The following is a 144,179-nucleotide window of genomic DNA, read 5'->3' as shown; positions in this document are numbered from 1 at the left end:
AGGAACAGAGCCCTGGTCTGGCCAATGTGAGTGCACCTGCTCCCTAATAAGATGGTGGGAGGAGGGGGAGCCTGGGTGGATGCCTGGCTTCGTCAGAAAGCTGGACTGCCACTGACCTCTGCCACACTGCTCCTGCCTGGGCCTCGTTTGCTTCATGCATAAAGGGACAAGGCTTGGAGTCTAACTCTAAGGCTCACGACTTAGGGTTCTCATAAATGCTTTGTATGTGTCTCATCATAAAATCTTTTCTAATGTTGGCATTAGTCTGGCTAATTGTGATAAAGCCTGAAAAATATCTTAATAATTTCTTCCCAACTTGACGGACAGGAGCTTGAAATATGCTGACAGTACAGCTTAGTAACTAAAAGATGAGCGTCAGAATCACAACTGGTTTAAGCCGTGGCTCCATCAATAAGCAGCCATGTTAGGCAAGTGTCTTCATCTTTCCGAGCTCAGTTCCATTCTGCTTAAGCGGGAGTGTTCGTGGTACCAGCTTCCGCCGTGGAACAAGCCAGCGGTCCACATAAAGCCCTGAGCACAGGGCCTGGTGGCTGCTAAACTAAGCGCTTTAGAGGACAGACTCAGGACTTAGAGGCCTGGGTCCAAACCCTGGCTCGCTTATGAGCTGTATCATCACAGGCAGATGACTCAGAATCTCCGTCTCCACGTTTGTAAAATGAAGATACTAGTCCCTACCGCATAGATGGGGTAATTGTGGGGATGGAATGTCATAGCACATGCAGAATACTTAGCAAGGCACCTGGCACATAGCAAGTGCTCAGTGAACATCAGCTGCTGAGATGATGGTGATTCCAACAAACTCAGTACATGAATTAGCACCCAGTAACTTTGAACCAAAACAAAGAACCCACTCTTCTTCCCCCTCTCTAGACTGTTTCTCCCTCACACAAAAAACTAAATCTCTAAAGTGGTTAAAAAATAAAAAAAATAAAAAGAATTGCTTATTTAATGTTGATTCTTAAAACATAAAGTTTCTTCAGGGGTGTTCTTCCTGGGGATGCTTTTCCTGGTATGTCTCCTAGAAATAAAAATAAAAGACTGCTCAAAAAGAAACCAGGTCCAGAAAGGGGGGCAAAAGTACAGACTGTATGATTCCATTTATGTAGCTTTCAAAAATACACAAAAATAATCTGTGTGGAAGTAATGGTGGTGGTTATCCTGGGAGCTCAGACTGGAGGGGCTTCTGGGACACTGATAAAGTTCTGTGCCTTATCTGGGTGTTGATTACATGAGTCTGTAGACTTTGTGGAAAAGTCAAGCATACATACGCTTATGATTTATGTACTTTCCATTGGTATATTTTCAGTGAAAAGTTTACTAAAATAAGGATGCTACTCAGACATCCAGTTTGCATGTGCCTGAATGCAGTGCCTTCCCCGTAACAAAGGGTCTGTTTTCTCTGAGTGGGTGTAGTTTTAAGAAGCTCAATAAATAGCCAGAGTGCAGCCAAGATAAAGGTCCAGGAGAGAAGGCACGCGTTTTCCCAGGTGAGCGTAATCAGCAAGTCCACTGATCCCCAAGGTGAAAAGGCAGTGCAAACTTGGTTTGTGCGCTTCTTCCCCCTAATTTTTTCTCAAGGCAAAAAGCCAAACTTTAATTCATCAGATTCCAACCTGTATATTTACTTAAAGGAAAAGGCCCAGGGGCCCTGGCAGGGTATCTCAGTTGGTTATAGCGTTGTCCTGATACACCAAGGTTGCGGGTTCAATCCCCAGTCAGGGCACATACAAGAATCAACCAATTAATGCATAAATAAGTGGAACAACAAATCTATGTTTCTCTCTGTTTCTTTCTTTCAAAATTTAAAAAAACATAAAGGAAAAGGTCCAGAAAAGGATCCGTGAGAAGAGAGGAGCTTGGGTTTGAATCCCAGCATTACTCCTTACCTGCAGTGTCACCTTGGACAAGTCCCTCCCCTGGTTAGTCTTAGTTCTTGTCATTTAAGAAAGGTGAATTACATTTACCTTTCAAGATTGTATGAAAGTGGCCCATAGAAGCTATATTCTCAATGGTAGCTTATCTTAGTGTTATTATTGTCAGTAACATTTATTTTGCTTATTACTTTCTCTCCTAGTCCACCATCTTGAAAACACGTAACCAGATCACTCAGATTAGGTAGTGGCTCTATTGTAGCCACAGCGGAGACGTCTCAGGTAGAAATGGATGACAATGATACAAGCATCTCTCCCTGGAGCAGAGGTTCTCAGAAAAGAAGTGACTAGAGGCCAGGTCCCAGCCGCTCTGGATGCTTCCAGTGGTGCACATGGCTCCCTCTGGTGGAACATCGCGGCTCTGAGATGCTTCTAAAACGTCAGAATGTTTCTATTATGCATTAAGTTCAATCTTTAGCATAAGTAGAAACTGCATTAATTAGTCCTAAGAATTTTTTTGACAGCTAAACTGTGCCCTGAGTCCTGTACCATGAAGTGAATAAATACACTCAATTCCTATTCCCATGTACCAGTGCAGATATGTAACTTAAGACCCTGTCTCCCTCCTTGCAAAGCACATGGTAACACCCTTTCATTCTGACAACAACAAAAACCTGCACACAGAAATCCTTCCTTCCTGAAACAGAATCCACCACAAAGTGCATGGCAGCAAACAGCACACCCTTTATGAGCATTCAAGTGAGCAGCTGGACCCTGAGATCAGTAAATAATTTATTTTATTTCAACTGACTAGCTAGGTGCGTCAGATCTTTGCTGACAGTGATGGATGGCCGCCTCCGCTCGCCTGTCCTGTCAGTCAGAGCAGAGGTTCCCTTGCCCCCTGTGGCAGGTTCCTCTAAGTGGTAAGTGTCTGTGTGCGCATTCACCCAGCTGTGCTGCTGAGTCCACGGGAAACGACCGGCCACTAGGCCTCAGTGGTCCTCACCCAGCAGGGGACCGATTCCCAGCCCCGGTGCCAGCTCAGCTGCTTGTCTTCTGAGGGCAGTGGTGGCCGCTGCTCCACTTTTACCACCTGCCGCTTACTTCCGCTGTCGGGATGAGAGAGGCAAACTTGGATCTGCAGGACCCAAACTTAAACCAGTTTTCCACCAGACTTTTCTAATAATTGGGGTCTATTAATGAAATCTGTGGCAAAGACCTAATCTTTTTAAAGAACATTAACAAGAATTATAATTTGTAAAAGCAGTTACGGTTTATCAAGTGCTTACTATGTGCCGAGCACTTTGCTGACACTCTCTTACATGCTTTGTCTCCTGTAATTATAGCACTCTTACTAGCTAGTGCTGACATTATCTCCATATTTCGTATGAGGAAACTGGGGTGCAGGGGAAAATCCAGTAAGTAATGAAGCCAGAATCAGAACCCAAGTCTGCCTGAGGCCCAGTGTTATGGCTAACTTCTATCGTATGCCTTGAATGCGAATCGTCATTGCACTAATACTCTATAACAGTTTCCAGTGTACAGTGAACTTTCACCCCTGTTACCTTATTTAATCCACATAGCACACTGATGATGTTATTTCCATTTCATACCTGAGAAAACAGGCTTGGAGGAGTTAATGAAATAAAGCACTTAGCATTTACTGGCACAGAGCTATTACTTAATAGGTACTAACTCCATTGCCCTCACCCTTAGCCACCAGATATACTAGTACAGTGGGATATCCAGTCCCAGTCGGAGAACTGGGACTGAACCCCAATCCATATGCTAAACCCAGTCCCTCATGCCACAGATGCCTCAGTCTAATAACTTGCCTGCACAAAGGAAGTGATTACTTCCCTTTGACCAGTTTTACATTTTCTGCACATCCCTCGCTCTTCCCCTATCCCGGCATGCGGAGCGTGTCAGTGTGGCTTGGGTGCCACTATTTCACCCCCCATTCACATCGTTAGTCAGTTGCTGCACTTCCCTCTGAGCCTGGACCTGACCTCAGAATCCTTCCCAGCACAGCCCTCTGAGCGGCCCCTGCCAATCACTAGAGCTGGTTCTGAAGTTGAAATTGATTTGCCATCCCTGCTCTGGAAAGCTCACCAAACAAAGCCGCTGTGCCTAACCATTCCTGTATTTCCTGAAAACATTCTTGGAATATTTTGTCTTGTCTGCTTCCCCTGTGTTGGGCCTATAAGTACAGATGCCCGTAAGTGTAGACTTTGCTTGAGCTTGTACCAAGTCGGGGTTTCTTTCATTTCTTGATCTTCCATTTGCCTGAACCTATGGGGCTGACCATGGGATCAGGTGCTAAGACATGGGTGATACCCAAACATGCCGAGACTGGCAGGGTGAAGTAGGTTTGGGGAAAACTGAAACTAAAAGGGTCAGATGGTGAATTCCAGCCACGATCTAGAAAGCCCGCAGTATTCTATCAGTGAGAATTTGTTGGGCTGGCTGGCAGAAGCTGGATTATGATGCACCTGCCAAGGAGCCACTCGGAAATCCATATGAAAAACCAGGCAGAGAGGACTAGGACATGCCGTGTTTACTTCTCACTCACACAGTACCTCTGAGCAGTGCTTCCTGTCCTGACCCTGCATCAGAACCACCAAGTCCCTGACCCATCCCAGACCCCCGGCCCAGAATCTCCCCTTAATTGTGGGGTTCGGAAACGCAGCCTCAGAGCATTCAAAGGACTTTCTTGCCTCTCATCTCTTTGTCCAAGGCTTGTTTTTTCTGACTGGGCAGGCAGCCTGCTTTTCCTGACAGCCTCAGGCTGGGAAATGCTTCGATAATTGTGCCACTTATGCTAACTTGATTCCTTCACCATATCATTTGTCAATAGAGACCATCCCCAAGTCCCCAAAAGGAAACATAATATACCTTGAATTCAGACCATGATACGAATACATAATATATCATCTGTGTCATACTGCATATATAGCCTAACAATTCTGTTTAGGTTATACAAATTCTGTATTGGATTTCCAGATAAAGACTACATTATGCCCAGTCAATGTGGCTCAATGGTTGAGCATCAACCCATGAACCAGAAGGTCATAGTTCGATTCCGGGCAGGGCACATGCCCAGGTTGCGGGCTTGATCCCCAGTAGGGGGCATGCAGGAGGCAGCCGATCAATGGTTCTCTGTCATCATTGATGCTTCTATCTCTCTCTCCCTCTCCCTTCCTCTCTGGAATCAATAAAAATATTTTTAAACAAAGACTATATTATAAAATAACCTCTACCAAAAGGTTACCTCCATTATCTCTTCATAAAACAATCCACATGTATAATCACAATACTTGTGATCACAGTAGTTATTTATCAAAATTATCAAGTCCAGTAGCACATATCGTAGAGAAGGCAGTGAGCTTTCCTCTCATAAACCCACTCCAGTCAGGTTTGTAAGGGTTGCCCAGAGCATTATGCTGAAGCAGCATCTTGAACCGCGTCCCCAGGCAGCATAAAGAAACTCTGTGATTGATTAAAAATGTCTGCCCTGGGCCTGAGCATGATGGGAGGCAGCATATTTGCCATCTATTGTCTTGCCTGGTTTATCTGTCGGATCTCCGTTATTATTTAACTCCCTAGTTAATATCTGTAAGTCAGCATTCAAGGAAGACCTTATTACAGAGTTATTTTTTCATATACCATATGCAGACTTGAACACATTAGCAACACAAGACTGTGTGCATGAAGCAAACAGCTGTGCCTGGGCTTGATTACTCCTCGGGCTCCCGCGGATGCTAAAAGTAGATCTCTGTGGCTGTGTGGGCAAAACGTTCCCCCTGTTATTTCCTGATGGGATACCTATGGTGTATAGCTGAAGTAATTACATAATCTGGAAATGCTTGTTCTTAAGAAGTGGATTGCTCCTTCTCCCACATTTCTGTTTCATTTTCTTTTGGAATACTAAGGAGATAACCCTTCTCCATTCAAAGACACTAAAATGATCAGGAGACGTGCATCCTGCTTAGCTCCAAAATCCCTGGGTCCATTGAGTAATTTGAGGATGACAATTCTAGTATTAAATGATTGTTCTGTCCCTGCTGTGGCAACATTTTCTGAACCAAAATGTAGAATAGAACAGAAAAAAACACTAATGAACTTAAGAGAGCAAGACACACACACACACACAGAGAGAGAGAGAGAGAGAGAGAGAGCAAGACAGATACTATCCAGTTCCTTTACCCCATCAGTGCTTAATGCAGTGATGGGGCTGAGGGGACATCTGACTGGGAATGTCGGGAAATCGAGGGGCTTTTTCTAACTGTCTATTTCCTCTACTTGCCTGCTCCCAGATCTGCTTTTTTGAGAATTCCTGCTGAGTAATCCAGATTGCTGATGACAATGTGTCAGGTCCCTCAGGTGGCTGAGAAAGAATTAAGAATTGGAAAAAGGTGCAAACCACTGGCATAATAGAATTAATGGGATAGGATATCTGAGAGGCCATCAAGATTCTTTATTCTTTTGACCACTTCCTCTCCTTGGCACTTGAGCTCTGGCCAGGTACCTGGGCCTGAACGTGGGAAGACCTGATGTTCCCACACTGTGAGTGATACTATAAATTATCTTAGGAAACAGCATTACTGTTTCCACTCACATCATAAGCTCACCCGAGGTATCTTTTACCAGGAGAATATTTAGTTTGGGACTCTTAACTGGCCCAGTACAAAATCTTTGTAACTGCTTTCTCCACAGAGAGAATGTAGCCCTCATTTGAGAACGGGCACTGCTAGAATTAAACAGTCCCTGGTCTCGTTCTGTAAGTTCTGCCCTTATGCCGAGGGCTGTGTCGAGTGTTGCTGTACATTCACGGTCTCATTCATGTGTAGGCCGCCCCTTAGTTTGCATCAAGGCTCATGGTCTAGTCATGTACACTTAGATTTGTCACTGACCACACGTTGGAATTGGCAGCTGTTAGCTAGGTCCCCGCATGGTTTCAGATGGTTACCCCCTTGAGTGAAACCAGTGATCCTGGGCCCCAGTACCCGACTTGATCTCAGGAACATCGGGCTCTCCTGGCTCTCGTTTCGGTTGTGACCCACAACATGACTTTGTCACCTATTCTGGGTTCCTAGCATGTTGCCGCGGCTGTGCTTTTTATATTGTAATGCATTTGGTCACTGTGAGTATACCCACTGTGTAAGCGCTGCACAGTGAGACAGGAGTGTGGTCTGTGTAAGCCCTGGCCAGATGGTATAGGGATTGAATTATGGTCACAGATCTGTCATCAATGGATGACATTAGACAAGTCATGTCCCTGCCCTGAGCCTCCATTTCTTCTATGGAGAATGAAAGCCCCATTCTAGGTGATCTCTGAGGTCTCATTAAGCCCAAACAGCCTGCGTGTCTGATCCTGTGTGTAAATTCAGACAAGTTGCAAAGACTTCCCTGACTGCTCGGTGGACGCTATCGATTGGCCGTGTAGATTCAGTGAAATCCACTCTGGCAAAGAGTTGTTCAGTGGCACTCCCGGGAGGCTTTCCCAGGCTTCCGCAGGCTCTAGGCAACTCGAAGACAAGAGGATTGTGGACTTGTACAAAAGCTACTCCAGGATTTAACAACAGTGGGGATTTTGTCGTCTTAGGCTGAGAGTTGTAGGAAATTGATGAATGAACCACAGCTCATGATGTCTGAGCAAATAAACAATAACTCAGGAAGTACACTGAGGCATGGAAAGTAAAATGCTCTAATTTTTGCCACACTGGTGTTTGAGCTTCCCAGAGGGGCGTTTTAAGTGTCTCTCACGGGATGTGTGCCCCTCCGGGACACTAGGAAATAGCTGATGGTCAGAACACACTAGACTTAATCTGATGGGCTGGGGGTCAGCCCAGCTTTGCCATTTGCTAACTTGATTCACTCGGGGCAAATGCATCATTTCACCTTTCTGAGGTTCCTCTTCAGTACTAATTTTAGGGATAACTGATGGAGCCCTTTTTCATGTGCCAGGCACTCTCCTTAAGTTTTTTATGTGCTTATGCCATTTCATTTTCATGACACCCCCAGGAACTGGTACTGTTGGTACCCCATTTTACAAAGGAGGAAGGTCAGGCTCGCTGAGGGAGAACAGGATAACATCAGTGGAAATGTGCTGGCAAAATCAAGATCTCCAAGTTAATAACCTAGAGGCCTTAGATCAGTGGTTCTCAACCTTCCTAATGCCGCGACCCTTTAATACAGTTCCTCATGTTGTGGTGACCCCCAACCATAAAATTATTTTCGTTGCTACTTCATAACTGTAATTTTGCTACTGTTATGAATCGTAATGTTAATATCTGTGTTTTCCGATGATCTTAGGTGACCCTGCTAGCGGTTCTCAACCTGTGGGTCGCGACAGGTTGAGAACCGCTGCTGTAGAGCCTAAGACCATCAGAAAACACAGATATTAACATTACGATTCATAACAGTAGCAAAATTACAGTTATGAAGTAGCAACGAAAATAATTTTATGGTTGGGGGTCACCACAACATGAGGAACTGTATTAAAGGGTCGCGGCATTAGAAAGGTTGAGAACCACTGCCTGAGAGGATGGGGTTCCCCAGCATAAACGTTTCCACAGCTCCAGGTGTGAGAACATTCCTCCTGCTGTTGAGTTGAACTCTTGGAGGTCGCAAGAAAAGGTATTCCCAGTGATACCTGGTGACAGGAGGTTATTGTAGGGATTCATGGGTATGAGGGCAGTGGTGTCCCCAGCTAGACAGTCGTGGATCCTGGTACTTCCAAACCTGTGGTGTAGAGCAGGTCCCAGAGAGAATTCCCCTCGCCCCCAGATTGTGGCCAGCAGTCCCTTGTTCACATCCCTCTGTGCTCCCTCAGCTCCATTGTTCTGACCCTTGTCACTCGATCTGTGTCACAGCCCAGTGCCAAACCCCTGATAATAATAGTCATGAGAAGTAGTAGTATGGGTCACTAGCTATGAATTAATCACTATGCCAAGCACTCTACAAGTCTTATTTCACTTAATCCTACAAGTCCATGAGGCCATATGTCACTATTCTGTAGCAACTTGGCCAAAGTCACACGGTTAGCAAATAGGCAAGCTGATACCTGATCTCAGAACTCTGGGACTCTGAAGTCCCTGCCCCTCACCTCTCTGTACTACTGCCGTTAAATCTCAAACAGGCTACCACCGCCTTCCTGACAGTGTGGTCTACACCAAGGACCCAGCGCTGAGGCTGCTCACAGGAGGTTCCGTCTGTGTTAGCAGAGGAGGCTGTGCAATGCTCGTTTCCTTGCATGGAAATCTCTGGTTAGTTAGAACAGGCAAGGGTCTCCTTGCAGCGCTAAAGCCTTGGACAAATCATTTCCCCAGAGAGTTGTGTTTATGGCAGAGTTGCATTTTTGTTTATTCTGAGCTGTCTTGTTAAGGAAGGATTGATATGCCGGCATTGATGTGGGACAGCCATCAGGCGGTGTTTTCTGCGTCTGACGGCAGTGTGATAGTTTGCTTCCAGTGAAGTTGGACTCCCCGTATCTGGAAGCTGTCAGAAGTGGGAGCATGAAAAGGTCATGGCAGATGGCTGCGGATCGGTGAGTAGGGGGAAGCCTGGTAAAGGAGGCAAATGGCCTCGCTTGCTTCCGAGGGCAGGGCTGACCCTGGCCACTTGGGCCAGGCCCGGGCTCTGTTCCTTACCTGCCGTGGCTGGTAGGGCAGAGCCTCCGGGCACCGCTGTGAGGGAGGCACAGATTGGGCGTAACGGAGCTCTTCCCAGCAGCTCAGTCTTGGGTCCTGAGACCTGCCAGATGGAATAACCTTCAGTTGCCATCACTTGTCATGATTATCCGTGACAGAATTCAACCATGCTGAATTCTGAACTGGAACCCCAAAAAGCCAACTTTTAAAAAGGTTTGGATTTATTTGGGTGAGATTTTATTTTGGAAAAATACAGAAAAGGAGAGGCTGGAGCCAGAGTTGACCACCGTCGCCAATCTGCAGCATATCCTTCTCATCTCTTGTCTCCAAATGTTTTTCTGTACTTTCCACATGACGTAAGAATTCCTCCAAGCCAGGCTTTCCTCACACAGCATTTTTCTGGGTTATGTCCTATTGCGTCATGGTTGGATTAACTAATCCTCTGTTGTTGGCCTTTTAAGTCGGAGAAATACAGACTTAACAAAAGCCAGCGTCCCTTGTTTTCTTGGACGTATGCTTGTGATTTGAATTACTTAAAACTAGTGCATAGCAGCACTGTGAGGAGTGCCCCTGCCGTTCTTTCAGGGGCTTTACTACAACTTCCGTCAGGAAAATCCAAACCAAGTTCAGCGGTCCGAAAAAACCGGAGTACTGCTAGGGCTTCAGGCTCCCATTCCCATGTATGAGCAGAAATAGGTGTGCACTTACTGTCACATTTGAATATTTATTCGTTCCTTGGTGAAAATGGAGAGAGAAGACTAAAACTGGGTGGGCAGAGTTTCTCATTATGTCCTCTTGACTCAACTGAATGAGTCTGTGCAGAGCAATGCAAAGAACCATATTTAGGAACCAAAAACCTGTGGGCGTGAAAATGGTTTTTCCACTTAGAAGCTCTCCAGCCTTAGACAAGCACCTTCCCCTCCCCTGGGGCGTGCTGTGCGGACATCCAGCACCGTTCTTGTAGAATGGTGTAGTGGCTGAGAGAACACCCTCTGGAACGATTGCCTGGCTTTCTCGCTTTTCAGCTGTGTAATCTTGGACAAGTTACTTAACCTCCCTGTTTCAGTTTCCTCCTCCATACAATAGGGACAAGTGTAGTAACCAACTTTATAAGGTTGTGAGACTTGAATCAAGGTACACAAAGGGTTTCTAGCCATGCTGGCACATGGTTGGTGCCACTTAATGTTCACCCCGCTTTGCCCCTGGCCTGGACTGGCACCAGCCTCCTAACTGGTCTCCTCTCCACCAGGCTGCCTCCTCCGTCCAACCAAAAAGTAGACAGCCATCAGACTCCCAGGTCAGGGACAGAAGAGGTCTCTGCTGCCAGGCTGGATTCTACAGGCTCCCTCTTCAGCAGTGGGGGCTGGGTGTGCTCAGGAGCCTGGGCTCCTGCCGGGGACTGCCTCGGGCCCCCCTGGGCCAGAATTAGAGAGCTGCCACTCCTCCAGCCAGAGCAAGCAGGGTCCCGTGGGGCCGCGTGCCCTGGCCAAAGACGCTGAGACTCACACATACCTCAAGGAGCAGGAGATTATTTAATTGTACAAAAGGATTTTCCCATCAGGAAAGATTCCCCTACAGGTTCCTTTAAATAGTGACTCCTCTAGGCAGGTGAGGGTTTTACAGATCATTAACTACTTGACTGAGAGTCTGCAGGGCAGAGAAACTTAAAACTCAAGTGTTGGGGGCCCCTGCCAATTACAGATCAATCCAAAATGAAGATAAAGTATCTCTGGAACTGGAAGTCAGTGGGAAATGTGATTTGATTCAGAAAAAAATCTGATTTACGCGCACCTTTTTTGGAACACGCCAATTGTTTTAAGTGGTGTTCCATCTGCCTGCCCATCTTGAACCTAATGCATTCATCTCCCACGTCTTCATCCTCAAACCCCAGACTTGGGGTTCTCCTCTCTGAACAGTGACTGCACAATAACCCCAGGAAAGGGCGTCATTGGGAAAGTGTTCTTGTGGCTGCACAGAGCTTAGGCAATTGATGTAGAGAGATAGCCAGTAATGGATGAACTATACTGTAACAATTTACAGATAAAAATAATAGAAGTTAAAGTGTACTTTACATGATAAAAGAAAGATGAAAGAGGACTAGAGTCTGTTACATCTGAGATGGTTACAAAAGTCCTGCTTTGTGAAGTAGGCTCTGTTGAAAAGATTGATGCAATGGGGAGTGACCTTGGCTTGGAGCAGGAGCTGGTGATGTATGTATGAGCATCCCTCTGCTAAATGGACCCAGATTTGTAGCACTAATATACATGGGAGCCCAGAACCAAACTCAGTACGGCAATAAATCAACAGCCACTTTGGGTGTCATTTCTGGTTTATATTCCACTGTTGTTCTATCACTTTAATTCATGTCACTATCATCTTTTCATCTGGAACAGTTTTATATAATTTTCCAGTGGAGTTACCTGACAAATCCTATCAAATTAACAAGGTACATTAACAATATTGACTGACTACGACTTCAGGAGTTGCAGGGCCGTAGAACAAAATTTTAAAACCCTGTCTCTCTGGTGATAATTTTTTTTTTTTTCCGTTCTCTCTCTGAGAAAGAAATGTGGGCAGGGTGTGTTCCACAGAAGAGAGATGCACATTTATTTTGCTCTGCTCATTTTGACTTTTATAAATGTCAGAATAAGCAGAAGAAGGAGAGGGGACCAAAAGAAAAAAAGAGAGAGAGAGAGAGAGAGAGAAACACTTGCTACCAACAACCAGGGCTCAAGTACTTTTCTTCTTTCAGGGAACTATAGAAATGTCCAGACCTTTAACAATTAATGACCGAATTGGAGGGAGGAGTGTAGCTGGGTGGTTGTCATCTATTTTAAGTGAAATGTAATAAAATAGGTCTCCTGATACATTCTTGCCCTCCTGAAATCATCTAGACCCGAGCATCCAGAGTCCATTGGACTTACGACATTATGCCTAATTGAAATATGGTGTCCCTGAAATATGTCTAATGACAAATTCCAGCATTCGATTAATAAAAAAAAATACCAATTGTTTGTCTTTTCCAAAGACCACAGGATAATGGCCAGGGACAAGCAAGCGTATTGCATTGTCTCCGAAGACAGCTGACGAGACTCCCTGTAGTCTCCTGCCTTTGTCTGACTGTACGTGGGATTTCTTTATTCATAAGATAAAATAGAACCGAATGGAGTCTGTGGCAGACCTAATCATTAGGATTTTGTTTGTATATGTTTTCTTTCTTTTTTCTTTTTTAATTTGCTTTGAGACTGTGGTCATTGTGGGGGTTTGTGGGGGTTTTTGTTGTTGTTATTGTTTTAATTGAACTGTTTTTTATCTGCTTTTTCTTTTGGCTAGCTAAGTTTTTTCACATTATATTGAAACATTTCTAAGGGTGATCCAGAGAATGAAATATATTAACTCTGGTTGTCTTTTCTATTACAGTATGCACATTTGATTGTTTTATTCCTAATATCTTTACTTCATTTTGCTCTTTTCACTTTAACCCTGACCTTTAAACTGTGGCCTGAAAATTAATTACTTTCAAGACTCCATCTGGGGCCCACTCTGGCAGGCATGTTGAAGGTTTTTGTCCCACTTCATGAACAGAAATCCTCAGTTTTCAGCGGAAGAGGAAAGAGAGAGCATCTGGCCTCGGCTGTGTGTATCAGGCTGAACCTCTACGGCTGGTGACCAGGGGACAGAGCCGTGCACTTCCATGGGCACCCAGGACACCCTCCGTCCTGGGCGCCACCTGTGTCCTCCTGACACCTTGGCTCCCCGGCCCTGTGCAGTGTGGCCCGTCTGTGTCAATTCTGAGGGGAAACCTGAAGTGCCAGGATGTAACATTCTGGATGCCTGTCATAAAGTCTTTGTGGCATAAAGCCCACACCCTGCTGACTCCCCCTCAGTGGAGCGGTGACCCCCACAGCCTGAAGCCAGGCTCCAGCACTTACACTTGGACGGCTTTATGTGAAGAACCTTTGATCCTCCTGCGACTTCCTTTACGTCTAGCGTGGATAATGTCAGAGAAGGGAAGAGAGAGATTTTCCCCCTTTTTAGTTTGTGAGATTTTTCCAGATTAGAAACTCTTCATATTGGTAGCTTGGCTATTTAGGCTAATATTACATATAGGTGATAGTACAGATTTTCTCCAACCCAGATATTATTCTAAAATAACAACAAAAAGACCACGGCGGGGGGGCGGGGGAGACCACAGATGCCCCGTTGGGTGGCTCATTTGGTTGGCGGGTGTGATCCCACATACAGGAGGCAACCAGTTGATGTAGCTCGCACATAGGAAACATCCATGTTCTCTCTCTCTCTCTCTCAAATCAAATATATATACATATATATTTCTTTATATCCTCGGGTGAAGATTACAAAAAAAAAAAAACAACACAGACCACTGATCATAATTGGTTTTTAAATGAGCCTTATAGTTTATGTAATTGTAATATATAGATGATGTAGGGTTAACACAATGTAAGTAATTATATGTGTTATAGCTACGAAGGCATATTTCTTAATACTTCTTTATATAATTTTTGGTTGTCCACCCCCTCACCTCACCCACTCAAGAAACCAAACTGTGCAGCTTCTGTGTGCCATTTGGAGTCTCCTTAGGTCTGTCTCCAGCCCATGGCCTTCCCCAGAGCTCTGAGAAAGAGCTTGTGTACCTCCAATGTGTGATTTACAAAGCAGGTCAAATGATTAAACTGAAATCACTTACACCTTCCACTTCTTGTGGCTTCTTTTTTTGTCCTCCCCTCGGCCTTACAGGTATCTCTGGAGACAAAGTAGAGATAGACCCTGTTACGAATCAGAAAGCCAGCACTAAGTTTTGGATTAAGCAGAAACCCATCTCAATCGATTCTGACCTGCTCTGTGCCTGTGACCTTGCTGAAGAAAAAAGCCCCAGTGAGTAGTCCCTTTTATTTATGTCTCCTTTCTCTCTCCCCCTCTTCCCTGTGTGCTGGGTGCCAGGAGAATATATTACCACCATGTCCTTTTTTCCTTGGGTCTGTTTAATTCATTACCAGAAATTTCTTTTAATCAAATGGGATTGTATTATGGTGCCCAGAGCCTGACATGGTCCCCCTCCTGCTCCGTCTTGATGGCAGCAGAGAACCTCACAGCTCCTGACCCCGGTAGCCTCGCCTGGGCGCCGTGGGAGGAGGGGCCCTTCCTGCTGAAAATGTGCAGTCACCAGAGCCCTCATTTCACTTGGTGCTTTCTGCCTCTTCCCGTTCGGGGGACTTGGCCAGTTAGTCCTGGACCTGCCTTCCTTCCTTGCCAGATGGAGGGAAGCTGGGGATTTCCTCTGTCAGCTGAAGACTAGATTTAGATATCCATCATGCTGAAGTGTCAACACCCTCCAGATTATTGGCAGTTGTACGACCTACCAGCTCGTAATTAAACTCCTGCCTGGTCCTGCAGAAGAGATCGCTGCGGGTTGGCCATCCTCTGCTTAAACTATGAAAGTAGATACAGTCTGGTTGTATATTTTGGCATATTATATTTTTGCAGTTAAGTGATTGAGTGCAGCAGTTAGATTAATCATTTTTAGGACTTCGGTGGCATCGAGGGGCAGAAAGGACACAGATCACACTGAAATTCCTCCGTGGAAGAAAAAATTTTAAAATATAGCAGGATTTGTTAGTTGCCTGGAGAAGGCTGTGAGACAGTGGTTCTCAAAGTCTGGTCCATATCAGCATTGCCTATGGAATTTACAAAATGCAATTACTGGCCTAGCTGGTTTTTCTCAGTGGTTAGAGCAGTGGTTCTCAACCTTTCTAATGCCACGACCCTTTAATACAGTTCCTCATGTTGTGGTGACCCCCAACCATAAAATTATTTTCGTTGCTACTTCATAACTGTAATTTTGCTACTGTTATGAATCGTCATGTAAATATATGTGTTTTCTGATGGTCTTAGGCCCCACAGCAGCGGCTCTCAAAAAACACAGATATTTACATTACCGCTGCTGTAGAGCCTAAGACCATCGGAAAACACAGATATTTACATATTTGTGGTCGGCAAACCGCGGCTCGCGAGCCACATGCGGCTCTTTGGCTTGGCGTTAGAACCACTTCTTCAAAATAGACTCGCCCAGGCCGAAAACCGACTTCTGCGCATGGGCCACGAAGTTTCAATCGCACTGTACGTGCGCGCCCGCACGTGGTATTTTGTGGAAGAGCCACTCTCAAGGGGCCCAAGAGCCGCATGTGGCTCGCGACCCACGGTTTGCCGACCACCGGTATAGGGGGAAAGGAGGAAGGCCAAGCCCACCCCACCCTCCTTCCCACCACTCCTGTCCGCCCAGTGAGGCCTTGACTGCGATGGCTGCCAGAGGGGCTGGTGAGAATATCGCCTGCTGCTCTGGGGCCCTTGCCCCAGGCTGCCCGGTTCCCTCTGCTTTAAATAAACATCTTCCTAATCCCTCTCACTCCAGCTTGTCGGCCAATAAATAGGTCATTGTTCTAGCATCTTTTCTGGTCTGGGAAGCTCTTTATATGTCCTTCGATTCTAAATGATAGCTTTGCTGGGTAGAGTAATCTTGGTTGTAGGTCCTTGCTTTTCATCGCTTTGAATATTTCTTGCCCAGTCCCTTCTGGACTGCAAAGTTTCTATTGAGAAAACAGCTGATAGTCTTAATGGGAGCTCTCTTGTAGATAACTAAGTGCTTTTCTTTAAAAAAATAAATAAATTTTTCTTCTTAATCCTCACCTGAGGACATGTTGAGAGAGAGGGAGAGAGAAACATCATTGAGAGAGAGAAATGTTAATCAGTTGCCTTCTGTTCAAACCTGCAACCCAGGTATGTGCCCTGACGGGGAATCGAACCAGCAAGCTTTCGGTACATGGAGAATGCTTGACCAACTGAGTCACTCTGTCCAGGCCCAACTGCTTTTCTTGCTGCTTTTTAGATTCTCTCTTTCGCCCTAGCTAGTTTGGCCAGTGGATAGAGTGTCGGCTTGTGGACTGAAAGGTCCCGGGTTTGATTCTGGTCAAGGGCACATGCCCTGGTTGCAGGCTCTATCCCCAGTAGGGGGTGTGCAGGTGGCAGCCAATCAATGATTCTCCCTCATCATTGATGTTTCTAGCTCTCTCTTCTTCTCCTTTCCTCTCTGAAATCAATAAAAAATATATAGATTTTAAAAAAAGATTCTCTCTTTGTCTTTAGTGTTTTGCATTTTAATTATGTGTCTTGGTGTGGGCTTCTTTGGGTTCATACTATTTGGGACTCTGCATTTCCTGGACTTGTATGTCATCTTCCTTTATGGTTAGGGAAATTTTCTGTCATTTTTTCAAATGGGTTTTCAATTTCTTGCTCTCTTTTTTCTTTCTGGCACTCCCATGATGCAGATGTCGGTATGCTTGAAGTTGTCCCAGAGGCTCCTTACATTATCTTCATTTTGGGGATTTTTTTTTTTTCTTTTTGCTCTTCCGATTGGTTCTTTATAGTTCAGATCACTGAAAAAAAAATTCTTGAAAGTTACAGGCTTATAGAATAAATTTCAGACTCCTGAGCATAGCTTTTACAGACGTTGACACTCCAGGCTCATAGCCCATAACTTCCCATCCTGAAATATTTTGCTTTTGCGGTTCCACACTGCCTGGAATATACCTCCAACCTGGCCCTCTAACTCACGGACACTTCCATTGCCCGTGCCCAGCCCACTCAATTCTTCAAGATCCAGCTCAAATGCCAGGCTCTCCCTCTGCCAGGAGTTGTGCGCACTGCTGGTAAAGCACCTCCCGCACTGTGCTGTTCTTATTTGGGGTCTGCCCCTCTCTCCCACCCCTCTCTCCCACCCCTCCCCACCACCCCTCTCCATGCTGAACTGATTGGCCCAGGACCTGGTTTCTGTATCCTCAAGCCCTAGCACAGGGCCTGCAGAGGTGTCCTCAGGGAATGTTTGCTGTCTTGAAATGGGACTGAATGAGGCCAGAATTTAGAAACCCCAAGTTATTCAACATAATTTATGTTTAAAGTGCCCAAACAAAGATGTATTAAGTGAATCGGCTTGATGCTGTTTTTTTTTATGATTTCCAGTATCTTCATCAAATTAATTCAGTGAGTTAATCTATAAAAAGTTCATCTTCAAGACCATCATCAGACCACAGAATTAATCTAGTGACTGCTGCTGCTTTTTTTAAAGGATTAATGGTAACCCTTTTTATCTTTTGTGTCTGTTGAACCTTAGAAAAAAGTTATTTTAACAGCACTAAAGAAATGAAAGTCACTATATTTCATAAGTTTAGCCTGTGATTTTTATCAGCATAGTGATGTATGTTTGTAGCTGAGTTTACATCAAAAATTATTCTTAGGGCCTTCTTGAATGAATTATGGCAAAGAGAGAGAGTCTAGAAGTAGATAAGGTTTTTGATTTCTGCAATATATTTCCTTTTTCATGTTTTTATCTCCTGTAACACAAGTGTCTTGCTGAAGACCAGAACGTGTGACCAACTAAAATAATTTCGTTGTGAACACAGAGCGAACGTGTTATTAAACAGCCTTCTTCACAAAAAGGGAGGATAATGAAGTTGTTCCTGGTCTTACTTGAGACATGTTTGTCAGGATTTTGAACAAAAAAAAAGAAATGATTTTTAAAAACCTTCGAATATGGCCAGTTTGCAGTGTTTATTGAGAAAGCTGCTGTCAAGCCATTAATTTGGTCGTCATGAACACAACTCAAGTTTAATGGATGCCATATCCAAAAAGTATGTGAACAGCTGACTTGGCAGAGGGACTGAGCATTAGCGCGCCTGCAGTGAAACGCGTAATTACATCCATTGTGGGCCAGAGGGACCAGGCTCCATAAAGAGCAGCTCTGTGGCTGTTTCCCCACCTGACTTGTCCCTCTCGGGCCATGCTCTCGGAGGGAAGGGTTGGTGCTCTGTCCCTGGAACTGAATGACTAAATAGAGACACGCCTTTTTTAAAAATTGGACATTGTAAATAAGGACTCTTAAAAGACTTAGTTGAGAAAATCTGGGTCTCAAAAGTGCAGAAATGAAGAATAATTTCTGCCTTCCCAGATTTTTTTTAAAAAAAAATAGCATATGCTGCCATTATTATTTAAATCGGTGATTTCTCAGTCTGGGTTTGCCACTCCTAAGGATATCCTTTGCTGTTTTGAAGGCTGTCACAAACCTCTAAGAGATGGATTAATTTTAACTGAACAGAGATGTGTATGGGAGATAGGAAAGGAGAATGTTTCCATATCAGAAGCTGCCATGGTTAAAGATCTTAGAGAAATAATTCTCCATCGTCACACAGGCCTCGCCTAGGCTTTGAATACAGCAGGCTCTCTCTTTAAGTGCTCGCCTCGAATTCCAACACTGAAACAAAAGCAAGGAACCTCCCTTCCTGTGAACTAGCACCCATCTGAAACTCTCCGCTGTGTTCACATTAACTGCCAGGCTCAGCCAGGCCAGGTCTGCTTTTCTCATAAGAAGGTTGTGCAGGTTCAGAGTCTTTAAAGGAAGCAGCCTGTCATTAAGAAATCGGATTTACTAGTAAACCTTAATAAAGTAGCTGTCGTCTTTATAGCTGAAAAAGAGCTCTGTATCTCAATTAAATATAGATAATATAAAATCTTAAGGAAGCAGCATAATAGAGGTAACCTGATTACATTCTCTTGCAATAGTATAATTTAAAGGAAATCTGATTCTCTTGATGCTGGTTATGTTGGTGGGGGATTATTGGTTCGGGGTTTGTTTGTTTATTGGTTTGTTTTTGTCCAAAATACTGTTTGGCTACAGGGTAGGAACTCTGGGATTGAGTTAACACAGCTGTGGGAGACTGGTAAGCCCCCCTCGTGAATAGAATCTGCGGAATATTTGCAATGAGATTCAGTTAAGGTTGTGAGTTAAATTAGCTGGGCTTATTGGTGACCTCCTGCTTAAATGAATCTTTCTTTTCATAAGTACTTGACAAGATCTGTAAAGTAGTGTATTTAATTTACTAATTAAATTAAAGCTCCTGAATAATGATTTGTCCACATTGATTTAGCTTAAATAGAAAAGATCACCATTGTTGTGATCTTCAGGAACCTTAATAGCCAAACCAGTTCGACACAAAGGCCTCTTGTGTGTTATAGGTCAGAATTACATAGGTAAGCCGGGCTGTAATTGAATTGCCTGCACTGCACCCTGCAGTTGCAGATTTCCTGTGCCTTCCTGTCCCATTGTTGCACTGGGGCTTAAGAGAATGTTAACGCGGTAATAGGCACAGGGCCTTCCCCATTATACGTCTCGCTATCGAGCGGTTCTGCATGACTAGTTAAAGAAGATGGCAAGAAGATTAATGAAAGCAAGGCTAATACAGAAGGGGGTACTTTCGCAAGACTTCTATCGAGGAGATATTAGAGCTGAACCAGAGCTTGGCTTTTTCTTTATCCTGTGACCTTTGAACCTGCCTTACTGTTGAGAGCTGCCAGGGAAGTCGACATTTTGATTGATGTTGGTACACGAGTCAGTCTTTCCCATTGAATTCCACATCTGCACGAAAATAGCTTTTCCAGCAGAATTCATACTGGCTAGAAGTGATAGCCAAATTGATGGCTGAAAAGCTTTTATGTAGTTTTCATTTAAGCCTAAAGATATTTGATCTTTTAATTTGGTATCCAGTTTTCATAGACTATATGCATTCACTTACATATCCTTAAAGGGTTCATCAACTCATAGTGGAAAAAAAAACAGTATTAAGAGTGTTCAAAGGTTTGCAGAGTTCCAAGGAGGCTTTATGGGGAGTAAAAGCAGTCATCAAACAAACCTTTCACCGCCGTCCTTAAAAAAAACAAAAATCAGTCTGAGGGGCCAGGCAAACTGACTTGAAGGTTTTTGTAAATTAAGCTAAGTGTCTGTTTTTAGAAAACTATACATGGGGAAGTCTGAAATCTTGCCTATGTACCCCACCTGAGCCCCAGCTCAGAGGTTCCCTTGATCTACCCAGATGCTGGGTCCCCTAACCTTGACCTTGGGACACTAGCATTCCATTTGAAAGGGATTGTCATGTTCTGCTTATAAGACAGCCCTGTGTTCTTACTAATTCTGTGACCTTGCTTGTGGAGCTGCAGGCCACTAGTGTGTATGTGTGTGTGTGTGTGTGTGTGTGTATGTGTGTATGTGTGTGTATGCGGGCGCGCATCCCCCACCCCCTCTCCCAACAAAGAGTTGGCAGAAGGACTCGGGTTTTGTTACTGAAATTGACTTGGGTACACCCAAGCCCATGCACTTAATTTTCTGACCACCTAATTCATTTTCTCCCTATTTGACAAGGGTAGTTCGAGCAGAGAAAATACATGCACACACACACCGATGTGACAGGTATTCCTGTTCCTAAAGGAGGAGGTACCCAGGAATTTTGTCATATTTAAATTCTCAGGAGAATACATAAAGGGGAATTGAGGGTGATGTTGGCCACCGCCGAATATTAGAGCTACCCCTGAGGTAGGTGGGTGGCTGGCCATGGCCGTGCACGTGCACGTGGTGGCAAACTGTAGGCCCCAGTACGTAGGGCACTTGCATTTATACTCACACGGACCTGTAGCCCAGAGAAGCTGCGGCCCAGCCTCAGGCTCTGTCGGTTCCCAGACACTTCTAACATGAGGTGGGCGAGCTATGTTGTGTTGTTATTCTCTGACAAGGGCTTCTTAAGTTCCAGATCAAATACGCTAAGTACTGCTCGATTGCAGAGCACAATGGACACCAACATATTAAGTGCCCCAGTTATTGAATTGCCTTTTCATAAAAGTACTCTGGAGCACCATCAGGAGCAGGCAGTGCCTCGTCCTCCTAACAGATATGTTTCCTAGCCCTATTAAAAGGGGTCTTCATCTATCCTGTCAAAGGGAGTCTGCCGGGGTTTTTCAGTTTAATTACACTACCCAATTAAAACTCCTTGCTGCATGTGGATGCGCCTCTCCTTGGGCCTGAGTGGATATGACATTTACAAGGCTCGCCTTTCAAGCAGACAATAGTGTGATTGATGAGGTGCACGTTCAGTGAAGGAGGCGAGTGCCTGTGGAAGTGCTGCTTAGTGCATTTTGATTTATTTATCATCTTCTTCCAAAACAAGGGAGCTGCTGGGAGATGGGTTTAGGCAACCAGGGAGACCACCTCAATTTTTCCAAGTGTATGGAAGGAAAAGACCTGGAGTTTGCCACAGGATGAAGGTGGAGAAAATCTATAAGCTTGGGGCCAACTTGCATCATCTAACGCCAGGCTGCATTCTGCAGTTTTTTTTTACTCAGTTTGGTTTCCAGTCACCTCAAGCTGCGATCTGTGCTCCAGGGGACGTTTCTCTGGGGCTAGATAACGTTGGCCAGGCCCCGTAAACGTAGCTCGAGGGAGCCGACCCGGCATGTGTCCCGCTGACTGACCTGTTCGTTAACTGACACCTGACGTTTGCACTAGGCATGCCTGTGTGTACTCCCAGCTGCTTCCTCCAGAACTTCAGCACCTTCTGTCCAGGGGCTACGCCAGTGCTCAGTGACTCCTAACTCAGCCTGGACATTGTGAGCATTTAAAAGTTGCTTCTGGAATGTGGGATTGTGCAAAAGCAAGGGAGGCTCTTCAACAAAGAAACATGGGGGCACAATGGAGTACGTCTCAAGGTTACAGTGAAAAGGCAAACCCAGCCTCTTCTCTCTTTTTTTTTTTTTTTTTAATGTATTTTATTGATTTTTTACAGAGAGGAAGGGAGAGGGACAGAGAGCTAGAAACATCGATGAGGGAGAAACATTGATCAGCTGCCTCTTGCATACCCCCCACTGGGGGTGTGCCCGCAACCAAGGTACATGCCCTTGACCGGAATCGAACCTGGGACCCTTCAGTCCATAGGCCGACGCTCTATCCACTGAGCCAAACCGGTCAGGGCCCAGCCTCTTGTTCTTAACCAGCTCCTGCTATTCACCCTCAGCATGTGATAGATGGGACCGGTGTGCTTGTCTCTGTAGTTTCTGGAAAAGAGTGTTTTGGTACAGTGTGTAATCTCTGGAAGGTCAGCACTCTGAATTTAGGAGGTGGGAGATTCTTCTCTGAGCCCCATACAGATTATAAGAACATCTCCCAGCCCTAGCTGGGGATAGAGCGTTGGCCGGCAGACTGAAGGGTCCAAGGTTCAGTTCAGTCAAGGGCACATGCCTGGGTTGCGGGCCTGATCCCCAGGAGGCAGCTGATTAATGGTTCTTTCTCATCACTGATCTCTCTCTCTCTCTCTCTCTCTCTCTCTCTCTCTCTCTCTCTCTCTTCCTCTCTGAAATCAATAAAACTATATATTTTTTAAAATAAAACAAAATTGTTTAAAAAAATAAAAGAATACCCCCCCCCCCCATATTCATTATCAGGTGCTACAGTTGCTCCATAGAGGCTGTTGGGGACATGTTTGCTAACTGTGTAACATGTAGAATGTCTGTGTTTGTGATCAAGATTGGCTAGTGGGTTTTCTTACATTTCCTATAAACTTTCCTCATTTTTCCATAGGACTTATTAATAAACAAGAAAGAATTTACTTGCCTTGAACAGAATATTGATATTTGTTAGAATAGAAAACATTTTTGAGGTATCAACTTTTTTCCCTCCTTGGGAGAAGCATTCTTTTTCCTTATTAAGTTTTCCCTTAATTGTTGACCTGGGCCTATGGACCCATAATAACGAAACTGTTATCTGGGTATAATGGAGAATTTGCATATTTACACATTTTTCTAGATTTGTATTACCATTTCCTCAAATTCTTTTTTTCTTCATTTTAACTTCAGAAGAGATCCTAATTAGAAGAGGGTAAAGGCAGGGACTGTTTTCTGCTGAAAAACTCTGTGTGAAAGATTTCTCAGCTGGATAAATGATGGGGGAAATCTGTTTCCCTTGCCTCCTGCCAAGCTCCAAATTGTGTTTTCATAATAAATAAATGGAGTGCTTAGATTTTAAGTTATTCTTATAGGCATGGAAAAAGTAAGCCATTCTTTCATTAAAATTAAAATGTGTATTGCTTATAAGACTCCCATAGGCTACTTCCAGGACAGGGTAACTGCTAACAGATTAGCCCTTCTGTCATAAACGACGGGAAAACTGCACAAAGTAAGAGGAACTGTTTTCAGGCGCTTGGAAAGCAGGCAGCACAAGCCTATGGGCCCTGAGAGAAGGGAAGCAAATGAGGTGAGACCTACTGTCACTTCACTTTGTCCCAGGGTTTCCCAAGAAGAGTGCGGCAGGCTCGGTGAGGTGGGAGGAAGGGATCAGAGTTGGAGGAGGCTGAAGCAACTGAAATTTGCAAAATAAAGTATGGAGGAGGGAGCTACACTGAAAGCTATAGAAAAGGCCCTTAAATCTTTGTCTGTGTACTCAGCTGTGCCTCCTGGAGTGCGACCTCACAAGGCTGGTCAGAGAACAACTACTGGGGCGCTATAAAATTGAGTTCCGGCCAACCAGAGCGGAGCATCCTGGGTATTTGGTAGTGACTCCAGAAAGGCCACATCTTAGGAGTATGACTGAACTAGCCCTGTATTAAAGATTGCTTCCATCTTTGCCTAATAAAGTTTTAAATGGAGTCTTGAAAGGAGCAAACTGATCCAGAAGTAAATTAACTGTCTTCCAGAACTAAGCCCAATACTCTTTAAAGGTTGAAAACAAAATGCAGACACCCCACAATGTAATGTGTATAGTGTCCAGCATTCACTCAAAAATTACTAAACAAAGAAGCAGGAAAATGTGTCCTATAACCAGGAGAAAAATCTATCAGTATGAACAGAGCCAGAAATGGCAAAGATGATAGAATTAGCAGATAATTACAGTAAGTCTTCAATTAATGTTGTCAGTAGGTTCTTGGAAACTGGAACTTTAAGCAAAATGATGCACAATGAAACCAATTCTACCATAGACTAGTTGATATAAACAAACGTTAAGTTCCTAAAGCATATTTCTGGTCAAAAAAACATCACCAAACTTCTAAAGACCCAAAATACTTCTAGTGTTAAACACTGAAGTAAACGTGAACTGTATATACATTTAAGAAAGATTAATAGAAACAAGGTAATTATTTCCCAATCTGTTTATTCCAGTTCAGGCTTCCAGGTGGCCAGATCCTGTCCCAGCAGCTCAGCTCAAGGCAGAAACCAGTGCTGGACAGGATGCCCTCCCATTGCAGGGCACACTCACACCCCCCATACTCAGACAACCAGTGAACCTAATGTGCACATCTTTCAGATGTACCTGGAGAAAACCCATGCAGACATGGGAGAACATGCAGACTCCACACAGACAGTGGCCCCAAGCCAGGAGTCAATTTTTTTTTTCCTCATCAACATTAATGAAACAGTGTTGAACAAAATGATGTTAATTCGATGACCTGATGTACTTTAAAATAGCTAATATAAATGTGTTCAAATATTTAAAGGAAAACAAGAACTCAAAAAAAAAGAAAAATGGAAACTATTAAAAAAGAACCACATGAAAATTCTAGAGTTGAGAATACAATACTTCAATCAAAAAATTCACTGATGGGAGCAGATTAGGAATATTAATTTAAAAGGTCAGTGTATTATCTGTTGTGGCATCATAAATTGCTCCAACACTTGGTGGCTTAAAACAACGTTTATCATCTCACAGTTTTGTGGTCAGGAATCCAGCACAGCTCAGCTGGGTCTTCAGGCTCAGGGTCTCTCACACGACGGCAGTCAAGGTGTCATTCAGGGACACAGTCCTCTCAGGGTTCAATCAGGCAGGATCTGCTTCCCAGCTCACTGAGCGGTTGCTGGCAGAGTTTATTTCCTGGTGAGCACCCTTAGTTCTTTGTCACTTGGGCCTTTCTGTGGGGAAGCTCATGAGGTGGCCCACAGCTGGCTTCACCAACGAAGCCAAGAGCAGGAGAGTACTAGCAAGAAAGAAGTCACAGTTGTTTGTAACCTAGTCTCAGCAGTAACATCCCAACACTTTTGCTGTATTTATTCATCAGAACTAAGTCTCTAACCCTCCTACAAAGGTGTGTCTGTGGTTCCCTGCCTTTGGACATGTAAAAATTGGAGACAAAGAAATGTGGACTTGGAGAAGTCTGGGGACAGCTTGCTCCCTGGAGGCTCAAGATCAACCATCCACATAGAAAAAAAAGGCAAGTCTCTAGGTCTAGCCCACAAACGAGGAGATTACAGAAGGGTGTGACAAGCAGGAGGCAGGATCATTGGGAGCCATTTCAGAATCTGCCTAAAAAATCGGTGAACTTTAAGACAGGACAGCAGCAACTATTCTAACCGAAGCACACAGAAAAAGTGGGTGAAAAGAACAGAGACTGTGGAATGATACCAACTGTTCTAACATAGTATATGTAATTGGAGTCTCAGGGATGGGGGAGAAAACTTTACCAGATTTGATTTAAAAATATCAATTTGTTAATCTTGGAAGCCTAGTGAAGGCTAAACAGGATAAATACATAGAAAACCACATCAAGGCACATTGTAATCAAATGGCTGAAAACCAGCGATAAAGAGAAAAATCTGAAAACTGGCCAGAGAAACCAAGATAAGAGTGATTGCTGACTTCTCATCAGAAATAATGCAATCCACAATACAATGGAGTGACATTATGTGTGCTGCTTAATTCCTGCAACAACTCTGTGGGGTATTATATACATCTATCTATATAAAACCCTAATATGCACATCGACCGAACAGCAGAATGACCAGTTGGCAGGGGGCGGGGCCAGTGAACGGGTGGCGCCAGGCCACCAGCCAATGTGGGTGCCAGCAGGGGCCCCCCAATCACCCTGCTAGTCTCCCCACAGATCGGCCCTGATCGCTGGCCAGGCCTAGGGACCCTACCCTATATGTTGGAAACAGTCTCTTAGATTTAAAAATTAAAACCTGGCAAGGCTACTCTAACACTGAAAAAAACAGGATGATGCAGTGATGACATGCATGGACTCTGGCTTGCACATTTTGTGGTCAGCCCTGATTCTGACACTTATAACTGTGTGACAAAACCAATTACTTAACTTCTCTCTGCTTCAGTTTTTCCACCCATAAGATGGGGAAAATGATACTACTGCCCCAGAAGGATCATGTTATGTACTACTTTTTATAATCGGGGCAAAAAAATGTAGCTGCCCATACAACAGCAAGATGCCTTTCACCTGTATGAAAAGTATAGTCACTGGTGCATGCATCGTCCCAGATTGTGAGAGGGATGTCCCCCAAGGGGTCCCAGTTTGCGAGCGAGTTTGGGCTGAGGGACCCCTCCCGCCCATGCACAAATTTCATGCACCGGGCCTCTAGTTTATTATAAAATTCTGGGATTGTTGATTTTATTCTAGCAACAACTCCATAAGGCAGATATTATTCCCATTTTATAAATGAGGAATCAGAGCTCAAAGAAGTTACATACTTACCCAAAGTTACATATAAATGATAGAGCTTTACATTCTTCCTCCCGCCACTGACATGAAGCCAAGGCACTTAAACTGCTTTCTTCTTTTGATGGAAGAGTATCCCTATCTCTGACTCAGAGTCTACAAGGGCTTTTAACAAATTCTCAGCCATGCTTGTTTATCTGGTCTTCTAAATGATATTAAATGCAGAAAATTAGAAGAAGAATGACATAACTTAATATAGACAATGGGAAGTGAAAACTGACTAGAGTTTATCAAAAATGAAACAAAAGAAAAAAGCAGTTCAGGAACTCAGCACGGTAGTATGGCAGCATGCAGCCATTTTGTGGCAACACAGAGTGTTTTGCAACCCTGAGGAAATCATGATATACCATAAGCACTTTTGTTGCAAATGGGAGTAGAAAACTTACCCATGGAAAAGCACTTGTGTAATTGTCGGAGTTACAAGGCGAACTAGCCATTTATTTCATGGAACACCATTTCTATTGAAAGAACAACTGGCAAGTTGTGGTTATTCAAATTTTAGTATTTAGCGGACATTTTTTTGAAAATGAAGGAAGTGATGCCAGTGATGAAACTCAAGCTTTCAGGTGACAATTAGAAGTTTGGGAAACTTGTATACAGCACCGTGAGGCTGGCTTCTCGTTGCTCACTTTTCCGATGAGGTCAGTGGTGATATTAATGAGTGTGATTTTCTCATGTTGTATAGTGAAATGTGCCAACATTTGGACACCTGCATAACTCAGTGGACTAGTATTTCCCAGGCTGCTGCCTGATGTTGCAAAATGATGCAAGCGTAAAAATGCATTCGAAATGCAAGAAAGACCGATGGATTTTAATGCAATACAAGTTTATTAACGTGGTTTTTAGATTTCATATTATAAATAATCTTTAAGAAACTAACATTTATCAAGTTTGGTGTGGCATCAAAGGAATATTTGGAAAGAGGAGTTTAAAATATACCTCCCTTTTCCAAACTTCTCTCTGAGGCTGGCATTTCTTTATATGCTTCAGCCAAAACAGTATATCACAATGCTCAAATGCAGAAGCAGGTAGGATAATCCAGATGTTTTCTGTTAAACCAAATATTAAAGAGATTTCAAAAATCCTATATAATAAAAGGCTAATATGCAAATTGACTGAACGGCGGAATGACTGGTCGCTATGATGCGCACTGATCACCAGGGGGCAGATGCTCAACGCAGGAGCTGTCCCCTGGTGGTCAGTGCACTCCCACAGGGGAAGCACCGCACAGCTAGAAGCTGAGCTCACAGCTGGCGAGCGCAGCGGCGGTCGTGGGAGTCTTTCCCACCTCCGCGGCAGCGCCAAGGATGTCCAACTGACAGCTTAGGCCCCAAGGGCTCCTGGACTGCAAGAGGGTACAAGCTGGGCTGAGGGACCCCACCCCAAGTGCACGAATGTTGTGCACCGGGCCTCTAGTATAAAATAATGTCCCCAGCTGGTTTAGCACAGTGGATAGAGCATCAGCCTGAGGATTGAAGCGTTCTGGGTTCAATTCCGGTCAAGTGTATGTACCTCAGTTGCAGGTTTGATCCTGGTCTTGGTTGGGTGCATGCAGGAGGCAATCAGTCGATGTCTCTCTCTCACATGATGTTTCTCTCAGTCTCTCCCCCTCCCTTCCACTCTCTCTAGAAATCAATGGAAAAAATTACCCTCTGGTAAAGATTAACAAAACAAACCAAAATATATATAATAATGCCACATTCTCATTAAACTTTGGAGAAATATAAGGGTTTTCCCATTAAAAATACATTTTCATGTGAACTTATAATGGTTTATTATCTTTAATTAATAAATATTTTTAAAACTTCTCAGTTTTGGGGAGAGGACAATGGGGGAAAAGGTGGACATATATAATACTTTCAACAATAAAGAATTTTTAAAAAGAGGAATAAAAACTTCTCAGTTTTAAATCATAGGGCTTTAGGCAAAGGTGGGCTGCAGGTTCCGCTGGGAAGGCCCGGTAGGTGAGTGCTGACAGGTTGTGTTCGAAGGAGCCTCCTCTCAAACAGTCATCCCTGCCCCATTTGCAGTGCTCACCTGGGGGCATTTCCCTTAGCAGGAGTGTATAAGCTGCCGTCCCTCGTTGCTTAGCCGTCCCGTTGTGTGATAATAGCCCCTGTAGAATAGCCGTCCCTGAATTGACCAGAGAGCCGTTTTTCCTGCAGACCCTCTTGTTTAAGAAGATAAATTACAGCACAAAAGCTCAGCCGTCTCCCCTTCTGACATTTGTGCAACTAATTAGTTTCTGCTGTTACATTCCATCTTCTGTTTCTCTTTGGAAAAAAACATAAACATAAATACGTTTTTACACACCCAGACTCCCATTCAGTTTTCAGAAGCAGATGCGGGTCCAGCGTCTGCCCTGAGCGTGTGACCAGGGCCCCGGCCCCGCATTTGGAACCCCATTGTGTTGCACTCACTCCTGTGGCACCACGTGTCTGCTCAGAGAAGGCCCAATTAAAACAGAATCTCTAAAATTATGATTTTATCTTCAAATGTCAGTTTCTTCCCAGTTGTAAGAATGATCGCCACCACGCACTGAGTCCCTGCTGTGTCCAAGCGCTGTGTGCGATGCCTGACCATGCTGCCGCCGCCTCTGCCACCAGCCTGGCTCCTGGGGACCAGCGCCCAGGGGACCCGCCAAGCGGGGGTTTCATCCTGACTGACTCCAGGGCTCACGCTTCCCCTCAGCAGCTGCCCCCTGGTGGTCAGTGCGCTTCCACAGGAGGAGCACCTCTCAGCCAGAAGCTGGGCTGATGGCTAGCGGGCGATGTGGCGGTGGTGGGAGCCACTCCCACCTCCGTGGCAGCGCTAAGGACCCCTCAGGGGACGTCTGCCTGCCAGCTTAGGCCCACTCCCCACAGGGAGCAGACTTCAGGCATCCCCCGAGGGGTCCCAGACTGCAAAAGGGCACAGGCCAGGCTGAGGGGACCCCCCCCCCCCCCAGTGTACGAATGTTGTGCACCAGGCCTCTAGTTCTATTATAAAAGTCTCCCCAAGTCCTGCCAATGTTCCCTTCTCATAGCTCTCAAGTCAGTTCCTTTCTCAGCATCCTTTCTGACCCTGTTCAGCTCAAAACCGAATCCACACCTACCTGGTGGCCGTGGCACTGTCCCCCCTGTCTCCGGGTCCTGGGGAGCGAGGGTGAACATCCAGAAGCACAATCTGACCATTTACTTCATTGCCCAGCTTACAACCAACCTCCTAGTGGCTTCCTCGGCTGGTGAATCTGGCACCCCAGCCCTTTGTAGCTGCCCTGAGTCACCTGGCTGTCCGCTATACACGATCCTGTCTGCCGCCTCCTGCCCCCGTACATTCGTCCACACTCCTCCCTTACCCTTTTCCACCCCCACCTTTACCCAGCTGACCCCCACCGGGCCAGCTGCCTCCACCCAGTGTCTCCACAGCAGACCCTTGCACTAGTGCCAGCCGTGGGCAAACTACGGCCCGCGGGCCGGATCCGGCCTGTTCGGCTGTTCTATCCGGCCCGCGGAGCCGAAAGAGCGGAGGGTTCTCTTGCTCTCCCCTCCGCTCCTTTACTTTGAATTTATATTAGTTCACACAAACACTCCATCCATGCTTTTGTTCCGGCCCTCCGGTCCAGTTTAAGAACCCATTGTGGCCCTCGAGTCAAAAAGTTTGCCCACCCCTGAACTAGCCCATGTCCCTGGCAGGGCCTGAAACCCAGTCAAACTGCCCTTCTGGCCCCAAGCAAAACCGGGATCCCCGGAGCGAGTCGACCGTGTGTGACAAAACATGGCTGTGATGTTAACCTGAGCCTATGCACAGAGCTGTCCCTCGAAATGCCCCCCATGGAGCAAGGGGCAGCTCTCTGCTCGGCTGTCCCACCACACCTTCACCCAGTCGCTAACCCAGTGGCCTGTGATGGTCACAGTGGGGCTGCTTTGTTGAAATTCAAACACAGGCACTGCAGGTGACTTCTCCGTTCTCACAGGGACATGAATGCTTTCACTGGGAAGGCAGATGCTAGTAAGTCAGAGGCTTCGGAGAGCTGGGCGGGGGGGGGACTCATCGTTCCTGTCCACCTCACTTTCCCTAGGGGCTCCGGAGTGAGCCCTGGGCACGGGCAAGGGCACACACAAGAACAGAAGATGGTATGTTGGTGCTCACGGGGCAGGCTTTCAGGAGGCCTGATTTAGGATGATTTCTTTTTGCTTTTTCATGGGACTGTCAGGCAGGCGAACCTCGGGCCTCCCCTCTGAGCTCACATGGAGACAGCGTCGGGGCTCCCTTCCATCCAGAGGCTCCCAGGCCCGTGCAGACTGCTCACCACATGTGCCGTGTGTAGATTTAGCTCTGACCAGAGCCGCGGTGGGTTTGTAGCGGTGTCTCAGTCATTCAGGTGAAACCTGCTCTGGCAGCTTGAGGTTTGGCTTTGTCAGTGACGAGTGGGAGCAGGTGGTGTAGACAGCCCGTGAGATCGCTTATCAGAGTGGTCAGTGAACCCCGAAGCTTCGGGTCTGCCGGCCTCCCTGAGACCTGCTGGTCCTTTGTAGCCCCAGGCCCTGGAGTCTGTGTCTGCCATGGCCAGGTGTCAGCAGCAAGGCCTCCTAGAGGGGTGTCTGTTTGTCCTTCACAGCCTGTGACCTTCATAGACGGTTCTGCTTGCTCACAGCATGGCCAGCAGAGGCGGCCGCGTTCTGCCTCGGCGATATCACCAAGACCCTTGTCCAAGGTGGGCCTGTGACGATCCAGGAGCACCCATGCACGCGTGCAGCTACATCCACATGAGGTTCACTTTCTTACCAGAAACAGGAACTTCGTGTTAACAGAATGATTAGCTTCCGGCTAAGAATTCTGACAATTTAGTGCCACCATTTAGAATCAGGCTAAATTTGTCAAATGACTGAAAGTGAGGTTTTTCAGAAATTATTAGCTGATTTTTTCCATATAGAATTTATAGTCGCAATTAGTATATCATGATGTTTCCAGGATAAAATACCAGCAGCTCAACTTTTCTGGCCACATATGTACAACATATATCAGTTTATTTTTGGAGATCTGAAGAATTACCTACTGTAAATAAAGTCCTCAAGAAAATTTCTCCGGGAAAGAGGTGAACTTACGGTAATATGGGTGATATATTATTAATTAATAACTATGACCAGCGCTGTTTCAATTAAAAGGACAACGGATGAGAAGGCCTAATAGAAGGATATGCTGAATTCGAGTTCTATCAGCACGGAGTCTGCAGCAGACTGGGCAAGGCTGCTTCTGAGGCCTCTATGTCAGATGTTTCAAACTAGCCTAAGGGGAAACGGGACTTTCTCCTTAAGAAAGAGGGGCCACAGGGGGTTCCCAGAACCCAAGGACTGCGTGTGCTGATGGAGCAGGGGCAGCTTCCCATTGGACTGAGACAGGCTGGCATCTATGTCTCAGTTTAGAGGAGGTCATTTGATTGGCACGTGTGCCCCAGGTACAGGCACGGGGAGGGCAGGCAGGGCTGCAGGTGACAGTATGTACGGTGTGGGAGTCACTGGGAAGTGTGCCTGGAAGTGTAGCTATGGAACCTTGCTCACGGAGGTACCAGCTGAACCAAGTCCCCCGGGATGGCAGGCTTTCCCCAGATGGGTCACTGAGAGATCCCAGGCCTGGGCAGGTGGGGTGTGCAGTGGGCTGGCCTGTGGCATGTGCGGGCAGTGGCGTGAGAGGAGGCTAAAGCAGGAGGCAGTCTCAGAAATGGCATGGTTATTCTGAAGGTGATGGGGAAGGGGTGTGAGAACTTGGATCTGGGGCAGTTGAGAGGTTCGGACCCCTGAGGTCGGTCTGCTGTGGGAAGTGCTAGCTGTCCTTGGCCGTGTCTAGAGCAACCCTCCCCCTGCCCACTGCCCACCCCCGCACCCCCAGGCCACCCATCCTTCCAGGGAGAAATGGCTGAGGCCGTGGGAGCAGCCTCCTTGCAGGGTCACAAGCCCGCGGCTCCCCTCACAGCAGGAGCCAGGGCCATGGAGAAGGCTCATAATGCCATTACTGTCGGGCTTGCTCCTTCCTGTTGCTCATTCATTTTACTTCAAGCACAGTTATTTTTAGAGCAATAATTGGGAGGTAATTGGCCTTCTACCTCAAAAATACCACCTTTTCCATGAAATTATTGTGTGGAAGAGGTTCTTAACGCCTTCCTAATGTGATGTTGCCCTGAACACACTCCAGAGTAAGAAGGGGCCTCACTAGCCATTTGACCTGATAGTTTTATTTTTTTTACTGTCCATTTCTCCCCGGCCTGTAATGAGAAAAATGAATTACTGTGAAGACCAGTTGCCACACAGCCTCCACTTGCTCTCACTTGATCTGGAATGACGGGAGAATCAGGGGGGTCTGCCCTGTAGGTAACCCCTCAGCACTGTTTTTTCTCTCTCCAGGTCACGCAATATTTAAACTCACGTATCTAAGCAATCATGACTATAAACACCTCTACTTCGAATCTGACGCTGCTACCGTCAATGAAATCATGCTCAAGGTGAGTGTCCTCGGCCCCGGCACTAGGTGTGCAGGGCTGGCTTCTGCTGGGTGGCTCTCAGGCCTGGCAGCATCTCCTTCACCCCCTCAGTCCACACACACACGCACACGTGCACACACACACGTGCGCACACACACGCACACACAGGACAAGGCTCTCAGGCCCAGTTTTACGGAGGAGGAACCCTGCCTGTGAGGACTGCACCCAGGGCCGCACCACAGTTCAGCTGCCCTCCGCCCACTTAGCCAAAGCAGGACGCCCATCGGCTTCCTCCTAGCCCCCAAGAAATCCTGATTCCTCGTGTACTTATTTATCCTCCTTAGGCACCATTTCTTTCCTTCCATCCACTGCCAGAAGCCCCTGGAGGCTCCTGGAGCAGACTCTGAGGAAACTGTCATTATTTGAAGACACCTTACTGTACCCACGGTAATCTTAGCAACCTGTTCAAAACACACCTAACTCGATGTAGAGTTGTATGTCACCGCCGCTCAACAATGCTCGCTGAGCACCTTCGCGAGCCGGGCCGGTGCTTGAGATGCTGCGGGGCCAACCCAGCCCCTGCCCTCAGAGCTCTTCCTCCATCAGAGGACACGGACATTACACATAAAACCTATCAGCAGCCTGTGAGGGGCAGAGGGGCGGGCCCCGCACAGCGTGGCTGGGAGGCTGCACCAGGCCTGTGCTGGAGCAGAGGAAGGTTGGAGGGGCAGGCCACACAGAACCTCCCAAAGCGGGCCGGACTCGGAAAGGCTGCCCCGGGTCTTACTGGCCCAGGAGCCGGGGGAGGGCCTGAGGTGAGCGTTTCTAAGATGCTCCCAGGTGCTGCAGGCCGCTGCCCTGGGCACCACTCCAGGAGCCCCGGACTGTGGTTCTCAGACTTCCAAACAGAATCCTTTCCTCCACCTGATTCAGGTGTAGTGGTCAGATAGAAGAAAAAGGGTTGCTTTGGCAGAGCAGGTCATAAAGCCAGAGCGGCTCTAAGTTGTGAGATGCATTGCCTCTGGGTTCCTCAGTTTCCCTGCCTGTTAAGTGGGGTCATGGCAGCTGCACTGACCCACACCACACAGGCCTGTGAGAACACAAATCCAATGAGATGCGATAAGCCCGCTTAGATGGTGACTCATTCTCTTCCTGAGAGTGGAATCATCAAGGAATAATAATCGAAAGCAGCAAAGATCCACCAGGGGCCTGCGCAGTGCGGGGCCGGGCTAAGCACTGACATACCGTCTCATTGATTCTTCACAACCCCGTGGGCAGCGATGTCTAAGGGTTCCCACTGCCTAGGTGAAACGAGGCTCAGGAGAAAGTCACCTTAGCCAGGGCCATGCTGGCAGAGCCAGAACTTGGCCCCAGGTTCCAGACCTTGTGCTCCTAAACCCCCAGAGTGTGCAGACTTAGGGAGCTGAATGGAATTGTTTTACAGAAAGATGCTGAGGCAAAGTCCTCATGGCTACAAGATTTCCACAAGTAGTAGATGAGGATTAAAAAGATGCTGGGGGGACAGTCAGGAGCGGAGACAGAGTCGCACTGTCAGTTGGCGGGGGGGCCAGCAGGTTCATGGACCACCTGGATCACAGCTCCCCCTCACCCCACCCCGGGCCCCGGCCACGGGGACAGCGCCTGCCAGATGCTTAAAACCAGCGAGCTAAGAGTTACTTCCGTATCGTCACCACGCAGCACAGGGAACTTGTGCGGAGTATTCAGGGCCTAGGTAAAGAAATATTCCATTACCCTGTCAGGGCTGGGCTTTTTTTATAGCCAGCATTAAAATATTCAAGACTTGAGAAGGATTCTAGTAAAATTATAATCCTGTGTTTGACATCAAATAATTTTCACAACAGCAGATTGATGACAGAAACACAGGTTTATGACTTCAGTATGAGACCGTGGAAGAGCAAGTGCAGAGAAATCATCTCGCAGGACCAAACGCTCCCCGAAGCAGATGCTTTCCTGCAGAATCCCCGAGGCCCATCGCCGCCCCTAAAATGTCTGCTTTCATATCAGTTGTTCGTAGAAATACTGCCTCCTGCACGAGACTCTGGGAGAATCACGTGTGCGCAGGCCTGGTTAGTTAGAGAGCTGAGGGCCACGGCCTGCCGGAAGATGACGTTTCACTCCTCCTGTCTCTGACTCCTAGAGCCATTTGAATACCTTGTGGCCGTTCCCACGGTGTCTGCGTGAGCTTCGCACCAGCACCCAGTGACTGCGGCCCCTGCCCTGTCCGGTTTTGGCAGAAATGTTTCCATCAGAGGCTCTTCAGGGCTCGGTCTTAGGCACGAGGAATCCTCGTGGTGGCTCTAGAATTCAAGTATTTTGCATAAAATGAGCACTTTCGACTGAAACTGAACGAGGAAACAAGGGCCAGAGGCTGATGTCAAAGAAACTATGACGAGCAGGCAACTCTCCATCGGTTATTTTTTTCTCATTGTGTTTTTCCCTGTGCAGAAACATTAATATCTCCCATTACTGAGCAGAACTGCATTATCTCATTCCGTCTTCACGACCGGCCTGCAGTGTGGACGCTCTTTACCCCCATTTTATAGATGAGGAGATAGAGGCCCAGGACCACCGAGCGCAGAGGGCGGGGCGTCAGCTGGACGCAGGCTGAGGCGCTCCTGAGCCACGCCTTCCCGGCCGGGACACAATTGAGCTAAGCCACGTGTGGTCCCTGGTTCTGCAGGCTTGCAGATGAATCTCGGAGGAATCATTGGTCTCTTCAAATCGGGTTCTTCTCATGATCGAGTGATGGAGGCTGTGGCTTTATTGGCCATGAAAACTCCCTATATTTTTATGCCTCGAGCTGTAAAATGCATTGAAAGTGAAGCACTCCATAGTGCATAAAATTGTGCAAGTTTTAAGCCACAGCATATTAACCAGCTAATGGCAGACCAAAGGGCGTTTTTATCTTTTGATTATTGCATTAATCTTCCATTAAAATTATCTATGTGATTATCACAAAGCACTGAAGATAACAAATTTAGGAAATAGTTGGCTACTTAAGGATCATCTTGAAATGCTTTTGTCAAGTTGTATGTGCCGAAAACACTGGCTTGGCTGAGTGTGCAAACGATATAATGCAAAGATTGCTCTCATTAAGAATGATAAAACCTTATTTCCACACGCTGTCTGGAGTGTCCCGATCGTCAGCCGGCCCTGCGGCCTCATGATTTATTGCTCTCAGCTGGTAACTTGGCGAGGCAGTGGGCCAAGCGTGTCAGGCCTTCTGTACGCACACACCAGCCTTTAATGCCTGCTGCTGGCGACTATCAGAGCAGAAAGTTTGGAGGGAACAGTGTCGGAGCCTCGGCCCCCTGTGAGGAGTGCCGTCCCTCGCTGCCTCCCCCGCTCTGGGAGGAGGGCACGTGGACCTCAGAGGAGAATCAATAGAGGTGGTGGCTGGCCTCTGTACCCCAAAGTATTCAGGTTTCTAGTCATAACTTACATATTTGAGAGTGAAGAGAAATGGTGTTTGCTCACAAAAAGCTCCAGCCAGAGGAGCTGGGGGCAGTGGGAGGAGTGGTGTCAGGGTGTGAGGGGGTGGGGGTGCCTCTGAAGAGGTGGGGCCTGGAGAACCGGAAGGTGTGTCAGTCAAGGGCCCGACACTCACCCCACCCGGATCCTGGCCCAGACGCTAGCTCTGTGACCTTGAGGAAGTGTCATTACTGTTTGTGCTCTGTGACCTTGAGGAAGTGTCATTACTGTTCGTGCTCTGTGACCTTGAGGAAGTGTCATTACTGTTCCGTGCCTCGGCTTTCTCATCTGCACGTTTTGGGGGTGATAATGGCGTCCCACTCATAAGGCTTTTTAATCCTTGGAAAGCACTCCAGCCCCGCTGCTGCCCGGTCAGGGGCTGGTCCTCGCCGCTGGGAACAGGTCTGCTCACGGCACCCCTGCCCTTCCAGGCTCCTCCCACCTCACCTTGACCGCCACTGAGCTTCTGCAGTTCCAGGGACACCCCTCACTGTGTGCCTCTGCTGTGCCTCATGCCCGTGGTTCTCCCCCGGCCCTTGTAAGCCCCACACTCCTAGTTCTCTCTCCAACCCTCGCTCCTCCATCCCCCCTGCAGGCCTTCCTGCCATCCTCCTCAGCAGCTACCCCTTCCCTTGTGCTCCGCTCTATCTGTTGTCACTCTGTCATGCTAGTGGACACTCTAGGCCAGGGGTCCTCAAACTTTTTAAACAGGGGCCCAGTTCACTGTCCCTCAGACGGTTGGAGGGCTGGACTGTAGTTTAAAAACTATGAACAAATTCCTATGCGCACTGCGGGCCCGGGACGAGTCGGCTGCTAAGCAGGACAGGCAGCGGCACCCGGCGGGCCGGATCAATGTCCTCGGCGGGCCGCATGTGGCCCCCGGGCCGTAGTTTGAGGACCCCTGCCTAGGCTGTGGGCTTCTCAGCATATAGACCTTGAACCAAGCATGGGGCCAGGCTCAGGCGTGGCAGATGCTGGCAACCGTCAGCCCCCCAGCATGTGGCGGGTCCGTGTGTGGGGATACAAAAGGACCCCGAGAGCAGCAGCGTGCGGAGGCCGAGCCCCTCGTCCGAGCCGTAACCGGGAAGGCGGCCGGCTGGGCACTGCACCATGGCGTCCTCGGCCCCTCTCCAGCTTTGCCCTGCCCTCTGCGTGGTCCTGGTCAGTGCCACGCTCTTCCCCGAGCCTCGCTTTCCTTTTCTCAGATGAGCCCTGGCTTCGGGGAGCTTGTGAGTGTGAAATGAAGCACCATCGTGGGGAGCTCTGCACCTGCCGGGGGGCGGGGGGGGGGTGGGCGCTGAATGGAGAGCCTTGATTTGGTTTGGTTTTCATTCCTACGACATTCTCGTCCTTCAGACGAGGCAAGTGGGGCTCAGGGAAGTTATGTGCTACCCCGGGGTGCACAGCCTTCTGGGAGGCAGCACGTGTGAGCACGCGGGCTCTGCCGTCGGAAAAGCACCCCCACTGCCTGGCGGGCAGGCCGGGCCAGCACTGTCCTCCAAGCCTCTGTCTCCCATCCTAATGCAGCCTCGGCCCAGCCTGCTGGGCTGCTGCGACCCTGGGCCCCAAGCCCAGGAGGCCCCTGAGGGTGCTCACACATTTCATAGTCCTATACGTGCCGTCTTTTGTCGCCCTGGGCGAGCGGGTGGCTGCTGGCGCGTGACCGCGTGTGTCCTCTTGCTTCCAGGTCAACTACATCCTGGAGTCACGAGCAAGCACCGCCCGGGCTGACTATTTTGCTCAAAAACAAAGAAAACTGAACCGACGCACCAGCTTCAGCTTCCAGAAGGAGAAGAAGTCAGGGCAGCAGTGACACTGGCCTCCAGCCTGTCTGCTCCGGAGCTCAGAGCCGCCTCTGGGGCCAGCTGGCCAGCGCCCACCCCGGCCTGCCGTCCTCAGGGCAGGGCTGCGGGCTCCGGGGAAGGGCGGCACCCTTAGGACGGGGCTGGGGACATTTCCACGGGCCGCAGCCCCCGCAGCAGCGGCTTTAAGTAGCAGTGCTCAGGCCGGCGACCGAGAGGAGCCCCCGCCCCGCCCCGCCCCGCCCCGCCCGCCGAGATGTACATAGCCACGCCCGCACAGTTCCTTACAACTTGATCAAATTTCTTGAAGAACAAAAATGTACATTTCTTTTTCCTTTTAATAAACAGGTGTCCTCTTTATCACGGTTGGCATGACGGACCATTCTTTGGGGCAGAGGATTGATTATGTTATTCGCTTTAAAATCTGTTCCCATATTGAACAGGCAGATTGGAAAAGCTGTGGCTCGATTTCTCAGAAGAAATGTTTAGGGCTCAGTCAATAGTTTTAACTCTGCCATTTGTTTAAATGAGTGCAGTGCTTTGAGGAGTCTTACTGAGGTGAGGAAGGGGACCTAGTGGTGTGTGTCCGAGGCGGTGCCATTTCCCCTCACAGCCTCTCCCAGCTCGTCCCAGCACCTCCGACCTCAGGGGGAGCTGCGGGGGGCGTGCTGGTCTTCAGGTTATGCTCGGCTCCCACCAGAAGTGGTCTCCATCCTTAAGTAGCAAGTGTCCATTGCAACGAGCGATTAGGCCCACGTGTGGGTTTTTCCTGGGCGCTGCTCCGCTCTGCCACCTGGGAGGCCTCGGTTCCCTTCCTCCCGTCCTCACAGAGCCACCCTGGGGGCCGCTGCTCTCACTACATTGGGGCGCAGTGAGCCTGCTCCGGGGCGGGAAGCACGGACGCCTGGCCACACAGCTGCCTCTGCGGTCTTCACAGCCTCCGGGCCCTCCCAGGCGACGTCCTCCCACACCGGCCCCGGCTCAGGGACCAGGAGTTGTATGGAGGACCTGCATTTCAAACTGTTTTCCGAATTGTCCGGGAAGAGATGTGACGAAGACAGCATTCAAAGTCGAGTGCGTTTCTTTGCACACGGGTCATTTTAATGAATTCCTCTTTCCTCCTGAGTTTTGTTCAGCCAACAGAAGCAGCCTTTTCTAACGTCTTCCACCCTCCCCCCCCGAAACAAAAGACATATTATTTGTAGCTTGCTATCTGTATTTGAATTTTCAGCAATTTTATATTTCGATATCTTTGAAAAACGTAAATGACTAATTTGGTCATTAAGCCCTGTGACATATTCAATATTAAAATAAAAGTCCTATACATGCCGTCTTTTGCGTATTGCTTTGAATCCTTGAAGTCCGAGTATGTCATCCTGAGACGGTGACCACGGTGATCACCTGGTGCCGGTGGATGTGGAACTGAGCGTCTGGGAAACGCACCGGGGCCTCCTTCACATTGATCGAGACAGGATGGCCCTCTGCACTCGGGGGACATTGAAATCATCGCCTCCTTCCGTTACAAAATCAACACCCTCGTAAGGTGCGTTACAGCACACACACAGTTCACATGAGACGTGTCCACGGAAGGGACCATTTAAGGGGAACACTGTAACCACCACCCAGGTCAGCCAGATATCAGGACTGTTTACACTCCGCTCCCTGTGGGCACCCAAGGGTGGGGAGGGGCCGTGTGTGCAGGCTCTGTGGCTGCACACAGTCCCAGCTCCTCTGCTCACCAGCCTCGTGACCTCTAGGTAATAGTTAACTTCTCTGCGCCTCAGTGTCCAGGTCTGTAAAATGGGATGAAAATGCCCACTTCTCCCAGCTGGAATCAAAACTGAATGAGACAGCACGTGCTCAGTGCCTGGGCAGCAGGACGTGACATCTGTCACCTCACTTAGTCCAGTTGCCTAACAGCATCTCCATGGTGCTCCCCAGTAGTACCCTCTCCCTAGGAGGCCCCGCTGTGCCAAGCTGACCCCTCGAATTTCAGAGCCGAAGAGGCTGCCCATGGCAGCTGCCAAGACCAGCTTCCTCAGTGCCCAGGAAGGAGGGCACAGGAGCCAGGCCATGGTCCTCTGCCTCAGGAGAGCTGGGCACCATCAGGCTACACCCAGTCCAGTCCCACCCTCGGGCACTCTGCCCCACCCTTTCTCACCAACTGATGTAAAACGGCTCATCCAGCACCCTCTTAAAAAGCAGGTCCTGGAGCCGGGCAGATGGTGCTCAAAGTCCAGCTCTGTCTCCTGGTTGGTGTGTCCTTGGATGAGCTACTTTACTTCTTTGAACCTCAGTTTCCTCTTCTGTAAAATGGGGACAATAATACTTCAAAGGGGCATTGTGAGGATTGTATGAGTTTGCTAGTCAGGATGGGCCAGGCTCTGCTGTGGCAACAAACAGCCCCAAGGCCTCAGTGGCTTAACATTTCTCTTCACAGTCAGCCATGGATCCAGCCATCCTCAGGTTTCCATAAAGGTTGGGGTGCAGACAGGGGGCAGGGGCCCCTGGAGAAAGAGCAGCAAAAATGACATACTGTGGTTCAAAAGTGACACCTGTCACTTCCCCTCATGTTTCATTGGCCAGAATTAGTCACATGGTGACACCTGCTTCAAGGGGACAGCAGGGTGTAACTCGCTAGTCCTGCATCAGTGCCTGCCCCTGCCTCTCAAGTCCTCAAGTAATGCTAGTTACTATTTTACTAACCATTTTCTCAGTCCATCCTCTTGTCCACCTAATCCCCATTTTACAGATGAGCAAACTGAGGCAAAGAGAAGCAAAGCCCCTCGGCTAAAGCCATGCAGTTGGGAAGTGGCGAAGTCAGCTCTCCCACCTCCCACACAAGCTGTCCCGGTGGCCCAAACACCCTAGATCCTGAAGGCCCCACCGAGGCACCGCTGGGAGGACCCTGTATTCGGGAAGCAGCCAAGGAGAGGGAAGGGTTAAGCCTGCCAAGTTGTATACCCACCGAACACCTCTGCTTAAGTGGAAGTCCCCGTAGGGTGGTGTTTGCTGCGAACGCCCTGAGAGTGATTTGTGAAGTCTCGAAGCCCCGTAATCTCGTCAGTGTAATGGGATTATATTTCAAATCACCGCGGCCTGTTCATTACCCATTTAAACTCCTGTGACAGAGGAAAACTTACATAAAACGCACGGCAGCCCTCACCGACTTCCCACTCGCCTCCCTGATTAGACAAACAGATGCTGAGGTCTGGAATGAAAAAATAATGTGCCCATTTATTCATTTTTCTGACAAGTCACAATAGATTTTTAACTGCCAATGAGTGACCTCCCAGAGGTGCCTGCCAGGCAGCAAACGGTCATTTCCGCCAGCTTGGCCCCCCTGCCCTGGCGGGGGTCCCTCCTGGGACCAGAGCTGCTGCATTCTGAGCCACTCCACGTCACCCCCGAGGCTGCCTGTGAGGCTCTTCGCTGTCGGCGTGCAGAGGGCTGGGGGCCTCCTCGTGGCCACGGGGACACAGCCATGGCCTGACGTCACCCAGCCCTGGGTAGGAGCCCCAGCCCTGCCCTCGTCTAGCCGGATGATTGAGGACACCTTTAATCTCTAAGAGCCTCGGTTTTCCCATCTGTAAAGTGGGGCTGGTAGGAGAGCTCATCTCCATGGTGTGGGTTCAGGGGCACAGCTGGGGCTGGCGCTGTGCTTAGCGCCCACCCCGGGTCCCCTGGACGTCTGGGACAGGAAAGAACAGGCCACCAAGTGCCAGGCCCATCCTCCACCCTGACCTCTGGCCATTGGGCTTTGGAGATGGGCTGGGTCACGGTCACAGAGCTGGCAGGTGGAGGAGGCGCTCTGGCTCCCTGCTCTGGTGCTGCCTGGAGCAGAGGTAAGCTGGAGGACGGGCAGCTGGCTTAGGGCCCCTGGGTTCTGGCCTGAGGGTCCCCCCTTCTAGTTCTTTTGCTCCTGAAGAGTCGGGACCCCTGAGCTGAGCCAGACAGCCCCCATCTAGAGGGTCCCTATGGCAGGAAGCGGAAAGGGCCAAGCCTCCCCCTCATCGGTCCCTCAGTCGCCACGATCCCCAAACCACCTCCTGTCGGGTCACATGTGCCCACTCCCCACCCTCCATCCTCCTGTAGCAGATCCCTGGCCCTGGAGACCGGGAGGGAGGGCACCAGGGTAAGGATAACGGGTCCCCTGAGGCCTGGGGTTCCGGCCCTGGAGCCAGCACACACCTCATGCTGTGGAAGTCACACCAGTCCCACCTCCAAGCACCCTCTTCACGCCCTCCCGTGCCCCTTCCAGGAAAGGACTCAGCCACAGACTTTTGAGAGGCAAACCCACCACTGGGGGCCGGGGGCCAGGTCTGTTATATTTGGGTGCCCAGCCCCCGGCCCAGGGCCTGGCATGGGGGTGGTGGCAGAGAGCGCTTGCTACCTAAACTCGGCCCTTCACCCCACAAGGGTCTGGCATACCCTCTGGGAGGGTCTGTTCTAGGTGCTCAGGCGGCCGTGAGCGGGAACCCAAGGAATGGTGTCCTGCAGGCCCCTCACCTGGCTGGGAAGGGGCTGGGACTGAGGGCCTGGGAGAGATGAGGGCCAGAGCTCCAGGGCAAGGGGGGCAGCCAGGGCTGGGACCCAGGATGCTGGGGGAACCAGGTCGGGGGGCAGCCAGGGCTGGGACCCAGGATGCTGGAGGAACCAGGTCGGGGGGCAGCCAGGTGGTGAAGGTTCAAAGAGTCTCAAGACTGAGCTGAGAATCTGCAGAAGGAATGAAAATCTGCCTCCCTGCTGTGTGACCTTGGACCCATGACTCAACCTCTCTGAGCCATTTTCTCATCTGTTCACTGGGACAAAAATCCCACCTTGTTCACGGAATCGCATGAGGAGTAAATCAGATGAAGTCATAGGCCGCGCACAGTAGGGGGTCAGTAACAGGTACCATGGAGACAAGGATGCCCGGTCACACCCTCCCTGGGAACACACAGGCCAAGGCCTCTCCCTGCTGGCAGGACCTCAGGGCTCCTGGGCTCTGGCCTGAGGATCAGAACTCTCAGGGGGCCGCCCTAGCACCCCCAGGGGAGCCCAGGATCCAGCTGGGGGCCTGCGCCCTCCCTCCGGGGCCCCACCATCAGCTTTGTCTCACAGGTGCACGCCTGCCTCAGCCCCGTAGCCCCAGGCAGGGTTCAGAACATCTTTATGCATTAACTCTGTGAATACATAAGAAATACTGTGAAGCTAATTCTTTCTAAAATGATAAAATTTGTCTATATTATAGCATTCCAGCCCCCAGCTTCCTGAAAGCTAAAAATATTTTAATGTCATATTTCCATGTAAATTTTACTTTAGAATTTAATACCCTTTTAACATACATTAAATTTCTAGCGTTCTTCAAGCCCTTGACTCTTTTAAGGGCTTAGCTGATAGGCGTTGGAGAAAAGCGCTGGAGGAGGCTGTAAATTAGTAGAGAAAGTTCTAGAATCAAGGTTACCCCCAAACCTTTGTGCCCACCTCATCTTGGGAGTTGCTCCTCTGAGCTGGGGAATGTCTGGGCCAAACCCTGGAATCGTGGGAGGTGTCAGAAGTCTCCGTTTCCTACAGGGAGGAGTCGCTGTGGTTGGTGGCTTTATTGGGGTACCAGGGGAATCAGCACAGCAGCGGCCCAGATTGGGGGGAGCCGGGGCGGCCTGGGGGCTCAGAGCCTGGGCACTGCGGCCAGGTCAGCGTTCATGAGCAGGTTATCGGCTCCACAGAGGAGGGGCGGTGACGAGTGGGTGCAGAGCGTATCGCTGCGGCTGATCTGCACGCAGCTCCAGTTCCCAGCGTGAGGCCTCAGTCACCCAGTGATGCAAGGACTTCGCAAAGCCCCACGACTGGCCCATGGGCTGCCGCCTCCCCTTAGTCCTCGCCCTGGGGCTCCGCCAAAGGCAGCCAGGGGAAGGCCCTGCACATGGCGAGGAGGGGGTTCACGGCAGCCTTTGGAGGGAGGTGGGGGGAGGTTCACAAGGCTGAGCTCTGGGGCCTGCAGGGCCACCAGCCTTGAACTCTGGGCTCTGGGCGGCACCGACCTGGGCCCACACACCTGCCATGAGTCACCATGCCAGGGTCCTTGAATGAACCCCCAATTTCTCTGAGGGCCCGTCTGTGAAATGGGGGCATAAATAAGCCTATCTTGTGGGGCTGCTGGGAGGACCGGCGAGGTAGTGCAGGGGAGGGACCCCGCGTAGGAGTTGTGAACGCGAGATATGTAGCAAAGAGCTCGCTCGCTCCACCGTCTGTCCAAGCAATCATTAACCAGGCAAGAAACTTACAATGTGGAGACGTGAAATTCAGTGAGATGGACAGCTCTGCCTTCTCATCACTTTGGGGGATGATATGATGGACAGAGAAGAGCCACAGTTCGGGCTCCGACCTGCGTCTGTGACCAAAGCGGCAGGTTTAACGTAGGTTTACAAAGCGCTTGTCTCCATCCTGGCGAGAGGAAGGCCTGGTGGGAGGGAGCTGCTGCCGGTGAGGGATGCTGAGGGAACCCAGGAACCAGGCAGGGCCCCCGCTCCAGCCTGCCCAGAAGAAGCCCCAGAAATCCCACCCAGATGGCCACCGAGAAGATGAGAAGAGTTTCCCGATGGGGAGTGCGTTCCCTGCCTCTGGAGGAATGTAAGCACTCAGCAGTCATTCAACAAGTGTCCGCTAATGCCAACCCTGTGCCGTGCCCGGCCGGGCCCTGACGGCGCAGAAATTACCCGACAAAGAGCCTCTTTTGGGAACTCGTGGTCCATGGGGCCGAGACCCATTCTCTGGGGCTCAGGTGACCAGATGTCTGAGACAGGAGCTGCTGTGCCTGGGGACCGTAAGCAGACACATCCTCCTCCCACAGGCCTGCGTGCAGCTGGGGGCGGAGAACTCTCCTGGGTAAAGGCCCGGCCTGGCTCCGATGGATCTTATTAGAGGATGACAAGCTGGTGGGTACCGGGGGAGCACAGATTCCGAGGCAAGGAACCCAAGAGGAATTCTCCAAGCGGGAGGAAGGAGGGTGCCAGCCAAGTGCAACCCCATCCATGGGAGATGTGTGAGCAGGAGAGGGCTCCTCAGCCTCCCTCTGGGCTCGGGAGCCTCGCTGCAGGGCCTGTGGCTATGGTTCCACAGGGGCTGAGAGCTCAGCTGCGCAAAGATCCTGCCGAACGGTTGTCTCCATCATTACCCAGCAATCCTCCCTGACTGGAAAGAGGCTCCTGGTGGCGACTCCCGGGTGGTTGGTTTTTCCTACCCGTGTTGGGAAAGGAGGGAGTTTGGGGGAGGGACTTACCTTGTCCCTCCTAGGATGCTGTGAGGGGCCCTCGGGGACGGACGCTCACGGAGCAGGTCCCACCACATGCCTCCCAACAACGAGACCAGCCTTGTCCCTGCAGTGTCACTGGAGGACAGGAGCTCAGCGGCCGCCCTGCAGCACCTTGGCCACCCGCAGCCCCCCTGTCCCATTTCGGGGCTCATCCTCTCCTCCTGAGAAGAGCATCCCCCCACGTAAGCAAGCGGGACATGGATAAGTCTTCAAGCCTCAGGAGGGACTTCTCCCCCAAACCATATACACATCCCAGGCCAGGTCTCTGATTGGCCTGGCAGGGGTCACATGTCCATCCCTGGGCCAATCCCTGTGGCCCGGGTTGGACTAGTGTGATTGGCAGCCCCGCCAGGGCCACAGGGGAAGGGGCAGGGGCCTTGGTTACCAGGGCAGAAAGGGGGCAGCGGACGGGTCAAGTCAGTGGACCTCCTCAGCAGTTATCCGGTGCCAACCACTGTGCCAAGTACCCTTTCTTCTTAAATCACCAAGAAGCAGGGCCGGTGGCCTCTTTCCACAATAACAAGGCTTAAGGTGAAGGAGCTTCGCCCAGTGAGGAAGGGGTATTTGTGGGACGCAGACCTGCTTCTGACTCCAGCCCCAAATGTCTGCGGCACCAAGGAGGGGAAAGCCTCGCCTCAACCTCAGCTCCCCCAGGAGTAGTGGTGTGAGTGTGTGTGCGTGTGTGTGAGCACTGTTCATGTGTGTGCATGCACGTGACTAAGTGTGTGTGTGAGTTTAATCCACGAGCGGCTGCCCGTGCCCCGTCCCTGGCAGGGGCGCCCGCCCTCACACACCCTGTGCTCCGGGCACAGCGAGGCTGACGCCGCCTGCTCTCTGCGGAGGCCGAGCTGTCCCTAAGCAGCCCCTTCCTCACGGCGGAGCAGCTGGCCACCATCTTGGCACACATTTCCCTGTCACATCTGATTTGCAGAGTCATGTCTGTAACAGACCCACACGAGCGTCCAGAGGGGCTTTTTCGGGTCAAAGAGAATGTTCCGAGCCTCCAGCTCTTGCGAGGAGAAAAAGAATGTGCGCGGTCCTCCTGCCGCCATGGGAGGCCGACACCCACCGGGGGTGCTTCCTCTGGGCCCCTGGGCTCAGGCCTGAAGGATGACGCTGCGGTGCTGTCATTGTCCCATGTTACAGATGAGAAATCAAGGCTCGGAGTCATGTCATTTTCCCAGGATCACACAGCAGAGTAGGCTTTGAATGGGGCCTCTCTGCCCCCCGCCCCGCCCCCCAAGCTCTTGTTCATCACCGTCACATCCACAGCCTCCCGGCAGCTGCCTGAGCTGGCTGTCCTGCCGGCCTGACTTCAGGACCCCCTCCAACGGGAAGCCTGCCGAGCTGGCACGGCCCACCGCAGCCCCTCTCTACAGAGCGTCCAGGAGGCAGAGCTGGTGGCTTAGCCCTGACGGCATCGTCTCAGCCGTGGCGCCTTGACGTAGGAGGGGAGGCCCAGGATGGACCGGGCAAAGGGGTTCCCAGAACAAGCCACCACCCTCAGCACAGCCAGGGGTCCTGGGACCGAGCCCGGCCCTCGAGGACCAAGCCACCTTCCCCTTCTCAGAGGGCTGGGGGGCAGTCACCTCTCCTCCATGGCCCCTTTTGGTCACCTGGGTAGTGAGGGCACATATGCCCTTGGGGTCCCCCCAACCACCATGACTGTCGCCGCTCCACCTTTGAGCACTAACTCATAGAGGGCTGGGGGGTCAGCAATGACAGCCCTGGGCCGCCAGGGAGGGGCTTCTGGCCGGAAGTGTCCCTCTGTCCACAGAAGTCAGGACGATGGAGGGTGGTGACCATGCAGTCGCCTACACCCTCCTGCCCAGACACGCTTTCTTGGGGTGACGCCCCAGGAAGTGGCCTGTGCCAACTGCAGCTCCCAGGGAGCAGGGACCACACCTGCTTTTCTCCGTCAGTGCCTGGCACATCGCACCTGCTCAACAAATATTCACGAATAAACACAATTAATGTTAAAACGTGTCCTGCTCCCCAAAAGGGTTCCGTGGACACAGAGGCTTGGGAAACGCTGTGTTGACCCGGCTAAGCCGGTTCCCCTCAGAGCCTTTAACAGGCCACCGTGCCCTCTGCTCCAGGAGGGGGGGACATATACAGGGTTTCACAAGCACCCCTTTTGCCAAGCGTGTCCTCATTTCTAGAACTGGGGTAGCTCCGAACGCAGGTTAGCATTGCTGTCTCAGGCAACCCCTCCGCAGGGAAGCCGTGTCAGGTCCTGGCCAGAGCACGCCTCTGGAGCCAAGCAACCCAGCTCTGCCACCTACGAGCTCGGCGACCTTGGGCAAGTCACTTTCCCTGTCTGAGCCTCGGTTACCCATCACTTCCCTGGGGATCGTCGGGGCCACACCATCTCCGTCCAGGCTGCCATCATTGCCGGCCTGGCACACACAGCAATGGCCTCCCCCGTGCCTTTTCGGCTCCCACCTGTCTCCCACCCCAGAATATGAGCTCTGGGTCCCAAGGACTCAAGTCTGTCTTGCTCCCCACTCCCTGTATCCCCAGCACCCAGAGCAGACATGGCACAAAATGACATTTGTTGAATGTTTGAATGAATGAGTATTTCTCTGTGAACACTGTGGCTTTAGTCCACAGGAGGCGTGACCTGGCCAAGCAGCCCACAACCACCACCACCCACCCCCTCCCAACCCCTCTCCTACAGATCAGTCTGGCTTGAATCTAAAGAAAGTCTAAGTCCCACCCAGCAAACATTTATTCAATTTGGTTAATTATATCTTACTAGAGGCCCGATGCACGAAATTCGTGCAAGGGGCTCTGCCCTCACAGCCCCAGCTTCATCCAGAAGGACATCCGGAATGTCGTTCGGCTGTCTGGTCTAATTAGCATTAGCATATTACACTTTTATTATTATAGATTGGAAGTTGGCAAACAGCGAGAGATGATTGGGAGACATTCTCAAATGCACACGTAAACAACAGTCTCCACCTCCAGAGGGCGCTAGAGGCTCCAGGCCTGGGCCCAGCACCTGATGCCTGAGCTTCTTGACTCTATACCACCCCCTGTGGCAGGACTAAGTACTGCGCCCATTACACAGATGAGGAGAGGGAGGCTCAGCGCACTCAGTGACTCACCCAAGGTCACACAGCCAGGGGGAAGCAGGGCAGAAATTTCAGCCCAGGTCCCACAGTCTTAACCCTTTGTTGTGGTTTTCTGAGAGGCACGGGACTTGGGGAAGAACACAGTTCTGGAGTCCCGGCTCTGCCTCACTCCCTATGCGTGACACTCGGCCACGTTTCACCTCTGCGAGCCTCTGTTTCCCCGTCTGTGAAATGGAGCTAGTAATCCCCTCCCTACAGGGTCATGAGAATTAAAGGAGCTAGTTATGGGAGAGAGATTTCTGAGGCAGAGCCAGTCTGGGGGCTACGTTCAGAGGGACAGAGAAACCTCGGAAACGGCTGCCTTAAAGACGAGCCCTTGGCTGAGCCTGAGGCCTCAGGGCCCCACACGATGGCTGGCATCTACAGCAGGTGCTCAATAAACTTTGTAAAAAATATATTCTTATTGTCCTAACCGGTTTGGCTCAGTGCATAGAGCATCGGTCTGTGGACTGAAAGGTCCCAAGTTCAATTCTGGTCAAGGGCATGTACCTTGGTTGCAGGCACATCCCCAGTAGGAGATGTGCAGGAGGCAGCTGATCAATGTTTCTCTCTCATCGATGTTTCTAACTCTCTATCCCTCTCCCTTCCTCTCTGTAAAAAATCAATAAAAATTATATTTATATTCTTATTGATTTTTAGGGGAGGAGAGATAGAAGAAACATCAATATGAGAGGGAAACATTGATCGACTGCCTCCTGCACACCCCCTACCCGGGATGGAGCCCGAAACCCGGGCCTGAGCCCTGACCAGGAATCAAACCTGGAACTTTTCGGTGCACAGGACGACACCCAACCAACCGAGTGACACCGCAGGGCCTCAGTGAGCTGCTGTGGACGGAACGACTGCCTCCTGCTGGTGCTGCCGCTGCCCTGCAACACAGACAGCGAGCTTGAAGCAGGGTCCCTCTGGGCACGCAGTGACGCCCGGGGGTTGCCATGGAGCGGTGATCTTGAGGCACAGCCTCCACGCATCCTCCAGCTTCAGGTCGCCGGGTGGGCACATGAGCCTTGGGACACGTCTCCCTAGAAAACTGCCACATTAGCCAAGGGGCCACCACACAGCTGCCTGGTCTGCCCCCAGAACCAGGGTCCTCTGGTGCCAAAGCCCCACTGTGACTGCTTTCAAAACACAACAAATGAATTGTTAAATAGTGAGGAGACTCCAATGGAGTGAGTCCAAGCCCAGGGCAGCCTCCATTCTCCAATTAGAAGAACACGGCGGCCCCTCCCCGTGCCCCTGAGAATGCTGGGTAATTACTCTCCCCCCCCCCCATCCCCCACCCCCCACCCCCGCCTTTGTCTTATGTTTTCTTGCAGCAGAACCAACAAGAGGCAGCCACAGGAATCAGTTAAAGCGTCCGAAGTGCTTCTTTCCGCCGAAATCTTTTATAAAAGGTGAAAGATTTACAAGACCTGAAGAGCAAACCAAGCAGGGTAATTGTTTTTGGAATGACCCCAATATTTTCACCCCGCCGACCCGGCTGGGCATCTTGCCCCATATTTATGATTCCTAGTCCTCTGCGCACCGCCGGGCGACCTTTCTGAGCCCCTCCGCGAGCCCCCCGCCCCTTATCGGGCCTGTAACTCACCCTGACGTTATCTCTCGGGAGGGTTTCATGCACTTTAATTTAACTCCCCTCATCATTATTTCCCGGACTTCAAGGTTTTCTCTTCCGAGCTGCCCTTCCTGGGACAAGCATAATCTGTTTGCCATCAAGCCCAATAAATATGTTTGTGCGGGAGAAGGCGCTGGGGAGAGGGGCCCAGGCCTGGGAGGCCGCCTCCGGCTCGCACCCCCTTCCAGGCAGCGAGGGCTGGTCTGTGTGTCCTTGAGCACCTGTCCTGGGGGGAGCCACTGCCTTCGTCCTCAGGCCCCAGCCCAGATCTAGCAAATGAAGATATAGGATGCCCAGTGACATTTGAATTTCAATAAACAATAAATTTTTTTAAATATATCTTATTATTGATTTCAGAGAGGAAGAGAAAGATAGAAATAGCAATGATAAGAAAGAATCATGGATTGGCTGCCTCCTGCACACCCCACACTGGGGATCCAGCCCACAACCAGGGCATGTGCCCTGCCTGACCGGGAATCAAACCGTGACCTCCTGGTTCCTAAGTCAACGTTCAACCACCGAGCCACTCCAGTGGGGCTACAGTAGCTATTTTTAGTAGAAGTGTGTCCCATTCAATGTGCGCTAAAAATTTTTATCTGAAATTCAAACTTAACTTGTGTCTTGTGTGTTATCTTTGCTCAGGAGGCCATAACAAAGTACCAGACACTGGGTGGCTTAAGCAAAACAAAAAAAAAAAATACGATTTTCTCACATTCCGGAGGCTAGAAGTGCAAGATGAAGGCGTCGGCAGGGTTGGTTTATTCCGAAGTCTCTCTCCTGGGCTGTAGATGTCCGTCTCCCCCCAGGGATCTGGCCAGTCTGCTGACGCTCTTTCCGCTGTGTGTCCTGTCCTTCTTACAAGGACACAGTCATATTGGATCAGGGCCCCAAATTTAATGCTATTACCTCTTTCAATACCCTGTCTCCAAATAGTCACGTTGTGAGGCACAGGGTTATGGCTTCAACATATGAACTTGGGGGGAGACACATTCCAGCCCCTAACAAGAAGTGTCCAGCCCTAGCCGGTTTGGCTCAGTGGTTGAGTGTCGACCCGTAAACCAGGAGGTCATGGTTTGTTTCAGGTCAGGACACATGCCTGGGTTGTGGGCTCGATCCCCCGTGGAGGGCATGCAGGAGGCAGCCGATCGATGATTCTCTCTCATCATTGATGTTTCTATCTCTCCCCCTCTCCCTTCTTCTCTGAAATCAATAAAAGTATACTTTAAAAAAGAAAAAAAGAAGTGTCTCACCATCTCCCACCAGAGAGCCCGAGTCTGGGGCTTACACGAGGGCAGCCTGTGAAGACAGGGATCTGGCCGGTCTGCTGACCACCGAAATTACTCAAACTCTCCAATCCTGAACTTGCCTACCAGGCCTTGCCCCTTCCTTCCCACGGTCAAGGTTCTTTGGGTTCCACCCAAAACAGGGCCCACAGATGTTTGTTGAATGAGTGGAACCCGCGCAGATTTCCTCACTCACCGTGGTTCCTGCCAGCCGTGAAATAACCACCTATTCGCAGCGTCTGGCACAGAGAAGGCGCACGATATATATTTGTTGAACGAGTGAGTGAAGGAATGAGTGATGCCTCGGTTGGACTGCTGCCCGTGGCCTCACTGGTTGGGTCCCATAAGCCTGGCACCTCCACATGGGCCCAGGCCTGTGCAGTGGAGCCAGGGAAAGCCACTGCCGGTCCCTTCCCAGTGCCCTGGCCCCCTGGCACCCACCCCTCTGGCACCTGGCACAGCAGGGCAGCCAGGAAGGGCACTGGGGAGGGAAGAGAGCGTGCGCTCCCCTTGGGCCTGGCCCGGCCCAGCTGTTCGGGGAGGCCTCCGGCCTGTAAGACAGTGCTCCCCCGAGGGTCCCCTGATACAGTGAAAGATGATCAGCTAAATAAAACAAGAAGTGACTGGGGCCACTATGCCCTGTTGGATTGAAATCGTGTGAGCAAAGTGGTTTCCTCCAAGAGATTTATTTCCTGTGCTGGCTGTAGGCAGCAGCCCAGCCGGAAAGAACAGGGCTGGTCTCCCTCCACGTGGGGGAGGGGCGCGGGGTTTTATTTAATCTTCCAATGAGCTGGAACTGGGAAGACGGCGTGAATGGACATTAATTCTGAAACAAATTATTAAAGCACGATCTGGGATTCCGGGAAAGCCATCTACCCCCTGCCTGTCTGCCACTTCCCCTCCCCGTGGCCGTAAAACCCTCCTCTCCACTCGAAACCCAATGCCAGGCCCATTCAGGCTGAGCAGAAAGGCCTGGAATGGACCTTCACGCAGGGCCCAGCAGGATTGCCCATACCCTCGGACTAGGCCATCTGCCTGCCTGGGCCTTGACCCCCTAAAAGGGCGCCCACCTTTCCTGTTCCCTCATTACCTATATCCGTGCCCAAGGATGCCCTATACTACCCTTTACCCCTTTGCACACAATATGCCACAATGGCCTAATCCTCACAGCTTCCAACTACACGGTAACATTTAGTCTAGCCCAGTGGTCGGCAAACTCATTAGTCAACAGAGCGGCAAACCGCGGCTCACAAGCCGCATGTGGCTCGCGAGCCGCTGTTTGCCGACCACTGCCCTAGGCAAAGATGGCCACCACCTCTCACATGGGCTTGGCCTCCATCTGCCTCCACCACAGGTACCTTAGCCACCTTGGTCCTCCAGGCCCCTTCCTCACTCCAAGCCCAGCCCAGGTCAGTGTGGATCGGGCTGCCCACTAAGCTGCCTGACCTGCCACCCCCCTTCCTGGCCCTCGTGTTGTTGAACCCAGCCTAGGGGAAAGAGATCTGGAATTCAAGTGGGGACCCAGAAAGCACGATGGGGAGGGGGGCGGTCCTAGGACCTCTGGCTGGGCCCTGGCAACATAGAGGAAGGTCAGATCCAGCTCCCCTGGTGGCCGGTCTGGGAGAGGGGAGACAGCCATTGGTAAAGAAGGTACACCAGGCATGGGGTGGCACACAATGGGATGAATCAAGTCAGCTGGGTGTTGGGGTGAGCTCAGAGGGGCTTCCAGGAAAGACCCTCTGCCCAGCTGGCATGGCTCAGTGGTTGAGCTTCGACCTATGAACCAGGAGGTCACAGTTCAATTCCCGGTCAGGGCACATGCCTAGGTTGTGGCTGGATCCCCAGTATAGGGGGCGTGCAGGAGGCAGCCGATCAATGATTCTCTCTCATCATTGATGTTTCTATCCCTCCCCCTCTCCCTTCCTCTCTGAAATGAATAAAAATATTTTTTAAAAGAAAAGACCCCTGACATAGGCATTGAAAGATGGGGCACATCAACTAGACAGGACATTCTGGGAGAAGGAAATAACGTTTGCAAAGGTCTGAAGTAGAACATTTACTGGTGCATCCAAGACCTATTATAATAATAACTAAAGGCCTGGTGCATGAAATTCATGCACTCGGGGCACAGGGGGTCCCTCAGCCTGACCTGCGCCCTTTCGCAGTTCAGGAGCCCTTGGGGGATGTCCAACTGCTGGTTTAGGCCCGCTCCCTGCGGGAACAGGCCTAAGCCAGCAGTCAGACATCCTTACCGCTGCCGCGGAGGGGGGAAAGGCTCCCGTCACCGCCGCTGTGCTCGCCAGCTGTGAGCCTGGCTCAGGGGTGGGCAAGCTTTTTGACTCGAGGGCCACAATGGGTTCTTAAACTGGACCAGGGGGCCAGAACAAAAGCAGGGATGGAGTGTTTGTGTGAACTAATATAAATTCAAAGTAAAGGAGCCGAGGGGAGAGCAAGAGAACCCTCCGCTCTTTCGGCTCCACGGGCCGTAGTTTGCCCACGGCTGGCCTGGCTTCTGGCTGAGCAGCGCTCCCCCTGTGGGAGCGCACTGACCACCAGGGGGCAGCTCCTGCGTTGAGCGTCTGGCCCCTGATGGTCAGTACGCATCATAGTGACGGGTAGTTCCGCCGTCCGGTCGATTTGCATATTAGCCTTTTATTATATAGGATAGTTCAAATGCATTGAGCACTTACTATATGCCATGCCACATCCTTCACAATGTCCTCTAATTTCAGTCTCTCCAACAACCCTACAAGGAGGTAGGACTTACCATTATTCCCACTTTATAGATGAGGACGCTGAGGCTCAGAGAGGCCCAGTTGCCCAACATAGAGCCGATATGTGGGAGAGTCAGAATTTGAGCCCCCAGGTCTCTCTGACACCAGACAATGCCCACCGCACTCTGCCTCCCCTGGACCGGATTCCAGCTCCCCGACCGGCGCATGCTGTGGAGACCAGCAGGCTTTGCGTTCAGGTTTGTTCTCCTGACCAAGACACCAGGGAGCCCGAGGCCTGGGAAAACCCACCGGCCTGGCCTGCTCTTCTTCCCTAGTCCCTTCCTGTCCCTCTGAGAACAAAGCCCAAATTCCTCCCTGTGGTCTGGGGTCCTGCAGGCTGCTTCTGCAGGCCTCACTGGCCTCAGCCCCCACCACTCACCCCCTCTGGCCATGGCTTGCCTTCCTGCTTCCGGACCTGCACCTGCCTGGCTGGCCCCGCTGTCTAACTGTCCCTTTGGACCCCTCATCCTCTCACCCTGAGGTCCCAGCTCCAGTGCCCCCAGTGGAGACCAGGCCCTGCTATGAGCTCTTGAAGTGAGGTAATGCATGTTCCTAGTGCAGCCTGTGGTAGCCTTGGGGCCCTGGAGGCAGGGCTCATGATGCTCCGCATGGACCCAGCAACCTGCAGCCCCTCAATAAATAACTGCCCTGGCTGGTTTGCTCAGAGCCTTGGCCTCTGGCCTGAAGGGTCCTGGGTTTGATTCCGGTCAAGGTCACATACCTCGGTTGCAGGCACGATCCCCAGCCCTGGTCCGGGTATGCACTGGAGGCAACTAACGGATGCGTCTCTCTCACATTGATGTTTCTCTCTCTGTGTCTCCCCCCCCCCTTCCACTCTCTCTAAAAATCAATGAAAAATATCCTCAGGTGAGGATTTTCAAAATATTAATAAAATAATAACTATTGTAGTGTAAAGGAAAGTGCCAGCCCCAGCCCTTCAGTGTCCCTCAAACCCTCCCCACGTCTGTCCTCTGTGCTCAGCCCTCCTGGAGGCCTGGGGCCAGGGGAGGAGCCAGACGGACCTGCCCCCACGGAGCATGGGTCTGAGGGAGGGCGGAGTGGGTCCGGCTCCACAGAAGGGGTGGGCTTGTGCCCCTCCCTCCAGCACCCCCAGGAGCAGCAACATCTGACAGCTGTCAGGAGGGGATCACAGACGGAGGGAACCAGGTTCATGGTGGACAGAGGTCGTCGTTCCCTTGTTCTCTGGAGATGGGAAGAAAGTACTTTTTTCTTCAACCTGGGCAACAAAAACAATGAGAAGAGCCTTAGAGGAAGAGTTTCGTTACCATGGCCCTTCACCCAGTCACCTCCGCCAGCTGGCCGTGTGCTCACCTCCCTGCCCACGCTAGCCTGCTCAGGCCACGTTTCACCTCACTCCGGACTCCAATGTCGTCCGCCCTGCCCCAGAATAGACAGTCTTTCCTGATCGCTGCACTTACCTGAAAATGGTGGATGAAAAGGGGACACACAAAAAAATAAAGAAAAAGGGGCCGCACGCTGAACCCGACAAGCTCGGGAGGCCAGCCTAGGACGGTCTGAACACACGCTTTCCTGACCTGATGTGGGCGACGGGGTAGTCCGTCCTACGTCCGTCTTCACCTGCAGTGAGCCTGTCTATTGTCTTTTTGCATCTGTGGTAACACCTTGGAAAGGTCAGTGACCCCCTTTCTCCAGACCCCTCAGGGCACGACCTCCCAGGAGAGACAGAGACCACAGAGCCCCTCATTGCTATCTTGTTGCCCCAATACCACCTCTGTGTGCTGCAGATGCTCATTACTAACGATGCCGTCCCCATGTAAAACCAGCATGCGCCCCTTCCTTTCATTTTGCATCCAGTCCCAGAGATCCCCTTGGTTTTCTCCCTCCCCCGGAATGTACCCCCCGCCCCGGGTTTCCTGTGCCCTCCTTAGGTCCCCTCCTTTGACTCCAATGTCTCACACTAGCCGCAAAACTGCTGTTCTCCCCAGCACCTTCTCCATCCGGGGTTTTGTTTGTGGCAATGGTCATCAGTTTGGCTCAGACTCTTGTAAGACTTTTTCTTAGACTGGAGTTCTCTCATCCACAACATGATGAGAAAACCCCTGTGTCCCTTCATTGTCCAGGTCCCCGTCAGGGATCTCCACCCCCATGGCCGGGCGTGCCCCCCTCCCTCCCCTTCCTGGGTCAGAGCGCCACAGGCAGCCCCAGCGGCTGGGAGATGCCGGCCCCACCCCAAAGACCTTGGTCCTTCCACACTGGTGGGAACAAAGCCCCCAGGGAAGAGAGGAGAGGGGTGTCAAGGGCTCCCTGCAGAGGGGGGGTTAAGAGGCTGGGTGGGACTTCCTGGAACAGGCACTGATGATAAAATCATGGCTCACCAGGATCTGGCCCTGTGGGTATCAGGCTGTGGGAGCCACAACCCCCTGGTGAGATGGGTACTTACCATCCAGTAGATTAGGAAGCCCGGACCAAAAAGAGGGTGGGGTTTGCCTGTGGGTACACAACTAGGAGAGCGGGGAGTCCTGATTCAAACCCCAAACCCCGGGCCCTGCATGGCTCCAGACCTGACGTTCAGGGTTCTGGGGCCCAGGAGAACCCAGTTCACCAGCACTTAAGGATGGGGGTGCAGCGAGAGGGAGGCTGAGGGTCAGGCAGGGCCCTGACGGTGGTGAGGGACTCAGGACTTGGTCCAGCAGAATAAGGAGTCGTGTGAGTTTTAAGCCAGGGAGGCTCAGTCATGTTTGGGTTTAAGAGCCGCCTGGCTGTCCCGTGGAGAGTGGACGAGAGAGAAGGAAACAAAAGGCCGTGAGTGCTGTGGACAGTCAGACAGACGTGCGCAGAGCAAGGACAACGGGCCAGGTACAGAGGTCACCAGGATGGGAAGCCCCAGGTGCCTAGCAACGGACAGTCAATTGTAGGGCATGACTTGGCCCCAGGGTCACTTTTCCTCCCCTAGCAAGTGGCTGGTCCTGCGTTTGACCCCCTGACCTTTCCTCCCTAGAGATAACATCTAGGCCTCCATTGTATTTCAGCTCCTGGACCAGAAAAGCAGCAGACCCAGCCAAGACAGACGGCGGGACCAGCTGCATTGGCTACTGCCCCCTGCCCTGGTGCCGGCCATCAACCCTGCAAGGACACACCTGGAAAGCTACGGAATGTTCTACTGGACCTTTCCCTGGGACCGCCCCTAAAACCCCGCCTGAAAACCCTGGGGATGGAGCAGCCTTTGCCCTGCCTTTTCCCTTCCCCCAACCCTCACGCCCCTTACCATTAGCTTCCTCGCTCCCAAACTCCGCGCGCCCTTCCTTTACCGCCACCACGCGTTTCCTAAGCCCATTTTTCCAGGAATTAATTCTTCTGCCTCTGTAATTTACCCAGTAAATTCTCTCACAGTTTGGGTTTGGACTTTGAATTCTTTCCTAGCCAGGACCCACGTGCCGAGGTTGCTGCACCCAGGTTTGGCCTGACCCCACCCATCAGACACCCGTGCCGTTCCCACCGCCTGCAGCACGAGGACCGGACAGGCAGTGGGTGGCCAGAGAGAAGGCGTGAGGAGGGAGGGTGGGCGGGAGACCTCGCGGATCTGAGGACAGTCACCGAGGGACTCGTGCGCACACCACGCCCCATTTCACACACAAGGAAAACAGGGCTCAGAGCCGGCCACTGACTTGTCCGGGGTCCCGCAGGGGGCGGCTGCAGATGGGGGGCCCGAGGTCTGTCTGACCCCCGACCTCAGCTCTTTGGGAATCACACACACACACACACACACACACACACACACACGCACACCAGCATTGACCCTGCCACGCCGGAAGCACTGTTATTATTCCTGAACTGCTCAGGACTTCCCCAGAGGCTGAACAGCAAAAATCCAGACCAGCTGAAGTCACGTGTGGCTCAAAGTCAAGGAAAGCATGTGAGTCTTCCCACTGCCCTTCCAGCAGCAAAGCCCTGACCAGGAAGGGGTCACATGCCCACCTCTGAACCAATCACAGCACCAGGATCAGGATGGGGACCTCTGATTGGCCAGGCCTGGATGGGCCCTCCTTCCCTGTACCTGGTGGTGGGGACTGAGTTTGCCACCAGGAGGAGGGAAGGAGGGAGCTAGGTGGGACCTCAAAATCAAATTACCACAGGCCTGTCTTACAAACAGCTCAGAGAGCAAGCAACACCCAGATCACACACAGCAGTTCTCCTCGGGTGTGTGTGTGTGTGTGTGTGTGTGTGTGTGTGTGCTGGGGTAGGGGCAGGACGCAGGGAAGTGGGGGAGGAGATTTTTCTGGTCCTTGTGGGAGAAAGTCCAAATTTTCTTTTTTCTGACCTTGAGGACCTCCAAGCTCTGGCTCCTGCAAGGCCGCCCCTCCCCACCTCCTCCTCTGATCCGGTCCCTCCCCAGGTGCAGTCACAAATTCCTGTCCTACCTGCCCCACTGGACGGAGCACACCTGACCCAGGTCACACTTCACTTCTCTCTCAAGCCCCCCTCCCCCCACCCCTCCCTGGGCAGAGCCAGCAAGGGCAGCTGCTGTGTAAGCTGCGGATTCTGGGAAGAACCTGAAAGTCCTCCCGCCAGAAAACCTCCAGATTCCACACGTCACCACCCCAAGGCCTCTCTTCCGCAGCTGGTTTGGGGCAAGTCAGTCCCACCCGCTACCCCTCAAACGGGAAATGGGCCCCAGCTCCCTGGGGCCTGGAGTCAGGAAAGCCCCGTGCAGATTCAAGAGGAGCTGGACAAAGACACACACACACACGCACACACACACATACACACACACCTCCATTCCACACACACGCACATGCACACACACACACACCTCCATTCCACGCACACGCACACACACACATACACACACACCTCCATTCCATGCACACGCACACACATACACACACACCTCCATTCCACACACACGCATACACACACACACCTCCATTCCACACACACACACACAAACACCTCCATTCCACGCACACACACGCCTCCATTACACACAAACACACACACGCCTCCATTCCACACACGCACACACACACATACACACACACCTCCACTCCAAGCACACGCACACACACACATACACACACACCTCCATTCCACACACACACACATACACACACACCTCCATTCCACACACACACGCACACACACACACACCTCCATTCCACACACACACACGCACGCACACACACCTCCATTCCACGCACACACACACACGCTTCCATTCCCCCCACACACACACGCCTCCATTCTCACACACACACACGCCTCCATTCCCCCCCACACACACACACAGACACACACACACGCCTCCATTCCCCACACACATACACACACGTTTCCATTCCCCCCCACCACACACACACCTCCATTCCCACTCCACCACACACACACACGCCTCCATTCCCCCCACACACACACACACCTCCATTCCCCCCACACACATACACACACGTTTCCATTCCCCCCGACACACACACACCTCCATTCCCACTCCACCACACACACACACGCGCCTCCATTCCCCCCGACACACACACACCTCCATTCCCCCCCCACACATGCACACACGCCTCCATTCCCCCCACCACACACACACACCTCCATTCTCCCACCACCACACACACACACGCTTCCATTCCTCCACACACACACATATACACACACGCCTCCATTCCCCCCACCACACACACACACCTCCATTCCCCCACCACCACACACACACACGCTTCCATTCCTCCACACACACACATACACACACGCCTCCATTCCCCCCACACACACACGCTTCCATTCCTCCACACACACACATACACGCTTCCATTCCTCCACACACACACATACACACACGCCTCCATTCCCCCCACACACACACGCTTCCATTCCTCCACACACACACATACACACACACCTCCATTCCCCCACCACACACACACACACACACACACACGCCTCCATCCCCCCACAGACACACATGCCTCCATTCCCACACACACACATACACACACACATGCACACGCCTCCATCCCCCCAACACACACACACACACACACATACCTCCATTTCACACACACACACGCCTCCATTCACACACATGCACATGCCTCCATCCCCCCAACACAGACACACACACACACACACACACACACACGCGCGCGCGCGCGCGCGCACACACCTCCATTTCCTTCAACTAGGGATTGTGGCCATCTCCCATTCGAGTCCCCTTTGGGGAAGGAGCCCGGAGGGGCCGAGGCGGGAGCTGATGGGGGAGGGAGAGACACCCAAGTATCTCTCTGCCCGCCCTGCCCACCGGGGCTGCAGCTCCTGCCTGGGCACTGGCCTGCAGGGGAGGAGGGGCGGGAACAAAGGAGGCGCCCCAGCCCCGCCGGCGCCGTGCCAGCACTGACCCCACCTCCCACACTCATGCACACCACCCACAGGTCTCCCCAAACACGTCCCTGTTCCCACCCGTGGCCACGCTCACGACGCAAGTGGATCTGCACTCGGAGACCCACAGCCACGGGGACTCCAGCGCACACCCGCTGCGACGCGCTCTGGGGCGCACGCGGGACCCTCCGCCCCGTGGGACCCGAAGGCCCGAGGGTGTAAGGCCCGCATTTCTGCCGCTTCATCGCCAAGGCCCTGCGGCGGCGGCTGCGGGGACGGGGTATTGAGAGGGAAAAGGAGGTGATCAGGGCGCTGGAGGGTCCCCCTGTCCGACTCCCACGTGTCTGTCTGGGCCGTGGCCTTGACCTCGGCCGGCCGGGGTGCAATCCCTGGGGCCCCAAACTGGTGGACCGACAGCGATGGTGATAGACACGTGGGACCGAAAACAGCCAAGACACCCGCAGCCGTGCCCGCGCCCCTTGAGTCCCAGCCCCGCGCCGCCCAAAGGCCGGGCCGCAGGAGCCGCTTGGGAGCTCCAACCGCAGCCTCGTGGCGCCACCTGCGGTCCGGATGGCGTAGGCTTCCCGGCCCAGCGGTTCCACGGTGGGTCCGCGGTCTCCTCTCCTGGATTGTCTGTCTCTCCCTCCCGCCCCTCCCCTCATCACGGCAGACCCAGCCGGTGGACCTGCCCATCGTGTCCAGGTGCAGAGGCCGAATGTCCGCCCTGCCCTCGCCTGCCCGCCCCTGGCACAGCCAGGGACTGTGTCCACATCCTACAGAGGAGGAAACGGAGGCTCGGCCCACAGTTAGGAAGGGACTTTGACTCTGGCACAGGTGGATTTGGGTCCGCTGGACCTGGGCTGCCCCCTCCTGGGCCACTGACCGTGGTCTCCTCGCCTGTACCACCTGCCGCATCCAGGAAGCTCTGCCCACCTCCTGCCTCCTCTGAGCACCACGCCACACACACACCTGCCCCTCTGTCCTCAGGAACTGCTCCCACCTGTGTCACACCAAGAGCACAGACCCTGGGAGACCTGGCCTCACTGCCCACCGTGGGCCGGGAGACCACGCAGGCCCCGTTGCTCTGGCCTGGTCTCTGCGAGTTAGCCTGCTGGTCTGTCTACACTGAGAGCCTGCAGCCCTCCCCCCCCCCCCCCCCCCGCAGGGACACAGCACACAACATCTTTTTTTTTTTTTTTTTTTTTTTTTACACAACATCTTTTGCACGTATGACAATGGGTGAACTTTGTAGCATATGCCAGGCCCTATGCACCTCACCTGTAATTCACAGCCAGTCAAACCTGGGGTTGGTATTATTGCTCCATTCTACAGATGAAGCTGAGGCTCATGGAGACCGGAGGCTGGCCCGAGGTCACACACAGCAGGCGAGTGGCAGAGCTGAGAGTCCAGCCCTGATCTGAGAGACTTCACAGCTCCGCCAGGACCTCCCCCGTGGAACGGCTGGGCCGGGCATCTGCGCTGGCCTTGTGATGTGACTCAACCAAAATCACCTGAGGCACCTGGGGTGGTTCCAGCACAAGCCTGGCCCTCCGAGTCCCCGAGGGTCTGATGTCCCAGGCTGACCCTCTTGTTTCACAGATGGGCAAACTGAGTTCACAGAGACACGGGTTCTGCTCAGGGTCACACAGGGCAGCTGAGGTCTGGGCTGCTCAATACCCCAGGCAAGACAAGTCCAGCCCCGGGCTCTTTGACCCCCTCAGCTTCCAGGGCTGCCACCCCCCACTCTGTAGGCTCCACAGTGTCACTGGAGCTCTCAATGGGGGTGGGGGGGGCAGGGAGTAGAATGAAGGAGACAGACACTGACACAGACAATGACAAACTCAGAGATCAGAACTGAGGTGATGTGGGCTTGGCTGGGGCTTGAGGAAGCCCAAAGGACAGACTAGCCATGGGAGGAGTCAGCCAGGGAAGTGACATCAGGTGGGTTTTAAGGATGAGTAGGAGTTTGTCAGTGGACAAATGCAGGCAGGGGCCTTTCAGCGGAAGATATGGGCCTTAGAGGCCTGATGGAGCTTGGCTAGTTCCAGCCGCCCCTTGGTAGTTAAGAGAATGCACTTGGCACTAGATAGAGTCCCAGCCCTGCTGTGTGACCTCTGGCAGGTGACTTAACATTTCTGAGCCCCCATTTCCTTGCCTGTAAAATGAGCGTAATGATGATGTCCTCAGACATTGGGCTCTTTCAGGGTTAGCGCAGGGTGGGACGCACAGGTGCCAGGAGGGAAGACTAGACTGTTGATACGGAGCAGCTGGGGATGGGGGCAAAGAATGGCATAGTTGGGGAGGTCATCAGAGGTCAGACAGACTAGTGAGGGACCTTGACTGTTAAGGGACTTTACTTCATTCTGAGGGCAGAGGGGAGACATGGAAGGGCTTTGAGCCAAGGAGTTACAAAGGCGATTTGTGTTTGAGAAGGTGCCCACCGGGCAGGGTCTAGGGTGCCCTTGAGGCAGGGTGGGGACCAGGCCCCCGATCTCTAACCCCAGCCACGTTCCTGTCCCTGGACCCCTCATTTCCAGCACCTGCTCTCACCCTCAGCTCTGTGAGGCTGAGAAGCTTCCCTGATTCTGAGGCTGATCTAGGGCTGGGGAGGGGCCTGACCTGTCGCCCCTTCTCCCGCTGCCCCAGACACCCCAGGCCCAAGCACCTGCATCCCTGTGACCAGGCCTCTGCTTTCCTCAAAGCCACCCTTCCCCCACCACACACACAGCCGCACTCAGCAGCCCCCATTACAGAGAAAGGATGGGTGGCACCGCCATAATTTCTATTTCCTTCTAAATAGATGCTCTCAGACCTGCTCCCACAAAACCAATTAAAGCACCTGCCGGGGACAGGGCTTTGTCAGCAAATTATTTCCAGGCTCCGAGGCCCAGGAATAAATCTCCAAAGGATGCAGAGGATCGGATGAGGAGGGGAGTGGAGACTCCCCACCAGCAGGTCGGGGGAGGGTCACTTTTGGGTCCAGACAGCTGCAGGCCGGGTCTTCATCTGGCCCCTGGACCCCTAGCTCAGACCCCGAGATCCGCCCCTGCAGATCTGCCAGAAAAGCTGTCTCCAAGGAGTTGCACATCCCGCTCCAAGTCAGGAATTCACCGGGAAGCTGCTTGAATTGACCTCCAGGGCCATGGGGGGGTGGGGGGGACGGTGGCCTGGGTACCTCCAAGTCCTTGTCTCTGTCACCAGCCTGTCCTGCGGTCCTTGCTGGCTTCCTCACCATGCGGGCCGCCTCAGTGGGGAGTCAGGACAAGGGCTCCTCACTCACTGTGGGACCTTGGGCAAGTCCCTCCCTGCTCTGAGCTTCAATGTTTCCATCTGTAAAATGGAGGTGGGTGGGGGTTTGGCCAGCCCTCCCGCTCCAAAGTTTTAGGTGCCTATGAAACTCCATAAGGCACCCGGTTCAGGTGTAGGCTGGCCTTCTAGGATGCCCATGGATGCTCTCCTTGGGCAGGCAAAGGCCAGGGGCTGGGTGAGGTCCCACCCAATGCAGCCATCGACCCCCCAAGAGCTCACAGAAGAGAGGATGGGGTTGAGGGAGCCCTGGGCAGGGAAGTAGGCAGAGGGTAGAGGCTTCCTGGGGAGGGATCTCTGGAGCTGGGCTTTGAAGTATGAATAGGAGTTCACTGGGTTGAGGTGCCATTCTCCCAAAGTAGAAATGAGTCTGGTTCATGTAGCATCTCTGTGAGAATTAGGAAAAGGCACTCTGACCTCCATTTTACTCCCATCCTTCAGAAAATTGTCCTAACTTTAGAAAATCTACCACATTTATAATGTGAACAGTGGGTGCCACCAGGACAGTGTGCACACACGGGCTTCTGGTTCTCCTGGAACCACCATCATGGCGTTGTGGTTCCAGGAGAATCGAGCCAAAGGGGCAAGGAGCTGCCGATCCCACCAGCCTTGAGGGACCGAGGCAGGACAGGGGGCCTCCTCCAGCAGAGGGGTGCCAGGGGACTGCCCCAGGGGTGCCATCAGATGTGCCACATCCCCAAACATTGTGGATTCAGAACTTTCAAAGGTACCAAGAGGGCTCCCCCACTTTGGACCACAACCCTCAAGGACTGACTGACACCATCGTAAGTCCCCACCCAACCCGGTAACAGAGTACAGCGGAAGAAACTGAGGCAGCTGGACAGTCACCGCGGGACTCTGTGCCTGGGTTCCCAGCCCTGCTTGTCCACTCAGGGTGTGAGCTTTGGCGTGGGACAGTCAGCCAATGTCCAGCACTTAGCACCACCCCTGCCCGTGCTGAGGGCCGGATAAATGTGGCCGTTCTCACTGTCATGATAGCAGCTCCCTCTCTAACCGCCAGCTCCTCAGCTCCCAGCCGCATCCCCATCGCCTCCCCGGACCCACGTGGGCCCAGGGGCTCGGCAAGGGCTTGCTGCGTGGCTGAGCCTGTGAGGTTAGGTTCACCATCATCGCCATCATATGCCTGAGGAGACTGGGGCGCAGAGAGGGTAAGCCACGGGCTCAGAGTCACACAGCTCCTGCACGTGGGACAGAATGCACACCCAGGTCCCTCTGGTGCCAAAACACAGGCCTCAAAGGGGGTCAGGCCTGGGCAGAGGTGCTGCCAGGCACCAGCGGCAGAAGCTGGGCGGGCTGGCGGGGCCTGGCGGCCAGGAATGTTTTGTTTTGTTTTGTGTTTTTAATAACTTTCCTAACTACGGAGGTGATTATAAAAAGCTGTGCGGCAAATATAATAAAAAGAGCTCAGACAGCCCAAATCGGTTTGGCTCAGTGGATAGAGCGTCAGCCTGCGGACTGAGGGGTCCCAGGTTCGATTCCGGTCAAGGGCATGTACCTTGGTTGTGGGCACATCCCCAGTGGGAGGTGTGCAGGAGGCAGCTGATTCATGTTTCTCTCCCATCGATGTTTCTAGCTTTCTATCCCTCTTCCTTCCTCTCTGTAAAAAAATCAATAAAATATATTAAAAAAAAAAAAAAAGAGCTCAAACAGCTCTGGGCTTTGTGACAACTTGTGTAACTGTGGGGCACATTAGCTTCTCTGAGCATCAGCTTCCTCACCTACAAGGTGGGGGGTCCCAATCCCTCCCTCAGAGGGGCGTTTGAAGGATAAAATGAGGTTGTAGATGTGCATCAATGGGCAGTCCACCGGGAAAAAGGTATTGAAAGTGGGAGAATCTGCTCCAGGAATAAACTGCTCAGCTGACAGAGAGCTGAGAAGCCAGGTGGGATGGGGCAGCCACCCGATCACTGTAGCAGGATGCCACTTCCCCCTGGGCCGGGGGCACAGAGGGAGGAGAGGGGGTTCCAGAGGCCACTTCCCCCTGGGCCGGGGGCACAAAGGGAGGAGAGGGGGTTCCAGAGGCCACTTCCCCCTGAGCCGGGGGCACAGAGGGAGGAGAGGGGGTTCCAGAGGCCACTTCCCCCTGAGCCGGGGGCACAGAGGGAGGAGAGGGGGTTCCAGAGGCCACTTCCCCCTGGGCCGGGGGCACAAAGGGAGGAGAAAGGGTTCCAGAGGCCACTTCCCCCTGGGCCGGGGCACAGAGGGAGGAGAGGGGGTTCCAGAATACACTTGGTGAAGCTGGAACCAGGGAGGGCCCAGCTGTGGGGGAGCTGGAGCTGCGGAGGGAATACAGCCACTGTGGGAAGCTGCCCGTGGGCCGGCCACAGGGGGAGAAATACCCTGGTCTCTCCCTTCTCCCGCCTTCCAGTGCCCACCAGTGCCTCCCATTGGCCAAGTGAGGCCTGGAAAGTCCTGCTGCAGGACGGGCCCACCACAGGGCAATTGTCTATCCTCATCCAATCAGCTATGGCCAAGGGGGCGGAGTCACATGGCTGCCCCTTCACCTCCATGGGTGGGGAGTTCAGCCCTAGGACCTCTGAGCTGGGCAGACCCTACAAATCCTGTGTAGAAATCCAGAAATCTTCCAATATTGTTTGAATTGTAAATAAATATTTGATACTTCTATGGTTGTGTCAATAGGTTGTCCCTACTGCTACTTGTAACATAAATGCGACAGGTGGCCCTCCCTGATGGGCCCCTTACTACCCAACGCCCCCCTAACGTACAGGGGTCAATATCAGGTGAGATTTTCTTAAGTGATTGTTCTTTACAAGGAAGACAGAATTGAGAGTTCCTGAACTGGGCCCACCGGGGCCATCCTTCTGTGCTATTTTGCTTTTTTTGCCTTTTAAATATTTATCTGATTATTATCCCAGACCCAGGAATTCGTAATGCAAAGCCATACAGACAAAGGCTGGGCTTCATTAAATAGACCTTTGACCTCCATTGGGAGGAAGGGGTCTATTTAACAAGAAAAGACGGTGACGCAGTTCGTGGCAGACAGTGGGAACCATGTCTTGTCTTCCCAGGTTTTATTATAAGATTTTTCAAAACAGGAAAGTTGAAAAATCGCTCAATGAACACTTGTATACCCTCCATCTAGATTCAACAGTGACTCGTACTTTGCCCATTTATCTCTTTGTTGCTGGCTCTGTATCCATATAATATAGATGATATAATATATTATATGTTATGTTATATTACATAGACATTTTTTTTCTGAGCCTTTTGGGAGTGGCAGACATCATAACCTTATCCCCAAACTTCTTTTCATCTCCTAAGAATAAGGACATTTTCTATATAACTACAACGCCATTATTATACCTAAGAAAATTAGCCATGATTCCGGAGGTCAAATTTTAGGGAGACTAATTGCTGTTAATAAGTCATTTCAAGGAATAAATAATGTACAAGTACCTTGCATGGTGCCTGGCACACAGTAGGAACTCAGTCAGTGTCAGCATCCCCCCACCAACTTCCATCGCCATCACTTTTGAAAACACCAAGTAGCCCTGGCCCGTGTGGCTCAGCTGGTTGAGCGTCCTCCCACATACCGAAAGGCCGCCGGTTCCACTGCAGGTCAGGGCACATGCCCGGGTGGTGGGTTCCATCCCCGGTAACGGGAGGACACATCAATGTTTCTTCTCCCTCTAAAATCAATAAAAACGTATTTTTTTTAAAAAAAAAATTAAAAACACTAAGTGATTCCAACGGGCCTGGCTTGGTGTGAGGCCACCTCAGAATGTGGTCATCCCCCACTCTCCCCGGAGCCGCAGCAGACACCGAAGGCAAGAGGAAAATTGCTGGAAACAGAAGACAGAGTCACAGGGCGCTGAACTTGGCCTCACATTCTCCCAGTCACAGCACCAGGGAGGGCACCGGTGCCAGCCAATGCCATTCCGCCAGGACGGGCAGACAGAACGGAGCTCCTGGCCAGGGTCCCTCCACTTACCAGGGCAAGAGCGGGCGTTCTTTTTTTTTTTTTTTTTTAATTGTTTTCAAAACAGATTTCATGTGGTCCCAAAATGAGACTATGATTGTAAATTAAAGTGTAATTAGCCTTTACGCTTTTATATTCATTAACTCTTCTCTGTTAATGATGCTGGGCTGGAGCAGAAACCCTGCATTATGAAGCCACATCCAGGAAATAAAATAGTGATTTAGATAATGGCCACAATGTATTGCTACTTACACATAATTAAACAAATGCTCCATTTAAACTTGGAAACATGACTGAATGTTGATTAACCCTCGCCCAGCAATTCTGCTCGGAACTGGGGAAGGGGAGGCACCGTGAGCTGGTCCGGAACAAAGTGTCTGCTGGGCAGCCACACCAGGCCAGCCACGTCCTCCAGCCGCGTCTGTGTGCCACGTCCAATAGCCGTGTCCACCGGCCACACCTGTGCAGAGCGGATGCAGGTCTCGGGCAAGGGAGCATGGCAGGGACCAGTAGGGGACCATCCCATTCAGTGAAATAAGCCAGAAACAGAAATGTAAATACTGCGATTCCCCTTCCGTTAGGCACTTAGAATGGCCACATTCACGGAGGCGGAAGGAGGGCTGTGGCCGACAGGGGCTGCGAGAGGGAATGGCGTCAGTGTTTACGGGGACAGAGGCTCAGCGTGGGAGGATGGAAAGGTTCTGGAGACGGAGGGGGTGATGGTTGTAGGACAATGGGAATGTACTTGATGCCACTCAACTGTATGCTTCAAAATAGTTAAGTGGTCGATTTTAGGTACAAAATTGTACAAAAAGTCCTAGGCTCACATTCTCAGAGATGAAGTCATTCGGCCCAGCCTTGGGCGTAATGAGACCAGACTCGGGTTTTATGGAAAATTTTTAGACTTTTAAAAATTATGATGAAGGATTGTTTAAGATGTAAATAATTCAGACATGGATCGAATAAAAAGGAAAGTTTCTGATTCTCAAACTCATTCCCCAGAAAAGCACTAAATGAATTTTCATTTGTCATTTTTCTATGTGTACCTTTTCCGGGTGATTGTTGCCTTGGGGGGTTCCCCCAGAAGCAGCCCCTGAGATAAGAACTGAAGTGCAGCCAGGATCTGGGGGTGAGTCCAGGAAAAAGGAGGAGTAGAAATAACATAAGCTGCGGTCGGCAAACTGCGGCTCGTGAGCCACATGCGGCTCTTTGGCCCCTTGAGTGTGGCTCTTCCACAAAATACCACGGCCTGGGTGAGTCTATTTTGAAGAAGTGGCGTTAGAAGAAGTTTAAGTTTAAAAAATTTGGCTCTCAAAAGAAATTTCAATCGTTGTACTGTTGATATTTGGCTCTGTTGACTAATGAGTTTGCCGACCACTGACATAAGGAAGGGAAGCGATGAATCAGGAGTGTGTGACTGTGTGGGTTACTTATTGCTAGGTCACACCCCATGAACATCCTTGTGCATTTGCCAAATTATTTCTAGGGGTAAATTTCTAGTTGTGGGATTGCTGGGTCAAAGGGCATGGTAATTTTTAAGGCCTTTGATGAACACTGCCCGCTGCCCTCTGGAAGGCCACATGCGCGGCTTCGGGCCCACCGGCAGGCTCTGGAAGGCAGGGCACGGTGACTTCTCTGCTCTCCCTTGTGATGGACACAAGATGGGAGGAGCCTGTGATGGCGACCATCCTCACCAGCCAGGTTCCAGACTGCATCGGTCACATGAGAACTATTCCCAAAATCGAGCAAAGGAGTGACCTGGAAGGAAGGCATGGCCCTGAGAGGCAGCCCCACCTGAGCCGTACACACGGCTCGGCTGAAGGTGCCCCTCCCCCACAGTGGAAGGCCCCCACAGGGAGTCCAGCCCACCTGCAGGGACTGCCCGGCAGGCCAGCCCAGGCTGCTGAGCAGGATTCAGCCGTGTACAGGGATAACTGGGGGTCTCTGGTCCAACAAGGCCTGGTGAGTGGGAAGTTGGGGGGATTAGGGGACCCCTGACCTAGGCCACAGGCAGGAGAGGTTGCTCTGAAGAGGCAGCATTTAAGGGGTGAAGAGTGTGTGCGCAGAGGGAGCACCTGTGGGAAGGCCCCGAGTTGAGAAAGAAGAGAGGAGCTTGCAGTCGTATTAAGGAGGCTGGATCACATCCCAAGGGCAATGGGGAGCCATGGAGGAATTTTTTGTTGTTGTTTTTTTAAAATATATTTGTATTGATTTCAGATTGGAAGGGAGAGGGATAGAGAGCTAGAAACATCCATGATGAGAGAGAAACATCGATCAGCTGCCTCCTGCACACCTCCTACTGGGGATGTGCCCACCACCAAGGTACATGCCCTTGACCGGAATCAAACCTGGGACCCTTCAGTCCGCAGGCCGATGCTTTATCCACTGAGCCAAACCGGTTAGGGCTAAAACTGATTTTTAGAGAGAGAGGAAGGGAGAGATAAAAACATCGATGTGGCCCTAACCGGTTTGGCTCAGTGGATAGAGTGTTGGCCTGCAGACTGAAAGGTCCCGGGTTCGATTCCGGTCAAGGGCATGTACCTTGGTGGTGGGCACATCCCCAGTAGGAGGTGTGCAGGAGGCAGCTGATTGATGTTTCTCTCTCATCATGGATGTTTCTAGCTCTCTATCCCTCTCCCTTCCTCTCTGTAAAAAATCAATAAAATATATTTTTTAAAAAATAAAAATCAATTTTAAAAAACCATACTTAAACCAACAACAACACAAAATGGCAGTTTAATCTTTTCTTATGGCTGAGTAGTATTCCATTGTGCATATGTACATCTTCTTTAATCATCTATCGAAGGACATTTCACTTCAATTGTTTTCAAGGCTAATTATCATTTCCTAACCTGAACAAGACCATCCTCCTTAATAGTAGGAATCATGCTAGAAATCAGAACCCGGGCAAGCCCACAGCCTACAGTGAGGGCAAAATAAAAACTCACCCTTTCAAAAGTGTGCCCAGGTCATTGTGTGCCCAAGCCATTCCCTCTGTTCAGAACGCACCTGCCCCGCCCGAACTCCACCTGTTCCAATCCTCCCGCCATGGAACCTCCTGCAGGAAGTCCTCCGTGAATCCCTGGCTGGCAGCGGCCTTACTTCCTCTGAGCTCCTAGCAACTTTCTTACTGGGCTCATCCGAGAGCCCTGAACACATTCACCACGCGTGTTACAGCCACTCATGGCGCAGCTCACCTCTGCCCACCTCCTCCAGGCCAGCCACAGCCAGGTCCTGCGGAGAATGACTGGGCAGCAGCTCACCTCTTCTGTCTGACTTCCTCGCTGGTTCCCCGCACCCAGCACTAGGTCTGGCACCAAGCAGGCATCATCCACGCTTCCATTCATCCATTTGCCGAACACATATTGGGCGCTGCTCTGTTCCAAGTTTGTGCCAGGTGCTGGTCACCCTGTGATGAATAGGGCAGACCCAGCCCAGCGTCTCAGAGCTCACGGTCTGCAGGGGGAGGCAGGCCTGGGGGAGGTGCTGGGAGGGGAGAAGCCAGCCTGGGAGGAGGAGGGGAGATTCAGGTAGGGAGGTGATGCCAAAATACGTTTCCCAGAATGCCTTCCTGTATGGTTCCTGTAGGTGAGATGTGGAGATTGGAAGTGAAGCCGTGACCTTTACTCTCTGAAGGTCACGGTCGTTCCATGGGAGACAGGTGGACCCTGAGTGCCCCAGACACAGATCGGCCAGCTCCCTGTCCGGCCCCTGGCCCTGCTGACCAGCCGCGGCCCCACTCTGCGGCCGGCTGAGAACAGAGGCGCGGCTGCGGGGCCCAGCGGAGGCCCTTGCTCTGACCCTCCAGGTCCCTCTGGCCCTCACTCCCAGCCCCGGCCACAGTTGTGCCAGCCCACCCTGCGATGCATCCATCTCCATCGCTCACGCGGCTCTGCCTCCTGGCTAACCCTGCCCGAGACTGGCATCGTGGCCGCGCCTCTGGGCGCAGACCCTTAGGGGCCAGCACTGGCACTGGGCTCCGACGGGGGTAGACCTGGAGGCGGTGAGGACGCCGTCATCATGAGTGAAGGGGCTGCTGTGGCCCGGGCAGGCAACCAGGAAGCAGGCACTGAAATGAGCGCCTTCGGACCCTGAGGTCAGGGACTGCGGAGGGAAGACGACCGATAGCTCCTCGGGGCAGCGAGCGCGGACAAAGCTGGGTGCTGCCCGGGACGGCACCCCGCACACGGACGAGGAGGGCCGGCTCGGCCAGGTGAGGAGCGTGTCCGAGGGCCACGGGAGGTGGGCTGGAGGGGCCGGGCTCTGCCCGGGAGGAGTGGGCCTAGGACGGCTTCGCGGGGGCCATCACGCGAAGGTGGCGTCCAGGGCAGGTCCTCATGCAGTCGGACTGGCGTCCTGGGAAGAGGAGAGCCGCCGGAGGAGCCGGCCAGCGGGCAGAGGAGACGGTGAGGCCGCTGCCGGCCAGAGGCGCTCGGACTCGGCCAGAAGCTAAGCCGAGAGGCGAGGCTCCCACCGGCCGCCCAGCGGGAACGTGGCCCTGAGGCACCTCGGTTTGGACGGAGCCTCCCGCCCTGAGGCCGGGCCCTCCTGCTGCTCCGGCCGGCCAGGTGCTGGCCTTCTCACCGCAGCCCCAGGAAACCAACACAGAACAAACGGGAAACTGGCTCTGGTTTGCCACGGAACCCCGGCAACTAGGAAGATGGTGCTGTTAGCCCACCTTTATAATGCCTGGGCCCGCCAAGCACCTGGCCTGCGGGAGTGGGTCCGCTCCCCGCCCCCCCCACACCCCCACCCCCGCCTCAGCACCCTCAGATGCGCTGTGTCTCCTGCCACAGACCCTCTGCACGGGCAGCCAGTCCCCCTGAGACCTCCAGATCCCTGCAGAGGCTCCCAAAAGCTCTTTCCACCTCAGGGCGGGGCCCCTGGGGGGCTGGGAGCCTGCCCTCCACGGAGAGAGGAGGGTCAAGGCCAAGAGGGATTTCCTGGTGACACGCAAAGCTCAGTGTGTTCTGAGCATGACTGAGGGGGAGGGGGCGCGTTACCAGGACGTCCTCGGGGGGCCCTACCCAACAGATGGAGGGAGCTGAGCTGAAGCAGCAAGCACCCCTGGGGCCTGGCCATGCCCGGGGGCGGGGGGGGGGCAGGGGAGGGGGGCTGGGGAGAGTCCCCCCACACAGGGTCCTGCACAGGCTGTCCCTTGAAGAGGCCTCTCGTCCCCTCTCTGTGCCCCTCCCACCCCACCCATCAAACCAGCTCCTCAACCTGGAAGGCAGGGTCCTAGCACCAGAGCTAGACGGGTCTGGAAGGGGGTCCGGATAGGAGAATAGGGTAGGAGGTCAAGAGGCTGGGCTGTCTGGAGCTGGGGTGCAGGCCTATGCGTGTGTGTCTTATGTGCACACGTGGGAGTGGTTATGCATGTGTGTGCATGTCTGTGCATGTGTGTGTGTCCATGTGCACGTATGTGAGTGTGTACTGGACGGAAGCAGAGGAGTTCCATAAATCCAACTAAGCTCGCCCCAGATGGCTTTCCGCCCCAAACTTTAGGCCCAGGAAATTCACTGAAACACTGTCCCGCCTCCGTCCTTCCCCCAATCACCACTGATCACAGCGATCCCAGCCTCCCGTCCTCCTTCCGGAAAGCCTCTTTCAGCCTGGTGCTCGCCAGCTCATGACCGACTTCCAGGTAGAGTAAAGGATTAAGTGGAAGGCACAATAAGAAGTGAAACAATTAGAATTTCTGCCTCATTATCATGGTAATCTGATCAGTCGGATAATGAGGTATTAATGGAGATTTAATGTGCATCTCATAACAGAATCCCTTGGAGAAAACACACAGGGAAATTGCTGTAAATCCACTTAATGATGGAGAAGTCCCAAAACACCATATTCCAAAGGATGAAAAATGCAGGATGCAAATGAGAAAGAATCAAGGTCAATAACACCACGGGGACGGGCCTAATGGCAGATTTGGAGATATATGTAATAAAAATTGCATGTTGCTTTTAAACCTCACCCTCTGTTGTTTTCAAATGTGCATTCCTAGTAATGAAACACAGAAGTGCCGCCAGAATGATTTGTATGTTTTAGAAACCATAGGGGGGATGGATACATGTCTTGAAACCCATCAGGCCCCCCGCGGGAGCCATGGGAACCGGGGTGCTTTACCAAGAGGCCTCCAAGCCTCCGGAAGGGGGGCCCAGGAAGAGCCCCTTGGATGGCGCAGAAGGAAGCAGCCTGAGTTCAAGGTCATTTGGGAGCAGCAGTGGGAGGCAGATACATTTACTTCCCCTCTTTCATTCAACCCACATTTGTCAAACGCCCGCTGTGTGGTTGACCACAGGCAACTCAGAACAATGAAGGACAAGCGCAGAGGCAAGCCGAAAGTAGAAGCTCGAATTCAGAGAGCACCTACTGTGTGCCATCGTAGGCACTGCTGAAATGCCATACGCGGATGCTCTCATATAATTCCAACAGCAACACCAGTACACAGCAACTATTAAGATCCCCATTTTTCAGATGAGAAACTGAGGCTCAGAGAGATTGAAGTTGTCCCACGTTGCATCGTGGCCTGAACGTCACCATTCCTAGATTAAGTTGAACCATATGAAATTGCTGTTGTTCAACAGTTTGGAATCTACAAAAAGGGTGATTTTTTTTATATGGTTCAAGCTAATGTATTCTTATTTCCTGGTGAAGGACCCTTTCTAGATATGGGAATCTCTAGCTGAGGCAGGAGGGGGGACAGAAGCCAAGCACAGAGATGAGGGCCTCGGAGTGCCAGGAGCAGCCAGCTCCGTGGCCTCCCGGGGAACGAGGAACAAGAGCCTGCCCTGCCACTGAACTATTTCCCACCTCGGCTCTGGGGCTCAGCCCGGGGTGCTGAATAAATGGGGGGAAAGCCCCAAGACACTCATCCTGTAAATTAAAAGCCCTTTGTGATTTGGAAAATGCTAAGCAAATGTTGGCTGTTTGGTTCTTATAATTTATTGATGATAATAAATAACCCTTGAGCCTCCCAGACGTTTGGAGGATCCAAGGTGAAGGGAGTTCTATTTTTAGTTTATCTGAGGGAACTGGGGGAGGGAGGGTTTCCTGGGGCTCTGATTGCAGCGTGACTAACTGTCCCAGTTTGCCTGGAGCTGTCCTGGTTTCAGTCCTGGAAATCCAACATCCCAGTTAACTCCTCAGTCCTGGGCAAACTGAGACGGTGGTCACCGTATCCAAGAGGGGACCTGGACCCCCAGGGTCACGGGTAGGAGACAGCAGGCCTGTCGCACCCTGCGCTGGGCATGCAGCCTCTGTGTGCCAGGGCTGTGCCCGGCCCCCAGGGCGGCAGAGGACTAAGCTTTTCCTTGTCAAGGGCTGTCTGGGGGACGCTGGGCCCCTGTCTTCGCGACAGTCCATGTGTGTCCACGTGCATCCGAGGAGGGCAGGGACAAGCCTTGCCACAGAGCTACTGGCCGGATCCTGGACCAGCCACCCGGCATCCACCAGCCACCTCATTCCGCTCAGGAACCCTGCAGCCAAGGTGCACGAACCGGCTTTACAGATGAGGAAACCGAGGGTGAGCCTCTGCCGGGCTGGAGGAGGATGCCAAGGCCCGGCGTGAGGGCAGCAGCGGCCCCCCGAGCAGAGGTCAGTCTGCACCGGAAAGGGGCGGATTGGGCCTGTTTCGGAGTCTGGCTGCTGTGTGCCGCTTAATCACAGACTGCAAATTGAATGAAGTGAAGACGGCGTTGCCTTTTGAAGCTCCCCAGGCCCCGTTTAATGAATAAATAGGCATGATTTGTAATTAGCTTATCCGTGGTGCGATCGCTTCTAGAGCACCTGAAGTGAGTTAAACGTGCCCCCTGCAATCTCGTCGACAATATTAATTCGCGCCGCGAACCTTTCTTCCGGTGCGCGGTGCCTGCGACCGAATGATCACGTGCTGCGTCGCGGTGGCCCTATTGAGAGGGATGGGGGTTTCGGCCTGGGAGGACGGAGACACCGCGTCCCCACCGGCCCCGCCCCCCGGGGTGGGGTCGGGAAGCTGCCCGCGGTTCGGTTCTCCTCGGCAAACGCTGGATAACCCGCCGAACGACCGCCCCGCCCCTCCCCCAGCCTTTAAAGAGCCACGCGGCTCACAGGAAGGTCTGGCCGTGACGGGGCCCTCACCGCGGGCCCAGGGCTGGGGACGGGGTCCCCCCGCCCACCCGCTGCCTCTCCTTTGTGCAGGCCGTCATCTGTTTGCAGGGGCTGCCCGGGCCGGCCCGCGGCCTCGGCGTGAGCCACGCGTGCCTCCGGGCGAACCGGCGCCGGATCATTTGTCCGGTGACTGGGGCTGCTTATCCCGGCGCTGCCCGTCTCCGCGCTCGCCGTGCGGCGCCCCTGGGTGCCGCGTCCTAACGGTTCCCTGCTCCGAGCCGGCGGGAGGGCCGGCGGCACAGGGGGCGGCGGGATCGCCTCCGCGCTTTCCCGCGAAGGGGTCCGCATCCATCTTCATCATGGGCTCAATCTGTGCGCGGGGAGGGGGAGGCGGCTGCCCCGCGGGGCCTCGCCACGCCGCCACCTGGAGGCGGGCTCTCACCTGCTCCTCCGCGTTCGCAGCCGCAGTCACATTCCGCCTGCCCTGCTGCTTCCTGCGGGGTCCGGGAAGGAGCTCCAGCGCCGGGCCTTCACCCCCCCCCCGACCCCCCGTGGGAGGCCAGGTGCCAGCCCGTTACAACAAGGGAGGAAGAGAAGGGCACCCTCCTTCTGAACCAGGGGAATCAGGAGGTGGAGACTGTCCGTCTGTCCTTGCCGTGGCCTGGACACTAGGCAGTGGGCCTGGGCCGGGGGGAGGCGTGGGCTGCTTCTGCTCCAGAGACTCAAGTTCGGTCTGATCTGCTGATGCCCAGTTGGTGCCAGGTTCCTGGCTGGCACTGGGGACGCCACAGGCGTCCGGCCCTGCCCTCCAGGGGCTCACACGACGAGAGGACATCACGCCGGGATCAGGATGATAATGAACCAGCACGGGCGCGGTCCCCCACAGTCGGCAAGGCTCCTTCTGTCCCGTGATCCCCCACAATCCTGTGGGGCTGCTGTTTTGCAGGAGGCACACAGGGTCCCGTTGCGACTACGAAGGAGTCCTGATCGCCTAGGCCTGGCTCGGATCCTGGTTCTGCCATGTGTTTTCCGTGTGGCTCTGGATAAACCGCTTCACCTCTCTGAGCCTCAGAGTCCTGTCTCTAAGGTGGGACTCATCTACTCCCCAGCTCGCAGGGACGGAGCCTGGGAGGCCTGTGTGTGGACACTCCGCTCTGCGCCTGGCACGTGGGAATGGTCCCAGGTCTCAAGGTGTATTGTGACTGTTACCCTTGGTGGCACCTCCCTAGACAATGGGGGGCAGTGGCTCCCACGGTCCTCGGCACTGTGTCCAGCACAGTGTCCTAGCGTTAGAGACGGTCAGTGCCCTGTCTTGGTTACTCATTGGCTGTGACTCAGGGCTTACCTGTCATTGGGCTGCTATAGAAAATCTCTATAGGGCCCTGGCCGGTTTGGCTCAGTGAGTGTCGGCCTGCAGACTGAAGGGCCCTGGGTTCCATTCTGGTCAGGGCACATGCCCGGGTTGTGGGCTCGATCCCCAGTAGGGGGCGTGCAGGAGGCAGCCGATCAATGATTCTCTCTCATCATTGATGCTTCTATTTCTCTCGCCCTCTCCCTTCCTTTCTGAAATCCATAAAGGATATATTTTTTAAATATTTAAAAAAAAAGAAAAGCTTTGCTGAAACCGGTTTGACTCAGTGGATAGAGCATCGGCCTGAGGACTGAAGGGTCCCGGGTTCGATTCCGGTCAAGGGCATGTACCTTGGTTGCGGGCACATCCCCAGTGGGGGGTGTGCAGGAGGCAGCTGATCGATGTTTCTCTCACATCGATGTTTCTAGCTCTCTATCCTTCTCCCTTCCTCTCTGTAAAAAATCAATAAAATATATTTAAAAAAAGAAAAGCTTTGTATGGAGAGAATAGTGGTTATTACCTGTTACATCGCAGGTGGGCCGAGAGGAACCCGGTGTTTGTGGGTCTCGGGCACATGGACGAGTTGGGGGTCCATCTAGAGCTGACCCGGTAAAGAGTTCAGTGACAGGCTGGTTGGTACTTCTGTGCCCAGGAGCCTCCCTCCCTCCTGGGCAGCCTGACCCCTCCTCCAGGGAGGCCTTCACCCCACAATGGTTTGTACCTGTCTTGGCCACAAGATGTCACCCAAGGAACAGCAAAGCAGGCCTGCAGGGAAGCGGGCCAGTCCCGACCTCCACCCAGGAAACAGCAAATTCCAAATTCCAGCCACAGCCCTCTCACCGCCCCACCCCACCTTGGGGTGCCTCAGGGAAGAGCCCCCCAAGGCAGGCATGCTGCAGTGGGTTCAAATCCCAGAATTTCCTTCAGAACACGGCACTGGTGTCCCCAGAGGACACGGGGTGGAGACCCCACCTAAGTTAATAAATAGGGGTAATAATCCTGACTTCACAGGGTAGGATTAAACCCCGTGCCTGCGGAAGAGGGGGCGGGGTAGTGGGGTGAGGTGACAACCACTCAGAGAGATTTGTGTGCAGCAGGCGCTGAGAGCCTTCTCCCTGCCTATGCCTGGGGTGGGGGGTGGGCCGGGGGGAGCCGGAGAGGTGACACTGGCTTATCCTCTGCAGGGCCTGGAAGTGGGAGAGGAAAGTCCTGACCCTGACCCTGGCCCTGGTCCCCAACCCACCGTGGGGCAGCCTGCAGCCCAGATCTGAGGACCCCACAGCAGGCCAGGGAGTGCAGCAGGAGCCTGGGGTCTCCAGACTTGGGGACCAGCTGGAGCCTGAGAACTGGGCATTCTGGGCCCCCAGCCTGACCCTCCAGGAGGCCGGGTGCCAGGTGCCGGGCCTGGGAGGGGTGACCTCGGTGACCAGGCCTCTCCCTCCCCGGGATGCACGGTACAGGGCAGGGGGTGGCCTGGCTGCTCAGCGCCTGGAGAGAGGGGAGCTGGAGGGGGCCAGGCCCACACCCTGGCAGCAGGGCTGGGCTGTGTGGAGCCTCCACCACCTAGCCTACCTGGTTCAGATCTCCCCGGCACAGTGTCTTCCGGGGAACGTGAAGAGCAGCCCGGCCACAGGCCACGTGGAAGGAGGGAGAGCCCTTGTCCAGGCAGGGGTCCAATTTGAGAGGAACAGAGTGACCCCCACACGGGACAGGTGCGCTACTGCCTGCCCCTCATCCATCCCCACCTGCAATCGCCTCGGACACCGGCCCGACAGTCCCCAAGGAGAGCATGGGCTCCAGGGAGGTGACTGCTTTGTAGACGCGGTCCTGGGATGAGGCCTCACTGGAAAAGGAGGGAAGGATGGGGGCTGGGGGTGCTGAGGAGCGGTTAGGGGCAGGCAAAGGCCTAAAGGTGGCAAAGCATGATTTTCCCTGGGGTACAAAGGAGAGTTTTGGGGGGCTGGAGAGGAAGTAGGGACAAAGGCATAGGCTGAAGAGCAAGTAGGAACCAAACTAGAAAAGATTTTCAGCAGAAGAGGGATCTGATGGGACTTGGTCAGTTGTATGTGCACCTGGGAGACAGGGCCGGTCGGCATGGAAACCAGTCAGGAGCCGTGGTGCTAATGGAGGTGGGCAAAGTGCTGTGGAAGTGGGGGCACTTTCAAGAGCTATTTCTGCAGGAGGTTCTTCCCGAGGTTCAGGCGCCCCAGGGGTTGGGGGCAGGGAAGACCCTGAGCGGCAGGGGCGGGGCCCTAAGGATCGCAGCATCCAAGCCCAGAGGGCAGAGCTTCAGACATGCCCTTGCCGCCGTCACAGCGCGTGCCCACAGCACAGAACCTGGGCTCACCAGGGAGCCTGTTAGTTAACGGGTCCAGTGATCTCTGTGCTCGCAGGTTGTCCGTGTGTCCTGGGCGGCTTGTCGGAGGGGGGTGCCACTCCAGAAACTCCTACCAGTCACGGTTCAAGTTCATTCAAGAAGGTTGGAAGGCAGCTAAGGGCCTAAAGTTGCGTTCACTGGCCAGAAACTCAAGTTCCCCCTCGAGTCAGCACAGTGGCAGCCTCTTCTTCTATTAGGGCTTCCAAACACCCCCGGTTCTTCTGGCCACCTCCACGGTCTCACTGCTTGAGCTACATCCCTCAATTGATTGGCATTCACAGTACATCAAGTATCTCCACTAGTGATCTACTTTCCACTTCAAAACTCTTTCTTGCCGAAACCAGTTTGGCTCAGTGGATAGAGTGTCGGCCTGCGGACTGAAGGGTCCCGGGTTAAATTCCGGTCAAGGACATGTACCTTGGTTGCGGGCACATCCCCAGTGGGAGGTGTGCAGGAGGCAGCTGATCGATGTTTCTCTCTCATCGATGTTTCTAACTCTCTATCTCTATCCCTTCCTCTCTGTAAAATATCAATAAAATATATTTTAAAAAAAAACCTCTTTCTCATTTCCCTCTAAATTATGGCGACCGCATACAGAGTAAGTCCACCAGATGTAAAAGAACCAAAGGAGGGCAAATACTTCTCCTTGAAGAAGAAAAGCAGGATGGCGAGGCAGGCGGAGGACGCTGACTCCACATCGGATCACGTCTCTGCCATCCACTCAGTTCTCAGAGAGGGTCCTACTTCCTCACCACTCCCACTCACATCAGAGAAAGTCCTTAAAAGCCCCTCATTTAAAACACCCACTTGGCCCAAACTGGAATTCCCAGGCAGGCAACAGGGAACCGGTCAGACACTTGAACTTGGCAGGATTCTGACGGCCAGAGCTGGGCCCCGTGCTGTTTGGGCCGGGGGCGGGGTGGGGGGGAGGTGGGGGTGCGTTTGTCCTATTGCTTCTGCACCTCAAAAACACGTCTATTCAAAGTCCTCGTCAACAAAGGCTTCCAGGAAAAGCCACGCATCGTATCTAGTGTCAATCCCTCACAAAGCCTTCTGCTCCCACTACAGCGATTTGATTGCCTGTATGAAAAGGCTTTCCTAAGCAGGTTTGTGAAAGAAAGAGAAAGCAGTAATTGTGACTGAGATGTGACCTAGAGCGGAGTGTTTGCAGGTTTAAAAAGAAGAATTTTACAAGACGATCTTCAATCTGTGTTTCCATTTCTTTACTTTCTCCAGAAGCAGGACCTGAACACGAAATACGACGAGCAGGTTAGTTTAGGTCTACAAGATTTCAGTGACCTGAGCCGCTCTCCCCTCAGTTAACATTCGGGATCTATAAGTTCCAGGGGTAATTGGTGGCTACCGAGGGGTGACTTGGCACTTAAGCACTAACCCTTCGTGTAAAAGCAGCTCTGGGGGGTCAGTGTGGTAAGAAACATCCAAAGAACAGCAACACCTCTTTCCTGAAAGAGCAAAATCAAGTGATTCCCTGCCTCACACCCCGCCCACCAGGCTGCTAGTTACCGATTCCTAAACTCAGACGTCAGCACTGTGAGGAATCTGGTCATGAATCAAACCAGTGACGGGGAAGGGGGGTGGTCCCGGCTCCGGAAGGTGTCCAGAGGGCACTTGCCTGCCCCATCACCAGCTGGGCCCTGTGTCTCTACCAGCCCCCACCTGCATCTCAGAGGTGCAACTCTGAAACCAGTCTCTGGGGTTCTACTCACCCCTGGCGCAAGCCCTTAGAGGCCCCTCTCCTGCCTCGGGGTAGCCCTGCACCTCAAACTCAACACCTTCTGCTCCACAGAAAAGACCCTGCACAGTGTCCACATCTTCATGTTTATTTCCATGGTGAGAACATGGAACAGGTTTAGCAACCACGGAGGGAAAAAGTCTCTCATTGACTTCCAAGTTAAATCCCATAACAATGATGTTCAACTATTCCAAGTTTTCTGTTGACTTAACATTTATTGAATCAAATGCTGAAGAAAATGGACTCCCTCTAGGTCTTAGAAATCGTGTTTGACTGTCTTGTAAAGTATTTATGATGGGATTTGACTTCTCATTCCTGGGCAAGTTTGAGCATTACAGCTCAGGAAGCACATGACCTAACACTCCAAAGGACATGTTGTACTACTACTTTAATTCTGACCTCTCCCCAAAAGGCAGAAACCACATCCCACACTCCTTTGCAACTTGTTATTTGGGTGTTTTAAAATAAATGAATGAAGAGGTGGAGGCATAAAGAAAACCCAGCTTCCTTCGGAAATCTGGGAGGGAGGGAGAAGACAACCTCTGTATTCATCGGCTCCAGGTGTCTGTCACAGTTCCCTTAAAAACGCCTGGAAGAGCTGTCAGTAATGAGCTCAAGGTATGGGACCGAGTTTGTTATAAAAGAAGCTAAACATGATTAGAAACGTACAAAGTGAAACCAGTCGGTGGTGACCAGGTCCAAGAATTGTGCTTAAAGCTTTGGTGTGCCTCCTTGGCCAATTTCTCAGACACCAAAACCAACTCCTGATTAATTATCAATATACAATCAAAACAAAATCTCAAAACACATACTTTTCTTCAGAAGAGGGAATAAAGGCACAGAAACCAGACAAAATAGATTATTTCTGTAAGAATTGTATGGTTGATTAAAATAGCTTATCACTAATAAAACTTGGATCACAGAGCAGACAATACAAATTAATTGTTTTAAAAAATGACATTCACTGAATTCCTGGTCTGTGCATTCAATGTGACTCATCATCAAAACTATGTGGCAATGAAAGGGTGGTAAGAGTTCCATTGGGGGTTTCTATACTGTTTCGTATTTCAGATGAGAAGTACCAGTGAAGTACTGGGTACAACTGCTCCTTTGGATGCCGGGTATGGCGGTTAGAGACCTCTCTCCTCCGGAGCTCGGAGATGTGCAGTGAGAAATGTCTGGGCCACTGACTCATGATGGATACCTCTCACCAAAGGCAGCCCTGGGCATCAAACCCCACACCTAGAAAGGCCAATAAACTGTATTACACTTTAATAAATATTTCTGCATATTTTTTTGTTTTCTGATTTTAAGCTCAGCTTAAATTTTGTCAAGGAAACCATTTCACAAGAGGGTACATCACAATCTACTATCAGCAATATTCCTTGTTTATTAGAATCTGAAGATGTCCATATTACATCAAATATAAATATATATTATATTTACATTTCCTTCTTAGCTTTCAATTTAGGTGAGTGTATTTATAGATAATGCCACGATGTCACCTTTAATCCTCAGGGCAGCGCCCATTCCCTCCACTGGACCCCTAGAGGGTCACACAGCATCCTGAAAGGGGTGTACTGTTCTTTTTTGTTCAATAAAAGGAAAAAATGAGTATCCAGGAACGGAGATCTAAAAATGTTCTAGGAGGTTCTGCTTTGTTCCTAGGAGGTTTTAGTATTTCAAATACCTGAAAAATGTGGTCCCTTTTTGCAGTACTATTCTCTCTCTACCTGGGGACAAGAAAGGGTAGTATGCCATTCAGAAAGGAAGAGCCCGAAGGAAAGAGAACCTGCTTGTTAGCGCATTAATCTGTTTAGTAAAGATCTGTTTTAAAATGTCTGAATGCTGTACAATATCATACAAAACAAGCTCCCGCCCGCAGAGCAGCTGGCACATTTTCCTAGAGGTCGGTTTGCCGGCCGAACAGTCTGCTGCCTGGCTGGCCTGGGTCCTGGTCACTTTCGGTCATCGATAGTTTTAATGAATTCCACCGCTGCTGTGAACTGCATCCACCAGTAGGACTCCTCTCCGGACAGACAGCTGGCATAGAAGCTACTGATATACTGGACAGTGGACAGCAAACAGGGTGGGTTTGCCTAGAGAAATGAGAAATAGTAAGAGTCAACTGGTCAGACGTACAGCTCTGCAAAAATCTTTTAATATTCTCAAACGTTTGTCTCTGAAAGAGATAGCTCTCCTTCTGAAAGCAACCCCTGAATTCCCTTTCTGGAACTATTCTGTAAAGCCGCAACAGTGCACTGCAGAGGCGAGTGGGTCCTAATCCGAGCTGAACTGTCCAGAGCTTCCTATGCTTGCAGGTCACTGAACCCCACTGCCCCCTAAGGAGGCTGACCCAGCCCAGTGGACCTACTCAATATCCCAGGCTTCCAGAGTGTTCGGAGGGGAATAAACGCTGTAGGCAAACTGAGTGATAACTGGGCGGTAAGTGCAGGGAGAAGCAGCTGAGAAAGAAAACACTAAAAAGGTAACATGCCCTCTGCTGCAAGAGGTAACACAGGACACCTGCTCCCCACCTTCCCGTGGCAAGAAAGGACACAGGTGTGTGAGGCGGTTGGGAAACAAGCCAGGGCCTGTTCCTTAAAGCAGGCCGGCAGCGGTGGTCACAGTGGGAGAGAGAAGAGCAGCAGCTCCCGGGAGGGGTTAGGAAAGCCACACACGCTGATCCTGGGGTTTCTGACTCGGAGCTGAGGTTGCGGAAATATTGCTCGCATTAAGAATGAGTGAGAGAGGTGTCAGACATCCCTTAGACTTCAACAGATGGGCAAGCTGACTGGAAGACAGGAGTGATGCCCCCAAACCACATGGTTCCCCCAAAATGTTCAAAATAACTTTTCAATGTTATTGTTTAGATGATGAAATTTCAATTTCAAAGACAAAAATGGACAAAATATGTCAGGGTTTTTTGTTGTTTTGTTGTTAATCCTCACCTGAGGATATTTTTCCATTGATTTTTAGAGAGTGGAAGGGAGGGGGAGAGAGACAGAGAGAAACATCAATGTGAGAGAGACACATCGATTGGTTGCCTCCCACATGCGCCCCGACCACGGCCAGGGATCAAGCTTGCAACTGAAGTATGTGCCCTTGACTGGAATCAAAGCTGGGATCCTTCAGTCCACAGGCCGATGTTCTATCCACTGAGCCAAACCGGCTGGGGCTGTCGGGGCTTTTTGAAATATGGTACAATTACAACATAAGAGGCCAAAGGAAGAGAGATGACTGGCAAATTTAGTAGTTTATGTGACAAGTACTGTGAAGAACCAGGGTGAAAGAAGATGTAAAGGCACAATTTTTCTTTCACTCGTAGTTACACACTGAGCCCCAACCAAGGACTTTGGGTCCTGCTTCAAAACGCTCTTCTAGGAATCTGATCCTCCGGCCCTTTCTCCTGAAAACCCTGACTTCTGGACAGAACAACCCCTGACGTTAGACACTTTCTTTCTGGACACACAGAGCTCGAGGCCTGGGAAGAGCCACGTGTCTAACATCCTGGGACATGCGTGCCCCACCCTGCTCGGTGCCCGATGAACTGTCTCACAACCAGTGGGGAGGGCCCACCTTTATCAGCACAAACACCAGCACAGGGACGAAGTCGTCCGCCCCGGGGACAGAGTCCTCGTTGGCCAGGCTCAGCAGGTTCATGATGGTGGAGCACATCCTCAGGATGCACTGCACCTTGTCCCGCGGGGTCTTGTAAGCGCTGATGGTTCTGATCTCTGACTGCGCAGATGGCCATGGCGCCTCCCGAAGATAAACCTAAGCGAGACCACAGACAGGCAGGCAGGTCTTTAACCTGCCGGCAACCACAGACACCGACCACAGCACCCGCCACAGCACCCGCCACAGCACCTGCCTGTCAGGAGACAGGGGGCACATGTTGCCTTTTCCCTTCGTCAGTAAAACAAGATCTCAGTTTCTTCACCTTCCACTAAAGACTGAAGCTTAATTTTTAAATAATTTGCCTTGCATTTTAAAGTAAAAAAACTTAGGTATTCTCTAATGGAGGAAATGGCACACAGTAACCCCCAAAACCTAGAATTCATAAAATTTCCATCTTTCTTAAATAGCTAGGATGGAGCTTCTCTACTGTAGCAGCTGATTCCAAAAGCACAAACAAGCTACTTTTAAAAGAAAGCAATTTATAAATTAATGTGTCTTTGCTGCAGTAGTTTTAGAAATAAAGGATTCAAAAAAGACAATTAAAAATTTTATGCTAATCAATGCTCCATTAGTGGAGATTTTAATAAAACAACCAGAAAGCTCACATACATGAAATTTCCTTGTTTTGTAAGAAGTGTGTGGCAGGTAAATATCATCAATAACTAAAAGGTAAGTTGGCGTCATATTCAGGTGCAACTAACCCCCCGGAGCAGCGGTTTCTGCAGCCCGGAGGCCCTTCCTCGCCAGGAATTTTAACCCCCAGAGGATCTTCGTGCACTTCAGTTAGACTGAAGTTCCTCCAATGCAAACAGTGTTACATATTTTATTATACTCTGTTTCCTTGAAAAACTGGCAACATGCACACGGCACAGAGTGCAGATCTACTTCCCAACGCCTCCCGTGCTAACCCTGCGTTACCTCCGGGATTTGAAGCGCTCTGTGGTTGGCGGTCACCACTTTCGACAATCTCTGGATATGTTCATGAAGAACCCTGGAAACCCCCCAAAACAAACATGTAAATACATGTCAGAAAGTAAGGCACACAGTGTCATAACTGATTCTTTAAAACATTTGAACTGTTTTAGACTCATTTCTAGATATAGATTACAACTACAGTTGAGACCCTATCTTAGCTGTAGGTATTCTGTCTTGTTAAAAAGTCACATTTTTAACAGGATCTCTCAGAAATGCTGAGTGAATGAGGAGATGCAGTCAGAAGTCCTTCTTGCCTAGACTAGACAGCATTCAAGGAAGAGAGGAGCGCTCAGCCCACAAACTGCCTGACAAACTAATTAGCAACCAGGCTGCACTAATTAGCATCAGGCTGTCACGAGGTAGAGGATCAAAAGCCAGAAGCCAAAGATGCTCAGATGGAGAAGGGACTCAACACACAATCTCTCATTCCACAGGGGAGAGTAATTCGGCTTAAACAGGCGAAGGTTTGATTAAACCAGCTTTCCCGCTGCTGGTGTTCTTTCCAGAGGACGTGAGCTCTCCCTCTGTAACACCTGCAGAGATGCCGGGGAGAAGGCAGGCACCCCCTGCTTCAAAGTGCTCTTTGCAGCCAACACAGTTTGAATGTCCCTATTCCTTACCCCACGCTGGAAGCCAAAGACTGGTGCTCTGGAGAGAAAACAGGTCCCACTTGGTGTATTAAGGACAGGGGCTCGGGGTGGGCTAACAGCCTCTGAGACTGTGAACGAGTGAGAGGCAGGCTGGGACGATCCTAAACCATTCAGAGGAAAGTGAATGCTCCCAAATATACATGCAATATCTTAAAACTTCCATGAAAAAATAAAAACTTACAAAAACCACCTATGACCCCTGAGATGCTATTACAGGACCCTGAGAGTCCCCGGTGCATTCAGTCACTGCTACAGCTAGGGAGCACCGCGGGCACCTCAACACGCTTGAGGGAGAAACGGTTGTAAAGCAGTGCTCAAGGGGATGCAGGAGAGGTCCGGCCGGTGTGGCTCCGCGGTTTAGCATAGACCCATGGCCCAAGAGACCCGGTTCCATTCCCCGTCAGGGCACATGCCCAGGTTGTGGGTTCGATCCCCACTATGGGATGTGCAAGAGGCAGCTCCGATCAATGATTCTTTCTCATATTTGATGTTTCTATCTCTTCCTCTCTTTTCCTCTCTGAAGTCAATTTAAAAATTTTTTTTTTAAATGGACAAGAGATCCATTCTAAAAAAAAAAAAGAAAATGCAGAAGAGGAAAAACAAAAATGCTAAATCCAGGCAAACAGCAGTGCCTCCCAGAAAGGCCAGCCCAATGTGTGCACCCTTCAGTCTGCGTCTCCACATCCCCGGAAACAGGGGACAGCGTTCTTTTCGCTGCTGTATTCTGACGGGGGGACAATGGTAACAACATGCATTTCTCTATTACAGTGGTCGGCAAACTCATTAATCAACAGAGCGGCAAACCGCGGCTCGCGAGCCGCATGTGGCTCGTGAGCCGCGGTTTGCCGACCACTGCTCTATTAGATTCTGGTCTTACGTATAGCTCCTCTAACGTGTGGGCTAGCTGACGTCTCCCCACGTGGTCCAACACAGGCACTACACAGAGAGCACTCACTGGTCACGGAGTATGTCCCCATCCTGATTGGGGTAGAAAGCAAGCTTGAAAATGCGATTCATCACGCTTCGCTCGATGGCCAGCTGAGCGTCCTGAAGCTGCTCCTCGCTCGCATTTTGCCAGATGACGTCCTGGGCCATCGCGCCATAGAGGAACTGCAGGAAATCTTCTACCTGAGCAGTTTTATCATCAGCTGCTGTGAGTTTCTGAAAGTCTCCAATGCAAAATAATAATTTTAAACATACACTATCTGAATAATTTTAAAAAGGAAACTGTAGAAATAATTTTAATCACTAGCTATGCAGATACTGTGCTCTTAAAGCCAAAAGAGTCTGGGCATGATTTATTTTAGGAGAATATGTGGCCAAATCATTCAAGTCAGGAGAAAGGTAAGATATAAAAGTTTAAGAATAAGGAGTATGTTATAAAAATTATATGCTTTGGTTTAAAAAATGAGAAAAATTGTGTGGATCCAAACTTTACCAACTGTATCCATTTTTAAATAAACTACAGATATTCAAACCAATAAAAATAAAATTTATTTGTTAAGAACCCATAAAATAACTGGGAACTTAAGGAACTGCTCTTAGACATGTAGGTATTCAAACAAACTAGCAAAACAAAAATGTCCAAATCTTCCCAATGCTGTGGCCGAAGAGATGCTCAATTTAACATCTCCAGTTACCTTGGATGAACTCCCTGATCTTCTTTTCTTTGCTCTCAAGCAGCAGCCTCACACAGACGGTGGTAAAGTATCGATTGGCCACCTCCTTGTCCCGCAGCACCCGCTGCAGCAGCCTTTCCAGGTGGGCCTGCGTGGTCTGCAGTCCTTGTCGACAGCGGGTGAGATAAGCAATGTAGGGGGCCCTTTTCCTGAAAGGAAACATGCTTTGCAGGACACCAGATATATACAGTGCACGCTCTCTTTGGAAACTAAGAGTCCTAATTTTTCTTTTTTCTTTTTTTTAAATATATTTTATTGATATTTTACAGAGAGGAAGGGAGAGGGATAGAGAGTTAGAAACATCGATGAGAGAGAAACATCGATCAGCTGCCTCCTGCACACCTCCCACCAGGGATGTGCCCGCAACCAATGTACATGCCCTTGACCGAAATCGAACCCGGACCCTTGAGTCCGCAGGCCGACGCTCTATCCACTGAGCCAAACCGGTTTCGGCCTAATTTTTCTTTAAAAAAAAAAAAAAGATTACTTCAGGGGTTTTGGTTTTACACGTTAGTATGTCAGGCTGCAGACAACAGTCTGGAAGACGAATTATGCCGCCAGCTCGAGAACAGAGCTGCATGTCTCTGAAGAACAGCATCTCCTGGGCTGAGCACTTAGCTACCTAACTCACTGAACACGGCTGAGTCCCTCACATTGCTGGCCTATTTTATATTGGAGCACAGTCTCCACGCTGGTAGAGCCTCGCACTAACAGGAAATTGATTGCTAGAGAAAACTGAAATAAGAACAAAATACAGGTTACTATACCACTAGGTCTTTAACATGCCACCAATTATTGGCAGACAGTCTAAATGTAACCATCTTAGAGCACCCGTGCCCTCAGCCTCAAAGCCCTCTTCACTTCCTAAGCGTCTAAATTACGTGTTTCTCCTCAACTGTTAGCAAGGGGCTGGCCAGGGACAAAGGGAGCACATTCCTGGGCCTGCTCCTGCCGCCCTGGTCCAGGGAAGCCGTCCTCCCTCTCACCCCTACAAAGGAGAAATGATGCCCTCGTTACCCCGGCCCGCCTCTGCTAAAGCTCTTGTGCAATGCTGAAGTAAATGGTACTACTTCTCTGTTTCTAAGAGCTGCTCATTCATCACTACATTGCCCACTAAAGAGCCAAAGGTGTGCCTCAGGAATCTACGTCCAGTGAACAGAGCCAAGAACTTCCATGTAAGCCTAGATTCGTTTCCAAGGGAAGGACCGAGAAGATAATAGTCGCTGCTGAAACAAGGCCTAAAGCGAAAGCTGCATGGTACCTGTAGTCCTCGGCGATAGAGGCCAGCAGTTTCCTGCAAGTCCTGTTATCAAAGCGGCACACACAGCGCATAGTTTCCTGCAGTTGAGCCATTAAGTTCTTATCTTGTAAATTAATTGCTTCGGCTATCTGAACTTTTAAGAAGCATACAATTTCATTCTCTAAACAAAACAAAACAAAAAAACACAAGAATTCTGTTATTGCTGAGAAAATCCTCATGCTTACCTAAGGGATATGTCATCGCTCAGCCTTTGGGGTGTTGATTCTGCTTTAGCAACGTGTCAGTAGAACTAAGCTGAACTGCCACTCTCAAACATTGAACATTTAATGAACCAGCGGTAATCGAGTGCCGTTACTGATCCTAATATGAATCTATTAAGGTAAACCATATGGAATTGCTATAAAGCTTAAATACAGCTGAACACTGGCAATTTCATATGGTTCAACCTTCAAATACAAGAAAAAATAAATGGTCATATAGCAAACTTACCTTCTGGGTCTGTGTGGTCTGGTAAACCATTCCTTGTTGAATGGCTTAGCACTGGGAAAGCAACAGAATCCGCAGAGCAAAGAGCAAGCCTCAGTTTCTTTTTTGCATCTCTGAAAAAAATGAGTTGAAAATTCACTAATTTCTATATCCAGATAGGATCACATTTTATGAACATTTGCTATGTAAATTAATATGCTATCTCAGGAATGAAATGTTATAAGTGGTCATAATCAAAGGAGATTTTAAACTTATACTGACACCTCACTTAAAGGAACAGGCTTTCTAGTGATGCGAGGAGCAAGGACGTAAAAGTGCTCTGGGCAAGATGTGCTCTGAGAGTAGGCACTGTGAGGGTCAGAAAGGCATATCTGGGAGGCACCCCTCAAACTCAGAATGCCGTCTACCATAGCTCTCGACAAGTGTTGATCCTGCCACTAGACAGCTCACAACCTGGCAGGAAGCCCTTTCTTACTGTTCTGTTGCTGGAGCCAAAAGCTGCTCCTTTCAACTTCCAACTACTGCGGCACCGACCACCACCGAGGGTAGAGCGCCCCGCAGTAAGGTGTTGCCCTCCAGCAGTGCAGCTCTCTGTTCACACCGAGAGATGCCATCAGCATGCTCTCCTCTGCTGGTGGCTGTGGCCCTTTCTGACCCTGCAGGGCATGGACCAGAGCTTCCTCAGAATGTCCAAAGCTGCCATCCAAAGAAAGGAGCTGAAACCCCTCAGCAAACAGGCCAAGTCTGCTCCTCCTGCAGGATCCCCACTGTCCACTCACCTGGCAGCTCCGAGCTTTCCCTATTGGCTTGCTTCCTATAAAATGAGTAGCTTACAGATTAAGCCTACCAAATGTAATATTCACCCACTCTGCAGTGTCATAAAATATATAACGGTAAAGTCATGGCTGAAAAATAAAAATTGTCTGCCACTCCCTCCAATTTTACTGTAGGAAAAAATTACAAAGCTTCATAATGTTTATAAATAAAATGATGTATTAGGGTCTTCTTTAAACTAGTTGGAGGAAATAAATGTGAACAACACTGGCCGTGTATTAGTGACTGGAATCTGGGTGAGGAGGATGACAAACTGAGGGCTCCTCAGGTCTATGGGGTAGCTGATCCCAGCTCCCACGCCCCCCTCATCTTCCCCAGCATTTCTCACCGGGGCTGGGTGCTTTACATGGGCAGAGGCTCTGCCACCTGTTTCATTTTAATGGCTTATGTGGTGCCTGTGAGCACACGAGGTTTTCCTTTATCCCTGAACTCAAGCCTTTGATATATGACATCCACACAGGAAGCCAAGTCTCCTCAGAAAATAGCCATTTCATTCTTAACTCTCTGCTTTATACCTTTATTAAGTGACACAATGAATCACATGACTGAGGTGACTGCAATGGTGATGAAAAGTCCAACCCCAAGTCCTTAATCCTGTAGAAGGAATACCTGTAAGAGTAGGCTGAGTCCTGAGGGTGGGCCGCTTGGCTCGCGGAGTCCGGGAGGTCGTCGGCGGAGATGTTTTGCAGTGCTTCATCTCGAGGAGAATCGTGTGCACTTTCCCCGTCACCCATAACCTCTAAACAAAGCCCACCCCCAAAAGGATAATAAGCAGCTTAATCTGAAATGTTCTGGCACCAGAAGTTATTCTGAGCAACTCAGTGATAAATTAGCATTGTGCATTACACAACAAGGTATTTATAGCAATGATAATATATCAAGAGACCACTTTTTGAGAAGAGAATGACTTTACTTCTTATACCAATCCTAATTGAAAACAATGAAACTTTTTATTTAATAATAATAATCCTATATAACAAAAGCCTAATATGCTAAGTGTCTGGTCGTCTGGTCGGCCATTCAACCAATCAAAGCGTAATATGCTAATGATATGCTAAGGCTGCTCAACCACTCGCTATGGTTGCACTGACCACAGGGGCAGACAGTTGACCAGTCGACCAGTCGCTATGATGTGCACTGACCACCAGGGGGCAGACGCTCCGACCAGTAAGTTAGCTTGCTGCTGGGGTACGAATGATCAGGACTGAGCGAGACAGGCTGGACACGCCCTGGAGCCTTCCTGTGGTCCCTCCCCAACTGGCCAACCTCCCACGTCCCTCCCCGGCCCCAATCGTGCACCAGTGTGGTCCCTCTGCCTGGCCTGCGCCCTCTCGCAATCTGCGACCCCTCGGGGGATGTCAGAGAGCCGGTTTTGGCCTGATCATATAGGACAGGCTGAGGGACCCCACTGGTGCATGAATTCGTGCACCAAGCCTCTAGTAGTAGTAGTAGTAGTAATAATAATAATAATAATAGTAATCTGGCCTTGGCTGGTGTGGCTCAGTTGGTTGAGTGTCATCCTATGCACCAAAAGGTTGCCAGTTTGATTCCTGGTCAGGACATATGCCCCCGTTTCGGGTTCGATCAGTTCCCCGTAGGGGTGTGTGCAGGAGGTAACCGAATGATGTTTCTCTCTCATATCTATGTTTCTCTCTCTTTTTCCCTCTCCCTTCCTCTCTCTCAAAAAAATCAATAAAAACATATTTTTAAAAAATATTACTACTCCACAATCGGAATCACTGAACCACAGAACTAAAAGGGGTCTCAAAACTCGTTTTACATAACCCCTCATTTTATGGACACGGAATCCTCCCATAGAAGACAGCTGCAAACCCCTTGGCCAGCCATGACTCCCCAGGGCTTCTCTCACTGCCCAGGAAGGAGTTGGGGGTGAACTCAAAAATGCAGCCAGGCCAGATCTGTGGTTCCACACTTGTTTTTATGTTTTTAACGGATCAATTTAGGTAAGATATGCATATATAAAATCAAAAGGAATAAAAAGTTCCTTAGTGTAATAAAGATACTGTGCTTGTATAGGAGAAAAATCTTTATTCTTAGGAGATAATTTCAAATGCTTTAGGAAAAACTATAGAGAGAGAAATATGGGAAAATGTTAACAACTGGTAAGTCTGGGTAGAGGGCATGTGGACCTGCATTGTACTATTTTTTCAACATTTCTGTTATTTAAAACTTTTCAAAACAAAAGCTGTGCTAAGTTCACCTCTCCCCAGACTCCCTTAGTGTCTCTTCTTCCAGTGCGCATACAAGCATAAATACACGCAGCGTACAAGTTATGCTTTATGTACTTGTTTCCTCTGCATTTACTTTGAGAATTATATCATATTTTTCAGACAGCTATTCAAAAGTAGCACTATTAATTCAGATCATCTTTATCACTGTGATTCAAAGGTTACTCTTCAAATCTTTACCACGGTTATCACCTGCATTGTCATAGTTGCCCATTGCTCCTTCACTGGGGCTGGTTCGCTTAATGGCGTTCCTGTATTTGTCCAGAATGTCCTCAGCGGCCTGAACTTGTGCACTGAGTCTAGGGCTGGGATCATCTGCAGGGAGAGGAGAGTGAGAGAATTAGCTCCCTTCAGTTTGTACCAACTCTGATGTTAGTACGACACCAGGAGCATAATCCCAAAGGCCGATTAGGAGGTAAGACTTAAAAAGAGCACATATCTCAGTGTTAAGAGGCACCATGCAGCTGCCTACTCCTCCCATTTCTGGGTCTGAGCGCCTTGCCAAAGCACGGAATTGGGAGAATTAAATCCACTTTCTCATCATCGCCAGAATTCCACATGACAGTGTCAAAAAGTTCAGTGCGGACTGAATGGATGATGGGTTTCTAAAGTGCTTACACTCAAACCACTGGTATTAGCAACTCATGCTAACAGAACTTCCCACAATGCAATTTTATATGCAGACTTCATTTACTCAGACATCTCCATGCTGAAGGAACAAAGAAGTATTCAAACTGAGAATTAAAGCCTTTTAAATAATAATAAAAATTGCCTTCCTCCAGTCTTCCTGGATTTCTCTCTCTACACCAGATTTGAAAACTTCAGATTTTCATATGCTATCTCACTGGATCTCACCATGACAGTGCAGCTGCTGGAACAGAGCACTTTTGTGCATGCAATGGAGTCAGAGGCACTCCCAGAGAACCTAGACATTGCTGGGGAGTGCTGGAATTGTACCTGGGGTGCACAGAGAAAAAGCTTATCACAATCACAGCACAGCACTGTTTACTGACAGGACTGCCATCCTGTCGGCAAAATCAGCACATCGCAATGTTTTCCTGTAGTCAAGGTAATTAACGTTATCAAAGCAAAGAACTGCTACAGATCTATGGGACACAGAAAGTTCCAGAGTGAAATGTAAACTCCTGCAATAGATCTAGGCCAAGCAGGTGGCTACCATAAATGTCCACATTCTGGTAGAATCCCATTTTTAAAAAAGTCTAAATTCACGTGAAGGTCACTAGAATTTATATATGTGTGTTAATAGCAGCTACCGTTTATTGAGCACTGACCACATGCCAGGGACTGTGCTAAGCACCTTATATGAGCAATCTCAATCAATCATCCCAATTACCCCATAGGGAGGTACTACTATCACCCCATTTGACAGAAAAGGAAATCGAGGTATAGAGAGGCTAAGTACTTATGCTCATAGGCTCTCCTTTTCTTTTTCCATGAAAATAATATTTTGTATTTCTATCTCCATAAAATTGTAGTAAACTGTAAAGAGAGGATTTCCAAAGTAATGTAATCTTTCTGCTATAATGACATTTGAATGCCAGATCAGGGTCGTAATCTGATCTTCAAAATGTAAACTGAAAAATCTTTATTGTTACAAAATCTTTTTGTGGGGGGGGAGTACTTTTTGCTATTGGTTTTCAGTGCTGTTGAGACTCTTTTGAAAAGGGACAACAGAATTTGGCTAACTATAGTGAAGCCATAATGTTGCTTATAGACTTTATTTCTATAATACCATTCTTAAAATTTTTATCCAAAGAAAATAATGAAAACAAACAAAAAATGCTACATATATGAAGCTGTGAGCAGTATTTTCATAGTAAAAGTTGGGTACAATTTAAATATCCAAAAGCAAGAGAATGTTCACACTGCAGTAAAATCAGATGATAGATTATCTTAGAGTCAATAAAAACTACTAAAAACAATCACTGTCTAGTAGAAACTGGGAGAGGGTTTATGAAATAACATGTGTTAAAAGAATACAGTTACATACATAATCTGATTAAATCATGAAAAGCCATGTACAAACACAAAAAGACTGGAAGAGAACATGAAAAAAAAAAAAAAAAACAAGAATAGTTAGGATGGTGGTATTATGGGCAGACTGTTAAGAAATTTCCTTTCATAGCATTTTAAAATGGATTTAATAATTTCCAATGGGTCATTAGTTAGGATTGGGTAGAAGTTTTTGCACCAGCGGAGAAGTTAAATGGCTTGAATTCAATACAAAGAAAATGAAATACTTTATTTAAAATTTTATTGTACTCTACCTAGCTTCCAGTTTAAGAACCAAGAACCAAGAAAAATAAATTGCCCAAAGTCAAGTAAAAAATAATTTGTAACTTCTCCAAAATTATCAATTCAACATTGTAAAAACATGAGATTTCATGAAGAGATTCCACTCTGCAAACATTGGTGGTGTACTAACACTAGGAAAATGGTCAAGAAACACAAATATCTTGCCAAAAAGAAGCCTTTCCAACATGTCTCAGTCAGACAGTAGGTTCCTGAAGAACAGGGGTCATGTGTGAATTGACTTACTACCCACACCACTTAGCACAGTGTCCGGCATGAGTCAGATGTTCAACAAGTATTGGCTGACTGAATAAGAGGGGCTTGACTGTTCTCGGCAGGGACAGTGGCCTGGAAGCACAGCGCCTGCTGTTCAAAACCCTTTATCCAGGAAAGTCATGCATCCAAGCAGGGATATGTGCTAGGCCAAGGAATTACATCTAAATTTAACAGAACTAGACATTAGAATACCATGCATTATAATGGGATTCTACCTGTACTATGCTGAGCTTTGAGGAGGATGTTCTTTTGAAACCTATCCCATTTTTAAATAAAACTCTTCATTTTAACTTAGAATGTAATTTCAAATCAAGATAAGAAAAAAAGAGGTGAGAAATGAATTTCCCTGAAGATAATTTACAGTACACAGCTATCAAATTCAAGGCTGAGTCCTTAACACTCCTTTTCACACTCTTTCCTTTCATGGTGCTCAATCATAATGTGCCAAGAACAAGCTGTAAAAATACAAATGCTGAATAAGGTAAGAGCCCAACCCCTAGTTGTATTTTCCTTGGGTTAGAGAGCAATGGTAAACTGATTCAAGCTGTAAAAATTGGTAAAGTTTATAAATTTATTATATTGTTTGAACAAACACCTTATCATGAAAAAAGGAAGTGATTAGGTAAAACAGAATTTCACTATGATCCTGAATAATCAAGAGCTACAGATAAAAATAAATTTAGAGTTCCACGATCAACGTTAGCGAAAATTATTCAGTCAATGATCCGAAGAGAAGGCATGCACAGAGCTAAAACCATCACCACACTTTCCTAAAAGGCCCTACGTGGCATCATCCCACTAAGATGTCGAATTGTAGGGTGTGTCTAGAGGCCCAGGACCAGGGGCCTCACCATAAATGGAAGTTATGATAATGAGGATGATGATGGTGGTGGCGGTCTACAGGAAGAGCACACAGATTCACTGTGGCCGCCAACTGGAAACCACAGAGCTATGAAGAACATACTCCCCACTGTACACACACAGACACACTCTTCTAAAAAGGCAACGCTTATGGCACCCAAGAAAAAGTGTTATGAAATATGTGCTCTGGGAATGAAGGAGCCAGGAAGTCCATGGGTCTACAAACCTGTGAGTGTTGAGAATCTGTCAGGCCCCAGATCATCTTTGTCTTTTTCTTGTTTTTCTTTCTTTCTAAATGGTATGGGAGCTGGAAATTAAATAAAGTCAGTAGTGTGACATACAACATACTGCACTACTCGGCAGACAGCAGTCATTCTGGAGTTAACTGGTGTGCCAACATTTCTAAGTGAAAGGAAGGTGAAAAGTTTAAAAGCTAAGAAATCCCAAGTGTCAATTGATAATCGTTCTTAAAATAGCATTGAAGATTCTTAAAGAAGCGTTCAGAGTCGTTGGCCACAGGAAGAATGATTTAACGGGAATCTATTGGGACTAAATCAAAACCACTGCCTCTTAACCTCCGCTCAGAAACAACACATTCAAAACTCTGAGCCATGCTCTCCTCATCCTCAAGTGGCTGGAGTACGGCGAAGGCGGTGCGCCTCAGCTCCTGAGCACCGCAGGGCTGAGAAGAGGCCTTCGGAAGAAGTCCCTAACTCCAATCCTGGATGATCTCTCCTTTCAGGAAGAGATACTTTTGCAAACTCAAATCTCAATGTCTACTAGTATGATGCCAGGCTATTCACAAAAGAAGCAAACAATTTTATACAACTGCCTTCCGAAATAAACACTCACTAATGTTCAGGGTATAAACAATCTCAAAGCACATAAACATTAAGAACTTAAATTTATTCCAGGAATGTAAAGGATGAATTTCAAATTTTCAGTTTAATTACTGATAGCATCCCTTTTTTCCTGCAATAATTACTGGCAATACATATGTCAAAAGTCCTACATGTCTAACATCAGGGTACATGATATTTAAACAACCGCTTGCATGACTTCCATTTATGAAACCACTACCACTTCCTGCAAAGAATAAGCTAAAGCTCTGCCTTAGCATCCACCTGCGCAAAAACAGCTGGAAACAAGCCCAGCAAACCTCAGGGAAAGAGGAGCCGAGATGCGGGCTCGGAAAGAGATTTCGGGGCTTTGCTTCTGGTTGCTAATATGGCATTCTAATATTTTATAAAATTACCTTTAGGCATGGCAGAAACAAAACGCTTTCTCCACCAAGGTCTGTTCCTGTCTGATTTCTCATCATCGCTATCTTTGCGTTCTTCAGTCTGTAGGAAAAGTTTGATGATTTATTTGGAGTTGGGCAGCAGGCAAATTACTATGAAAAGGATTTCAGTTAGTCTGTGAAATACAAATACCCCTCAGGTTTGTCTTAAAAGCAAAACTGTTCTTATTGCTGTAGAGGAAGCTTCGGGAACATGGAAGTGTACCTTTAAGCCAGACAAGGATCTGCCTGAGGGTAGGCACTATCTCATCAGTGAGTAAACTCAGAGCCTATAATGGAGCCTAGCGTAGAGTAGGCACTTACTACAGTCTTAGGAGTAAGTGCAATGCAAATAAAGTCTAGGAGGGTAATAGAGATGGTAGCAGTAGTATCCTATATAATAAAAGGCTAATCCTATATAATAAAAGGCTAATATGCAAATCGACCAAACGGTGGAACAACCAGTCACTATGATGCACACTGACCACCAGGGGGCAGACGCTCAATGCAGGAGCTGCCCCCTGGTGATCAGTGTGCTCCCACAGGGGGAGTGCCACTCAGCCAGAAGCCCTGAGCTGGGTTCACGGCTGGCAAGCGCAGCAGCGGTGGCAGAAGCCTCTCCTGCCTCTGCAGCAGCGCTAAAGATGTCTGACTGCCAGCTTAGGCCCGCTCCCCCCGGGGAGCGGGCTTAAGCCTGCAGTTGGACATCCCCTAGGCTCCCAGACTGCGAGAGGGCACAGGCCAGGCTGAGGGACCCCTGCAAATGCATGAATTTGGTGCACCGGGACTCTAGTTAAGGAATAAAACCCAGTCTATACTGTGTGCCAAACACTGAGTATAAGGATATATGTTATCTCATTTAAACAGTAGCCTTAGGATATAAATACTATTATTAAGCCCTTTCTGTAGATGAGAAATATGAGGCTAAAAAAGGTTATTACTCATCTTCCCCAACGTTATACAGCCTGTGTGTAGCACAGCTGGGACTCAAGCCTAGATTCTGACCAACTTCAAAGTTCATGTTTGATCATCAATTATGTTCAGTTATCATTAAGACCACGTATCAGTAGTCCATCATGTACCTTAAACAAATCACTTAATATCTGTTTCTTCACCTACAAAACTGGAACTAAAAATACTTTCTCTAAGGGCATCCTTGTAGATGAGGTGTCAGAACCCAAGGAGACAGATGAAGGCATCTGTGGGGGACGGTTTAGCAGCAGGGATGGGATATTGACTACATACATGAGGACTGATCAAGTAAGTATATGCATGAAGAATAATGAAAACGGGTTTCTATTGCAGAAGGGAGTTACAAATATGGGAAGGGAGAAAGATGAAATAAACTGTTGTTTTTAGAGTAGAATGAAATATATAGGTGTACGTTCATAGTTTTCTACATATAAAGAGAAAGATACAAATAAAAATAAACACACATGTAAATGTGTGTATGCACATGTATATTCACACACACTCTCTCCCCATGGCTTTGTCTACTGTGAGGTCCTGGGAATAGCAACACTCCTACAGCAAAGAGCACACCTAGTATCCAGATCTTCGTTTCTAAAAACCATTTTCTACTAAAAGTAACAAGGGTTCCTTGGAGAAACGGCTGATCCAGGACTAGGACAGACACAGTACAATATAAGCTTATAACATTTTGTGCCAAAAGGAAAGAAATACTCAAAGAATGATGGCAGCATATCAAAAGAACCTCTGACAGCTTGTCCCACTGAACAAATCGGGGACAAAAATAACGACAGTAACAAACCCACTGACTAAAACAGAAAACCATGGGACCGTCAATATAATAAGTAAATTAAAAATTTGATGAACAACAAAATAAAAAAATAATGCCTTATTGAAAAAAATAATAGCTAACCATCTCAGAAGGAAATTAGAGGTTTAAATTAAATTTGATATAAAAAATTATTTGGAAAAAGTTAAAAGTATCATATAAATGCAAGATACAACACTACAAAAACAAAGCACTAGAGGTTTCCTATGGATTAGGTTGTGGATATACTTGACAAATCATCTTTAACACGTTAAGCGCCCAGTCAGTCACCGGTGAATGACACTATATTTTCCGTCCGGAAGACAAAACAGGCTGGGCGCTTAACGTGTTAATGATGACTACTGTCCATTCTTAACCCTAGAGGTATACAATCCATGTTAATTTCAGATATTAAGAGAATTAGGCAGACAGACATTAAAGCTGACCACATCAGCAAACTCTCCGTGGCCTGTGTCCCATACCTCTCCTCTTGAGGAGTCTTTACTCGGGGATGAAGATGACGAATGAGGTGCAGCCACCAAAGAGGTAGCACCAATGGCTGCAGCTGGAGGGAGCTCTCGCTCTTCATTCCCTGGGCGGCGGTTCCAGCTGGGGTCACTCATGGGTCTCCGGACGGAAGATACTATGTCAGAGCTCCTGCTGCGAACTAATCTCTCAGGGTAAGAATGCCGCTGCTTGAATGCCTCCATTTCGGCTGGAGTTAAACCATGGGAACCAAAATTTGGCAGCCTGGCCTCATTTCCTCCCACAGCTCCTTCCAGGATCGGAGGATCTGGTGGTGGATGCGAAGGCCTGGCATAGTGAACTTTTGGCCTTACCACAGCAGAAGCCCCTGGAACACAGGGGAAAAAGTTTGCAACTGAAACACAACTAATCTAACTAAGGCATTATTAACAACGGGCTTTGGCTGCATACTTCTGACTCTGATAAGACAAGAGTCAAAAAGCTCACTTGATGATCATTTCACAATATATACAAATATTGAATCATTATGTTGTACCCTTGAAATGAATATAGTATGTCAATTACATCTCAATTTTTAAAAAGTTCACTTGACTAGTTTACCTTCATGTGAAGACAGTGGGTCAAACATGGCGAGCAGAGACTCTGATTGAGAAGGGGGAGAGGTCAGGTGGTGGGCGCCTAAAACAGACAGAACAGTGAGACCAAGTCAGAACTCAGGACTCAAAGAGAGTTTCAACAGTGAAAATGGTTTTGACATTTTCCACACTTTTCAAACTTTTTTCATCAATTAGAGCTTGAGTGGCATATAAGGAAAAAAGAATAATCTAATAAAGATCAAATTCTGATTACTCCAAATTTATTTTATGTTTTTTCTACATATATGGATTTTAATTACATTTAAGTGGTCTATCATCTATCTGCCTGCTACTTTTGATGGCCAAATTATATCATAGTTAATGCAAAGATCACAGAGGCAGATGTAAATCTTCAAAATTTTCAGGCCAAAACCGGTTTTGCTCAGTGGATAGAGCATCAGCCTGCGGACTGAAAGGTCCCAGGTTCGATTCCGGTCAAGGGCATGTAACTTGGTTGCGGGCACATCCCCAGTGGGAGGTGTGCAGGAGGCAGCTGATCGATGTTTCTCTCTCATCGATGTTTCTGACTATCTATCCCTCTTCCTTCCTCTCTGTAAAAAATCAATAAAATATATTAAAAAAAAATTTTTTTCAGAATGTCACAACTTCCTTGAGCCTCAGCTTCTGCCTATATACAAAGAGGGGCAACACTACCTAAGAAGGTGTATAAATAAAAAGTTGGAAAATTTGAAGTTCTGCTCTCAGCAAATGACAATTTACTAAATAACTCATATTAATATGAATACTACTGCCTGGCTGGATGGGTCAGTGGTTGAGCGTTGACCTATAAACCAGGAGGTCACGATTCGATTCCCAATCAGGGTACATGCCTGGGTTTCGGGCTTGATCCCCAATGTAAAAATAACTACATAAATTCTAGTAAGTGGTTATATCAAAATTCATTTAGCCACTCTGGTTTTTAATGATTATGTTATTTCTAAATTATTTGCAAATATTAACGTTATGAAGAACATCTCTGTGCATAAGACATTCTCCATACATGGAACTATTTCCTTGTGACTGATTCCTAAAGTGGACCAAATCTGGTATGTGAACTTTTAAGGCCTTACATATGTATTGCCAAATTATGCCCCAAAGTGTTATAATAATTAATATCATCACCAGCAATGTGTACGATTGCCAGTTTCACCATGAATGTGACTGTTTAAAAAGTCATCTCATTTTCCTTTCTTACCATGAGTTACATCATCCATGTCTGGACTAGTGACAGAATCTTTACCCCCAAAGTCAGAGCTGCACTCAGATCTCAGGTCTTCAATCTTATTGGGAATATCCTCAGAGGTTGCACTTATGCCTTTAAAAAAGAAAGCAAAAAATAAACAGCAAGAAGAATAAAATAACCACACAAAAAGTATATAAGATTTGGAGAAATATAAATATTCTCAAATTTTTGTGCCCTAGTTCTAAACATGTGAGTTATTGCTTAAATACATTTGCCTGGACTTGCGCAACTTAACCAGAATTATCCTGTGCTACCTAAACACAGTAACGGAGCTACCAAGAACAGACAGCGCAGTAGAGGAACACATCCGGACTGTTTGCCAGTTACTTCAACAGGCTCTATAAAGCTACACATTAAAGTCTCAGATTTAAGGACCCATAGAAATAATTTTGTTTCCTGAAAATTACTCAGCTCTTAAATAAAACCTGTTTCTTTGCTATCAACTTTATGAATGGAGATGTGGGAACACACCTTGAGATCCTTATTCCTTAAAACAAGACAGACATACCCGACACAACACTGAGGCCTGGTGTGCTGGGGCGGGAACTGACCTCCCTGACATCCGTATCATCAGATGTGCTACCCAGTCCCGAACAGCTCTCCAATTCCTGCAGACGCTCCTCCTGCTTTAGATCTGGGGCCTCTAAACAGAAGACGTGAGGTGTCACATTAGTGATTGTTAGCATGCCAGTTTTAGCGTGTGACCCAGATGATGAAAGCTACCAGGGCATGAATGAAACCAGTGTAAATAGATTTCTAAGTCTGGGCCAGTTAGCAAAGTTAGTTAGATCAGGTGTTAGGAAAGACAAGGTTGTTATTTTCATCCCCAACCTAGGCCAGTTAGTTGTGCAAAAATGAAAACTTCTTCCAGGTCACTAATCTCATAGTATGTGTTCTTGGTTAGCAAGTCAACTAAATAAGAGAATATGAAATCAACCACTTTCTAAAAAAACAACTCCTATGGATGCTCAACAGGTAGTGAGCCAATCCTACTGGCTCCTTATGTAAGGTTAGCATGTCTGAATATGTTAATGTTATTCAACACATATAGGATCACTTTATTATTCTTGAGCCAAGTAGATCAAACAGAATGTAATTCAGACATAGTTATTTATATTTCCATTCTGGTAGTTGACATTTAGTTGAAGGCAAAGATTTATCTTCACAATCGGGGGGAAAAGTAGAAATGCAATACATAAGAAAAAACGAAGTACAAAACACTTCATATGCATTTATAATAATTCTGCACAAAATAATTTGCAGTACTCCAGAGTCTGAATTTCAGCACATTTCAAAAATACATTCGATATCTTTTAAAGGGTCAAGTTCTCCCCATGTAAATCTAAACATGCTTACCAGGTATCCAACCACTCAGGGTTCCTATTTTGTGATGAGTTCATGGGAGAGACTGGACTCAATCCACACAGAACCCTAATGAGTTACTAACAGTTGCTTCCAAAAGAACGGAACAGTCAGAAAGCACCTGCCATCTTAGCCCATACCATTCAAAACTGCATTTTTCTTGATGAAAGAAAATGCCTTATACTAATTTTCCATGTGAAATTCTTAGCAATTGCATTGCCTCATACTTGTCAAATGTATATCTGACAAAATGTCCATAATACAGAAATTAGAATACCTCACATTTAAAACGTCTGTGCAAATCAAAATGCAAATGACAGCATACTAACCTGAGTCACTTGGCAAAACCTCTACACTCCAAGCTTCGCTTGTTGTCTCTGATATGGTAGAACCAGTGCAGGGGTCAAGAAGCACTGACCCTGACCCTGGCAGGCACAGTAAACTGCCTAACATGTTCTCTGCTGCTGCACCTGTGTAACCAGTGGGGAGCAAAGGGTTAACAAAGGTCCTGATGGAGAGCACAAGGATAATGGAGAAAAGCCAAACACTAACCCTCACACAACCTCTCTACTCCAGCCACAAGAAAGGAGCCAAGGTAAGAGCAATTTCAATCAGTAACACCACTGAAAACGCACATTTCCCCCTGTGGTCACAGTGACACGAGCTCTTTTCATCCTTTGCCTCCTGTGCACCTTGAACTCTCCGTAGAGAAAACACATTGTTGGATCAAGTTATTTCAACTAGCTTTCACCTTGGTTTTTCAGCAGATTTTATGTGTGTTCCTAATAACTCTCTCAAATTTATAGTCCTACAAGGATTAAAACCACTCAGAGACATTTAACCACATCAAGTTACACTGGCCGAAGTATGTTCTCTTCTGGCACATTAGCCACGTATTCAGAGCAATAAAATGTATTTGCAGGAAAACACACCACCTCTATAGTACTTGTTTAACTGCAAATACCGCTTAATTGCTAAAATACAGCTTACTGCCAGAAAAAATACTAAATACTTAGCATCTGGAACAAAGTAATAGAGAAACCAATTAAGAAATCTATTTACACTACTTAAAAATACATACAGGATTAAACATTACTGTATACCTGTGTTAAAAATACTCAAGTTCTGCCCTGGCTGGCAGATAATTTTTTAAAATTTATCTTTATTGTTGAAAGTATTATAAATGTCCCCTTTCCCCCCCCCATTAACCCCCTCCACCCTGCCCGTACCCCCATGACATAATTATAATGTCTGAACATAATGGGGGAGGGGATAAAGGGCAGTGGGTGGGAGAAGAGATGAAACAAACTAGCCATGTGTATGAGTAACTGTCGGAGCTGAGTGATGGGTACACAAAGTTTATAACACTATTCTCTCTTGTACTTGTTTGAAATGTTCCATGATTTTTTAAAAAAATGAAGAAGGTGGTTACAAGACGGTATGAATCTTTCAGAACTCACAGAAGGGTGAATTTTAATGTTTGTAAACTGTGCATCAATAAACTTTATGTAAAAAAAGAAAAAGACAAAACTAGTTACTTTTCCGCCCTCACTGGTTTGGCTCAGTGGATAGAGCGTTGGCCTGCGGACTAAAGGGTACCAGGTTTGATTCGGGTCAAGGGCACATGCCCAGGTTGTGGGCTTAATCCCCAGCGGGGGGCATGCAGGAGGCAGCAGATCAATGATTCTCTCTCATCATTGATGTTTCTAACTCTCTCTCTCCCTTCTTCTCTGAAATCAATAAAAATATATTTAAAAAAAAAAAAAACTAGTTACTTTTTGGAACTGAATTAATCCTTCCAGAAGTAAACTAAATTTTTAGACTCTCAGTATCATATTATTACGAAAGATTTTATGGGTATGATCTGTCAGAATTTTCATTTTAAGGTAGGTGTTTAGTCTCTAAAGAACGTCCTAATTATAGACTAAGAACATATACTATGCCCTACGAACAAGACTAGACGAGAAGCTAATTGAAAAGACTGGTTTTTCTCTGTTGGGGCTCTGGGGTGAAGTTAAATGTAGACAGAAAAAAACATACCTATATTTAAGTAAAGAAAAAATACACGAATGCCTGGCTATATGCAGCTGTCTCAGTTTCCCAGTTAGGGCTAACACACACACCACGTTTGTCAGAGCACTGAAGTGCCCTCCCATGAAGGGTGGCAGACATGAATAACTAAACAGCAATATTCCAGAGGCATTCAATAACAATTACCTGCAATTTCTTGCAAACGATCTTCGTCAATGTTAGGGTCAAAATCACTTCCCAAGACATCTGTGCTCCAGGTCTCACTCACTGTTTCTGATATGTCCCTGTCATCCGTCAGTCCCATCATGTCACGGATTTCAAACTTCCTCAGCTTATCATCAAGATTATCCTGTGTGGTGGCTATCAGAAACAAAATTAAGCACTTAAAACAATGGTAGCACAGCTATGATTTCTTAATCGAATTTGAAGAACTTTGTATCTTTGGACTTCATTTTACATATTTTATAATTAACAAGGGGTACATAGTACCAAAAACACTGAATTATTCCCCCATGGATGTAGACTTTCACTCTGTGAACTGAGCCCAGTATATGTATTCCCCCTCTGGTAGATTAACTGGGGCCATCGATACAATTGTCTCCCTGTATCCTCAACCTCTGCAGTGTGACTTTCATCAAGAATCGGGATATATTCCGTTCTCTCTGAATTTGCAGAGGCCTTGTTACTTGCATTGGTCAAAAGGGTATGGAGGAAATGTGTCATCAGTTGTGAGGCTAGGCCTCAAGCAACATTATAAACTTCTGCTCTCTCTCTCACCTTGCTTCTCTCATGAGAACACACTTAAGCTACCAGTTGGAGGATGAGAGGCCACACTGGAGCAATGCAAAGGGCAGACTAGACCAGCCAGCTCCCCACTGACCCCCAGCGCAGATTGGCAGAGCTCCCTACTCAGCCACTGGTGACTGCAGATGCATGAGTGAGCCCAGTCCCAAGCAGAACCACCCCCCAGCTGACCCACTGACTTGACATAAAAATAAACGTTTATTGTTTTAAGTCACTAAATTTTGAGGTGGTATGCTACATAACCTTGTGGCAATAATTCCTGATAAACCTATACTAAAAAAAAAAATATTTCTTTGGACTTGACTAGTTTTCTCTCTTCCCTTGACTAATTAGAAGCAGTCTACAATTCATGTCTTAATCTAGTGTTCACAACATGTACGCTGCCAACCCCCTACATCCGAATGACCTAGAGGGCCTGTTAAGCAAGTGACAGTCTTTCAAAACTTTCTGTTGTAAACTAATATTATTTTGGTTTTCTTTCTCTGTTATTTGTAGAAAATTTAATCCTAATTGATACAATGACAAATTACCAGTAAAATACACCATTGCTTTTATTCAAGCCACACATACCCCAACTGGTAATGCTCTTTTCCTCTCTAAAATGGACTGAACCAGGATTTCTAGAAACGAGACATGGAAAATGGCTTTTTAAAAAACTCCCAGGTAATTTTTATACATACTGAAGTCAAAGAATCAGTCTCAAACCCAGTTGAAGGCATGTGCCTCCACACTCCCCGGAAGGACACCAGGGATCTTTAAATAAACCCAAAGGCCCTTTGCAAATTAATCTTCCTAAAGCACAACAGGGACCCAGCTGTTTTTCAATCCTTACCTCATACCAGTCCCCTCCTTGGGAGTTCCTGAATAAGGACCTGGTTTGCCACCTCCCTGACTTGCTTATACTACTATGCCTTCATCTAGAATGCCTGATCTCCAGTTTCTGCCTGTGCAATGCCAGCCAGGCTTTAAGGCTAATATTTTCTTCCAATAAGCTTTTCCTACACTTTCAACCACTGTGTCTCGCACTCAGAACTGCCACAGCACTCTTATGATACTTCTAATCATTCGTGTACCATTCTCTCCCTATTCCAGATACCTTGAGTCCTCAGATTTTATCTTCATATCTCTGAAAATTTTAATATTACAGAATTGAAGCAATTAATTTTAGTTATTCTATGTCATTTAAGTCTAAAGAACTCACTTACCAACTAAACACATCTTTAAGAACTAAAGGGACTATGAGTCAGTGCAAGTTTAATGCTCAGTATATAATCAAATGTATTCTTACTGCAATAGCCAACTTACATGGCAGCACATCATTCGCCTTGCGACCAGGAGGGGTCTTGCCACTTGAGCAGCTATGTGCCACTCCAGCTTACCTTGCTCATGCTCCAGGAGCTGCAGAGCGTCAGCCCCACTATTCCCCGAAGGTCCTGCTCCCAGTTCCGACACAGACTCTCCTTCCAGGTCAAGAGAGGACACTGAATTGGAGCGATTGGAAGGACCTAGAGAAATGTTTCTACTGTAAGTGGAAATGCAATTTTTCATGCCTTGATAAGGCACTAAAGATAAAGACGAAAGTGCTTTTAATAGTGCATTTATACCTTAAAAATATATATGCCCTTTAGGCCAGTAATTCTGCTTCTAGAGAATTATCCTAAGGAACAGTTCAAAAACTCATCTAAGGTTGCTTGTTTCAGGGCTTCTTATAAGTGGAAAGCAGAAGCAATCTACATCTTTAATCATAGAATAATGTTTAAATAAACTATGAAAGAAAACAGCCATTAAACACCACCTTATTTAAGAATGTTAAATCATCAAGGGAAATGTTACAGTTATATTGTTAAACAAAAAAAAAGGTTACAAAACAGCACAACCTTAATCTTGCTACAAATGAATTAAAATGTTAACTGTTATTAACAGAATGATGAGATTACAATGATTCCATTTCTTTTCAGCATTTTCTAGAATGAAACTGTTATTTACGCTTTAAAAAATTAGAGGAAAGGAAAAGTTACTATATTTTAAAATGTTAGTAAAGTTGAACTTATTCATTAAACAAGTTGCTCTTGCCCTGGCCAGTTTTCTCAGTGGTTAGAGCGTTGGCCCCCAGACTGAAGAATCTCGGATTTGATTCCAGTCAGGGGCACCACCTCGGATGCAGGCTTGATCCAGGCTCGATCCCCGGGCCCCGGGCGGGCGGGGTGCATGCAGGAGGCAACCAATGGATGTTTCTTTCTCTGTCTCTCCCTCTCCCTCCACTCTCTCTAAAAATCAATGGGTGGAAAAATGTCCTCAGGTGAGGATTAACAAAAAACCAAAAAGTTGATCCTAGCATATGGAATGACATAGTCTTACTTCCTAATCTTGCCTTTAAATTTCTTTTTTATTCCTATTTTCATTTTATCTTACTGCTTCATAAAAGGTGTGAGTGTGTGAATATGCAGAACATTATAAGTACACACAACATCCTGAAACACTAGTGAGTCCATTCTTTTCCATTTAGACATGCATCGCATCCCTCTAAAGGAGCTCTACTCGCTTTGGTATATATCAGCGTTAGAAAAACAAAACTTGGTATTATTCAAATCTCAGTGAAGATTCAGACCTTCTCCATTTTTTATGACCATAGATCTCTAGCAATGTTTTTCTTGCAATCTTAATTTTATTCAAGAAAGAATCTTATAGCCAACTGTTCAAGATCATTAGAGGAAAACCTCATTAGCCTCCTCAGTCAGGGGCACTGATGGTAAAATTATAATTTATAAGGCTCCTTTAAAGAACACAAAACAAAACATTACTTGAATCACACAACTCCTTGAATGAAGTAACCCTTCACCTTCAGATATTCCTTCCAGATTATCACTGCAGAGGGAAAAGCGCAAGGTTTTATCAGGTTTACCGTGGAGTTTGTTTTCATCGACAGGGACATCTCCTTGTCCTCCATCCGAAAGTTGCATGTTTAGGACCTGAAAAAATAAAATGCCATTGGTTTGTCACAATTGAAAGAAAACAAACTACAGCAAATGCATATTTAAGTTATTTTAAACCTTAAATTATTTTTTATTTAAAACCAATCTACAAGGTTCTGATCAAGCTTGAAGTACCACTAGAAGAAAAGTGTAAGTATCAGTAAGAAGAACTGAACCTTTGCCCTTCCATCACTCTACGGTGCCAGAGTTTGAACAGGCCTAGAGAGGGGTATGAATTAACTAAAAGAAGGGATCATTTCCCTGCGTAGGAATACAAACTGCGGTCTTCAAGGCTGCCACTAAACTGAGGGTTGGGGACAAGGAACATAGTAAGGTGAATGCACAGAACTCGCTGAGTGACATTCAGCTGTTTTGTTTTTTCCTTATTAAGCATTCCCATGGTTATGTTTTTTATTACATTCCAGGCTTCCTAAAACGTTGATCCTGACAGGTTTTGTAGCTCATTCTTTTTGTGCCTATGTGTGTGCAGGGACAGAGTTTGGGACTTTGACAGTTCTCTTTCCTATGAGCGATGTCACAATTCCAAACACAGCCAACGACCACCATCACTTTAACAACCCTGTAACTGGTCCCTTATTCCCAGACCAGGACTAGTTTTCTTGAATAGTAAGCACTCACTTTTGAATGTAATACATTGCAATATATGAGGAGGGGCTTCTACCTTTAGAGAGGCAAGAGTTCTTCTTTCCCTTTGCCCCTGTGCCAAGCTCTTGTTCACAAACACCTTAAAAATGATTCCCATACCCCCAATCCCATTTCTTCAAAATATTTTACACTTTTAGTTTTTTTTCCACAGTTCTCTCTTCCATTTCTTCCTAACTAGCCAAAGAATGTTTGGCTCTTTAAAGCAGGAATACCACTGGAATATCATTAGATAGAACATAAACATAAATCACTTCCTACAAGTCACTGGAGAAGTCTCTTCGATTTCCATACCACAATACCCTGGCTCCCTGGCTCTTCTACTATTAGGAAAATTCCTTTAGGTGTGGCCCGGTCACCGACTACAGTGACATAAACGTACCAACGTGCAGGGCCTCCAGCACTAGGCACGGGAAGTTTAGACTAGATGGTGCGTCATGGTTGGCCCACTGATGATCATGAAAAATATTCATTTAACGCATACTGATTGATGGAAGGGGCCGTTAATTAGAAGAATAGAATCCACATTTCTAAACACCAGTGGCTATAAGTGAAATGGAACAATACATTCATACCTCATTTTCTGACATCATCCCTGGAGTAAGCTGGGAACCTGTCCCTAAGGAAATGACCAGCACTTCCTCAGGCTGCACCTCCTGGATGGTTTCTTGAGATGATCCTTCATGGTCCATATGCAAGTCCATTAGCACATTGGTGCGGCTTCTGCTCCGAGTTGCTAGTAAAAAAAGTTAAATTTGCCCATTTAGAGAAAAAGATAAAATGAAGAAAATGGCACACTAAATACAAAAATATTTTTATTAATGTAAAACACCTGCACATGCACACACAAAAAAGGAATGGTGAAAATATGTGTAAGAAAAAAACCCTGCATCTTCCCAGTTACTCTATTGATGACTAATACATATTCTCCTTTAAAAGTGATCATCAGAAACAATGACCCATGTTCACCTGACAGGGAGTGACATACAGATGACCACACCTGCAGAATAGCAAACATGTTCCCATCAATTTAAGACTTGAGATGACAAAAAAAACATTACCTACCTTATTTCTTATCTGTTCAAGACACTTTCAATTATTTCTCCTATAAAATGATTTAACTGCCACAGGTCTCCCATACTAATAACTCAAAAGCATTAGAAAATTTCATATAGAAATCTGATAGCCATATAAAGTAATGTACATTAATAATTAATTAGGTAACTATTGAAAAACCAGAATCCGTTTTTGAAAACAATTGTTTTCCTGAAATGTATTAACCTCTTTCCAAAGATAGAGGAGCGATTCCTCTGTTTGAATACAAGTTTCCTTTCTGCTTCCTGGAAACATTCTAAATTAATACAGAATCTAGTTATTTGGGGGCGTTTTCCCCTACCTAATACTTTTTCCTAAAATAACCCATCCTATAGATCTTACAAGAACTTCAGAAAGATTTGGGTAGTTGATAATAATTTCTCTGTGAGTTGTAGTCTTCTGTGGTAACTTTCTATTTTCTTTCAGAGGTCAAAAAAATTCAATGCAACCAGAATACTAACTAGAAAGTCTACTTCAGTGCAAAATAATCAAAAGTACAGACATAAAGCAAAGCACTTTATAGTAACAAGTCTTTCAACTTCACTTTGAGTGAAAGCTGACCTACTTAAAGACAGAAATATAGACAATCGTCTTCTCTCCACAATGCTGTAGATGTGATTAATCACTCTTACTTTCAAAATTTTAGGGCACACGTCAACTTTCAAAAGTCAGGTTCACCTCACTATCTTCTACTGAATTGTGAACTTAAATTCAGCTTCAGGAACTTCGTGAATTTTAAGTAACAAATCTCATAATTTATAAAAATGCAAGTGACCAAAATTCATGTAACACAAAGCAAAAGCAACATGCACATAGAGCACACTTTTATAAATTATTTCTTAAATAAAAGTTACACAAGAAGAGTAAGAACAGCCTATTACCCACCAAATGGGGTTACTAGAGTAATATGAGCTGTAAGGTTGGTGGTTGTGGAATCCCAGGCAGTGATGGCTGCTAACTGTTGTCCTGGGTTGCGAAAGCATTAAACAGAAAGAAAATCAACCCTCTGAATAATGGACACATTTTTTAAAAATAGGAAATAAATTCAATGACCAAGTCACATGACTATACAAAATACTACTGGAAAAACTGAAATTTACTTTCCATTCTACCCATATTTAATAATACTTCTGGAAGTTATGAAGTGGAAGAACTAATGTATAGCAGTGAATATGGAGAAAAAATATCTAATATACCAAAAATCACTCATTTCTTCATGCTAAAATAGTAAAAATAGCCTATAACATTAAAAATCATTGAGTGTCAAACTTTTTTTTCTTCTATTTTTAATTCTGAAAATTTACATTTTGGAACGATGAAAGCCAAACACTTGAAGAATATGATGTCACATTCCTGTTGATGGTATTATTCCATATTATATTAAATGTAAGGCAGATTTAATTTACCTTAGCTGAGCTCCTCATTATCATGAAAAAAAAAAGGTACTAAACTACTGTATGCCCTCGGCCGAAACACTTTTTCCCAGTCTTGTTTACTTCATGGAACACCCTTTCGTCCTTCAAGAGAAAGTGCAGACTTCACCTGCTCCAGGGTCACCTTCTCTAGCGTCCGGTAATCCTCTGTGCTCATCTCCATCAAACACAGAACACTGAAGGGCAATGTCTCTTTTTGTTTTCCCCAACTAGACTAGGGCAGCTAACTTAAAAGTACGGACATGTCCGAAGGTCTTTATATCTCCAGTGTCTAACACAGTGCCCTACCTGCAGGACAGTGATTATTTTTTTTAAAATATATTTTATTGATTTTTTACAGAGAGGAAGGGAGAGGGATAGAGAGTTAGAAACATCGATGAGAGAGAAACATCGATCAGCTGCCTCCTGCATACCTCCCACTGGGGATGTGCCCGCAACCAAGGTACATGCCCTTGACCGGAATCAAACCCGGGACCCTTCAGTCCGCAGGCCGACGCTCTATCCACTGAGCCAAACCGGTTTTGGCAGGACAGTGATTATAATACCTACTCTTTTAGCGTGGATTTTTTGCATGGAGATTAAATGAAACACATTTATAAAGTGCTTACCCCATGTCTGGTACACAATATATGCTCAATTAAATTTTTGGTGCATATCTAGAGATAATAGATGTTTACTAAGTGAATAAAATGTAAGCCTAATTTTTAAATAAATGAATAAACAACTAAATAAAATAGGACTTTTGCTTTATTTTATTAAAAAATAAAAGATTGCTCAGCTGATAAAAGACTGATTATTATTACTTTTTAAATATATTTTTATTGATTTCAGAGAGGAAGGGAGAGGGAGAGAGAAAGAGAAACATCAATGATGAGAGAGAATCATTAATCGTCTGCCTCCTACATGCCCCCTACTGGGGATCAAATCCACAGCCCGGGCATGTGCCCTTGACCAGAACTGAACCCGGGACCCTTTAGTTCGCAGGCTGACGCTCTATCCACAGAGCCAAACCAGCTAGGGGAAGACTGATTATTAATAACAATAATGAAAAAAAATAGTACTTATGTAGTTTCAACTTTACTGATAGAAACTTCTAATATTATTTTATTATATTATTCAGAACTTTGTAGAAAGGATGGGGCTACATAATTTAAATAATGACTGGTTATAACAACTGACACTTTCAAAATTTTCCAAGACAAGACACTAAAATACAAAGTATACTATACGTGGCATGATTTCAATTAATTATGAAAAGTACATCTAGATAAAGCAAAAGCCTACTGTTATACCTTAATTAACTTAGTGCAGTTGTAAAAAACTGAATTACTATCAGTAAACATGGAGAAAGATGTTTCCAAATTATTTAAAACTATATTTCGAAGCACTGAGCAATAACAAAGGCTAACAAAGAAGTATTAAATTGAAGGCAAAGCCCAATATGAGCAAGTCTCTTTACCTATAGGCAATCGATTCTTTTTATTTGCTGGAGTGGTTGCTGGAGACAACTGAGGAGTATTGTAGGGAGTCATTTCCAAACTGCTGCTTTTCCCTGGCTTTGCCTGGGGTAGGTTTGCCAATAAATTGTCAAGAGCCATTCTATCTTCTCTCAGTTGGTCTCCAGACATCACACTCTTCATAAAATTCACCTGGCAAAAGTAAAAGGACATTAGCTAGTGAAATCAATTTTTCATACACAATATATATTTCTGACACAATGTACTCATCTATGACTCTGCCCATGCTTAGATAAATGACTTCTGAGAAAATCCTATTAAAGAATAAAGCCATTACCAGAGTAATAAGCTGACTGTAGGTTATATAAACCACAGTTCTGCTCAATCCTTCCAGAAGATTAACAGAGGACATTGGAGGGGTTTCCACTGCACGGCCCCCAATCACAACATCAAGGAAAGCAGCAACACAGCTCTGTTAAAACAGGAAAAGATCAGTGAAAGACCTCCCCTTTAAAGTAAGGGAGCAAATTTCTAATTAAGGTGGATAAGCATGCAAAAAGGTTTTCTTCTTAAAAATGATATTAAACCTAACATTTAAAAAATTAAATTCCCTATGAATTGATACAGAATAATCTTCAAGATACTCTGGTACAAGAAACAAACATGATACAGAAGATTACACACTATCTTACCATTTGTGAAAGGAAAGATGGGTGACTGGGAAAATATATGAAGGAATTTGCTGGTATACATATAGAACTCTTGAAGCATACTCAAAAGACATGTCAATAACCTTTTGGGGAGGAAATTAAGGCTAGAGATCAAAGGTGGAAGGGATATTTCACTGTGTAACTTTTGAATTTTATAATAGGTTGAATGTAGCCTACTCAAATATGATTAATTAAAATTTTATTTAAATTGAACAATATCATAAATATTAATTTATAAAATACACTTAAAATTATAGTTATTGATTAAGTGACAATTTTTAAAAATTAAACTTCCTAAAATAAACTAATCTTTTTTATTTTTTTATTTTTATTGATTTCAGAGAGGGAGAGAAAAACATCAATGATGAGAGAGAATCATTGATTGGCTGCCTCCTGCAAACCCACCACATGTACCCTTGACTGGAATCGAACCAGAGACCTCTCAGTCTGCAGGCCAACGCTCTATCCACTGAGCCAAACCGACTAGGGCAAGAAATAAAATAATCTTAATAGCTCCTTGCTTCTCATTACAATGGCATCTCCTTGACACTTCTATTAAGTGAGAATTAGTCATCTTTAGTGACATTTTCCGTTAAGTGCTGCTGATCCAACATTATGTGCACTATAGCTACCCCAAGAGTCAATGAAAGACTAATTTATACAACACCTAAGGACGAGATTTAAGAAAGGGAAAAGTTAGGTTTGCTAATACTTTGGCAGAATTTTCTACAAACAGTATTTCACATGACATAGTATTCACTCTTACTTTGTCAAATTTTCCAAGACTGCCCTTTGTCCGGGGATCCCCCTCTTCAGAGCCAGTCATTGCTAACTGCTGCAACAGGCGGCCAACCTGCAACCCAAAGCAGTGGTGGGGAGACACAGGTTATAGACACAAAGTCCGCTCTCTATGAAAGCACTTCCACGCTATGCTACTGCATAATAATGCTCATACCACCTGACCAGACAGACAAAATAGGGTCCCACCTGTGTGTCCTGTCAACACCAGGTTTTACTATATTTAGAGTTATCAGAATAAGAAGAAGATTTTGCTTTAATTTTTCGTTAACGTATTATATTGACATTAGGAAATAAAAACACAACACCTTTGTTTCTGATGGTGTACTTCTCATATGCTCAGAAACTTTTTAAAAAATTAATTTGTAAAAGCTGATTCAAACTATTTCAAGTTACTGTTAAGTACTTTAGTCTACATAGTTCATAAAGTACTCCAGGTAGATATTTTCTTTTCTAAATTTAAACGCAAACCATTTGTACAAAACATATGCTATTTGGAAAGTAAACTTCACAGAGCAAGTTCCTTACTGCCAAAAGTGAACCGTTAACCCACTCTCTTTAAAGACACGTTGCTGAAATATAGCAACGTCTCCTTAATATCTAGGACAATCTCCCCATTACTACTCATTTTGAAAATATGTGATTCCATCTCTGTTAGAATGACAAAAATAAAAACTACATTATCATAAGAATAAATTTAGTATTTCACAGATGAAAAGAAATTTTTAATTTTATTTCAGGGATTTCTATATAGTTAATTGCTCAATATCCTGATATGATAGAACTGATCATAAAAAAAACTTATCATTTAAAAAAACACACCACTCATCCAAAGATAGATTCTATTCCAAATAAACTCAGTCTTTCTTCTTCACAGTATTTCTGGGTGATAAGACATGATTAAAAGATTTGCTTAAGAAATAATAACATGATTTCAGTACTTCAAATAATTAGGGGGGAAAGTGTTAATACAGGTCCAAAAATCCTCTTTCTGAGTTTCATATTTCAAACTTTGGAGACTTTAGAAAGGTTGGTTAGTACATATATGTAGCATGTCCAGTTTTTAGGGTAGCATCCTATAATCAAACATGTTAACATTTCAGCAGAAAAACATGAGTATTCATTAGCACTAAGTGGAATAACAAACAATTATAAATAGCCTGTTAGTTCAGGCTGGGTTTTGCTAACAAATGAAGTAAAAAGATTTGATTTTCAAACATTCTGGATTTTGAAATCATGGGAAGAGGACGATGGACTTGCTCTAGAAAATGCAATCATTCACGTGTATGAGGACTCCAGCTAAAAACTAATACAAAATGTTTTATGACAAGAATGTTTTTAAATCCCAATATGGGAGAAACCAAGATGGCGGCATAGGTAAACACCTAAACTGCTGCCTCGCACAACAATTTCAAAACTACAACTAAAAGACAGAACGGACACCATCCAGAATCACAGGAAAGCTGGCTGAGTGAAAATTCTACAACTAGAAGTAAAGAGAAAAGCTCACAGAGAATTGGAGGTACGGCAAAGGGGCTTTGTGCGCGCAGAGAGGAAGGGCGGCTGAGAGCCTGGCTGACTTTCTCTGGCAGAAGGGGGAAGGAAGCCTCCGACCGCACTGAATCCCAGTTAGGTCTGAAGGCGCGCGCGGGCCAGTGCGCACAAAGGCTGCGGAAGTTGCCACAGGCTTTCCCTAGTGGAAGGGAGTCAGAGGATTCTGACTGCAGAGCCCCAGTTCTGACTGCAGTGAACCCCAGTTCCAGGCGAGCCCCTGGGGACCCACACTCTTGTGGGGGGAGTCTGGACTCTCGGGCGGAGACTCGGGAGCCGGGGAAGGCAAAGGACTGAAAGTGCGTGTGCGCGTGCCAGTGCGCACAAAGGCTGCGGAAGTTGCCACAGGCTTTCCCTAGTGGAAGGGAGTCAGAGGATTCTGACTGCAGAGCCCCAGTTCTGACTGCAGTGAACCCCAGTTCCAGGCGAGCCCCTGGGGACCCACGCTCTTGTGGGGGGAGTCTGGACTCTCAGGCGGAGACTCGAGCTGGGGAAGGCGGAGGACTGAAAGCGCACATGCGCGCAAGGGCAAGGCTGACAGGAAGCCAAGACTGAGACTCCACCCCATCCAAGCTGAGCACAGAGGCTATTGCAATTTGGCAAGTCTAATCCTATAAGGCTGTCTCCAGCACCGAACTTCTCCCAGCATAGACACAGCTGATCCTTACAGCCAACTGGCCTGGAGGTCAATTCTTCCCAGTGATACCAACAACAATCAAGACTTAATTACAACAAGGCTGTACACACAGTCCACAAAGGGGTGCACCAAGAGTGTCCACCTCAGGTTAACTGGGGAAGCAGACCCACTGGGCCATATTGGAAACCTAGCACAAATATCTACCTTACCAACTCAGGGAATCAATGAAAATGCGGGGTCAAAGAATCAGATCACAAACGAAAGAAATGGAGGAAAACAAACGACTGGATATAGAATTCAAAACCACGGTTATAAGACTTTTTAAGAATATCCTAGAAAAGGCTGATAAATATAACGAGACCCTCGAAGATATGAAAAAGGACCAACTAGAAATTAAACATACACTGACTGAAATAAAAAATATTATACAGAGACCCAGAAACAGAATAGAGGAACACAAGAATCAAGTCAAAGAATTGAAATACAAAGAAGCAAAAAACACTCAACCGAAAAAGCAAAAAGCAAAAAAAAAAAAATCCAAAAAGTTGAAGATAATGTAAGAAGACTCTGGGACAACTTCAAGCGTACCAACATCAGAATTATGGGGGTGCCAGAAGAAGAGAGAGAGCAAGATACTGAAAACCTATTTGAAGAAATAATGACCGAAAACTTCCCCCACCTGGTGAAAGAAATAGACTTACAAGTCCAGGAAGCCCACAGAACCCCAAACAAAAGGAATCCAAAGAGGACCACACCAAGACACATCATAATTAAAATGCCAAGAGCAAAAGACAAAGAGAGAATATTAAAAGCAGCAAGAGAAAAACAGTTAATTACCTACAAGGGAGCACCCATACGACTGTCAGCTGACTTCTCAACAGAAACTATGCAGGCCAGACGGGAGTGGCAAGAAATTTTCAATGTGATGAATAGCAAGAACCTACAACCAAGATTACTCTACCCAGCAAAGCTATCATTCAGAATTGAAGGGCAGATAAAGAGCTTCACAGATAAGAAAAAGCTGAAGGAGTTCATCACCACCAAACCAGTATTATATGAAATGCTGAAAGTTATTCTTAAAGAAGAGGAAGAAGAAAAAAGTAAAGAGAAAAATTATGAACAACAAATACATATCTATCAACAAGCGAACCTAAAAATCAAGTGAATTAAAAACCTGAGGAACAGAATAATCTGGTGAATATAATAGAATCAGGGGCATAGAAAGGGAGTGGACTGATAATTCTCAGGGGGAAAGGGGTATGGGGGGTTCATGAAGAGAATGGACAAAAATCATACACCTATGGATGAGGACAGTGGGGGGGAGGTAAGGGCAGAAGGTGGGGTGGGAAATGGGTGGAGGGGAGCTATGGGGGGAAAAAGGAGAAATAATTGTAATAATCTGAATAAAGATTTATTTTAAAAAAAAATAAAAAAAAAATAAAAAATAAAAAAATAAATCCCAATATGACTGCTTTTATGTCTTAAGAAGCAAATATTTAGGACAATCTAAAGAAAGAGAATGGTAGGAATCTATGAATGGTAGTTGTCATCATATTTTCTGTTCTCACCCCCACTGCCTCATCAATTGATTTTAAATTGAATACAATATTAATAATAACAAAGCATACCTGCATCAGATTGAATCTTGCCACCTCATTAATAGGAGCATCAGAAATTATTCCGTACTGTTCTGGATTGACAACTGCAGGGCAAATGAAGCAGGCCAACAGGAGATCAGTGCACATTGCCCTGACCTCCCCAACTTCCAGTCTATCTACACAGGAGAGAGTTTTGTACATCTGTGACACGATCCACCTCAAACTATGTGGAAAGCAGTATGTGTTCTGTTTGAGATAACCAATGAATTTGTTCACCAAAGTCACTAGTTTGGCCTCATTGGAATCCACCATCTCTTGAACCTTTTGCCTGAATCTATCTGAGCCTTTCTCTCCAAAGAGTTTTTCCTGTTGAGATGGGGAGAATCTCTCAATTAGTTTATTTGGATCTGTTTCCAGATGATCTTCATCTTCCACAAGCAGTTGCATGATTGGCTCATGTAAAGTAGCTGTGAGGAAAAGTTTGGCAGAAAACAGTCCTTCAGAAAAAAGTTTAAATAAGATGCTGAAGGCACAAGTTCCTCTCCTCAAAAGTCGCCTGGGGTTGTCACTTTCTTTAAGTTCAAATTCAATCAAGTATCTCAAAACCTGAAGGAGGTAGCTTTCATCTTCTTGCATAATGCAATTGCCATAGAGGGAGGTAAAAACTGTGTATATAACACTTTGTGTGTTCTCCTGATTAAGTTTCTCTCCAGCAACCAGAGAGGAGGCAATAAGACGAGGATTTTCCCTTAATCGACTCAAGAATTCTCCATAAGCAGTCTCCTGAAATCCCAATTGCTTATATCCATCAACAAACTGTGTATCTTCCAAAATCTTGGCATGTTGGCAACATTCAGCAGGGGAAGCTTCAGCACTAAAAAATGAGCAGACAAGCAAAACATAAAATTAACGACAATAATAATATCACACATATACTATATGAAACATGGAATATGAGTTGATTACAGTCCCAACAAAATCACTCATTGCTAAAATCTTTCAGACCATCAGCACCTGAATGTGTAAGGAAAGAAAGAATGCCCTAACCGGTTTGGCTCAGTGGATAGAGCGTCGGCCTGCGGACTGAAAGGTCCCAGGTTTGATTCCGGTCAAGGGCATGTACCTTGGTTGCGGGCACATCCCCAGTAGGAGGTGTGCAGGAGGCAGCTGATCGATGTTTCTCTCTCATCGGTGTTTCTAACTCTCTATCCCTCTCCCTTCCTCTCTGTAAAAAATCAATAAAATATATTTTAAGAAAGAAAAAAAAAGTACAAACAAAAACAAATTCCTCATATTAAATCAGGCTCAATGAAAAGTACCAAGAAATAACCATTGTTCTGATTTCTTTCATCAAAGATTAGTCCTGCCTCATTTTGAACTTCATATAAATGGAAGCATACAGACTACTCTTATGTGTCTGGCTTCTTTCCTCAACATTATGCTTCAGTACCACTATTCTTAGAGCTAAAAACTGCTTCTTGGAACAACAGAACATGAGATATTAACACAGTGAAAAACAAGGTTTCTAAAACTGAAAAGCAGATATACAATAGCAAAACATGGAAATTTACATATTAAATTACGTTAGAGGAAAAGTAGAACAAAGATAACTTACTGTTTACACTGATAAAATGTATATGTATAAAGATACAAAATTAATTGGTGTGGTATAAAATACTAATACTTAAGTTATAATTCTCCATAACAGTGTTAAGTGATTTAAAATAAACAAAATAAGCAGACTCACCTTAATGTTGACTTAAACTATCTTAAAGCAAGCAATTTGTTGGAAATAGATTCATTTATTTACAGTTAGCAGTTAACACAGAACCATAATGGTTTATAAAAGTTAAGACCTCAAATTCTTTTATTTACCTGGTTATGATAAGTCGATCCAAATTAATTCTCTGTTGCTTAGCAATCCATGCTGTACGATACAACTTTTCAGCTGTCTTAAGTACATCTGCATTGAGCCTCTGAATGAGCTGTTTCTCAGAGTTCACATATAAGCGTTCCTGCTTGAGGTGATGGGCCAGAGTATGAATATCTAACTTCACCATCTTCAAATGTGGAAAAGGTACAAAGGCTGATCACTAAGACTGAAAAGACAAATTTTAAAATGTTATGTTACTAAAATTGTTTACCAAATCAAAAGGGATAGAATACATTAAGAATTAAGCTACATGCCCTGGCTGGTGTGGCTCAGTTGGTTGGGTGTCATCCTGTGCACCAAAAGGTTGCTGGTTTGATTCCTGGTCAGGGCACATGCCTGGGTTTCAGGCTCGATCACGGGTAGAGGGGAGTGCAGGAGGCAGCTGATCTATGTTCCACTCTTATATCAATGTTTCTCTCTCTCCCTCTCCCTTCCTCTAAAAATCAATAAAAAATCTTAAAACAAAAAGAATTAAGCTATATTTAGTAGCATGGTTAACTCTAATTTTAAAGTAATCCCTATATTTATGTTATTACAGAAGCATTATGGGTTCAGTAAAGAAAAACTGATAAATACAGATAAGGTACAAAGGTACAAAAAGAAAAGCTCCTAACAAGGCCACTGCTCAGAGATGGCCACTGCAAAAACCTTGTGTATATCCTTCAAGTCCAGTGTCTACTTACTAACACTCAGTTTTCTTGACAGCTCTTTCACACTGCAGTCAATCACCATATTCTGTTGACTCTTCAAAATACATCTCAAATTTGACTACTTCTCACCACTCCATCATCATCTCTCACCTGAAGCTCCATAACCACTACTTCCTCACTGATCTCCTACTTCCTTTCTTACTAGAGTCTGTTCTCTCCATGGCGTAGAGTAGCACCCTTTAAACTCCGTCAGATCACCCTCCTAGAAAGTCCTCAAAGCCTCAGCATTTGCTGATCCCTCTGTCTGGTAAGCTATTCCTCCTGCTATCTTTGTAAGGTTACTGCATCAGGCCTTTACTTCATGCATGCCTCTCTGCTCAAATGTCTCTTTAAGAAGACCTTCTCAAATAACTCTTTCTAAACTAGAAAATACCACTTCCTATTCCTTCTCCTGGCCTTTTCTAAAGCTCTGGCCCCTATCTGGAATTCTACCACAGATACCCACTTGCATGCTCATCATGCTTAGAGCATGGCTCCCCCACCAAAAGGTAGGGCCACCAGAGCCGAGGCTTGTCTGTTTTGTTCACTCATAGCTGTAATTTCAGGGCTGAGGAGAGGGCCTGGTTCACAGCAGGATGTGAATAAATATTTGCCAAAGGAATGAATGCTATCACACAATTCTTGTTTACGTAGTAGCTAAAATAGCACACATATTTTAAAGCATTATTATTTAAGCTATGCCCTCAAACCTAGAATGCCTGCCAGACCACAAATGCTTTATATCAACAGTAGAAGTGCCTGTGGCCTAGGGAGCAGAATACAACGCTGTGTCCAGACAGCAGGCAGTCATTAAGTTAGAAAAATACTTCTCATTAAGAATTAAGCACTATGATTGTATACTCGTAAGTTGCTATGAGAATAAAGCTTTAATGTTCTCACCATAACAACACAACAAGAAAATGATATTATGTGAGGTGAAGGATGTGTTGACTAAACCTTACTATGGTCAACATTTTACAATACATACTTGTATCACATTATATGCCTTAAATATACATTATATTTCAATTACATCTCAATAAAGCTGGGGGGGAGTGGTTCCAGCCAGTCAGATTCTTAAGTGCCCTTAATGGACCTATTTGGAACTGATAAAATACAATTTGTAGTGAATTTAGATTTGAAAAGAGAAGACAACCTAGACCACAGAACTTACAATGTGTTTAGAGATCCAATGAAAACATATCCATATATAAAAAATATTTTGGTGCTAAGACAAAAAATTTAAACATTATGGCACCAGCTGAAAATATATTTAAAACCACCTTATTTAAAGAAATAGATTTAACAACTTTTAATTATGTTTGGCTTCAGCAAATTTTTTACTTTCTTTTAATGAACTACTGATGACTTGGAAAATTTCAAATATTACCATCTAATCTGAATTTAATTGCTTTCAAAAAATGCTTTCTTGTACCTTATCAATTCCCTAGTAAACTATGCAAAGATGTTATTCCAACTCATCTATATGGTTAAAGCCCCCTACTACTTTCTTCTCAAAAGATATAAGTATGTCTACTTCACCAAGACAATTCACTATTAGTCACAAGGACATTTGTGTACATTCCAAAAATTGGTGACATGCATACATACACGTATATAACCTTACTAACTCAGTCTACAGAAAATGCACATGACTTTGTAGACTTCCATGTGGGAACTCTAATATCCTCTAGGGAGCTCTAAGTCCATAGACTAAGCACAGAATCACTCACCAAATGGTTGTAATTATTTGAAGTAGTATAGTTAATGAAAGCAGTACTGAAATGGGCCCTTAAAGATCTGTATGCTTCATTTATTAGTTCTGCTACATTGGGTACATAATGCATATTCTCTGAACCTCAATTTTTTTCATCCACAAAACATGGACAAGATATCTACATTTGTTTTGTGCCTGGTACAAGCAACATACTCTTTTAGATACTAGGGATCCAAAAAAGGATAAAAACTAGTGTGTGCCTTCAAGGACTTTTTAATCTACTAGACTGAGACAGACATGCAAGTAAATGGCTGCCCGAAAATGTTAAGAGTATTATGCTACTACTTATAGACTACTACTACTTTTAAGACTACAATGTCGAGTAGGGACAAGAGAGAAGGAACGACTGAGGAGTTAACTACCTGCACCTAGTCTTAAAAGTCAAGTTCTGCCAGCCAAAAAGAGGATGGGAGGTGGGGGTAGAATTCCAAACAGAGGAAGCCAATTAGCAAAAGCACAGAGGTGTGTAACACAGAATATATTTAGAGAACAAAGTGGGGCACACTACTTTGGGGGCATATGTGTTTGTGTGTGTTAAGAGTGAGGTGGGAGAAGGGGAGGAAGTGTATAATGAGAGATAAGGCTACAGAGACAGAAGATACATAGAAGCTAGAGTTAAGAGATTTGGACTTTGCACTGTAGGTGCTGGGGAAAGAGTTTTAAAGGGAGTTAATATGATTAAATTTGTATTTGAGAACATAAACTCTGGCAGTAAGGGAAAGGATGAGGAGCCCTAGCTGGGTAGTTCAACTGGTTAGAGCATCGTTCCAATACGACAAGGTTGCAGATTCAAACCCTGGTCAGAGCACATACAAGAATCAACCCATGAATGCATAATAAGTGGAACAACAAATCGAAGCTTCTCTTTCTCTCTCAAAACAAAAAAGAAAGAAAAGGATGAGGAGGTGGGGATGAGTCTGGGGAAATGGAACTAGATGAAGACAGATTAAGAAATTGTTGATACACAAGAATTGTTGCAGTAGCAATGGAAAGAACAGGACAAAATTGGGAGATGTTAGGAGGTAGAAATTATGAGATTTGTTGACACCTACATATGGGGAAGGTGAGGTAGAAGTTTCCCACTCTGGGAACAATGGTGGGTATGGTATTCTTCACCACAATTGAGAATTTATATGAGAAAATGCTTTGTAAACTGAAAACTGCCTGGTATGGTTCTAAGAATTTCACACACTTAACCTTTATAATATCCCTCCTGAGATAGGTACTTGCAGCTTAGGAAACTGAGGTCAGAAATATCAAGTAACCTGTGCAAGGCCACACAGAGGTGATAGAGTTAGAACACTATTACCCTGATCTCTACAAGAATGACTCAGAAATCTTGTGGTTAAACAGGAAAAGATCTTATTTTTAGGAGATGCACACACAAGTATGAGGAAGTGTTATAATTTCTGCAATTTCTTGTACATGGTTCAGAAAAAATATCAAAAGTAAAACTTAAACAACTGTTGAATCTGGGTGGTGGGTATATGGTGATCACTGTGCTATCCTTCAACAGTTTCTGTGTATCCGAAATTTTTCATAATGAGAAAACAGGAAAAAGTATTTTAGAACTTCTCAAATGGTACCCTTCTTGCTGCTTTAATACAATTTAATTCAACAAAAAACATGATTGAGTTTTTGCTGGCACCTCGCCAGGTCCCTAATCTTAAGGAGCTCACAGTCTAATTACAACCAAAATACTGTTCAAGAAGAGAGGACACATCAAATGTTTCCAATGCACAGCAAAATATGAACCAATTTATGCAATTCAGAAATTAAAACCTTCAAATGTTGCTGCAGTTAAAAAATTAACACTTGAAAGTTCCACCTAATCTAAACCAGAACTCACCTTCCAAACCCTTCAATAGCCCCAATGTCTTCAAAGACATTTTTGTAGAGACATTTTTTAAAAAATATGGAATGCCTCACAAATTTGCGTGTCATCCTTGCTCAGGGGCCATGCTAATCTTCTCTGTATTGTTCCAACTTTAGTATATGTGCTGCCAAAGCAAGCACTGTCCAGACAAATTTGCTAAGGACTTTTTCTTTAATCAAGTCCAAAAACTATAAGCTTTATTGCTTTTCTTTTTTTTTTTTTAAATGAGGTTTTGTTTCATTTATTTTTTTTATTTTTTTATATATTTTATTGATATTTCACAGAGAGGAAGGAAGAGGGATAGAGAGCTAGAAACATCGATGTGAGAGAAACGTCGATCAGCTGCCTCCTGCACACCTCCCACTGAGGATGTGCCCGCAACCAAGGTACATGCCCTTGACTGGAATCGAACCCGGGTCCTCTCAGTCCGCAGGCCGACGCTCTATCCACTGAGCCAAACCGGTTTCGGCTATTGCTTTTCTTTCTATAAGCAGGTCAGAATGCTGTCAAATAACAGGTAGTGGCCTACCCTCCAAAACAATACTTTAAAAAAAAGTTGTCATTGATTTTTATTTTTTTAGAGAGAGAGGAAGGCAAAGGGCAAGAGAGGGAAACATCGACATGAGAGAAAAACATCCATTGGCTGCTTCCTACAAGCCCCCTACCTACCACCCGGGAATGTCCCTTAACCAGAAATCAAACCACAACCTCCTGGTGCATGGGACAATACCCAACCCACTGAGCCATACTGGTCAGGGCTCCCTAGTCACAGGAATCCAGACAATTGAAAAAAATTTCCTGGGGGGAGGTCAATGGGGGAAAAAAAAAAAGGAGACATATGTACTACTATTTGTAATACTTCAAACAATTAAAAAAAAAAAAAAGAAAAAGAAAAAAATGTCCTAATGTGTTTCTCTGCCTAATTCTTCTCTCTTCAACCTATCCTATGCTGACAGGTTAGTATTTTCAAAGCACTTTGATAAAAACCTTCCCAACCCCTCCCAAATGCCAGAATATACTAAATCATCTGCAGAAGTCAGAAGTGAGCCTGTGTGCTCAATTAAGATCAACCCTTGATTAATTCTCCAGGCTTCCAACAGCAGGATTCAAAAATGGAAACCCCAGAAAACTTCCCACGTATTTGGCAAGATCTCTCTCCCTTCCATCGACCCCTACAGCCAGCTCCATCAAAATCTACCCTGGACCACCAGGTCTTAATTTAGCCTGATCTGTATTTCTGTCCAGGTCAATCACAACAAGAATTTATATCCTGAAATTTGCAAACATTTCCCAAGCTAGATAATTTCTTTTTGGAGTGGTCAAAAATTAGACTTTATAAGAATATTAAATTCAGTTCCGCTTAACACATTTCTACAAAATAAAGTTGATTACACCCATGCAAGTTAAATCAGATCTTAAGCTTTTGAACTCCTGTTATGAACACTTATCATTGAGAGCCCAAATTGACAAGATTTTAATGGGGAGATTTTAATTGAAAGAGCAAAGTGCACTGGGTTTCTAAATCCTTCCACAATGGCAAACTAAGGCCAATGGGCCGAATTCAGCTGGCTGCCTGTCTGTATACATAAAGTTTTATTGGAACAGAGTCATGCCCACTTGTTTATACATTATCTAAAACTGCTTTCATGCTACACTGGCATAATTGAACAGTTGCCAGAGTCCATATGGCCCACAAAGCCTAAAATATTTACTATCTGGCCCTTTACAGAAAGGGTTTGCCAACTCCTGATAAGCAAACATGCATACTCTATCACAGAGCACAGAAAGGAAGCACAGCCTGATAAGGTGAAATGCGTGAATTAGAAAAGCATGAAAAGTTCCAAGGAGGATACACATTATAAATGTTAGCAACTGTGCCTGAACAAACTCCTGTGACTCAAGAGAAGGACTCTAAAAGTAAGACAAAGTTGTATCAAATCCTATCTAATAAAAGAGTAATATGCAAATTAACCATCACTCTGCTACACGCACCAGCCACGCCCACCAGCCAATCAGGAGTTAATATGCAAATAAACCCAACCAAGATGGCTACGGCCACAGAGAGCAGGAGGGAGGCTTGGGTTTCCCCGGCAATGGAGGAAGCCAAGCTTTCCGCCTGCCCTTGCCGGCCTAGGCCTCCACTCAATGCTACAAAGTTTCAATGATAGAAGATATATAAACTCAAACAGAAATGGCTGCAGCCACCCAGCTGGAAAGAGCAGGAGGCTAGGGTTGCCCCCAGTGATGGAGGAAGCCAAGCTTTCTGCACACCCTGGCCGGCCCAGGCCTCCGCTTAAGGCTACAAAGTTTCAATTATAGAAGATACATAAACACAAACAGAAATGGCTGCTGCCACAGAGCAAGCAGAAGGCTTGGCTCCGCTCCAGGCTACAAAGTTTCAATTGTAGAAGAAAAATAAATCCCAGATCGCAGGGCCTCTGCTTGGGTTGCCAGGGGGCGTGGCTGGCCTGCAAACCAACACAGGCCCCTTGCCCAGGCTGCCCCACGCCCCAAGGGAACCGCCACCCTGATCTGGGACACCCTTCAGGGCAAACCAGCTGGCCCCCACCCATGCACCACGCCTCTATCCTATCTAATAAAAGAGTAATATGCAGATTGACCATCACTCCAACACACAAGATGGCTGCCCCCATGTGGTCAAAGATCCTGCCCCCATGTGGACACAAGATGGCCACCACAAGATGGCCAGCAAGGGAGGGCAGTTGTGGGCAATCAGGCCAGCAGGGGAGGGCAGTTGGGAGGGACCAGGCCTGCAAGGGAGGGCAGTTGGGGGCGATCAAGCCTGCAGGGGAGAGCAGTTAGGGGTGACCAGGCTGGCAGAGGAGGCAAGTTGGGGGCAACCAGGCCTGCAGGGAAAGGCAGTTGGGAGGGACCGAGGCTTGCAGGGGAGAACAGTTGAGGGGGGACCAGGCCTGTATGGGAGGACAGTTGGGGGGGACCAGGCCTGTAGGGGAGGGCAGTTAGGTGCAAACAGGCTGTCAGGGGAGCAGTTAGGCATCAATCAGGCTGGCAGGGGAGGGGTTAGGGGGTGATCAGGCTGGCAGGCAGAAGCAGTTAGGGGCAATCAGGAAGGCAGGCAGGCGAGCAGTTGGGAGCCAGCAGTCCTGGATTGTGAGAGGGATGTCCGACTGCCCGTTTAAGCCTGATCCCGGTGGGCTCGGGCCTAAACGGGCAGTCGGACATCCCTCGAGGGGTCCCAGATTGGAGAGGGTGCAGGCTGGGCTGAGGGACACCCCCCTCCCCCGTGCACGAACTTCGGCACCGGGCCTCTAGTATTTTATGGAATGAGAATCGTGTTTCATGTTTTCTCTGTTGAAAATGTCTAATTACTAGGTGTGCCAGTTAATAATGCGGATTTTTTTCAATAGTTGGAGTTACACATATGTTACATATATGCGATTTGATATGTATGCTATTTTGTTATATTGACAGCAAGCTTCAAAACCTCATATGTCAGCCCTAGCCGGCTTGGCTCAGTGGATGGAACATCAGCCTGTGGACTGAGGGGTCCCAGGTTCGATTCCAGCCAAGGGCACATGCCTGGGTTGGGGGCTTGATCCCCAGTGGGGGGTGTGCAGGAGGCAGCCAATCGATGATTCTCTCTCATCATTGATGTTTCTATCTCTCTCCTCCCTTCCTCTCTGAAATCAATAAAGAAATATATTTTTAAAAAAATTTTTTTAAAAACTTCATATGTCAAATTTGCTGAAGGTGTTAACATCATAGATATTTTTACGCTTAAAAATGTTGAATTTCGTGCCAAAAAAAGAGCATTTGTGGGAAGTTATAATTCATTACTTTATTTTGAAGAAAAGTGCTGCTGAATACTTCGGGAAGCTTATGGTGAACATGCTCCACTCAAGATACTTGTGAACACTGGTTTAAACTCTTTAAAAGTGATGATTTCGATGTGAAAGACAAAGAATGTCCAGGTCAACCGAAAAAGTTTGAAGACCAACAATTATAAGCATTATTGGATGAAGATGCGTGTCAAACTCAAAAACAATTTGCAGAAAGATTAAATATTGCTCAGCAAACAATTTCCAATTGTTAAGCAATGGGAAAGATTTTAAAGGAAGGAAAATGGGTGCCACATCAACTGAATGAAAGACAAATGGAAAACTGAAAAGTGGTAAGTAAAATGTTGCTTCAACGGCATGAAAGAAAGTCTTTTTTTGCATTGAATTGTGACTGGTGATGAAAAGTGGATTTATTTTGAGAATCCCAAACGCACAGAATCATGGGTTGATCCAGGTCAGCCAACAACATCAACTGCAAGGCCAAATCCCTTCAGAAAGAAGACAATGCTCTGAGTTTGGTGGGATCAGGAAGGTGTGGTGTATTATGAACTTCTAAAACCAGGTGAAACCGTTAATACTGATCGATACCAACAACAAATAATCAATTTGAACCACACTTTGACCGTGAAACGACCAGAATGTTCCAGAAGACATGGCAAAATAACTTTGCTTCATGATAACGCACCATCACACACTTCAAAACCAGTTAAAGACACGTTAAAAGATTTTGCCTGTGAAGTATTAACCCACCCACTGTATTCACCAGACCTTACTCCTTCAGATGACCACTTGTTCAGATCGATGGCACACATACTTTCTGAGCAGCACTTCAAAATGTAGGAAGAAGTGGAAAACTGGGTCTCTGAGTGGTTTGCCTCAAAACAAGAAAAGTTCTATTGGGACAGTATCCACAAATTACCTGGAAGATGGGGGAAATGTGTAGCTAGCGATGGACATTACTTTGAATAAAGCACTTTTGATGTTTCTCTTGAAATTATCATCTTTTCTTTGATTACAAAATCCGCATTATTAACTGGTATACCTAGTAAAGACATCCTTAGTTAATGATATGTATCTAATAGTTCTAAATTCTAAGTATCAGCTAGACTTCAAGTAAACAAACTAATCATCCCTTTATTATTCTAGTAAGTCCAACAATAACTTTTTAATATATATATATATTTTTTAATTTTTTATTGATTTCAGAGAGGAAGGGAAAGGGAGAGAGAGATAGAAACATAAATGTTGGGAGAAAATCATCGATCGGCTGCCTCCTGCAGGCCCCCTACTGGGGATCGAGCCGGCAACTGGGCATGCACCCTAACCAGGAATCGAACCCTGACCTCCTGGTTCATATGTCAATGCTTAACCACTGACCTACATCAGCTGGGCTAAAATATATTTTTACTGATTTCAGAGAGAAAGGGAGAGAGAACGGTAGGGTAAGCATTTATACACATTTCACAGATGAGGAAACGGAGGAAATTAAATAATGTGCCCAAGGTCAAATTAACAACTGGCAAAGCTGAGAGTAGAATCCAGTTGTATCTGGCTCACCCAGCTTTTATTTGTGGTCAAGGTCACTTCTAATTACCCCACGCTTTCAACAACTATTAATATAAGTCAGTATCTGGACAACCCCCTTTCTTTGAAAGTTTCAAACCAACAAAGTCAGGATTAGTTGGCCTTCAGGGCTAAATAAATAATGTAAATTCCCTCAAATCCTTGAAGTAAGCATATGTGAAAGTTTAGAAATAGTTACCAGGGATTAATCCCTTAAATCCTTCTTTTTACATCTATCTCATCTCCTAACATTTCTCCACTTCCCCTCCTCCCAAATCAGATATTGCTGCCATACTATTTTCTAGAGTCTTTAATATTTGCAGTTGCTATTATCAGGTCTAAGAGGCCCATATACTTCCTATTTTCAAGTGAACTCAGATTTATCCTTTAAGGCCCAGCCTCCAAATCTCTTCCCTCTGTTAAGTTCTGGGGGAATCGCTCTGGCCAACAGAGTGCATCCCTTCCGCCCCATGACACTAAACAACATGGAATCACTAAGAGGGAAAGTTACTTCACTGAGTCTCTTTGGTTCTTCTGTTTACATCATGGAGAAAATCTAAGCAAGGTGCCGATCTGTCTTCAACACTTCCTAATCTCTCCTTTTATTTTATTTTTTTAAAATATATTTTATTGATTTTTTTACAGAGAGGAAGAAAGGGAGAGAGAGTCAGAAACATTGATGAGAGAAAAACATCAATCAGCTGCCACCTGCACACCCCCTACTGGGGATGTGCCCGCAACCAAAGTACATGCCCTTGACCGGAATCGAACCTAGGATCCTTGAGTCCACAGGCCGACGCTCTAGCCACTGAGCCAAACCGGTTAGGGCTGTTTTTATTATATTAAAGTTGCACTTTATTTAGGGTAAGAAATGTTAGTCTTTCATTCTGGTAGTAACATAAAGCTTCCTTCAAAATATATATTTTTAAATATTTGTATTGATTTTAGAGAGGAAAGGAGAGGGAGAGAAAGATAGAAACATCAATGATTCATAGGTCAATGCTCAACCAGTGAGCCACACTGGGCAGGCCAAAATATTTTTAAAGTATGTCCATAAAAGAAGTCATTAAATTAGTAATAGTACATGTAGTGTGCAGATTTGGGAAAAATCATGATGTTACTCAGAGATTAAGCATAGGAAACATTTGTATACACTGATGGCTGCCCCTTCACAGAACTTTTACCTTGTCAGTAACTTTTTTCATTCATTATATAGGCACTTTCCTCATAGTATTTAAATAAAATTCATATTAACGTCCTTAGGACAAAAAGGACACGACTGCCATTTTTAAATGACCTACTACAATGTTAGCCCCTGTATTTTATCAATCAAGTAAGTTTAATTTGAAAATTTATATTACCTACCACTTTCCAGGGATCTAGCCAATCCATAGAAAAGGTGGGTACCCCTTGCAAATATATTTCATAATCATAAATAATCATGTTTATTTTATTTTTTTAGCAAAGGGTGGAAATTTATTGAGAAATAAGCACAGACTCCCACATGGGGAGGGGGAAAGAGTCCCTAAATAATCATGTTTAATTACAAGGGTTTGTCTGCATGTATTTTCCCTTACAAGACATATCTCAACACAGGAGGTGTTACTTTTTTTTTTTTTTTTTTTTTTTTATTGATTTCAAAGAGGGAGGCAGAGGGAGAGAGATTGAAACATCAGTGATGAGAGAGAATCATTGATTGGCTGCCTCCTGCATGCTGCCTGGGGATTGACCTGCAATCCAGGCATGTGCCCTTGACCAGAATTGAACTCGGGACCCTCCAGTCTGCAGGCCAACGCTCTATCCATTGAGCCAAGCCAGCTAGGGCCAGGAGCTGTTTCTTACTCATTTTACAATGTTTTGTTAAGCCACATGATCTAAAAATTGTCAGGTATTAAAAATGAGTTCATCTCTTACAAAAACACGGACAAGCACAGTAAACGTTATTTAACACATTCCTTTCAACAAATGTTTATTAAACAGCTACTATGTGCTAAGTGAGGTCTGCTCTTGAAGGGCCCACATTCTCATGACATTCTAATGATAATTTCCAGTGGTTTTCACAGACCAGATTTCTATATATACTCTATTTAGAATCCTTTGTCTCTCTTTTCATTGGCCAGTTAAATCCCACTCAGTCACCTGGGCCCAGCTCAAACCAAGGAGCCTTTACTGGCCATTCTCTTAACTCAGATTCTTTCTCATTTGGGCTCATCTCTATCATAGCATTTTACACTGTTTGCCACAAAAAGTTATCTCAACAAATCTCCAAGTTCCCTGAAGTAGGGACAGAGTTCTCTTGGTATCCCCATTACTTAGCAGAGGGACTAGCATTTAGCAGGTGCTGAATAAATGTTTGAGTTGATAAATAATTAATAAATGACTGAATGATGAAGAGCAATGCTCCAGTTAGCAATCAACTTAGCTGCTGCTAACTGTTCCAAAATGACTAAGAAACAATAACTGAATTTAAGTTGAAAACATCTACTAACTTTCCAATGAACATATTTAAAATAGTTATTAAAGAACCAAAAAACATTTCCTCACAATAAAGAAAAGCATATCAATGCGGATAAAAATGGAAACAAGGGATACTTTAGTATCTTTAGTTGGTGTATTTGAAACAAGAGTAAAGCGCTGTAGAAGAAAGAATGGACATAGTAACAACAGTTCTTGGCGCAAATACAGGGAATTGAAAGGCAGGCTACTTGGAGGATGCAAGTCATATGAAGTCAGACAGTACTCAAATTTCAAACTAATACTACGGACTTCTTGGTATAACACCAAAACTCCAGACCCTAACAAAAGTAAATAAATAAAATCCAAACAGCTGTTAACTCTATCCCCAACACACCACTGAATTTCCAGAGTTACTCAGGCTAACCACAAAAATAATAAATCCACGCAAAACAAATAGCTGTGAGGTAAGCCAGGTTTCACTACACAACTCAACTGAGAGAACATCAAAACATCTGGACAGTTAGTATGCATTACTTAACAAATACTAATATATCCTCATGACTGCAATTCAAAAATCTTGAAATTTTAAAAATATTACTTGAAATAATTACTAATGGGATTGAAAATATTAAAGAAGATTAAATTTGAAAGACACTAACTTAAGTTATGGTTCGCCTCTATCCCAGAAGACTACATAATGATTAAGAAGGAGGTAGTGGTACACGGAAAGATGTCTAGCATGTATCATTAAGTGAAAAAAACAAACCACAGAACATTGCGCATGGTAAGATCCCAGAGGCTAAGACACACACCGTAAAGCAAAACTACGTGAGCTCAAATCGCAGTGTTGCTGCTAACTCGGTGTGCAACCTTTGACTAGTTACCTGCCCATGCTTCAGTTTCCTCATTTGTAAATGGATATAAAATAGAACCTATTTCATAGGGTATATTCACAGAGTTGTAGAGGGTTTAGTGGGTTAATATATGTAAAGCACTTCGAATCAGAAGCATTAAGTATAATTTTGGGGATGAAAGAAAAACCCAAAGCATATAGTGTTTATGGGGAAGAAAAACTTCCATTTTTGCATTGTCTTTAGTTGTTTTTTAAACAAAGAACACTTATTACTTTAGTAATTTAAAAAATATATATAAGAACTTGGTACTCAAGCTCTTCCCCACTGAAAGATCTGCTAGTGCAATTACTTAAACACTCAGGACTATACAAATGCTCTGAAAATAATATATATATAATATTTTTTAATATATTTTTATTGACTTCAGAGAGGAAGGGAGAGGGAAAGAGATAGAAACATCAATGATGAGCCCCGACCCGTTTGGCTCAGTGGATAGAGCGTCGGCCTGCGGACTGAAAGGTCCCGGGTTCGATTCCGGTCAAGGGCATGTACCTTGGTTGCGGGCACATCCCCAGTAGGAGGTGTGCAGGAGGCAGCTGATCGATGTTTCTCTCTCATCGATGTTTCTAACTCTCTATCCTTCTCCCTTCCTCTCTGTAAAAAATCAATAAAATATTAAAAAAATAAAATAAAAAGGCAAACTCCTTTAAAAAAAAAAAAATTTGCCCAATCCAGAAATGAGTGCGTATCAGGAAGTTTCACATTTAGATACAGTAAATGTCCATTATTTTTATTAGTCTAAAATTAAATACCACCAATCTAATTTCCTACTAGTCAATAATCTCTAGTGACAACTCATTAAGACATATATACCAGTAAATGTGGAGGTCAAGATATACCAAATAACTAAAGAAAAATCTAAAACCCTAAGAACCCTCTGGAAACTTCTGAGAGGAAGCGTCACCACCCACATGCTTTGAGGAAGCTTTGGCTACATTTCTGCTGAGCTGTAATACTGGTAAAGCCTGTTTCAAAACCCAAGAGTCCACCCTCAAAATTAAGAGAAGCATGTAAACAGCAGGCTGTCATCACGTTTCCAAGAATGGTGGTTCATAAAATTTTAAATATTTGTTATCAAATTTCTTTCTTTCTTTTTTTGTTAATCCTTACTCGAGGATATTTATTCCATTGATTTTTTTTTTTTTAGGAGAGAGAATGGAAGGAAGGGGGAGAGACAAAGAGAGAGAAACATCGATGTGAGAGAGACACATCAACTGGTTGCCTCCTGCACAAGCCCCAACCTTGCTGGGAATGGAGCCTGTAACCTAGGTGTGTACCCTTGACTGGAATCGAACCCAAGACCTCTCAGTCCCCAGGTCAATGCTCTAACCACTGAGCAAACCTGGCTAGGGCTATTATCAAATTTCAAACAAGATTACTACCACTGACTATGTTAACCTAGAAGGAACTTTCTGGAACATACACAAAAATTACCTGGTTAGTTAAAATATTTTTATTTTATAGAGAGGAAGGGAATGAGAGAGAGAGAGAGAGAGAGAGAGAGAGAGAGAGAGAGAGAGAGAGAGACATTGATGTGATGTGAGAGAGAAACATCAATTGGTTGCCTCCCGCATGTGCTCTGACTGGGGATCAAGCCTGCAACCTGGGTTTGTGCCCTGACCCGGAATCGAACCCACCACCTTTTGGTACATAGGACCAACATACTTTTTCAACAAGAAATAAACCTCCATAGAATTATGGAATATGCAATTTTAAATAACTTATATAATATCTAGAAAAAAATAACTTGGTGTTACCTATTATTATCATTACTATTATTATGATGTTTTGAAATGATGGAGTAGAAACTTACTCACAGAGAAGCTTAGTAAGTCACTTTCCATCAGAATCCAAGTTAGCCCATCACAACCTTGAATAGTGAGATATTAAAAGGCATTTTGTTTTAAAGGAATCAAAGATTCCTTGGGTTCGCCCTGCCTAGCCGATCTGCCTCAATGAATAGATCATCGGCGGGTTCAATTCTGGTCACGGGCACGCACCTAGGTTACAGGCTCTATAGCTGGTCCTGGTCGGGGCATGTGCAGGAGGCATCCAATTGATGTGTCTCTCTCACATAGATGTTCCTCTCTCTCTCTCTCCCCGCCCCCTCTTCCACTCTCTCTAAAAAGCAATGGAAAAATATCCTTGGGTGAGAATTAACAACAACAACAAAAAAGGTGCCTTGGTTCTAAAGGAGGTGGTAAAAATGAAATAAATTTTCAAAAAGAATTCATCTATTCTTTCCTAAGTTTTTCTGATACAGAAATCAGTATTTATAAACATTTTGCAAATCTTTAAGTGCTATGACTTTTAGACCTGATGCATTTTTGTGAAGTAGTCAGGATTTATAAATAATGGAAGTAAACTCAAGAGATGGGTCACAGTCCTATATTAGAAAGTGAAAGCACAGTTCAAAGTGGGTTAAAAATAGATTAATTTAGCTTACGTTCTAAAAACTTTCAAAATACATGTATTTGCATAAAATTAAGATTGCTTGGGAAGATAATTAGACTCTGACCCTTAAAAAAGGCTAATATCCCTCGACTAATTTTTTTGTCTCTAATAGAAAAAGAACAATTTAATCCTTTTAAAGATTCACAGAAAATATACTGAAAACAAATTAATAAGGAAAAAGAATTGAACACGTTTGACAACATGCCTTCCACTAGTCTGCGGTGTGGGTGTACCAGCATTGCCTGGGAGCAAGACCAAGCAAGCACCTTCAGGACAGTCATCTTAGATTAATGAGCAGACAGACATCTTGCCTGTTTTCACGGTACAACAGTATGCGTAAAGCCTGACATGTAAAAAATGGCTTACAAAAAAGGTATACACGTTGAAGTTTCATATTCAAACTTCCAAAAAAAAAAAAAAACATTTAGAGAGACCCCTAAAAAAACCTGTAATTTTTTAAAAATATTTGTTCAACCACTCATTCACATATATTAAATAAGAGAACTTGAAGTGTCAAGAGATATTCACCACTTCCTTTGACCACTGCATTGCAGAGTTCAACACACGGTTTCAGCTTAGGAACAATGAAAAACTGCCCTTCTGAAAATGTTTTTACAAAGTCTGAATACATAGTAAAACATTCTGAAAAATCAAAGGTATGCATAAAGAAGGAAATTTTAATTACCTATAATTTTAAAAAACAGAAACCAAACAGCTTTGTACCTAAAGCTTCTCCTAAAAATGTATACATGATACAGAAATTAGGGGTTTCCAGTTCTTTTACAAATGAAAACATTTTGATTAGGATTACTTAAAGAGCTAAACCACAAATAATTCTATGCAGACACAAGCTAGGCAATTCAAATGTAAAAAAATACTGAAATCCTTCTTGCCTAAGAAAACATTAACTCCAGGGAAGAAAACATGTGGTGAAAAACCAGAAAGTTGAAAGGGGAGGAAAAAAAATTTCATCATTTGAGAAAACTTTTTTCAAGTACTGGTCTTTCCAAAACAAGAAAGAAGGATTCCACCTATATTAAGCTTTTACCAAAATAATAATAATATTTAAAAACCATACTCTACCTTAGCGAATCCTAGTATAATGTAACCAACTCTTCCCAGTACACTCACTCCTAAAAAAATTAAAACATCAAATGAAATGTCTTACCATTAGGCTATATCCACTTTCCCTCCTCAATTTTCTACAAATATTAGGGGTAATTTTTCCAAATAAAACTAATTTAAACTGAAGCACATTTAAAGAGTGATCAATGTTGTAGTGTGAACTGAACCAAGAATGAAGTTAATATATACTGCTGCAATTTCCAGGATGACATTATCGGCTGCATCACCCTTGTAAGGTGGTAAGCGCTGTGTGCCATCACTGGAAAGCAGCTCACAAACTCAGTGGCGCCAACTGAGCGAAGTGGGAAGTGATGGCATTGTGATAGTGGCCAAGAAGGCACCAGAAGAGCAGGGTTTGTTTTAAAGTCAGGGATATGGTGCCAAAGTGGAAAAGAGTGAAAGTAGTTTGAGAGCTGGAACGCCAAAAGATAACTAGCAATTACTGAGTGAAAGCCATGTTGTTGATGTTTCTCGCATATTATTATTAGATTTAATCCTATGTGATAAGTATTTAGGATCACCTCCATTTCACAGATGAGAAACCAGGTTTAGAAAAGTCACATAACTTACTGCCTAATCATTCAGCTATTATGCAGCAGAGAAGGAATTCAAAACTAGATTTGTTTGCTCTCTGGTTCTTCTCCAGTATATTGACTTCAGATTCCATGTGAGCAATTTCACTGTGTGTGTGGGGGGGGGGGGGGGGGGAAGGGGAGGGGGGCGGGGCGCGGGGCTGTGGAAGGGAGGAAGAGAGGGAAAGAGAAAGAAAAGACTTGGATGATCTCCTATTTAACCTACAAAATTGTCCTTGCCTTTCTTTGTTCAAGTATTCCCTTCACCTGGGGCCCTTCTCCAATATCCTTGCAGCCAATTACATCTATGATTTAAGGTCCAGTTCCAATGCCCTCTCCTATATACATCCATTCCCTGATCTCCCATTCTCCCATTATTAGAAGTACCTCCAATCTAAATTTTCTTGACCCTTTATACTGGCATGTCTACTAACAACTCATGACTTTGAGAATGTTTTAAAATCATCACTCCACAGATTACTTATTAATTACAAAAGAAAAAGGAGTCCCTTTACAATATAAATCTAGTAGACATTATACAAATTTACATCAATAATGAAACTGACATCTCATGCCTCTATGTGATACATTAAAAGAGACCTAAAATCACCTATGTAGCCAAAACCGGTTTGGCTCAGTGGATAGAGCGTCGGCCTGCGGACTCAGGGGTCCCGGGTTCGATTCCGGTCAAGGGCACGTACATTGGTTGCGGGCACATCCCCAGTGGGGGGTGTGCAGGAGGCAGCTGATCGATGTTTCTCTCTCATCGATGTTTCTAGCTCTCTATCCCTCTCCCTTCCGCTCTGTAAAATATCAATAAAATATATTTTAAAAAAAATAAAAATAAAAAATTTACTAAAATCACCTATGTAGCATTCCAGCCCCAAATGTTTAACACGGATCTGATCATGAAGATCAGACGAATCAAACTGAGGGGCATCTTACAAAAAAAACTGGTCTGGATGCTTAGTATCATGAGAAACCCAAAAGAAGCTGAAAAAGTATTTTATATACAAGCAGGCAACTAAACACGAGATCCTTAATTGAATCTTGGGTCGAAAACAAAAACTGGCCTGGCCAGCGTGGCTCAGTGGTTGAGCATTGACTTATGAACCAGGAGGTCACAGTTTAATTCCCAGGTCAGGGCACATGCTCGGGTTGCAGGCTCAGTCCCCAGTGTGGGGCGTGCAGGAGGCAGGTGGTCAATGATTCTCTCTCATCTTTGATGTTTCCCCAAAACAAAGCCATGGCCTGTGTGGCTCAGTTGGGCATCGTCCTGTGCACTGAAAGTTTGCTGGTTCCGTTCCAGTCAGGCACATGCCCAGGTTTGTGGGCTCCAACCCCAGTAGGGGGTGTGCAGGAGGCAGCAAGCAATGTTCTGCTCTCACCTGGATGTTTCTCTTTCTCTCTCCCTTCCTCTCTCTAAAAATCTATTTTAAAAATCTATTTTAAAAATCTTATTATTTTAATTAATTAATTATATTAAATAATACAGACATAAAATTAAAAAGTTCAAATTCAATCCAGCATACATACGTAATACTATTACAAAATTTTAAAAATGGGTATGTTTTAGCCCGCCAGCATGGCTCAGTGGTTGAGTGTCAACCTATGAAGCAGGATGTCATGGTTCAATTCCAGGTCCAGGAACATGCTGGGTTGAGGGTTTCGAGCTCCATCCCCAAGAGGGGATATACAGGATTCTCTCTCATCATTATGTTTCAATCTCTCTCTCTCCCTCTCCCTGCCTCTCTGGGATGAAATTAATTAAAAAATATATTTAGCCCTAGCCAGTTTGGCTCAGTGGATAGAGCGTCGGCCTGCAGACCAAAGGGTCCTGGGTTCGATTTCGGTCAAAGGCATACACCTCGATTGCAGGCTCCTCCCTGGCCTCAGCCTTGGTCAGGGCACGTGCAAGAGGCAACCAATCAATGTATTTCTCTCACATCAATGTTTCTCTCTGTCTTCCTCTCTCTCTTCCACTCTCTCTTTGGCAGCACATATACTAAAGTTGGAACAATACAGAGAAGATTAGCATGGCCCCTGAGCAAGGATGACACGCAAATTTGTGAAGCGTTCCATATTTTTTAAAAAATTAAAAAATAAAATAAAATAAAATAAAAATCAATGGGAAAATATCCTCAGGTGAGGATTAAAATGTATATATACATATATGTACATATGTATGTAAAATGGATGTTTTATTCTTAGAAAGAAAAAAATCTAGCATTATAAATTAACTTATTCATTTACTGACTCAGCAAATATTTACTGAGTACTTATTATGTGCCAGCCACTATTCCAGCTCAGTGGTGAAGACAAAGTTCCTATTCTCACAGAGCTGACATTTGAATGGGGAGACAAAGACTAAAATACTAAATAAATATACGAATTATATGTTACCAGATAGAGAGATGCTATAAATAAAATATAGGGACAGGAGACAAAGAATGACAAGAGGACAGTGTAAGGACACAGAAAGTACCAGGCAAAACCTCTCCAAGGCAGTGATTTGTAATATGGCGTGTTCAACATAAACTATTTCAGAACCAACATTTGCTTCATAAAATACTCTTCCTCATCTTTCCATACCACGCCCCCTTGATTTTTTCCAGAAAAAGTTTGCCACAGTGGTTTTCCATCATTGCTATTACTTGGGGGGTGGGGGGAAGGTCTCACACCAGATGTTGACAGTGCTTTACAAACAGGTGCACATTTCAAGTCACACATATTGTGAAAAAAAATGTTCAGTGATTTGTCAGTGAGAAGTCTGATGCCAAAATGAAGAAGAACTGCAAAAATTTTAAATGGAATTTCAAAATAAATGACTTACCAACTCTCCAATTCTCAATTCTGCACATTTACTTTCTATCAGATATAAAAAGAAGGTAATAGCAATAGGAAAATATATCTGAAGAGAGATCCTGAGGCTTTTCACTTAAGGACACAATTCTTTAAAAGCCACACTATTCATATGATTTAAAGAAAACCAGCACACACTAAAACGTCCTATCACAGGCTTACACAAGAGCTTGGAGGGTTTCATCACTTGGAACTAGGAGATGCAATAATACGAACATTTCAAAGCCAAAGCATTCAATACCCTTTCTTCCTCAGATTATTCTGCTGATTCCCCAGAACCCTGAATGAAATATCTGTGGTCTATTCTATCTTTCAAAACTACTACTCTGGTCTCAGCCAACCAAGTCTTTTCTTTTACTTCCCTCATTACAAAATTCCCTCTTTCACCTACATTTATCATCCTATCTGCTTGTCTTCTTTCTCATTCAATGATTCAAATATTCTTCCAGGCGGATTTATATATCCAAAAAAAATGTATTTCTATTTCAGGAATACATATAAACCCTGATATAGTAATATATGTGCAGTTTTATCATCACATAAAATAACAAGATCTAACAGTGAGTCTAGCAATACCATAAATTTGAAGAAATTATAAGCATAAGTGATATTTTGAGATATCTGCAATATTTGTAAGCATTATACAATAATATCTATAATTTTTATTGTGACAAAGTCACAGACATTGTTAATTCTACTGTGGTTTATTACCTACATTCATAATTGGAGGAAATAATAAATTACAGTTATCCTCATTCTAGCTCAAGGACCCTCCCCCACCTCCCCCCCGACCCTCGACCCCCGTCAGTTCTATTCACCAACCAACCAGTGAATTTCAGGTTAAAAAGCCTTTCTAGCTCAAATCTTTGCTCAAACTGATTTTTGTCACCAATTTAAAAATAAAAACACTGAAATCTCCTTTGACCTAGCTCTAATCTGAACAAATCATCATACTTCCCTGTTTTTATGCAGACTTATTCACAGAGCCCTGTTTATTTCTAGTTTGCCTCGCCAGCGCACCCATTTGAATTTTGCCAGTCAGTAAAAGGTGAAATTGAAGGAAAGGAGATGAAAGCAACCGACAGTCCCTCACTCCCATACCTCCAACAGCAAATGGAAAGATACCTAGTATAGTGTGTGTTTTTGGCAATTGGGCTGCCCGCCAGATGGGTGAGTCCCGCTTGTCAAGAGTCCCCGAAGCACGACGTCTTCACCAGCGACACTCAGAAGACATTCCATCTCACTCTCACCTCCTATACTCGGTTCCCTACCTGCTCCGCCTCGCATCCCATCCCCCACGCGACCCTCCCCTCCCCGCCCCAGCCCTCCCTGGCCCCGGCACGCCGCAGCACCTCTCCCCTCGGCCTAACAGTGACTCTCCCCACCCCCACTTCCCTTGACACTGGAGGGAAGGGCCCAGGGGTCAGCTGAACCCCTCGGCCCGGCCGTCAGGCGCAGGCTGCGGCCCAAGGCCGGAGCAGCCCGGTCACTAGACAGGGAGTCGTGCACTCGGCGCGGGTTAACTGAGGACGGACACTCACCAAGAGGATCATGCGAAGAAAGGAACCGAGGTCTCCACCCGATCGCCACCCGGCCTCGCAGCAGTCACCCTCTCCGCGAACTGCCACCGCCGCCGCCTTCGCCGCCACTCGCTAGCTGGCTTCCCTGCGTCCTGCGGTGGCGCTGCCGCCAGGCCATCGCGCGTGCGCGGCGCCGCGGGGACCCCTGGGACTGGTAGTTCCCGCGGGCGGCCAGCGGCGCCCTTTCCGCTCTAGCCTGCCCCGTCGGCTACACCTGGACAACCGCGGTGCCGCCAAACGCCTTCCGGGAAATTGTTCTTCACCCAACACGGGCTCTCGCTTCCGCTTACGGTACTGCAGAGAAATCCGCAAGTATTAGCGAAAAGTCAAACAATTCAGAGCACAACCGTCACTTGCCCGGGACACAGCATTCCAAACACAAACTCCCTCCCTCTTTAGTAGTATCTGGACTTTTAAACCTGATTTCTCACTCCTTGTTTTATGAAATTTTACTTATTGTAGACTTGACCATACAGTTGTTAAGTTGATTGACAATTTATCTATTTAATAATTTTTTTTGTTTATTTACAAAAACAATTCAGATATTCAACTGAACTGAACAGTCATAGAAACCTGAGAGTTGAAGACACCTTAAAGGTCATTGGTCCAACTCCCGCCCGGGCAGGAATTCTCTCTCTTCCACATTCCAGCCAGACGGTCACCCAATTTCTGTTTCCACAGTTCAAATGTCAGGGAATTCACTGCCTTTAAGTAAGGCAGCCCGCCCCATTGTCGGACAGCTCTAAGGGTTAGAACGTCCTGCCACCTGCTGAACTGAAATC

At 47.0% G+C, this 144,179-nt stretch overlaps 2 protein-coding genes across 21 annotated transcripts in view; one reads left to right on the top strand and one right to left on the bottom strand.

The window, feature by feature from the left end:
- MAPKAP1 (MAPK associated protein 1) overlaps nt 1-40,012 on the top strand; it is a 197,901-nt gene extending 157,889 nt beyond the window's left edge. For 5 of the 7 annotated variants that reach the window (XM_080669694.1, XM_080669695.1, XM_080669696.1 and 2 more), the window contains 3 exons: nt 14,303-14,440; nt 33,309-33,406; nt 38,565-40,012. In XM_080669694.1, the coding sequence (XP_080525820.1) occupies nt 14,303-14,440; nt 33,309-33,406; nt 38,565-38,690 (362 nt within the window). In that variant the 3' untranslated portion in view covers nt 38,691-40,012. The remainder of the gene's footprint in view (nt 1-14,302; nt 14,441-33,308; nt 33,407-38,564) is intronic. The other 2 variants (XM_080669697.1, XM_080669698.1) reach the window with 1 other exon arrangement.
- Nucleotides 40,013-82,047: 42,035 nt separating this feature from the next.
- Nucleotides 82,048-143,529, bottom strand: GAPVD1 (GTPase activating protein and VPS9 domains 1). 14 transcript variants are annotated; one of them, XM_080669680.1, is made up of 27 exons: nt 143,359-143,518; nt 121,650-121,873; nt 119,805-120,648; nt 115,957-116,043; nt 114,818-114,952; nt 114,483-114,672; nt 112,476-112,556; nt 111,071-111,231; nt 109,700-109,829; nt 108,240-108,365; nt 106,243-106,416; nt 104,355-104,495; nt 103,172-103,306; nt 102,616-102,735; nt 101,386-101,463; nt 100,782-101,152; nt 98,499-98,586; nt 97,470-97,550; nt 93,986-94,108; nt 92,154-92,283; nt 90,714-90,823; nt 90,225-90,384; nt 88,925-89,112; nt 88,240-88,453; nt 86,578-86,650; nt 85,558-85,755; nt 82,048-84,077 (listed from the first exon to the last, which is right to left on the bottom strand). In XM_080669680.1, exons 2-27 carry the CDS (start codon nt 121,832-121,834, stop codon nt 83,937-83,939), a joined length of 4,464 nt encoding a protein of 1,487 aa, XP_080525806.1. In that variant the 5' UTR covers nt 121,835-121,873; nt 143,359-143,518; the 3' UTR covers nt 82,048-83,936. The 14 variants fall into 14 exon arrangements, with proteins under 14 accessions (XP_080525806.1, XP_080525812.1, XP_080525813.1 ...); XM_080669686.1 differs by having other exon boundaries at nt 109,763-109,829; XM_080669687.1 differs by lacking the exon at nt 112,476-112,556 and having other exon boundaries at nt 143,359-143,529.
- Between the last annotated feature and the right edge of the window lie 650 nt (nt 143,530-144,179).

The sequence above is a fragment of the Plecotus auritus genome (genome assembly GCF_963455305.1).
Source record: "Plecotus auritus genome assembly, chromosome: 5".
NCBI lineage: Eukaryota > Metazoa > Chordata > Mammalia > Chiroptera > Vespertilionidae > Plecotus > Plecotus auritus.
The sequence above is the reverse complement of the archived record's forward strand: the minus strand, read 5'-3'. Positions and strand labels throughout refer to the sequence as shown.

What these genes read in the sequence shown, in the direction of transcription:
- GAPVD1 (XM_080669680.1), bottom strand. Translation starts at nt 121,834, where the DNA reads ATGGTGAAGTTAGATATTCATACTCTGGCCCATCACCTCAAGCAGGAA. An exon ending in GGTTTTGCCAAGTGACTCAG is followed by an intron (nt 103,307 to 104,354) that starts GTTAGTATGCTG and finishes TCTTCTGTTTAG; the next exon opens with AGGCCCCAGATCTAAAGCAG. An exon ending in AAGACTCCTCAAGAGGAGAG is followed by an intron (nt 98,587 to 100,781) that starts GTATGGGACACA and finishes CTTTTCCTACAG; the next exon opens with ACTGAAGAACGCAAAGATAG.